This window comes from Hyperolius riggenbachi, chromosome 3 (assembly GCF_040937935.1).
Source record: "Hyperolius riggenbachi isolate aHypRig1 chromosome 3, aHypRig1.pri, whole genome shotgun sequence".
NCBI classification, from domain to species: domain Eukaryota; kingdom Metazoa; phylum Chordata; class Amphibia; order Anura; family Hyperoliidae; genus Hyperolius; species Hyperolius riggenbachi.
The window spans coordinates 260,101,089-260,211,132 of NC_090648.1; the positions used below are offsets into that span (position 1 = coordinate 260,101,089).

The window sequence follows — 110,044 nt, forward strand, 5'->3', positions numbered from 1 at the left end:
CCACTGGGTCAGCACCTGAGCCGACCAGGAAGAACAGGACTCCAAGTGCAAGCGCATTGGGCATGACTGCGGGGCCTGAGGCGACCGCCCCACTTGCCCCCCCCCCCCCCCAGGCCGCCTCTGCAACGACCACTAGTTTGTAAGAAATAGGGGACCCAGCAGGAAACAGTATCCATGTCACCAACCGAACAGGTTTAGTAAATTTGCCAGAATGGAAGCGGCAGCTGAAGCGAGCAGCGTTCCCAAAGCCCAGCGGTGGGGGTCCTGGTGTGCAGTTTTAGTGTTTCCACCTGGGTACCTTATTTCTTACAAAGGAGTGGACACAAACAGATTGCCATTAGTGTTGGGCGAACAGTGTTCGCCACTGTTCGGGTTCTGCAGAACATCACCCTGTTCGGGTGATGTTCGAGTTCGGCCGAACACCTGACGGTGCTCGGCCAAACCGTTCGGCCATATGGCCGAACTAAGAGCGCATGGCCGAACGTTCCCCGAACGTTCGGCTAGCGCTGTGATTGGCCGAACGGGTCACGTGGTTCGGACCCGAACGCGCTCTGATTGGCCGAACTGTCACGTGGTTCGGGTAAATAAATACCCGAACCACGTCATATCTCCGCCATTTGTCTGTGGGTTTAGCTTTGGGTAGGCAGGCAGGGTAGTTCGCGCTCCAGCCACGCTAGCCAGGGTCCCCCCCAGTCATTGTGTGTCACTGCTGGGAACAGTAGTACACCGCTCGTTCAGCCACACTATATAGCATTCTGTGTACTGTTCTGTGTCTGCTGGGAACAGTGGTACACCGCTCGTTCAGCCACACTATATAGCATTCTGTGTACTGTTCTGTGTCTGCTGGGAACAGTAGTACACCGCTCGTTCAGCCACACTATATAGCATTCTGTGTACTGTTCTGTGTCTGCTGGGAACAGTAGTACACCGCTCGTTCAGCCACACTATATAGCATTCTGTGTACTGTTCTGTGTCTGCTGGGAACAGTAGTACACCGCTCGTTCAGCCACACTATATAGCATTCTGTGTACTGTTCTGTGTCTGCTGGGAACAGTAGTACACCGCTCGTTCAGCCACACTATATAGCATTCTGTGTACTGTTCTGTGTCTGCTGGGAACAGTAGTACACCGCTCGTTCAGCCACACTATATAGCATTCTGTGTACTGTTCTGTGTCTGCTGGGAATAGTGGTACACCGCTCGTTCAGCCACACTATATAGCATTCTGTGTACTGTTCTGTGTCTGCTGGGAATAGTGGTACACCGCTCGTTCAGCCACACTATATAGCATTCTGTGTACTGTTCTGTGTCTGCTGGGAACAGTGGTACACCGCTCGTTCAGCCACACTATATAGCATTCTGTGTACTGTTCTGTGTCTGCTGGGAACAGTAGTACACCGCTCGTTCAGCCACACTATATAGCATTCTGTGTACTGTTCTGTGTCTGCTGGGAACAGTAGTACACCACTCGTTCAGCCACACTATATAGCATTCTGTGTACTGTTCTGTGTCTGCTGGGAATAGTGGTACACCGCTCGTTCAGCCACACTATATAGCATTCTGTGTACTGTTCTGTGTCTGCTGGGAATAGTGGTACACCGCTCGTTCGCCACTGTATAGCATTGTGCTCTGTGTCGCTGCTGGGAATAGTGGTACACCGCTCACCCGTCACTGTATAGCATTGTGCTCTGTGTCGCTGCTGGGAATAGTGGTACACCGCTCACCCGTCACTGTATAGCATTGTGCTCTGTGTCGCTGCTGGGAATAGTGGTACACCGCTCACCCGTCACTGTATAGCATTGTGCTCTGTGTCGCTGCTGGGAATAGTGGTACACCGCTCACCCGTCACTGTATAGCATTGTGCTCTGTGTCGCTGCTGGGAATAGTGGTACACCGCTCACCCGTCACTGTATAGCATTGTGCTCTGTGTCGCTGCTGGGAATAGTGGTACTGTATAGCATTTCTGTACTGCCACTGTACTGCTGCCAGTCAGCGTGTACTGTAAGGATAAGTGAAATGAGGAAGAAATCCGGTGAAAGAGGGAGGGGCAAGGGAAGAGGTGTTTCCCCTGACGGTTCACGTACAGGCCACAGGGGAGCACCCAAGAAAACCCACTCAATACCGCCCATGTTGTCCAGGACAACAACCCTCACAAATCCAAAAGAACAGGACCAGATAATTACTTGGATGACCTCTCAAGCGTCCAGCAGTGGGTTAAGCAGCACCAGCACATCACGCACGAGGTCCGAGTCCTCAGCCAGTTACAAGGAGCCAGTGGGCACAAAGCTGACACAACCGGCAGCGACACCACGCACACAACTGCCAGATAACCAGTCCGATGAATTACCTCAGGACACAATGGGGTATTCGCAGGAGCTATTCCCAGCCCAACAAACTTCCACCTTTCAAAGGTCAATGGAGGAACAGCCAGAAATGTTGTGCCTGGATTCACAACCGTTAACTGTGGGAAATGCACCGCGCACTGAAATACAAGGCGAGTCCGAAGAGGACTCGGAAACCCAAATCCCAGAGCAATTTGGGCAGGAGGGGTTGCAATTGCAGGAGGTCGGCCGACAAGATCTGGAAGACGACGTTGGAGTGTGCTGCGCAGAGGTTGTTGTGGGGAGCTCTACTCCACGGCGGTGGCCCACAATGACATATGACGAGTTTGAGGAGATGGAAGAGGAGGGTATGGACAATGTGGACAGAGACCCAGATTTTGTTTGTGAACGAGAACATCGCCGTCGTAGCAGCAGCACAGATGAGTCTGTTGAAGAACACACTGCTGCACGAGTTCGCCTTGTGCCACAAGGTAGGCGGCGCGCAATTTCAGGCACCACAAGCGTGGAAGTTCAAGTGAGAGGCAAAAGAGGAGCAAACAGAAATCGCCAGCAAGGAGGCAGGTGCTCCAAAGTCTGGGCTTTCTTTGAAGACTGCACTGAGGATGTTACCATGGCGATTTGCAAGGTGTGCAAGACCCGCCTGAGCAGGGGGAAAAATATTAACAACCTCTCCACCACCAGCATGAGCCGTCACATGCTATCCAAACATCCCACTCTTTGGGCAAACGCGTCAGGACAGGGTACCAGAAACAACACTGCCTCCCTTGGGTTCACCAGACCCGCCTCAGCAGCAGCAGTAGCCCAGCCATTGCGTGGTTCACAACATTCACAAACATCAGACGACGCTGACACTGTCACTTTCCGGAGTAGTGCTCTTGAGGTCTCCCAGTGTTCATCAAACACAACAACCAACAGCCCTTCCGTGTGCAGCGCTACGGTTCAGTTGTCTGTGTCGGAGATGTTTGAGCGCAAGAGGAAATTGCCAGCAAATGACCCCCGGGCCGTGGCAGTAACAGCCAGCATAGCCAAGCTTCTGGCCTGCGAAATGCTGCCATATCGATTGGTGGAGACAAACAGCTTCAAGGGCATGATGTCAGTGGCCATCCCACGTTACGTGGTTCCCAGCCGCTACCACTTTGCACGCTCTGCAGTGCCTGAGTTGCATGAGCACGTGGTCAGCAAAATAACCCGAAGCTTGAAGAATGCCGTTGCCTGCAAGGTTCACCTCACCACTGACACCTGGACGAGTGCGTTCGGCCAGGGTCGATACATCTCCCTTACCGCGCACTGGGTGAACCTTGTGGAGCCTGGCAGCGATTCCTCACCTGCTACGGCACGGGTGTTGCCCACGCCACAAACAGCTGCACCGCCGTCCCTCCCACTGGATAACAGCAGCACCTACCTCTCTGACTCCTTCTCCTCCAACGCATCTCAAAGCTGTACCTCATCCGGAAACGCTAACCCAGCAGCAGTAGGATCGTGGAAGCAGTGCAGCACAGCTGTTGGCATGCGTCAGCAAGCGTTGCTGAAGCTAATCTGCCTTGGGGATAAGCAGCACACAGGGGAGGAAATTTGGAGGGGAATAAAGGAACAGACGGATTTGTGGCTGGCACCGCTGGACCTGAAACCGGGCATGGTTGTGTGTGATAATGGGAGTAATCTCATTCGCGCTTTAAGGTTGGCTAAGCTGACACACATCCCTTGCCTGGCGCACGTGATGAACCTAGTAGTTCAGCGGTTCCTGAGGACATACCCAGGCGTGCCCGATCTGCTGTTGAAGGTGCGTCGAGTGTCCAAACATTGTAGAAATTCCAGTACTGCTTCGGGGGCACTCGCCAAGATGCAGGAGCGCTTCAATCTCCCCCACCATCGCTTGCTGTGTGATGTCCCTACGCGCTGGAATTCTACGCTGCACATGCTAGCCCGCTTTTGCGAGCAGAAGAGTGCAGTGGTCCAGTACATGACGGCGCAGTACCGAGGCGCATCCGGCCAGCTGCCAAGCTTCTGTGGATCCGATTGGGCCAACATGTTGGACCTCTGCCAAGTCCTCCAAAATTTTGAGCAATCCACGTTGCTTGTGAGCAGTGACAACTCTTCAGTCAGCATTACCATACCACTGCTGTGTTTACTGAAGAGGTCGATGTTAAAAATCAAGGAAACAGCTGTCATGATGCAACTGGGGGAATCTGAAGGAGAAACGATCAGCGTGATGGTACCAACATCAGGCCATCCGCCTCAGGGAACGCTGGCCCCAGCAGCTATGACGAAGAAGAGGAGGAGGAACAGCTGGAGTTGGAGCAGGAATTTCATGCCACCACTGACGAGGGCCAGAGCGGTGCACGTTGGACTTCCACAATTCAACGCGAATGGTCAGCAGAAGCAGACCAGGAGGAAGGTGACGACTATGATGCATCACAACAACTATCACAACGCTCACAAGAGGATGATGAGGATTCTGGTAGGACTCTGGCACACATGGCTCAATTCATGCTAGACTGCATTGAACGTGACCCACGCATTGTGCGCATTCTGGACAACACCAATTACTGGGTTTATACCCTTCTGGATCCACGGTACAAACACAATGTTCCAAAACTGCTTGAAGAAAGAGTCAGACAGGTCAAAATGGAAGAATACCAGCAGGCCCTTGTGGAGACTTTAGAGAGGAGATTGACATCCTCCCCCTCCTCTAGCCAGTTGTACGCAGACAGACTGACTTCCGCAAACCCAGGACGACCAGGAGGGCAGCAAACAACGCAAGCCGCAGCTAGTACCCAAAAGGGAATGGTATCGGCAGTGTCCTTGGAGTGGGAAAATTTTCTGACACCCATGCAGCCGCAGCCCACTGAACAGCAAGCGTGCAGATCCACCTCCAACACCGATCGCCTGGAGAAGATGGTCAAGGACTACATGTCAGATGGCGTAGCTGTGTCGAACCATCCATCTGCACCCTTCAACTATTGGGTATCGAAGCTAGACACCTGGCACGAACTGGCAATGTACGCAATAGAGGTGCTGGCTTGCCCGGCAGCCAGCGTTATGTCGGAACGCTGTTTCAGTGCTGCCGGAGGCATCGTCACAGATCGGCGTATCCGCCTCTCTACAGAAAATGCAGACCGTCTGACTCAAATTAAAATGAATCAATCCTGGATTGGAAATGACTACGCAACACTCCAGGACCCCAACCAAGTAACATGACCAATGAACATCTGGGATGGTGTTGCGTTTCCGGGCTCTGTTTATTGAACCTCTCATCTGTATTACATTTATGACTGCATGGCGGCAAAAAGCATTGCTGCTATATCCGCACGCTTTTTGTCCACATGCAAGGCCTGGGTTGTTGTGTCTCACAAAGCGTGGCCTTCTCCTCCTGCGCCTGCTCCTGTTCCATCACGTCTGCTGCTGCTGGGTTAGCGTTGCCGCGTGGTCCCTGTTTATTGAACCACTTATCTTTATTACATTTATGACTGCATGGCGGTACAAAGCATGCTATCCGCACGCTTCTTGCCCTCATGCAAGGCCGGGGTTGTTGTGTCTCACAAAGCGTGGCCTTCTTCTCCTCCTGCGCCACCCTCCTCCTGTTCCATCACGTGTGCTGCTGCTGGGTTAGCGTTACCGGTCCCTTTTCCTGGAACCTCTTATATGTATTACATTTATGACTGCATGCCGACAAAAAACATGTTACCTGTGCAAAGAAAACAGACATTTCCCGCATTTAAAAGACAGTTTTCCCTTTGAAACTTTAAAATCGATTTTCTCAAAAACTATAAGCTCTTTTTGCTAATTTTTTTTTCCTCTTGTACCCACTCCCAAGGTGCACATACCCTGTAAATTTGGGGTATGTAGCATGTAAGGAGGCTTTACAAACCACAAAAGTTCGGGTCCCCATTGACTTCCATTATGTTCGGAGTTCGGGTCGAACACCCGAACATCGCGGCCATGTTCGGCCTGTTCGGCCCGAACCCGAACATCTAGATGTTCGCCCAACACTAATTGCCATGAGCAGACAGCAGCCATTAGTATATTAGGGTGACCATATTTTGATTTCCAAAAAAGAGGACGATCACAGCAGCATGTGGGTGTGGTCATGGGTGGGTCCAAATATACAAGACCTTAGCAGTGTGCTGTCCAACTTCATTGGCATGGAGGGTCGTTTTTTTTTTTCTCCAGACCACATGATGGAGGGCCGGCCGACCACAAAATGCAATGAGATTGGCAGAAGATTTCCCCACAAAATGCAATGAGATTGGCAGCAGATTTCCCCACAAATGCAATGAGATTGGCAGCAGATTTTCCCACAAATGCTATGAGATTGGCAGCAGATTTTCCAACAAATGCTATGAGATTGGCAGCAGATTTCCCCACAAATGCAATCTTATTGGCAGCAGATTTCCCCACAAATGCAATCTTATTGGAAGCAGATTTCCCCACAAGTGCAAGGAGATTGCCAGCATACACACCTCAGATCGGCAGGAGATAGGAGCCGAGTCAGCCGCACGCCGGTGAATTCAAATGCAGGAAGTGACATCATCGGTCACGTCCAGCATTTAAAGTTCACCCTGCGGCTGCTATGCGCCGGTCTGGCTGGTTCCCATCATGAAGAGCCGTTTTGGGAGCCGAATGAGCCGGCTCTTTGGGAGTCTCAGTCTAGTGATAGGAATTCCGGCTCTTTAGAAAGATTCGGCTCTCCTGGCTTGCTTGGCCGCTCGGCTCCCTTTAAAGAGACGGCTCGTGAACGGCTCTTCACTACCGACTACCCGGACATTTCAAAAACCTGCTAGGACGCCCCGGACAGGTCGGAAAAAGTGGACCTGTCCGGGCAAAAGAGGACGCCTGGTCACCCTATTATATGTCTATGAGGTTTCCCGCTGGTTCCCCTCAACCAGACTAGTAGTGCCACTTTTATGCCATCGGTTTTGCTGTGTGATTACAAACTCAGCCATTTTTAAGTTTTATAATCCATTGAACACCTAATAATTCCACCATATTTGCAACAGGAGCTAGAACATGACTGTAAGTGTAAAACGCTTAACATTTTCACTGTATTTGCAACAGGAACTAGATAGGAGTTTTGCGGCATGGTGGAACAGCAATTTTACATTATCGACAGTATTTTGGAAATTCTTAGCAAAACAAAAAGATAATTTTGAATAATAAAAAGGCATCTGTAGCCACAGCCCTAACCTTTTTTTTTTTTTTTATATATATATAACATTCTTACATGAAACGTATATATTAAATAATTGCCCTAGTAGTTGTGCCTTCGAGTTTCTATTGCAGAATGGCAATAACATGGCGGGTACGCAAAGGTTTGGGAACTGGGAAGTATAGTGAAAAGTGGTGGTCTGGGGGACAACATACAGCGTACAGCAGCGTGTAGATCTCCGTCATCAACACGTGGTAAGCAAGCACTGCAGCAGCAAGTAACGCCATGATTTCACACACGTCACACCTTCTGTTGCTGAGTACCAATGACTTTGCAAGTTTGCCTGCGGAAGTGATGTCACGTACAGCGCTCCAAATCAAAGATGGCGGCGTCCATGCTGAAGTTGGCCTTATCTCTGAGACACAGAGCTCTGGGTAGTTTCACAAGCAGATTTTCATCACAGCAGGTTAGTGATATGGATGATATGGACAGAAATATAGTTACGTGGGGGAGGAGTACATGTATTGTTTTGCAACCAGCGCATGTAATAGTACGTCCTGGTGTGATAATGCTTCCCTCCTTTCTGTCTCTCATCATGGGATGGATGGGTCAAGAGAGTGAAACTTACGTGTGTTGTAGTATGTATTTGCTGTGTTACTCTTCTAGGGACTCATCAGGAAACCTCATACGGACCAGTCCTCAAATCAAAGTGCCCTCCAAAGCAGGAAGCATTATCATATATCCCAACTTCTTGAGATTAGAAAGAGGGACACTTAAGCCACGCCCTCGTCACAACCCTGATCACGCCCTCGTCACAACCCTGATCACGCCCTCGTCACAACCCTGATCACGCCCTCGTCACAACCCTGATCACGCCCTCGTCACAACCCTGATCTTGCCCTCGTCACACATACCATAAAGATTTCATAAGAAAGATATGTTTTATAATTCAAACCACACTGGTCCTTTCTCTCCTGGTTCATTTTCCTTAATATTAAAATTTTAAAATTAGTAATATATCAATTTGAAGGATGGGAATAAAGTTTAGAGTCAAACACATTTTTAGTAGAGAAATATATATATTTACATAGAGGGACAAATGAGGAGAAAAGAGGGACAGATGGATAAGGCTCCCAAAGAGTGACTGTCCCTCCAAAAGGGGGACAGTTGGAAGTTATGAGCATTATGATTGGCCAAATAGTGTAGTTTACTACAACCTATCTGAAACCCAGCAGTGCCAATCGCTTTAGTGAAATTTCAGTATGAGGTTTCCTGTTGGGTCCCCGAAACTAGACTAGCGCCATGTTTGCTAAGTCCTGTGTAGCATGCTGTAAGGGCTTATTTCCACTAAGCCTGAGCCCGATATGAATCTGCAGCGGTTCTCTGAACGTGAGCTCCACAGGGAAATGTTGCCTATCTAATACATGGCTTGCTGTCCAGATCAAACTTCGGTGCAAATCTGGATGGCATGCTGCATATTTCTGCAGCATGCAGCTGAATCACTATAGCCATGGTACAGCTTAGTGATTTGGGCTGCGGCTACGCAGCACAACAGGAGCTGTGGCCGAATTGGAAATGGTCACGGCTCCGAGTGGTAATAAGTCCTAGAGGTCCATATCCAATCTGCAGTTTTTCCCTTTGGTAAGGTGAGCAGGGAACACTGCCTATTCCTCCTATGATGGCGTGCCATCTGATTTGCACTGTGGTGCAATTCTGAACAGCATGCTGCAGTTTCCCGCAGCAAGCACCCAAATCCTTATAGCTGTGCATTGCATGGCTAAGGGCCTGTTTCCACTACACGAAGATTGAATGCAGAAAAACTGACTCCAATTAATGTCTATGGGCCTGTTTCCACTAAACGTGATTTTTCTGATGCAGATTTTCCCGTAGGCATTCTTCGGAGTCAGTTTTTCTGCATCCAATCTGCATGTAGTGGAAATAGGCCCTAAGCGATGCTGATGTGTAATCTCATCAATACAAGTAGATGCACACCGGTTTAGTGGAAACTGTCCCTTACAGAATACAACAGGTGATGGGCTGACTTATGAGGGCCATGGAAGGAAACTGGAGCTATAGTTGAGCATATGATCAACATAACCAATCAGGCTGCAGCTGGTACTAAGATTCTGAATTGTTGTTTTTGGCAGCTGCTCCTCATTTCTCTCCAATGGGCTCCAGGAATCCATTCCTTTTCCCCTAAGTTTGCCTCGCCCATGGCTGGAAACATTAAGTGAAATCTACAAAGGATTTTGCTTTAACACACACACTGACTACTAGTCATTACTCCATCTAGAGTGACTGCATTCACTTGATGTGGTGGTGGTGTGCAGTTCATTCTAAGAATGTATTCAAGGAAGATCTCAAAGGATTGCACATCAATAGTCTTAGGACTGGTAGCAAGTGGAAATCCATAAACCGTAAGAAGGATCTACATATCTCTGTTGAGGAACTGCGTTTATTGTTCACATCACCAAACCTGATCGTTGGCGAAACGGTCATACATTGTGTTTGGTGATGGAACAATAAACGCAGTTCCTCAACAACAGTATGCGGACCCTTTTTACCATTTACATTATTTTAGGAATGTGGCAACCACCTTTTAGAGCTTTCATGTGTTGTTTCTGAACCCCCAGTGTGGCTGGTCCCAGTCCCACTCAGTTGCATGTGCAGTAACTGAGTGGGGGATAACCATGAAATATGTGGGACATTACTGCATATTCATCTTCTCTTTGGTCAGCATGTTGACATGGTAGTAAACATTTAGCAAAATTATGGTTGTATGCACCAAGCTGTGAAGCAGATTTATCAAGGCCTTGCTAAGGAGAGGTGGAGCAGATGCTCTGGACAAATTCTAAGGGCTTGTTCACACTGAGCGTTTTTGCCTTTATTTTTAAGCGCTGGTGATTTTTAAAATTGCTTTAAAAGCGCTTGTGCAATGTTGCTTTATGTGAGTGTTCTCACATGACTGATGAGCTTTCTTTCCGAGCGCAAGCATGGGTCCTGCACCATTTCTAGAGTGTTTGCGCTTTAATGCAAGTTATAGGTAAATTGCAAAGAGTTCACTTTCTGATTGTCATCAGGAAGTAAAAAAAAAAAAACTAACAAAAGCGCTTAAAGCGCAAATCGCCCAGAAAGCGCTGGGGAAAGCACTCAAGTGTTCAGAGCTTGCGATTACGCTGGCGATTTTTTAATGTGAACAAGGCCTAATTACTTGTTTTGGGCAACTGTTCTGCTTTTACAGCGCTTTTCTTAACTCTGGTCATACTAAATAAATGCTCTGTTTCTTCTAAATTAACTGTGTTTTTTTGGCTTTGGTTTTTTTAACTCTTTTTGCACCCAAACATTTGACTTCTTCCTCAACTCTCATTAGTCATCTAGAGCAGAGCCCCCCAACCCTGTCCTCAAGACTAACCAACAGTACATGTTTATCAGAAAACCATGCACAATCACAGGTGAAGTAATTAGGGCCTGATTCACAAAGCGGTGCTAACAGTTAGCACCCTGGTGAAAAGCCCTTTATCACGCCTAAACTCAGTTTAGGCATGATAAGTTTAGGCATGATAAGTTTAGGCATGATAAGTTTAAGCACCAACTGCGTTAGCACCGCAGTGCACAGCTGATCAAAAGTTTTGCGCTAGCAAAGTCTGGTGCACTTCGCATAGAGTTTAATGGCGCTGCTTTGCGTGCGGGACTTTGCACGCTATCTACACTTATCTAAACTTAGCATGCCTAAACTTATCACACCTAAACTTATCACGCCTAAACTGGCTTTTCACCAGTGTGGTGCAAAGGTTATCATGCCTAAAGTCTTTTAGGCGTGATAACTGAGTTATCACCGCTTTGTGAATCAGGCCCTTAGTGTCTCAGCAGAGCTGATTAACTACCTCTGTGGATTTCCACAAAACATGCACTGTTGGTGGGCCTTGAGGACAGGGTTGGGGAACACTGATCTAGACAGCGTAAAGTCCATATGTGTAACTAACTTTATAATGATCTTCGCATTTAGTTGAAAAGATGTTTGTCCATGCAAGTAAAACAACAAGCCGCTTTAAATGTTCCTGAGACCAAAGTAACCACACTAAATAATGGACTGCGGGTGACCTCAGAGGACTCTGGAATTTCAACTTGCACAGTAAGAGCACTTTTTTTTTATTTCTCAACATTTGCTTGTGTTAAATTGTTTTAAAGATAAGTCTATAGTTAAATGGCTTAAAGGGTCCTAAGCACCATATATAATAAGTATATAAAATGAACCTCCCCCTAAGATAAATTATGTGGGCTTTTGGGATGGGCATTTACTTGCCCATGTGGGGCTGCTCCGAAGCTCCCCATCTAAATGAGGGCCTCCATTTTCTCTGTCCCTGTGCCGCATAATCAGAGATTGAAATACACATGGTGATGTGAAATACACATGGCGATACACATGTTCCTGGCTGCTGCAATGCATGCCAGGAGATGTATTCCATTCATGTGATTACATCTCCCTTTATGGATTGTATTTGATGTAGCCTTAATATGGAGATTTATATTATGCTGAGTTTTTATTTAGGTTGGCCTGTGGATTGATGCTGGCAGCAGGTATGAAAATCAGAAGAATAACGGAACTGCACATTTTCTGGAACACATGGCATTTAAAGTAAGACTTTGACATGAATTGTATTTATGCTCTTTAATGAATTAACCGTATAGTCTCTGAAGTCCACCTTCAGCCAAATTTTCCCCTTAGTTCTGAGTAGACTGTAGGAGGGATAATATCTTAAGCTGTTCTGGCCTACTGCACAGGCACGCCATACTCACACAGGTGCAGTAGGGTCGCTTGTGCTTGAAGATGAGTGCGGCCCTGATCAGATTACCAACAAGCCTTTGTCGTTAATTTTTGGAGGGTCCGCAAGCGGCAATGTGGGACTGGAGGATGCAATGGAAAGCCTCATTAGGATCCAGAGCCTTCTCTCTTCTTAAGTAAGTATGTGATTATTGTACCTGAGCTTTGACTCTGGTACAGTTTTAGGACTCTTTCACAGTGCGACGTTAAAGTCGCACGTTAGAAAATTTTATAATGCAGACTAACGCACAGCAATACAAAGCCTGTGCGACATTCACAGTGCACACGTTGCGTTGTGTGTAACGTGTAGCAATATTTAGAAAGTGCTGCATGCTGTGCGTTTAGCAATACATTTGCTGCGTTGTGTGTTGCACATGCTCAGTAATGTTTTTTGTTTTTTTAAAATGTAACGCATACGCCATTTTCGTTCCATCAGTATGCAACGAAACTGGCGCACCAAGAGTCACATAACGTAGTACAAAATAACGTCCAATTGTATAACCTACATGCACTGTGTTATGGGCACGTTGTGCGACTTTAACGTTGCATCAAACGCAACGTCCCACTGTGAAAGAGGCCTAAAGTTACCTGAGCTGACATATGACATGAGGTAAACATGGCTACATCTAGTACCAAGCCACTTAGAGAGCTTGTTTTCATTCTACTTGTTTGTATTGCAAGAGTTAATACAACAGTGCTTTTAGCTATGCAAATGAGGCAGTTGAACAGTAGTCAAAAGCATCCTTTTATCTCCTGAAAAGTAAATAAAAGGCAAATGGCTGTTATCTGTCAAATAATTCTGATAACCTAGTGCTCTCCCCTTCAGGGCCGTTTTCTTCAAGGGGACAGATCTGTATACTTGAACCCAGCTGATATGGGGCTCCAGTGAATCTTAATAAACAGACATTGTGTTTGGACACGCTAACTTTAGAGTACTTGTAGAGGGTACAGACAGGAACAAAGAACATCTATCAGACCCTAGGCAATGTAACTGTGGATACATGTAAGAGTGTTGTGCAGGTACTCTGCAGGGGAATGAGGGGATTCCACATCTATTACACATTCTTCATGCACAATCTGAACCAGGTTTACAGGTGATAGACAACACCCCTGCGCTGAATGTGCACAACATTCTCAGTGGATTCACAACAGCTCTGCAGGGAGTGCATATGTACTACTGTGTAACTTAATTCATAGTTACCAACCCAGATATTAATTGCATGAGCAAAAAGAGTGCATAAACCTGCATCAGCGTGGAATTATATGGATCTCATTGACCATCCCTACTAGTGACACTACATCAGACATTATTCTTACAACAGAGATATTATTTATTATATATAAAATATTCCTCTGTACACGTCAGTGTTCTCCCCAGAACTTTTTTCCAGCCGGGTGGCATGAAATAGTAGCCGGGTGGGGCTAGATGAGAGAATGCAGGCCAGTGCTTCTGTGAGCAACTATGCTAGGAGGTGAGCCGATGACAGCCGGGTGCTCAACAAAACTAGCCGGGTGGAGCACCCGGCTAAAAGAGCCTGGGGAGAACACTGCATCAGATATACAGTCACAATCAGATATATATATCTGACTTTAAAAATACGGTGACTGCTTTATTGCTCATTCGTGGCCCACTTTGTGCAGGAGCAGCTCCTGGTTGTGGGAGCGCGATGGGGGTGTGTGCGTGAACAGCAAGATAACCCAAGGATGGCAAGGGAGTTCACACACCTCATAGGGCTGAAGGAAGTCCCAGTTAAGTGTCAGAATTCTAGCAGTTTTATTTATGCAGGAAAAGTTGTCATATGTGTATGGTTTAAGTTTTAATGTTCTATGAAATTTAACTGTAAAGTTAGAGTACTTTTTTAAAATATTGCTCGCTGACATTTCAGCATATTCCAAGCAGTGAATCTCATAATTGGATTATTCTAGCTACAAAAGTATTTGTTAGTGCGTGGTCTTGACATTTGAAAAGAGGCTTCTGTGTAAAGACTGGGATCAAGTTAAACTCACATTACTGCAGTAATTATATATGCACATTTTCTTAATTATTAAACATAGATATTAGTAATCTAAATATTAATAATCAATACAGTCCTAAAGAAAGAAATAGTTATTGTTAAACCCTATATAATTTAAATACTTTGAATTACAGTTAAAAAGCTGAGTTCTGCAGTGAAAGTTTCAAAATACATTAGCTGTTTTCCACAAAGTTGTTTAGACTATAATTGTTCTTTGGAATGTCAATAATAAGTTCCAAGGTTTTTGTATTGTCCCGTATTTAGGACAAATGATGCCACCTGGCGGTTTTATAGTCTTATAAATAATAATATTAATATTGCTCGTTATTTATGATGAGATAGTGACCTCTGCCGGTTGAAGATATTCTGTTTATTCATGAGAAAGGCAAATATATAGAACATGATTTTATATTAAGATTTAATATGCAATTATTTCTTATATGATTAATTGTTTTAAGAAGAATTATATAAGTTTTATATTTAAATGAGTATATTAGAAGCACTGTATGCTTCAATAAGCCTTAAATTGCTGAAGGCTCTTACAGGTCTGTGTACAGTATTATAGTGTCAACCTGACCTGGGAAAGTACAGACACATTCCAAAAACTAATTAGCAGAAGGGGATATTATCAGAAATGCGTCATGAATGACATTGTTTAGTCTCAATGTCTTGGAGAAAAAGCAGACAAGATGGCTGGTGACATCCATTTTTAATTAACTGCGTCAAATATGACCTTTTTAATCAAATGTCAGATGACGTTAAATCCCCACAAGATAAGGTAATTAAGAATTTATAAACAATATTGTGATTTAGGTATTCAAAACATAGACAGTGTTAGACACACGGAAGCTTTAGCCAATCAGAACCTGGGATTCAGGGAAATTCCAGATTAGGCAGCCATATTGCATCCAATCCCTCTAAAAGTAGGAACTGAAAGCTCATAGTTTGCAGAAGCCCAACAATCTCCTGAGAAGACACACGAGGCAGAAGCTACCTTCCCATAAGTGGTTCTAGATGCTGAAGAGATGACAGAGAAGGGGTAATATGCTTAATATTCTGGTGATTTACTTTATTAATTTTTCAGCATTAAGTTCTGTTAAGATGTTAGCAAGAAGTTTTTTTTTTTTTTTAGAAGCTATTTTTTATGCTATTACTTTGAGAAGATTATTACTACAAGTTTTACTCAGCTATTCTATACACAGCTATTGATACAGATGAGACTACTTTTGATCTTATTCTACATAACACAACTGTTATATTCTTTTTTGAATGTACTTAGAAGATTGATGATCGCTTGGCTATAAAGCCTTGATTAGATGGAATACTATTAGAAGGAAACACTACTTGGAACTGTTCATATTTTGTATATATGCTGTATGATAAGCAAATCATATACTGAGTGCTCTGATTCATTTCAAGGTACAACGTCAATCTATAATTACTGTTATAGAGGGTTCAGACCCCGCTATGCCGGATTTATATGATAGCAACGCTTTAAAGGCTGGTCCTTTACTGAGTTAGCAATCATGAAAAAGGCAAGAACCGCTCAGGTTTTTGATATACCATATATACACCATATATACTCGCATACAAGCCGAATTTTTGACCCCAAAAAATTGGCCTAAAAGTGGGGGTCTCGGCTTGTATTCGAGTCAGCTGGCTGTGCCCCCGGCTGTGTCTTCCCCCCTATGTCCCGCAACAGAGTAAGTGCAGCTGTGAAGAGGCTGATGTGCCCCAGAGCGTGCAGCATTGTAAAGAGCAGGAATCCTTTACATGTATCGCCCGCTGTCTCTACTTCCCTCCCTCCCGACATGCTGCAGCCGGGAAATGTACTCTCACTTACTGTATTCTCAATGCTGCATCCTCCGTGGCAAGGCTGTGCTATTATGTACCGATACTTGTGTTTATGTGACAGGCGGCTACACACTGTGCTTATGCTCAGAGATGTACACGGACATGGCTGCAGCACACTATCATGAAGCTCTTATAGTGTGCTGCAGCCATGGCAGTATACATCTCTGAGCATAATCACAGTGTGTGGCCGTCTGTCACATAAACACAAGTATCGGTACATAACAGCACAGCCTTGCCACGGAGGATGCAGCATTGAAAATACAAAAAGCTACATTTCCCTGCTTCAGTATGTCGGGAGGGAGAGAAGTAAATAGTGAAAGTTACAAGCAGATGTAGGCTAAGTCTTCAAGAGACTACATCTCCCTGCATGCTTTGCTGCCATCTACTGGGCATGTGCGGAAGACATGCAGTCAGGAAGCTCGTGGAGTGCACAACACAGAGATGACACTTGCAGAGGAGATGGAAGCAAATATTCATGCCACGTGTGGGCTGTGGGTCTCAAGGAGCAGTTGCTCTGCTTGCAGCTTTGCAGATCCTGTAGTTAGCACTTAGTGCCCTGGTGAGTCCAGCTTCACACTGATTTGCCCTTTGTCTGATGTGAATTATAATCTGCCATGGGGAAAATCTCCAACTCCTGTTAGCAACATTTAAGACTCCAGGGTGTGGAAGATTTGTCTTGGGCAATGTCCCTGGTTTATAGAAGGATTTGTGTCTAGAATAGGCTGGGAGCTAAGCAGATGTGAGGGGCAATCAGCAGAGACATGGATGCACATCTGGCTATGTGGAGGGGGGGGGGGGGGCTGCATCGTACTGGGGTCTATTTGGCTATAGGGAGGGGGCTGTCTCATACAGGGAGCATATCTGACTTTTTTTTTTTTACTGGATATTGGGATGCCTCTTATTGGGGGACCATCTGGTTATTTATCCGGAGGGGGCTTATATGCGAGTCAATCACTTTTTCCTGGTTTATGGGGGGAAAGTGGGTACCTTGGCTTATATGCGAGTATATACGGTAAGTATAAATACTCCTCTATTAAACATCTCAGGTTTCCTTTAAATTGAAAATAAGAATGTGAGACTGCAAAAAAGTTATCTGTATGATTGCTACTACACACATTATTTTCAGTTCAGGTTTGCAAATGTATCCAGTAACCTTGCCATCCAGCAGAATTGGGGAACTTCTTTGGTATGACTGTCCTGTAAAAAGGACAGCTTTTAATAGGAGATATGGCTCAGCTGTTCTGTGGCATCAGCTCTTCCATAATAAAGATGGGCAGCGCCTAGTTTGGTTTGCAAATCTTTCAGAGTAAAACTGAGGAAAATGGTTAACTAGAATTGGCTGTCGAGGCTTCAGTGTTTTCATTTCTTCAGTGTGTTTTTTCACAAATCCATACTTATAACTTGTGTTGCTAATGTCTTTAAATCAAACCTACAGGCAGTTATTTCTATCAAACATCAGTTACTATAGAGATATGAGCCTTCTGGGTGTGGAAGTATAGCCACACACTGCTACCCACATGATGCCTATCCATCTGAATGATTCAGGCAGTGTCACATGGAAATGGTGCCCCAGGACATGGTCATAGTTTTACATAACAACATTTAGAGGGTAAAGGTGCACAGTAAATAGACCTAATCATACACCTTATGGTACCTGCTGTACTGTAGCTCAGTTTGAGTATACTGTATATATATTTTTTTATTTTAACATGTTAAAAATATACATTTGTTCCTGTTTTTTTTATCATAGGGCACAAGAAAACGCTCACAGTTAGACTTGGAGCTTGAGATAGAAAACATGGGTGCCCACTTGAATGCGTACACCTCGCGGGAACAGACTGTATATTATGCAAAGGCTTTCTCCAAAGATCTTCCTAGAGGTATTTAAGTGCAGCTCAAGCATTCATAATGCAGAATGGCTAAAGAAAAATTCACTTTTCAGAACTTGATTGTCTAGAGTTTTTTTCTCTAATAAGTGTTTACTTCTACTGGATCAAGCTTCTTAAAGGAATACTTAAGTGAAAAAAAAAAATGATTTTTACTCACCTGGGGCATCCCTCAGCCCCCTGAAGCTGTATGGTGCCCTCGCAGCCCCGCTCCGATCGTCCTGTCCCTGCCAGCGGCTACTTCCGGGTTCTGTGACAGTGAGGGTGATTCTCTGCGTTCCCAGCCGATATATCACCCTCTATGCTGCTATAGCGTGTATATATACGCTATAGCAGCATAGACGGTGATATAGCGGCTGGGAACGCGGAGAATCGCTCGCGTTCCCAGCCTGTCATCGGCTGTTGCCGAACCCGGAAGTAGCCACCGGCGGGGACAGGACGATCGGAGCGGGGCTGCGAGGGCACCATACAGCTTCAGGGGGCTGGGGGATGCCCCAGGTGAGTAAAAATCATTTTTTTTTTCACTTAAGTGTTCCTTTAAGGCTGCCATACACTGATCGATTGCCACCAGATCAACCAACAGATCTCTGATCGAATCTGAACAGAGAGGGATCTATTGGCTGCCCAAACTCTGCACACAGATTTTGAATTGATATCAGCATGAAATTGATTCACAACCTGTGGAGCTACCTCGCCGCCCCCCGTCCAGCAGCAATACATCACCTGCCTGCTGACTCGAGTCCCCGGGTTCGTGCTGTCCCTTTCTCTTGCTGGCCTTCTTCTCCATGTTCTCTTTACTTCCTGTCCCGAGCGGAAGTTAAAACAGTAGAGGGCACTCTACTATTTGAACTCTCCCTTCTCATCATAAGTAGACCAGCCGGAGAAAGGGACAGCACGACCCGGGGACTCTCGTCAGACGACAGATGAGTGATGTATTGCTGCGTTGATCATCGCAGAATCGAACGCCGCTAATGACGAGCTCCCGACCCGCCAGTTATTGAGTGAAATTTTTCACCTGGACAGATCGAATGAATTGAACGATTTTTGGATGGCAATCAGTCAGCGTTTGCGTTATCTATTTAACAGCAGATTTGATCACAGTGATTGAATCTTCTGTACATCGGCGGAAAATCGACATAGTCTACAGGCACCTTTTTAAAGGACAACTGACCTAAGTGGGATATGATCATAAATCAAAATATTTGATTTTCATGCTTGTTCAGGGTCCATGATTAAAAGTATTAGAGGCAGAGGATAAGCAGGACAGCAAGGCAATAGGCAATAAATATGGCAGTCTCTATATCCCTCGCAGGTTAGTTGTCCTGAAAGGGAACCTTAACTGAGAGCGATATGGTTGTTTCCATTTAAACAATACCAGTTGCTTGGCAGTCCTGCTGATCTCTTTGGTTGCAGTAGTGGCTAAATCACACACCTGAAACAACCATGCGGCTAATCCAGTCTGACTTCAGTCAGAGCACCTGATCTGCAGGCTTGCTGAGGGGCTGTGGCTAAAAGTATTAGAGACACAGGATCAACTGGAGAGTCAGGCAACTGGAATGATTTTAAAAGGAAAAATCCATATCCTTCTCCGTTTTAAGTTCCTTTTAAATTGTAACCACTGATTTTCTGCTTTGCCATAGTTTTTGTTTCTAAGTGATTTTCTTTAACCACTTGCAGACCGCCCCCTACCTATGGGTGTCGGCAAAGTGGCATGCCCAGGACCACGTAACGCCGATGGGCGTCGGGTCCTGGGACTGTATATGGCTGGGGATCGCGCGCTGTGATGCTTGTGCATCTGCCAGCAGTAGGCTCCGCCCACCTGCGACGTCAACCCGCCGGCCGTTCGGAAGCGCCAGCGGGTTGTTAACCCCTCGATCGCCGTATTAGAAGCATATAATACACTTTGTAATGTATACAAAGCATATTATACAGGCCTCCTGCCCTGGTAGTCCCAGTGATCAAGGGACCACCAGGGCAGGCTGCAGCCCTCCCTGTCTGCACCCAAACACACTGATCTGCCCACCCCCCAGAACCCTGTTTGACCCAATCACCCCCCTAATCACCCATCAATCACTCCCTGTCACTATCTGTCAATGCTATTTTTTAGATTAGGTCCTAAACTGCCCCCTGGGGGCTCCTGATCACCCAACCCCCCCCCCCCCCCCCGTGTACTGTATACTGTACATCTATTCTCCCCTGTAATCACCTGTCAATCACAAATCAATCCCCCCCCTGTCACTGCCACCCATCAGCTCAGACCCTAACCTGCCCCTTGTGGGCACCTGATCATCTGCCCACACCCTCAGATTGCCTGCAGACCCACCTTCAGATAACCTCCGAAAGTGCATTGTTTACATCTGCTCTCCCCTCTAATCACCCATCAATCACCCCGTCACCACCTGTCACTGCTACCCATCAGATCAGGTCCTAATCTGCCCCTAGCGGGCACCCAATCACCTGCCACACCCTCAAATAGCCCCCCAGACCCCCTCTGATCAACTCGCCAGTGCATTGCTTGCATATATTCTCCCCTGTAATCACCTACTGATCACCTATCAATCACCCCTGTCACTGCTACCCATCAGATCAGACCCTAATCTACCCCTTGCAGGCACCCAATCACCCGCCCACACCCTGAGATAGCCCCCCCAGACCCCTCTGATCACCTCCCCAGTGCATTATTTACATCTACTCTCCCCTCTAATCACCCATCAATCACCCCCTGTCACCACCTGTCACTGCTACCCATCATACTCATCAGATCAGACCCTCATCAATCACCTCCTGTCACCCCCTAGCACACCTACCCATCAAATCAGGTCCTAATTTGCCCCGTGTGGGCTCCTGATCACTCGGCCAAACCGTCAGATCCTCCTCAGACCCCCTTCCGATCACCTCCCCAGTGCATTGATTGCATCTATGCTCCCCTCTAATCACCCACTGAGACACCCATCAATCACCTCCTGTCACCACCTGTCACACCCTAGCACTCCTATCCATCAGATCAGGCCCTAATCTGCCCCCCTGCGGGCTTCTGATCACCCGGCCAAACCCTCAGCCGCCCCACCGCAGAGACAGAAATTTTTTTTTTCTGATCACTGCTGGTACGACTTAACCCTCCTGGCGGTTTGCAAAAAAATCGCCAGGGGGCAGCAAATCTTTTTTTTTTTTTAAATTTTTTTTCTTTTTTTTTCATGTAGCGAGACAAAGTCTCGCTACATGATAGCCGCTGCTCAGCGGCATCCCCCCAGCCCCTCCGATCGCCGCCGGCGATCGGAGATCCGGAGATCCCGTTCAAAGAACGGGATCTCCCGGAGGGCTTCCCCCGTCGCCATGGCGACGGGGCGGGATGACGTCATCGACGTCGTGACGTCAAAGGGGATTCCGATCCACCCCATAGAGCTGCCTGGCACTGATTGGCCAGGCAGCGCACGGGGTCTGGGGGGGGGGGGGGGGGGGCGGCTGCGGCGCGACGGATAGCGGCGGGTAGCGGCGGCGATCGGGCACTGCACGCAGCTAGCAAAGTGCTAGCTGCGTGCAGCAAAAAAAAAAATATGCAAATCGGCCCAGCGGGGCCTGAGCGGTGCCTTCCGGCGGCATAGCCCGAACTCAGTTCGGGCTTACCGCCAGGAAGGTTAATTGTGGCGAGACCAACCGTTATGCCACACAATACGCAACCGTCAAACCAAGGATCTATTATGCCCAGCCTTTTCGGTGGAAGCCACTCCAAGATTCCGAACGTAACATTTTTAGGGCCTTCTCCTTAACATGGGTCTAGTCAAAAAGAATGTATTGTGGTCTTATTGGTCTACGCACCCAATACATCACATGCCCATGTTCTCTGCTGCCATGTCCAGGTCACGATTTGAGAACATCCTGCGCTTCCTGCACTTCAGTGCCAATACAACCTGTCATCTAAGAGGCCACCCTGTTTATGACTGGTTCCACAAAATTCGGTCCCTCATAGACCACCTGTCATCAAAATTTGCAGATGCTTATACCCCTGAACAGTCATTTTGAGGCATTTATTTTCTAGACTACTCCTCACGGTTTAGGGCCCCTAAAATGCCAGGGCCGTATAGGAACCCCACAAGTGACCCCATTTTAGAAAGACGCCCCAAGATATGATGAGTTCATAGAAGATTTTATTTTTTGTCAAAAGTTAACGGAAATTGATTTTCATAGTTTTTTTTTTTTTTCCACAAAAGTGTAATTTTCCACTAACTTGGGACAAAAAATATATCTTCTATGAACTCATCATACACCTAACGGAATACCTTGGGGTCTTTGAAAGGAAGAGAAGAACGGGCACTGCTGCATAAAAGTCCCTTTATTGTGGCCGGGTTACACAGTGGTTAGCAGTGGAGGGAAAAGGATAGGCCTGACAGCTGTTTTGCAGGTATACAACCTGCTTCTTCAGAGGCCTCTGAAGAAGCAGGTTGTATACCTGCGAAACAGCTGTCAGGCCTATCTCCCCCCACTGCTAACCACTGTGTAACCCGGCCACAATAAAGGGACTTTTATGCAGCAGTGCCCGTTCTGCTTTATTTTTGTTTGTTTTTTTCACAAAGTGTCATTTTACGCTAAAATCATCTTCTATGAACTCACCATGCCTCTTAGTGAATACTTTGGAATGTCTTCTTTCCAAAATGGGGTAATTTAGTATTAAATTAAGTATTATTTAGTATTAGTATTTAGTATTTATACTATCCTGGAATTCTAGCACCTCATGAAACCTGACAGGTGCTCAGAAAAGTCAGAGATGCTTCAAAATGGGAAAATTCACTTTTTGCACTATAGTTTGTAAACGCTATAACTTTTACCCAAACCAATAAATAGACACTTATTGGATTTTTTTTAATCAAAGTACATGTAGCACAATAAATTTGGACAAAAATGTATACAGAAATTTTACTTTTTATTTGAAAAATGTCAGCACAGAAATAAAAAAAAAAATCATTTTTTTGACAAAATTCTTGTCTTTTTTTATAAATATAATAAAAACGAAAAATCACAGCAGCAATCAAATAGCACCAAAAGAAAGCTGTATTAGGGACAAGAAAAGGAGGTAAAATTCATTTAGGTGGTAGGTTGTATGACCGAACAATAAACCGTTAAAGGGACTCCGAGCTCACCCAAAAAAAAAGAAAGTTGTACTCACCAGGGGCTTTCTCCAGCCCAGTGCTGGTCGGGAGGTCCCACGCCGGCGTCCTGGCTCCTCTCCTTCTCCCCGCTCCGTAATGGATGACAGGCCGCAGCCCGGGCGCTTTAATCGCCGCCGTGATGACGCGAGGCGGCCGGCGTGTGACGTCAGCCGCGTCATACGCGGAAGGAGCAGCCCGACACTCTGCCGAGTGTCGCCCGCACTGGGCTGGAGAAAGCCCCTGGTGAGTACAACTTTCTTTTTTTGGGTGAGCTCGGAGTCCCTTTAAAGCTGCAGTGGTCTGAATGGAAAAAAAGTGTCTGGTCCTTAAAGGGACACTTAAGTCAAACAAAAAAAATGAGGTTTACTCACCTGGGGCTTCCAATAGCCTGCTGCAGCTGTCCGGTGCCCTCACCATCTCCCTCCGATCCTCCTGGCCCCGCCGGCAGCCACTTCCTGTTTCGGTGACAGGAGCTGACAGGCTGGGGACGTGAGTGATTCTTCACGTTCCTGGCCCCAATAGCGCCATCTATGCTGCTATAGCATATATCATATACCATATAGCAGCATAGAGGGTGCTAATGTGTCTGGGAACACGAAGAATTACTCGTGTCCCCAGCCTGTCAGCTCCTGTCACCAAAACAGGAAGTGGCTGCCGGCGGGCCAGGAGGATCGGAGGGAGACGGCGAGGGCACCGGACAGCTGCAGGGGGCTATTGGAAGCCCTAGGTGAGTAAAACTCATTTTTTTTGTTTGACTTAAGTGTCCCTTTAAGTGGTTTTATGACTGCAGTCCTTAAGTGGTTAAAGCGGATACGAGATGAAAAACTAACAAGTAAGTTGTCTATATATCTAAAGTTTAGCTAGTTTACACAGCAAATCTGGCTGCATACAGCTTCAACAGTTTAAAGGTGGCCATACACTGGTCGATTTGCCATCAGATCCGACCAACAGATAGATCCCTCTCTGATCGAATCTGATCAGAGAGGGATCGTATGGCCACCTTTACTGCAAACAGATTGTGAATCGATTTCAGCCTGAAGCCGATCAATCTGTGGAGCTGCTGCCGCCCGCATACATTACCTGCTCCTGCCGGCGTGAGTCTCCTGTCACCGCTGTCTTCTTCTTCTCCGCTCTGGCTACTGAACTTCCTGTCCAGGGGAAGTTTAAACAGGAAGTTCTGTGTAGCTCCGAAGCCCGAAGCGGAGAAGAAGACCAGGGGACTCGCGCCGGCTGGAGCAGGTAATGTATTACCCACTGTATTGCGTCGGTCGTCGGGCATTCGAACAACGCACTCCCGACCCGCCGGCGACCGAGAAAAATCTTCCGCACGGATGGGTCGACGGGAACGATTGATTTCGGACGGAAATCGATTGTTCTGTCAGCGGTGTGTGCGGCGATTTTACAGCTGTTTCGATCACTGTGATCAAAACTGCTGTATATCGGCGGGAAAATCGTTAGGTGTATGGGCCCCTTTAGATGATTCATTCCTGTGATACAATGAGAGCGGCCATGTTCTGTTTGTCATCATTACACAGGTAATCTGCAACTGCATCTCCAGCCCTCAGCTCACTCCCCTCTCCTCCTCCCTCCTCCCCTCTGCCTCTGAAATCTCTGGCTAGTATTCTCCTCCTGCCCAGACTGAGCTCCCATAAGCCCTTGCTACATGGGTCTGAGTGCCTTGGCATTTTGGAGAAGCTGTGGGTGAGGCTTGTTTAGTTTATAGGGAATAAGAGTATTAAGACAAAAACAAAATAAGTACTTGGCTTGAGGAATGCCCTGTAACCTATATGTAAGGAACACAATTATGCAATGTATAAAAGTTCATCTCAGATCCACTTTAAGCACCCTTTTTGTTGTCCCTTCCCTGTGCAATGCAGTGCAACGCTATGTGTCATCAATCTACCAATGCTCCTGCCCCCAATCAACCTAGATTTTCTTTCCAGTCAAATCAAATTTTTTTTTTTAATTGATTTTGACCAAAGATCGATCTGATATTTTGGGGAGTCGATTCCTAGTAGATGAATGGGAAAATCAATGAGTGCATGGGCACCTTTAGGCTGTATTCCCACTTTAGAGTAAAACAGATTTTATTTTTTTGTATGTTTTACTACATCGCAAAACTGACAGTGAACGTCTCCTATTTTATGTATAGGAGCCATTCACACTTGTCAGTCAGTCAGCCGATAAGTGGGCTGCATTTCTGTGCAGTCTGTGATTATCCCAGATAGACAGATGCTTTCCCCATGTAGCCTATGGTGGTAATGCATCTGCCCCAGGCTCCAGCCAGAACACATTGGAGCAGACACTACACTGTCCACTCCAGCTGGCCGCCGGTGACCTTGCTACAGATGGGAACACAGCACAACAGCAAATATAATAACTGTGTGGGTAATAAAAAAAAAAAGTAGGAAAACACATTTTTATTGAATGTTATGTCAGCATTTCAGACCACTTTTACCACTTTACCCCCGCGCGTACGCATTTCTCCGTCCCTTTTTCCATCCTTTAACCCCCAGGGACGGAGAAATACGTACTTTCCGCGCTCCCGCCACTGCTCCCGCCCGTAAACACGCCGCCCGCCGCTAGTAAACACGCCGCCGCCCGCTCGCCCGGAGATCAATGAACGGGAAAATCCATTCCCGTTCGTTGATCTAATCCCCGCAATGATCCGCTGCCGCTCGTGGGCATTGTGGGAAAAAAAAAAAGTTCTCAGCCTCTTTCTACTTCCTGCAAGCGTCCTTGCGGACGCTTGCAGGTCACATAAACAAAATGTTACTGTGGCCATCTTGTGGCCAAATAGTAAAACTACATCCAAAGCATTTTTCACATAGAAATAAATTAGTTTAACACACAAAATTAACCCTTTACCTCCCACACTCCCCAATTTTTTTTTTTCTTGTAATTTAAAAAAAAAAATTACAATTTAAAAAAAAAATACATAAATAGTTACCTTAGGGACTGAACTTTTTAAATATTTATGTCAAGAGGGTATAACACTGTTACTTTATAAACTATGGGCTTGTAATTAGGGATGGACGCAAAACTGAAAAAAATGCACCTTTATTTCCAATTAAAATATTGGCGCCAAACATTGTGATAGGGACATAATTTAAATGGTTTTATAACCGGGACAAAAGGGCAAATACATTTCATGGGTTTTAAATACAGTAGCATGCATTATTTAAAAACTATAAAGGCCAAAAACTGAAAAACAATTTTTTTCCCACGTTTTTTTTCCTATTTTCCCATTAAAACACATTTAGAATAAAATAATTCTTGGCATAATGTCCCACCTAAAGAAAGCCTAAATGGTGGCGAAAAAAACAAGATATAGTTCATTTCATTGCGATAAGTAATGATAAAGTTATAGACGAATGAATGGAAGGAGCGCTGAAAGGTGAAAATTGCTCTGGTGGTCAGGGGGTAAAACCCCTCAGTTGGGAAGTGGTTAAAGTAAATTCGGATGCTTAATGCATTGGGAACTTCAACTTCATTTTTGTCTTATTTTCTGTTTATTTTATTGTGTGTTTTGCACACCGTTTGCAGATCATGCTAGGCATTTTTAAGTTCAGCCTTGCCTGTCTGCTTAGAGACTAAAATACAGGGGTTACTTACCCTGTACATTTTTCTTAAAGTCATTGTAAATCGTTATAAAAACAAACAGATACTTAAGGAGAGGGAAGGTTCTGGGTCCTAATGAGCCTTCCCTCTCTTCTCCCAGTGCCCTCGGTGCTGCTCTGGCTCCCCCATTTGAATCCCCCACCCTGGGGAGACTTTGGAAGTCTTTGGGAGCCGAGTCCTCCTGAAGACCGGCAGCTCCATACTGCGCGTGAGCGAGGGCGCGTGCGCAGTCTGGAGCGGCCCGTCTTCGGGAGTACTCGGACTCCTGAACACTTTCGAAGCCTCCCTTCAGCGGCGGAGACAGCAACATTTCACCAAATTGGTTGAATGCTGCTACGGGGGATCCTGCGCTGGAACGGTCCAAGAGAGGAGAGGGCAGGCTAATTAGGACCCAGAGCCTTCCCTCTCCTTAGGTAAGTATCTGGCTTTTTTAAAATAACGAATCCCAATTACTTTAATATTGGTGGAAGTTGTCTGTTTAAAGTACAGTCTATTTAATCTGTCTGACTACTAAGTTATAAAAAACATCCTGTTTTCAAATGAAGAGCTCCAACTTCTGGCAACACATAGTGAATAGGCAAATAAAAACGTATCTGTAAATATTTAATAACATGTTGCACTTTTCACTTTTGTTAAAAAAATACAACACTGTCCCCTTATCAGCGTAATAGTTTCCTCCTGTATTTACAGCTGTTGAGATTCTTGCAGACATCATTCAGAACAGCACTCTGGGAGAAGCTGAGATTGAAAGAGAAAGAGGCGTTATTCTGCGAGAGATGCAGGAAGTAGAGACTAATTTACAGGAAGTGGTCTTTGATTATCTACATGCCACTGCATATCACAGCACTGCACTAGGGAGAACCATCCTGGGGCCTACAGAAAACATCAAGTAGGTTTCATTTGATTAGAATCGCCACAATTGGTCACATACCTTCCAAGCTATCTGTGAAACTAATAGATTTTACAGAACAATAGTGATGGCCTACATTTATTCCAGTATATTTTGTCAATAACTTTGCTAAACATTTTTGTCTTATACCAGATCTATAAACCGCAGTGATTTGGTTGAGTACATCACAACACATTATAAAGGACCCAGAATTGTTCTGGCTGCTGCAGGTGGTAAGTTTAAATAACCTTATTAAAGCAGAACTTCAGCCAAAATAGTTCTGGGATATAGGGAGTAGGACAAGATCTTGTCAGGTTTGTTTTGTTGTTTAAGGCTCTTTTAGAAATAATACCCTCATTTCCTGTTGCCATCACACTGACCATACAGATATGAATCCCCCACCCCCCCTTCCTATTAGCAGGGTGGGGAGATATTGTAACCTTTTTTTATATGGAATTTTGTTTTCGGTGGAGTTTTTTTGTTTTGTGTTAGACATGGCAACTACAGTATATACTCGCATATAATCCGACCCGCGGATAAGCCGAAGTACCCATTTTTCCTTTGAAAAAAAACCCCCCGAAAAAAGTTATTGACTCGCATATAAGCCCTCCCCCTCCACGGTATAAATAGAAAGGAAGTTCTGAGTTCAGTACCATTTCAACCCTTCATATGATTAAAATGAGGATCTGGCTAGCAGTATAGGGATTAGGACAACACATCTGGGCTGGCATGACAGGGACATGGACAACAAGTTCAGACTGGAATGGCTGGCAACACGTGGACTGGCAGGCTGGACTGGTATGGCAGGGACAACAATAACAAGAGTGGACTGGAGTGTCTGGCTAGCAGGATAAGGAACACATGTCACTGGACTGACTGACAGACTGACTGGCAGGCTAGCATGAAATGTGTAACCACCAGCACAAGGGGACTGACTTGTGTAAGGAATCGTGCAATGATCCCACATGTGCTGGCCTGCTCCCCCCCCCCCCCCTCTCTCTTATGTCCCTGCACCCCAGCAGCAACATAGTGTAACCCAGCACTACAACTGACCTGTGTCCCCTGATCAGTTGTAGCAGAAAGAGAGAGACGTTGTCACTGCCCCACAGAGGCATCTTCAAAACAAAGTTGCCGCTTCCTCCAGGGCTCCCCGCAGTGTCCATTTCCGTGGTAGCTCGTGCGTGTATCAGTCAAGTGCAGCTCTGGGGATTCCCTTGCCTCTGTCCTGTTGGCTGTGTCTCATATGATGCCATCTAGTGGCGCCTTGAAAAACAGCGAGCGGGGCAGAGAGACGAGGGAATTCCCAGAGCTGCACGTGACTCTGATACACGCACTGCTTCTCAGCTACCACAGACATGGACACAGCGGGGAGCCCTGGAGGAAGCGGCAGCTCTATTTTAAACTGTGCGCCCATGGAGCAGTGACAATGTCCCTCTCTCTTAGCTACAACTGACACAGGTCAGTTGTAATGCTGGATTATACACTGTTGCCGCGGGTGTGCAGGGACATACGAGGCAGCCGGGGATGCAGCACGAGTGGGGGATCATTGCACGATCCCTTACACTCCTCAGTGACAAGTCAGGAGGGCCCTCGGAGGACACTGACCCGCATATAAGCCGATGGGGGGGACTTTTTAGCACATTTTTTTGTGCTCAAAAATTCGGCTTAAATGTAAGTATATACGATATATAAAGATGATTGAAAGTTAGAGCGTGGGAGCTTGTGAATTCTCATAATTACTGAAGTTTCCTCTTGTGAGCCCTCCATGTAATCAATTAAACTGTAAAGTCTCCTTTCATTTTCCCATAGTAAGCAACATTGGTTCCTGTCCCCTGGCTTTACATTGCTTGTGGGATAAGAGCAGACTACTCAAATGCAATAATGTTTACAAAAGACTACTGTGTATCATTGGACTTACACGATCTGTTACTGGAGCTGCAGCAGGGCTGGTGTCCTCGGGTCAATGTCTAGTGAAACTGGAACACTTTTTAAGCCCATGACCAGCTGATTTTTGTTTTTCTTGCAATAAACCAAACCGTTGTATTTAATATATCTGGTTTGGAACTGTGTGCAGTTAAAACTACTCCGCAGTTCTGGTTGCCTGAGCTTGATGCAGCATAGTTTTACTGCCACACGATCCCGAGCATGGGATGTTGTTAGTCTTTGCCGGCTCAGAACTCAGCTGTATAGACAGCTGAGCTCCGTAACTCGGTCAGGATGTGTTTTCATTGGCTTCTGACCTCCTGATTACTGTGAGGCAAGCACACTGATCAGGAAGTGTAAAAGAGGGGGGGGAAGAAAAAAAAAAGCCTCTGGTCCGAGAGCAATAAATGTTTATAAACTTTTGTTGGTTACAGGTGTGTCTCATGATCAGCTGCGTGACTTGGCAGAGTATCATTTTGGTAACTTGCCGGCTACCTATGATAGAAAGACACTCCCTCCATGCACTTTCACAGGTAGTGAGGTAAGAAAATATTTGCTTGATAAAGATAATTTAATAATGTCTCCTTTATTATAATTAACGAGATGCATACCTCTATCCCCAAAACACTGGCAAAGTCTATTGCTTTTCACAATTTTTATTATGCAAAAATAACAGCAACAGACTGTGTTATGTGTATTGGCAATGCAGTCTTCCCTTAATGATGGGCTATGATTAAGGGCAGACTGCCTGTCTGATAAGTTTGAGCCAGTCTGTTGCTGTTTGTGGCCAAAAAAAGATTGCGATTTTTATCCCTGTGCACCTGAGTGGATCCATTTCTACTCAACTCATATACCATCAGGTTGGGCACTCCTGGGATCTCGCATAGCCTGTATGGTTACCACATAGGTACAGCAGCAATTTCACTATATGCTGTGTTGTACTGACTGCTGGGACCCCTATAACTGGGGAAACCTCCAGAAAACCAGGATATTAACCCTTTGACAGCGCTTGTGTTTTGTTCATTCCTTTTAGTTCCGTGTCCGTGATGACAAAATGCCATTAGCCCACATTGCAATTTCAGTTGAAGCTGTGGGTTGGTCTCATCCTGATACTATTCCCCTTATGGTGGCCAACACATTGATCGGCAACTGGGATCGGTCCTTTGGAGGTGGCGTGGTAAGGAATTACGTTTTTTTTTTTTTTATTATTTGTTTATAACTTTTATTTATTTTCCAAAAGAGAAAGATACATACAATGTACAGTTTGATTCCAATAAACACATAGACCAACTTGCTCAAAAGAGTAACACAATAAAATCAACCGTATACATCATAACTGTCTATGCACTTTTTTGTTTCATCACAGAAAACATCACATTGTGCTTTTATAAATAGATATGCTTCTCTTCTTTAGATATATATCAGCTCGTATAGCCTATAATTCAGTATAAGATAGTATCTCGTCTATTCCAGGTATAGATATGAATAACTGTAACCTAAACCGAACTCCTCTGTTCCCACTTATACCCCTTCCCTTGTATATTTCACCTGAAGCCACTTTTTCATTAGGCCTCAACCCTCCCTTCTCCCTCATGGTTTATATCCCAATAATCCCATACTTTCTTAAATTGGTCTTCCGTTTCATGGACTAAGGAAGTTAAATTTTCCATTAACCTAACCCATCTGATTCTATTTACCACATCTTCTATTCCAGGACATAAATTTCTCTTCCAAAAGGCTGCTATATTCATTCGGGCTGCAGTGCAAATATGATTAAGTATACACTGAGTATAAGATTTCAAGCCTGGATATGGTTTCCCTAGCAGATAGATCCAAGTGTCCAGTGTTATGTTTCCTGATGACTTTATAGATCAAAGACTGGACTGACTTCCAGAATATCTGTGCCTTTGGACAAAACCAGAAAATATGATCAATCGTACCTATCATGCCACATTGTCTCCAACATAAATCTGAGGTACCCGGATATATTTTACTAAGTCTAAAAGGAGTCCGATACCACTGGAACATTATTTTATAAATATTCTCTTTTGTTTGGGTACAGATTGAAGTTTTGCGCGCATTCATCCAAATATCTTCCCAATCTGACAAGACTTGTGTTTTATCTAGTTTAGATTCCCAAAATAACATATGTTTATGTTTAATAAAAGTATTTGCCCCCGGTATAGATAGAATTGCATATAGTTGTGAAATAAAACCTGGTTCTCTGTCTGTCTCTCTTAGAATCTTCTCACAATATGTAAGAGGAGCAAGCGGCCTTGATCCCCATTCCTTATTGATATAAGGTCTTATTTGCAAAAACTCATAAAATCTATTATGAGGTATATCAAATGTTTCTCGTATTTGGGAAAATGTCAGTATTTTTTATCGGGACTGATCATATATATCCTTCAGGTAAACTAATGTTTTTTCCTTTAGACCAGCCTCCTAATTTTGTCAGGGAATTCTGAGGAAGAGATGGGTTTCCCTTCAAGTAAATTAATTGGGACGGAGATTGAGATAAGCGGTATCTTTTACATGCCCCCTGCCATATTTGCCAAGTAAAAATAATTGTAATAAGGATTGGAGTTATTAAAGTTGGTAATTTAGTTAAAATTCCTGGAAGGGCACCTATCGCATATGGGTATATTGAGGCCTCCTCTAGTTCAGCCCACTTAGTTCTCAGAGGTAGTGCCAACCACTCAGCAACCTGTCGTAAATGTGAGGCCAAATAATATAATTTAACCACTTGCCCACCGCACGCTTATACCGTGCGTCGGCAAAGTGGCAGCTGCAGGACCAGCGACGCAGTACTGCGTCGCCAGCTGCAGGCTGATTAATCAGGAAGCAGCCGCTCGCGCGAGCGGCTGCTTCCTGTCAAATCACGGCGGGGGGCTTCGTGAATAGCCTGCGGGCCGCCGATGGCGGCTCACAGGCTAAATGTAAACACAAGCGGAAATAATCCGCTTTGTTTACATTTGTACGGCGCTGCTGCGCAGCAGCGCCGTAAGGCAGTTCGGCGATCCCCGGCCAATCAGCGGCCGGGGATCGCCGCCATGTGACAGGGGACGTCCTGTCACTGGCTGCACAGGACGGACAGCGTCCTGTGCAGCCCGGATCACCGGGGAGGGGACAGGTAGGAGAGGGAGGGGGGAATTTTGCCGCGGAGGGGGGCTTTGAGGTGCCCCCCCCCCGCCAGCCACACGCAGGCAGAAGAGATCAGACCCCCCCTGCACATCATCCCCATAGGGGGGAAAAAAGGGGGGCAATCTGATCTCTCTGCCTGCACCCTGATCTGTGCTGGGGGCTGTAGAGCCCACCCAGCACAGATCACTAATAACCACGCTGGTCCTTAAGGGGGGGTAAAGGGTGGGTCATCAAGTGGTTAAACTGTGGTACTGATAAACCCCCTCTAGTCCTATCTGATTCTAGAACCTTACTTAAGACCCTAGGCCTCCCCCCTAGCCCAAACAAAACGAAGGATATCTTTCTGAAATTTATGTAGTAACTTACCCGGGATGGTGATTGGTAATGTTTCACATAGGTATAAGAATCTAGGAAGCAGATTCATTTTTACTGAATAGATTCTACCAATCCATGATATTGATTCCATCTATCCAGATCCTTACGGGCTTGTTCAAAAAAAAGGTATGAAGTTGAGATCAAAAAGTTTTTTTTTTTTATATGTGGCTGCTATTTGAACTCCTAAATATGTAATACTAACTGTCTTCCACTTAAAGGGGAACCCAGCTCTCAGATTTGTAAGTAGTGATTGCGGCATATTCAGAGGGAGAGCCTCTGTCTTGTCTGGATTAATTTTAAATCCTGAAAATCTTTCAAATTCTTGTATCACTTTAAGCACATTTGGAAGAGATATTATAGGAGAAGATAACGACAGGAGCACATCATCAGCAAACAATGATAGTTTGTACTCTTACGTTTTTTTTTTTTTTTAATGTTTAAAGTAAAATTTAAGTTATGCTTTACACTGTAAACCTTCATCTAAGTTGTAAATGATACTCCTTACCTGGAACGTACAGCTCTTCGCGTGTGGTCTCCAGGCTCCATGCCAGCCTCTACACATATGTACATGTCTGTTCATTTATAGCCTTAGGCAGGGTTCATGCTCATCATAGTTACATAGTTTTTTTTGGTTGAAAAAAGACATACGTCCATCGAGTTCAACCAGAGAACAAAGTACAACACCAGCCCGCTCCTTCACATATCCCTGTTGATCCAGAGGAAGGCGAAAAAACCCTTTCAAGGCATGGTCCAATTAGCCCCAAAAGGGAAAAAAATTCCTTCCCGACTCCAGATGGCAACCAGATAAAATCCCTGGATCAACATCATTAGGCATTACCTAGTAATTGTAGCCATGGATGTCTTTCAACGCAAGGAAAGCATCTAAGCCCCCTTTAAATGCAGGTATAGAGTTTGCCATAACGACTTCCTGTGGCAATGCATTCCACATCTTAATCACTCTTACTGTAAAGAACCCTTTCCTAAATAAATGGCTAAACTTTTTCCTCCATGCGCAGATCATGTCCTCTAGTCCTTTGAGAAGGCCTAGGGACAAAAAAGCTCATCCGCCAAGCTATTATATTGCCCTCTGATGTATTTATACATGTTAATTAGATCCCCTCTAAGGCGTCTTTTCTCTAGACTAAATAAACCCAGTTTATCTAACCTTTCTTGGAGAGATCTTCCATCCCCCGTCTCTATTTTGTTGCTCGTCTCTGCACCTGCTCTAAAACTGCAATATCTTTTTTGTAATGTGGTGCCCAGAACTGAATTCCATATTCCAGATGTGGCCTTACTAGAGAGTTAAACAGGGGCAATATTATGCTAGCATCTCGAGTTTTTATTTCCCTTTTAATGCATCCCAAAATTTTGTTGGCTTTAGCTGCAGCGGCTTGGCATTGAGTACGATTATTTAACTTGTCGATGAGTACTTCTAAGTCCTTCTTCAAGTTTGATGTCCGCAACTGTATCCCATTTATTTTGTATGGTGCTAGACCATTAGTACGTCCAAAATGCATGACTTTACACTTTTCAACATTGAATTTCATCTGCCATGTATGTGCCCATATAGCCATCATATCCAGATTCTGTTGCAATATGACACTATCTTTCTGAGAGTTGATGATTCTGCCCAATTTTGTATCATCTGCAAAAATAGCAACATTGCTCACTACTGCATCTACTAGGTCATTAATAAATAAAATAAAGAGCACTGGACCCAGTACAGACCCCTGTGGGACCCCACTGCTAACAGTCTCCCATTTTGAGTACGATCCATTGACCACAACTCTTTGTTTTCTGTCCATTAGCCAGTTCCCTATCCATGCACACAGACTCTTCCCCAGTCCCTGCATCCTCAACTTTTGCAGACAGAAAAGACTATGGAGAGCGTCTACTAGCAAATATCACAAAAGTTTATTGAATCAAAATGCAGTCACATAAAACTCCCTTATCCCCCCCTAAAATACACAGCCGTGTATAGCTAGATGTCAGCTGACCATACACACTGAACCACACATAGCAGCAAAGCAGTCATACTAAAACTATCTAGACAAACTTAGTGGATACTCCACAATGCAAATCTGACTTGAGTAATTGAATGCTTCAAATCCACAGCCCAGATGCTGCAATATACATCCTCTGTGATTCTTAATCTGCCACGCTGTAAGGCTGACTCAGTAAACTGACACTGTCCTCTTGAAGACTGTTTTTAGTCTATGATAGATATAAGGTGCGATTACACCGCTCACCAGGCATCCCCCTCAGTTCAATTGCAAAGTGTTGCTTTTCAGATAGGGCTGTCTTAGTAATACACAGTTCAAGGTGTAGGCACAGTTCCAATAGCAGATTATGCACACAGTTCCAATAGCATAATCTGCTATTGGAACTGTGCCTACACCTTGAACTGTGTATTACTAAGACAGCCCTATCTGAAAAGCAATACTTTGCAATTGAACTGAGGGGGATGCCTGGTGAGCGGTGTAATCGCACCTTATATCTATCATAGACTAAAAACAGTCTTCAAGAGGACAGTGTCAGTTTACTGAGTCAGCCTTACAGCGTGGCAGATTAAGAATCACAGAGGATGTATATTGCAGCATCTGGGCTGTGGATTTGAAGCATTCAATTACTCAAGTCAGATTTGCATTGTGGAGTATCCACTAAGTTTGTCTAGATAGTTTTAGTATGACTGCTATGCTGCTATGTGTGGTTCAGTGTGTATGGTCAGCTGACATCTAGCTATACACGGCTGTGTATTTTAGGGGGGGATAAGGGAGTTTTATGTGACTGCATTTTGATTCAATAAACTTTTGTGATATTTGCTAGTAGACGCTCTCCATAGTCTTTTCTGTCTTTGTCTTATCATATGGAAAGCGTCTCCCCTGATAAGGGTATCAGATACCTCTCTTGCGCTCCTCAATTAATGTTTATCCTCAACTTTTGCACCAGACTTTTGTGGGGAACAGTGTCGAAGGCCTTTGCAAAGTCCAAGTATATCACATCTACTGCATTCCCAATATCCACATTAGTGTTCACTACCCCATAAAAGCTGAGCATGTTAGTCAAACAGGACCTGTCTTTAGTAAACCCATGTTGATGCTGAGAAATAAGATTTTCTACTATGAAGACATGTATAGTATCTCTTAGTAACCCCTCAAATAGTTTGCATACAGGTCTATAATTTCCTGGATCAGATTTTTTGCCCTTCTTAACCACTTAAGGACCACAGTCTTTTCGCCCCTTAAGGACCCAGAGCCTTTTTTTCCATTCAGACCACTGCAGCTTTCATGGTTTATTGCTCGGTCATACAACCTACTATCTAAATGAATTTTACCTCCTTTTCTTGTCACTAATACAGCTTTCTATTGGGGCCATTTGATTGCTGCTGCGAGTTTTAGTTTTTGTTATATTCATCAAAAAAGACATGAATTTTGTCAAAAAAATGATTTTTTTTTTACTTTCTGTGCTGACATTTTTCAAATAAAGTAAAATTTCTGTATACATTTTTGTCCAAATTTATTGTGCTACGTCTTTGATAAAAAAAAAAAAAACATTCAGTGTATATTTATTGGTTTGGGTAAAAGTTATAGCGTTTACAAACTATGGTGCCAAAAGTGAATTTTCCCATTTTGAAGCATCTCTGACTTTTCTGAGCACCTGTCAGGTTTCATGAGGTGCTAAAATTCCAGGATAGTATAAATACCCCCCAAATGACCCCATTTTGGAAAGAAGACATCCCAAAGTATTCACTGAGAGGCATGGTGAGTTTATAGAATTTATTTTTTGTCACAAGTTAGCGGAAAATGACACTTTGAGACAATAAAAAAAAAAGTGTTTCCATTTCTGCTAACTTATGACCAAAAAAAAATGAAATCTGCCACGGACTCACCATGCCCCTCTCTGAATACCTTGAAGTGTCTACTTTCCAAAATGGGGTCATTAGTGGGGTGTGTTTACTGTCCTGGCATTTTGAAGGGTGCTAAATTGTAAGCACCCCTGTAAAGCCTAAAGGTGCTCATTGGACTTTGGGCCCCTTAGCGCAGTTGGGCTGAAAAAAAATTGCCACACATGTGGTATTGCCGCACTCAGGAGAAGTAGTATAATGTGTTTTGGGGTGTATTTTTACACATACCCATGCTGGGTGGGAGAAATATCTCTGTAAATAACAATGTTTTGATTTTTTTTTTTACACACAATTGTCCATTTACAGAGAGATTTCTCCCACCCAGCATGGGTATGTGTAAAAAATACACCCCAAAACACATTATACTACTTCTGAGTACAGGGATACCACATGCTTGGCACTTTTTTGCACCCTAACTGCGCTAAGGGGCCCAAAGTCCAATAAGTACCTTTAGGATTTCACAGGTCATTTTGAGACATTTGGTTTCAAGACTACTCCTCACGGTTTAGGGCCCCTAAAATGCCAGGACAGTATAGGAACCCCACAAATGACCCCATTTTAGAAAGAAGACACCGCAAGGTATTCCGTTAGGAGTATGGTGAGTTCATAGAAGATTTTATTTTTTGTCACAAGTTAGCGGAAAATGACACTTTGTGAAAAAAAAAAACAATAAAAATCAATTTACGTTAACTTGTGACAAAAAGTAAAATATTCTGAACGGCCGGCGGGTTACTGCGCAAGGGGGGCGGAGCCTGTTGCCGGGGGCTGATCGCATCACGAATGACGCGATCGCCGCATAACCACACCCACCGCCGCCGGGCGTATTGCGGTCGTTTGTGCCCAGCCCTTGCCGCCGCCCATCGGCTGTGGGCGGTCGGCAAGTGGTTAAATAATGGGAAAACGTGGGCTGTACGCCAATCCACTGGGAAAGAGAGTCGCAAAAGATAAGATAAAGGGGTTTATCTATAACTGAACTTAATTCCCTTAGGACCCGAGGATGCATGCCACATTATCATTGTAAAACATTTTCCCACGTGCATTTTCACTTTAAAATTCCCCAAATACTTTTATTTAGTTTTTTTACCGCAGGTAATGAAAGTCAATGGGAATTTTGCATGTGTAAGTTTTTACCAGAAGTGCTGTCAGGCCTTGTATAAAATAGGTGAACCAATTGTGGAGAATACTAAACTCAATTAAGTGTCATTTCTCCCAGAGTAGGTTAGAAGGGCTCTCTAGCCACTGATATACCATTAGTAATGTGTATTTATATCACAGATCTCTCCAATGAAATAACTAGAGTCTTAGACAAAAATCCTTTTATATAAAAATGTATTCTTGTAGTTATATACTGTACAAAGAATATACAAGTGTTCGTGTTAGAAAAAATATTAAAATAACAAACCACTAACCTCTTTGGTTAGCTGAAGTACATGAAATTAAAATTATACTTTACCAAACTTTCATATCTGGGGGCCTTGAGATAAAAAAATCTCATTCTCTAAGCCCTAGGTTCTCAACGTGTGGTACGCGTACCCCAGGGGGTACTTCGGATGGTTCCAGGGGGTACTCAGGATTGATATACTTAACCAAGCATAACAAATTTAGAGTTTTAGAATATGATAAATCTTATATAGACAACACCAAATTAGTATTTTAGCTAAGTAAAAGTAATAGTACATGCTTGGAAATTGTTTAGAACCAATCATCATGTACTATAATTAAATATATATTTGTCAAGGGGTACTTGTGGTAATGTTTACTATGCTAGGGGGTACTTGGTGAGTACAGGGTTTTAAAAGGGGTACATACTAATAAAATGTTGAGAAACACTGCTCTAAGCCATACCAGATCGGATGTCTCTGCCAACAGAGCTCCTTCTAGCCTATATTTATATCCTTTCATTGTACGTGACTCTCACCATCAGAATTTTTTTTTTACTTCTCAGTGACCTTTGACCTTCTGTCTCATTTGAGTCTAGACCATATAGCCCTTATATGTCACCTTGGTCACCAGGAGATTTTAGTCTAGACAAAATAAGTAGACACCCATCTATAACCTCTAGGTTACCAGATTCATTGCCTAGACCACACAGGGAGGCACTTCCTTTCTGACAGCGCAGTTCTTCATTGACTAATCAGATGTGCGGCAAACATTTTTTCGCTCATTCACAAAAGCAAACAAATTCTTAGTATGAACCCTGCCATACTAGTGCCTTACTGTATGTGCACAAGTTCACTAGTAGGCCCATTAGGTCTGCATACAAACTTGCCTATACACAATGGTTCTCCATTGTGGTTGGTTACAAATAAGCATCACTGTGTGCAGTTGATTGTTAATATATTTATTGTACGCAAACCTCCTTCTTTCCCTGTCTCATAGGGCTTAAGCCTGAAACTTTTCATACATTTTGTTTTTTAAAATAATAGAATTACCCAATACTGCCTGCTAACTTTAATATATAAAGTCAGAATTATAGCTTTAAGAAAATGATGGTGCTTTCTGACGTGGCTGCTTGTGTTAATATATCATGTTTTATGTCTCGATTGTGCAGAATCTGTCCAGTAAACTTGCACAGATCACCTGTCATGGAAACTTGTGCCACAGCTTCCAGTCCTTCAATACGTGTTACACAGATACTGGCCTCTGGGGCTTGTACATGGTTTGTGAACCAAACACAGTGGAAGACATGATGCATTTTGTGCAAAGAGAATGGTAAGTGGTCAGGCTTCACAGAATGAGCATGAGTCAATGTATATTAAGTGAAATGAATGGTGTTTTTTCAGGGATCTGAAAACCCAATGCTGAGATCTCAGATTTTATTGCTCAAGCGCCAAACCATCCAATGGTTTCTCGTATACTGCATATATTTCAGTAGAGAGTTTTCTGTGCTCTCAAGCTTCACCTACAATATTACAAGGGAAACCAATATTGTCGGTTGGATTTATCATTTTATTTCTAGGGAATGTGCCCAGGATGAAAGCCCAGGAACCATTTTGAGCAGGTTTAATCTGTGTAGTTCGAGTGATAAGGAGCCAGTAGTGGTGCCAACCAGGTCAACTGGACTGTTAACACAACATAAGAGGTTGCACATTTCTGCATATATGTATGAAAAATATAGCCTATACCCAAAAAATGAGCAGTAAGAGAATGTTTTGATGAAGTGGAATATAATCATTGATCGCTGTAAGGAAGATTTGCTTAGAAACCTTCCGACTGCCACAAGCTGTGAGTGAATGTACTTAAAGTGGATCCGAGATGAACTTTTACTCATTGCATAATTGTGTCCCTTTCCTATAGTTTATAGGGCATTCCTCAAGCCAAATACTTTTTTGTTTTTGTTTTAATACTTTAATTCCTTATAAACTAAAAAAGCCTTGCCCACAGCCCTCAGAGTGCCAAGGCATTTTCACACAATAGCAAGGGCTTACAGGAGCTCAGTCTGGGCAGGAGGAGGGGGAGGTGTTACTAGCCATTGATTTCAAAGGCAGAGGGGAGGAGGAGAGGGGGCTGAATTTACACACAAGAAAGCTGATAGCATCTCCAGCCCTTAGCCTGTGACAATATGACAAAAATAACATGGCTGCCCTCATTGTATCACAGGAATAAATAATCATACACTTTTTAAACTTTTGCAGCTAGATATGTTGTGTAAACTATCTAAACTTTAGATAAGATATAGACAAGTTATTTGTTATAGTTAGTTTTTCATCGGATCCGCTTTAAGGCTTATACTCATCATGCAATATTCCAAGCAGATCAACCAGAAGTTTCCATTTGATTTCCAGCATGTCTAGGGGATATTTTTTTTTTTTTTGTGTGCAGTACTGATCTCAAAATCGATCCCTTTCTCAAAGAGGCAGGTTGCTTGTGCGAGAAATAATCGAAACATTGCATGGTGTGTGTATAAGCCTTTAGAATACACGTGTCAAATCAACCCCAGATGGATTTTGTGCCCCTGCAGAGATATAAGGAACCCAGGGTCCTTCTATTTGCAAACTCTTCCCTATTGCCAGCAAGTCTGTATACAGGAGTGCAATGGCTGCTAATAGCTTTCCTTGCTTGCACTTCACCTTCTCCATTACTGGGTTTCTGAGCATTAATTTTTCATCGTGTTATCTGCTTCTTAGCATGTCTATGCCCAGATCAGAATGGACATGCAGGTAGGCAATCAAATTGGTTAGTAATGTTTAGAAATCCACTGGTGAGGATTGTATGGCAAGAGAAATGTAGCAGCAGCTACAACACTGCTGTATAAGGCATACACACTGCTGGTAATGAGAGAGTGTGTAATTGAGAGACAGGAGGTCTCAGATCTTTGTACAGTAGCAAAATCTGGAATGTAACAGCATTGTAATGGACTGGGACAATTTGAATTTGATGTACCATGTTGATATTCAATAAAAAATGTCCTTTGTGTGTACATTGATTTCTTTAAATGGTCTCACTCAATGATTAAGATACACTTTATATAAAGTGTAATCTTGATGATAACTCTTTTGCTAATGTGTTTTAAAGGAAACCAGAGACCAAAAATAATCAAAGATTTATACATACCTGGGGCTTTCTCTAGCCCCATGCGCACGGATCGCTCCCACCCTGCAGTCCTCCACTGCCTGCAGCTCCGGTATCTACTCCCGTTACTTCGGCCAGTCTGAGCAAGAGGAAGTGTGCTCTCTACGTATCTCTCCAGTGACGTGGGAGCGATCTGTGCGCATGGTGCTGGAGGAAGCCCCAGGTATATATCAATCTTTGATTATTTTTGGTCTCTGGTACACTTTCAGTGTTCTCCCCAGAATTTTTTTCCAGCCGGGTGGCATGAAAAAGTAGCCGGGTGGCATGAAAAAGTAGCCGGGTGGGTTGAGATGAAAATGCAGGGCAACTCTGCTTACAGCACAGGAGGAGGTGAGCCGATGACAGCCGGGATGGTCACCAAATCTAGCCGGGTGGAGCACCCGGCTAAAAGAGCCTGGGGAGAACACTGACTTTATAAACTTCTTATCATTCCAAATGTTTCCCCCAAGTTAGTACAGTACTTCCTGGTACTAAGAGAGCACTCAGTAGATGAATGTGCCAAATAAGTAAGCAAAGCATTTCCCATGGATTTGGAAGATTCTAGCAGGAACGGGATGAAATAAGGCAGCTGTAGCAGCGCTGCACTTGTATATGTATGGTAAGCTGCCTGCTCTGTGTGAACAGTGGAAAATTTTGCAGTGCAAAATCCATTATAAGAATAAAAAGTTGGGCAATGTAGTCAACAGGATAGTCACTGAGATGCATATAATTGAGTTATGACGCATATTTTATGGTACATTATTGCAACTTTATGAGTTGGGATATGCCATCGCTGTAGTGTATTCAGTAAAGATCTCTTGTGGCATTGTGTCAAACTTTGATGCCAATCCTCTCAAGCACATGTACCAATGCATTCAAGGCTTCTGGTGAGCACACAGCGTCCTGGGGTGAGTCTTATATAGTGTGCTTCACAGAGTTGCTAACTGATGTGTATGCAGTGTTCACACTTGGAAGTCTCAGAGGTAGTTGAGGTGAATGGAAATTCACAGCTTTATGGCACAAAGTAGTTTTTTTTGTTTGTTTTTTAATTTACAATGAACTAATGGCTTATACAGACTGGTTTCTGGTATCACTTTATAATTTAGTCAAATTCCACTTTAGGCAACTTCGATTAGAAATGTTGAAAACACTGATAGGTTCCCTTAAAGTCTAACATATCTGTTAAATATTGCAGCTGTACAAGTGTTGGGTGGTAGAATATTGGAATGTGATATGGTCATTTTGACAGTCAAATCCACCTGGAATATTTTTGGTTGCTGGCACAAAATGTATACACTGCATTTCTAATATATTTATCTTTTGTCAGGATCAGACTCTGCACTAGTGTTACAGAAAGTGAAGTTGCACGTGCCAAGAATCTTTTGAAGACAAACATGTTGCTTCAGTTGGATGGTAAATTAATTTTGTCTTAATTATAATACTTAAAAAAACAGCACCAAACAAGTTAAGGTCTGATTGATGTAAAACCTAACTTGGTCACAGTCATGCATGGCCAACAAAACACAACATGTTAACTGGAGGTTATGTCCGACACAGCTCAGCTCCATAAAGGCTAAAACCCCATTGACACTTAAAAGCGCAAGGGAGTGTTTTTTTCGCGATTACACGCGGAAAAAATCACTGGACACTGCAGGGATTTTTCTGCGATCGTGTTTAGTGCTTCTATAGCACTGAAACGCAATCGCCTGAAAATGGTGCAGGCTACGCGTTTGGTGATTTGCGTTAATCGCCGGCCATTAATGCAAATCGCCTAAGTAAGAACGGGCCCATAGGGTTTTATAGCACTAGCGCTTGAGCGTGTTGCCGAAATCGCCTGCAAAACGCTGTAGTGTGAATGGGGCCAAACTGCTAGCTGTTACTTTTCTGTAGTAGAATACCTGGAAACAATTTGATGTTACACCAGTCTTTTCCCCAGTTCCATTTTGCCAGCTGATTTTCCTGACCATCCAGCTGTGAGGCTACAAAGCTCAGTAATAGTGCACGATTCAGGGCGTGCTTCCACTTGAGCGGAAACCGTCGCGAATCCGCAGTTTCCCCGCAGGCGAATAGTGCGGTGAAACTCTGCCATAGGGTGCAATGGTAACGCCGGGCGAATCGCTACCGCTAGCGATTTGGCCAGCTTTTCCATCCGAATCTGTGCCGGAGGCTGCGGATCCCATAGCCGATGGGATTTGTGTGCTTTCCCCGCAGACCCGGAAGAGCTGGCTCGCGTCTCACAGACGCGCGCCGCTCTAGTGGAATCGCACCCTCAGAGTTTCCTAGGATAAGCCACCAGACAACCATGTAGCGCAGTGAACCCTGTGTGCCATCTTGGTGCCCAGTCTTTTGGTAGTGATTGAGGTGAAAGTGGTAATTTACTGTTACTTTCACAGCAATTGCAGTGTATTCCTTAATCTCTGTCAGCACTTGGGTGGTCCCCCTATTCCTGTGAGCTGTCATACTGCAGTTCCCAATTGCTCAACACTCAGAATTTGTCTATGGTAAGTACTACAAAGATTAGAAAGCTTTGAGACATTCAGGAATGCTGGGACTGGGTTACAATACAAGGGTACTTGAATGTTGGTGAATACAAGCACACCTGAACTGGGGGAAGTTGATTTTTACTTACCTGGGGCTTTTTCCAGCCTAGTTTTCAAGGCCTTTCACTGTCTCGGACCTGTCATGGCTGCTCGCTATGGCAATACAAGTCTTTATGAACAGCGCATGTTCAGAATCTTCCTGGCTATGGAAGCACAATCGAAGAGGCACACGGGCAGTACAGAACATGTGCTGTAGCAGACCCAGATGGGTTGGCGACTTTAACCACTTGCCGACCGCGCACTCATAACGTGCGTCGGCAAAGTGGCAGCTGCAGGACCAGCGACGCAGATCTGCGTCGCCGGCTGCAGGCTAATTAATCAGGAAACAGCCGCTCCCGCGAGCAGGTGCTTCCTGTCAATTCACGGCGGGGGGCTCCGTGAATAGCCTGCAGGCCACCGATCGCGGCTCGCAGGCTAAATGTAAACACAAGCGGAAATAATCCGCTTTGTTTACATTTGTACAACGCTGCTAACAGTAGCAGCGTTGTACTAGATCAGCGATCCCCAGCCAATCAGCGGCCGGGGATCGCTGTCACATGACAGCCAGGAGCTTGTTAGAGGCTGCACAGTACAGATCCATTCCTGTGCAGCCTCCGATCTCTGGGGGGGGGGGAGAGAGAGGGGGAATCCTGCGGTGGAGGGGGCTTTAAGGTGCCCCCCCCCCCTCCAGGCAGGAGCGATCAGACACCACCCCCCCTCCCCCCAGCACATCATCCCCCTAGTGGGGAAAAAGGGGGGCGATCTGGTCGCTCTGCCTGGTGTTTGATCTGTGCTGGGGGCTGTAAAGCCCACCCAGCACAGATCAGCAAAATCAGCGCTGGTCCTTAAGGGGGGGGGGGTAAAGGGTGGGTCATCAAGTGGTTAAGGTGATAGAGGTACAAGGTTTGAGACTCGGAGAATACTGACAGGACCCAAACGCTATGGGGAGCTGGAAGAAGCCCCGGGTAAGTAAAATACAATTTATTCATTTTTTTCACCTCCAGTTCAGGTGTGCTTTTAAGAGCACTAGAAAACTGTAGCGCAATATATCGGAAGCACAAAAATAATTTACTACATAAGTAAGGGCACTAGAACTTAGGAACACTAACCTGATGTATCTGCCTACTATAGGTTATACCTACATTTTTTTCCCCTAGCCAGCTAGTATAATAGTCTTGGAAGAAGACTACCATTTACATAGATTTTATTACTATCTAATGTTTTCTAGCTTGGTTTACTTGTCCTGCTAAATCACTGTTCTAGTTTTCATGTATTCCTGTATCGATTATTGCTGTATGTCACCCCTAAATATTGTTTGTAATCTTAACTCCGGTGATGTGTAATATCTTGGCGCTTTATAAATACAATAAATCTTTTTTTTTTTTTTTTCTAAAGGAACAACTCCGATCTGTGAAGATATAGGCAGGCAGATGTTATGTTATAACCGAAGAATACCATTACCTGAATTAGAAGCTAGAATAGATGTAAGTTGTCTTTATTTACTTTATCAATATTTTTGCTGCTCTGACATGCATTTCATACAATATAAATATAACTATGTACTAACATACAGTAGCTCCTGTTATTACACATATACCTGAACTCTACAAAAAAAAAAAATCTAGAGGGCAAGGAATGCCTTCTCTGCAGTCCTACCTATCAAGCTGTGACTAAATGTTTCAGTCACAGCTTAAAGTGAATGTTTACCCCTTAAAAAATAAGTCAGATGCTCACCTAAGGAGAGGGAAGGCTCGGTCCTAATTAGCCTTCTCTCTCCTCTCCCGGTGCCCGGTCCTGCGCAGAATCCCCCGTAGCAGTATTCGACCAGTTCGGTCAAATACTGCCACTTCCGCAGCCGAAGGGAGCTATCGGAAGCCTTCAGGAGCACTCGGGCTCCTGAAGACGGGCCGCTCCATACTACACATGCGCGAGCGCCCTCTATGACACACTCCCGCGTGCGTAGTATGGAGCGGCCCGTCTTCGGAAGCCCGAGTGCTCCCGAAGACCTCCGAAGTCCCTGCGGCGGTGGATGCGAACGGGGGAGCCAGAGCAGCACCGTGGGCACCGGGAGAGGAGAGGGAAGGCTCATTAGGACCGAGCCTTCCCTCTCCTTAGGTGAGTATCTGCCTTTTTTTTTTTTAATGTGGTAACCATTGGCTTTAAATAATACAGATATTGTTAAATACTGATCAGTTTGCATATCCGTTTTTGTTAAATGCACTAGCATTTGCCCATCCTACAATACCACCTCTATTTCTGGTGCCTTTTCTTTTGGTCTAGCTGCTAAATACCAACATCTGTGTACCAGAGACAGTACTGCAGCTAAAACCACTGTGAACAGAAGTGGTGCTAAATCCTGACTCCATAGCACTAGTGCTGTGATCATGCTTTAGGCCCCATACACACATCAGACCATAGTCTTTTGAAAATGAAAGATCAGACCAATCTTACCACCCTTCAGGTAGTATGAGAGCCATACTCTACACAGTCTTTTCTATGGAGCTGAACTCCCCATCAGACAGAAATCTTTGCAAGATGCTGTACAGACACAAAAGATCAGTATCTGCAAAAGATCTGTTCCTGCCAAAAATCCATTCCTGCAAATTGCAATGAAAGTCTATGAGATCTGCAGATCATCATACACACGATTTAACTGACATTCATCTGCAGATCAAGAAGTCATCTGCAGATCTGAAAATCCATCCCGGTGGATCTGATCTGCAGATGAATGTCAGTTAAATCATGTGTGTACGATGATCTGCAGATCTCATAGACTATCATTGCAATTTGCAGGGTTGGATTTTTGGCAGGAACAGATCTTTTGCAGCTACAGATCTTTTGTGTCTGTACAGCATCTGTGTGTGCAGCATCTTGCAAAGATTTTTTTTCTGATGTGGAGTTCAGCTCCATAGAAAAAACTGTGTAGAGTATGGCTCTCATACTACAGGAAGGGTGGTAAGATTGGTCTGTGATCTTTCATTTTCAAAAGACTATGGTCTGATGTGTGTATGTGGCCTTGCTCTCCTTAAGGAAGAGAACAGATATGACTGCTAAAGAATGTATAACAGCTGAGAATTATACACATCTGGTTTATCATCTAATTCACCATTTTCTTTAATGTTGACATTTTAGCATATTGCTTTACAATTCATTGTCACTTAAAGAAACTCTAACAAAATTTTGAGCCTTATTTCTTCTATCCTATAAGTTCCTATAGCTGTTCTAATGTGCTCTGTCTTACTGCAGCCGCTCCTAGTTGCACAGTGGCTGTGTTATCTCTGTTACATGATCTAATCTTCTCTCCTCTGTCGGGCTCAGGCAGTCAGGCTGGAATGTGCTGTGCTGCTTGTGATGGGATAGAAGCTATACACACCCTCTCCAGGCTCCCTGCACACTCTGTATGACTCACACACTGAGCTACTCTTAGCCTATAACTTGCTATGTCTTTTGTTTGTAAACACTGCATAAAAATGGCAATTATAAGCCAGGATTGCAGCAGGGAGTGGCAGAAACAGCACAGAGGGGCCCAGGAGAACATAATGAATAGAATGGTATGCTTTTTATTGTAAGAATTTTACAGTAAAGATTCTCTTTAAAGAGAATCTGTATTCACAAAATGAAGTATAAACAAACATCCCTGCCTGTTTAGGGTCATCTCCTAGCCCCCTCTGTAATATTTTTGCTGCTCTCTGCTGCAATAAAGAGGGTAAAAAATGTTTTATAAACTGTTTTGTAAACAGAAAAGATGGCCACCAAAACAGGAAGTACATCAGCAGAGCAGTGAACTCAGTTAATACACAGTGAGTACATAGAGAATTCAGTGAGTTACACATTGAATTCAGTCTCCAGAGGTTATGTGCAAGTTTTGAAAGAGCTCTGTGTCAATGAAGCATGACTAGCTGTGTCTTTACAGCCTGTAGTCTCCGGTCTGCACTCGTGTCAGCCTGACAGGCAGCTTCCTCATCAGCCAGCTATTCTTTGTTCAGTTTATCAGTCTGTGTTTATCAAGGTCCGTACACACGCCGGACTTTAGGCAACGACGGGTCCGTCGTTGCCTCCCGCTGGGTGGGCGTGCCAGCGACAGTCCGGCGTGTGTACGCTCTGTCGTCAGACTGATACGGCTGTTTCTGAGCGATCCGCCGGGCGGATCGCTCAGGAACAGCCGTATCAGTCTGACGACAGAGCGTACACACGCCGGACTGTCGCTGGCACGCCCACCCAGCGGGAGGCAACGACTGACCCGTCGTTGCCTAAAGTCCGGCGTGTGTACGGACCTATAGCCTCACAGATAGCAGACAAGTTGACAGTGAGAGCAGGGACATTGTCTGTAAGGAATAATCATCACAGGAGCACTGGAGGGGTGTGGAAGGGGTTAACTTGTTCACATTACTGAAGAGTTGGCAGCCTTCCAGACACAGCCGACAAGTCCGACAGGGGAAAGATAAGTTGATTTATTACAAAGACCGTCCAAGTAGAAAGTGCTGCAGTAAGCCAGAGCACAATGGAACAGCCTTAGGAACTTGTAGAATATGAGAAATACTGCTAAAATTTTTGTTACGGAGTCTCTTTAAAGAGAAACTCTGACCAAGAATTTAACTTTATCCCAATCAGTAGCTGATACCCCTTTTACATGAGAAATCTATTCCTTTTCACAAACAGACCATCAGGGGGCGCTGTATGACTGATTGTGGTGAAAACCCTCCCACAAGAAGCTCTGAGGACTGTGGTACTCCTGGCAGTTTCCTGTCTGTGAACCTTGTTGCATTGTGGGAAATAGCTGTTTACAGCTGTTTCTAACTGCCAAAAAAGCATGCAGCAGCTACATCACCTGCCAACAGTAAAAATGTCACCATGTAATAAATGTCAGAATGTAAATCGGGGATTTAAAAGATTTTAAAATGGGTAAACACCGACTAAATCATTTATACATAATTATTGTAAAAATGAAGCACTTTTATTACATTTTCACTGGAGTTCCTCCTTTAACACTGCTTACCTTTCTTTTCAGCTGATTGATGCCCAGACTATAAGAGACGTATGCACAAAATATATTTATAATAAGAATCCAGCAATTGCTGCTGTAGGTAAGTATATCTGTGTCAGCAAATGTAGGTGCAATTCCCTCTCAAACAATCTGTATGTGACTTTTTCATAACTAAACGTAAATTTGGGTTTATGAAAAAAAACAAGGCAGCTATTCTGACAGCTACGGTACTTTCACTTCTGTTAATAAATACCCACCCAACATTGTTGCCTGCCACAACATTTTCTGGGTTTGTCCAGCAAGACATGGCCCATTGTGTGGTGCCAATGGTGGTGGGTACAGTATATGTAATTCTGCCATTTTTGCCATTCCCTTCAGGATTGCTGTAAAGCAGAACTTAATGTAACACACAAATGCTTGCTACCAGTTCAGGCATTTTCCTACCTCTATCTGGCCAGCAGGTGCCAGTCAGCCAATCAGGTGCACTGTCATACACCCTTTGCCTGCCATACCGATCTAGCAGGATCTGCACAAATTAGCATTCAGGTGGGAGGCTTGGTTGGACGTAATCGATTACATCTTTTACAGGGACTGCCGCGTGTAGACATCTCCCACACAGTCCCCCCCCTAACCACTCACCTGTCAACCGCATCCTGGTAGCTGCAAAAACAGAAATTTAAAGTCACAAACACTAGTTCGCACGACAGCCGGGGGCCCCAGCCTCTCTCACTTGCTAAGGCCCCCAAACCACCATGCAATACCCAGAGGGAAATGTGGGCGAGCCCTGGCTCTCTCACCTCCAGGGACTTCACCCCCAGGGTCAGGGGGTAAAACCCCTCAGTGGTGAAGTATTAATGTTTGTAAAATGATTGTTTTGTAATTATGGTCAAAACTACTGGAAACCTTATTTACAACAGACAATCACTAGTACCTAGTACAGTGGTTGGTAGGGAAAAGGGACCTTGTTAGACTTACTTGTAGACTGCATTTCTACCATTCCTCCAGGATAGCAGTAACATGAGAACCCTCGCACCTCCCACAATGAAACACAGGCTAAGCATACATAACCTTAATTAGCAACTGTAAAAGACCATACCTCTCTGATACCTCATCAGTAGTATTAGAGTACCAGCCTCACAGTTTACATATTGTATGCAGTTTTAAGCTCACGCTGCATTACCACTTGAATTTTATTGGCAACACACCTAATTAAAGGGGTGGGAATACAGAGGTTTTCCTGGTAAGTCTAAAGGGGCCCATACACCTAACTATTTTCCTGCCGATGTACAGCAGATTCGATCACTGATCGAATCTGCTGTGAAATCGTCACACAAACGCTGATAGAACGATCGACTTCCGTCCGAAATCAATCGTTCCCATTGATCCATCCGTGCGGAAGATTTTTCTCGATCGCCGGCAGGTCGGGAGTGCGTCGATAGCGGCGTTCGAATGCCTGACTCAATACAGCAGAGATGCATTACCTGTTCCGGCCAGCGTGACTCCCCCTGTCTCCGCCGTCTTCTTCTCTGCTCCATGGCTGCAGCTTCACTGAACTTCCTGTCCCGGCAGGAAGTTTAAACAGAGCGCCCTCTACTGTTCAAACTTCCCCCGGACAGGAAGGCAGTGGCAGCTTCACAGATTGTGATTGGTTTCATGCTGAAATCGATTCACAATCTGCGTGCAGTAAAGGCAGCCATACGATCCCTCTCTGATCAGAATCTATCAGAGAGGGATCTATCTGTTTTTCGAATCTGATCAAATCTGAGCAAATCGACCAGTGTATGGCTACCTTAACTGGGATTTTCTCCCACATCCTCCAGGTTGGCAGTAACAGAAGAGACCACAGAGTAGTAGTAGTCTTACCTCTATAACCGACTGTAGGACCATCCTTCCGAATGACATCCTGTTTGGATGGCAGATCAATTCTGTAGCTTTCTGATAAACATTGTAGGGTTAGCCCAGGTGGCTGTCCTGCAAATCTGATTCACTGACTCTTCTGCTCTTTCTGCCCATGTGGCTAGAAATCTTGTAGAATGAGTAGTTATCTGTACAGGTGCAGGGACATTTGCAATGTCATATGCTTGCACGATTTTATTCTGTGATACATCGAGATTGTGGATTTAGTTGCTCTTTTTACTAGTAAGCGATACCAAAATATTATTGGTACGTTTCTATTCTTTAGATCTCTACAGGTATATAAGTACTGCCCTTCTAACATCTAATAGACAAAAGAATCTTTCCCACAAAAGGAAGGTAGAATAACTGTCTCCTATGGACGTGGGAATTAACGTTAGGGATATAGTTTGGGTAAGGTAAGATTGTCATTTATAGATTTTTTAAAGGATAACTGTAACGAGAGGTATATGGAGGATGGCATATTTCCTTTTAAGCAATACTAGTTGCTAGGCAGTCCTGCTGATCCTTCTTTCTCTAATACTTGTAGTGATATTCTATGAACAAGCATGCAGCATATCAGGTGTTTGACATTCTCAGATCTGACAAGATTAGGCACGTGCTTGTTTCTGGTGTTAGTCAAACACTACTGCTGCCAAATAGAACAGAGCTGCCAGGTACTGGTATTGTTTAAAAGGAAATATGGCAGCCTCCATATCCTTCTCGCTACAGTTGTACTTTAAAGGGCTACTTAAGCAGAAAAAAAGGCAGTTTAACTTACCTGGGGCTTCTTGCATCCCCTGGAGTCATCCTGTGTCTGTGCTGTCGTTAAAAAGAACCCGAGGCGGGGTTTTTCCGTCGCAATCCATATACAGAGGCTGGGTCTGTCTACGGAGCCCAGCCTCTTAGTTTCCCCCCAAAGCCCCCCCCCCCCCCCCGTCAGACCCCATAAAACACAGCCGCAGCCGGCTGTGTTTATCATACTATTGTCAGTCTCGCCGCTCCCCTGCCTCCTGAATCGCTCCGGTCCCCGGCCACGTCCCTTCCCTCGCTGCTGATTGGAGGGAAGGGACACGGGCAGGGACCGGAGCGATTCAGGAGGCGGGGGAGCGGCCGAGACTGACAGTAGTGAAGTAAACACAGCCACATATCGTGGCTGTGATTTATGGGGTCTGACGGCGTGCGAGGGGGGGGGGGGGGGTTTGGAGGGAATTAACTAGCAACAGAGGTTGGGCTCTATAGACAGACCCAGCCTCTGTGTATGGATTTGATGGAAAAACCCTGCCTCGGGTTATCTTTAAAGGGAACCAGAGATCGTGTAAAGAAAAGTTATACATACCTGGGGCTTCCTCCAGTCCCATACGCGCTGATCGATCCCACGCCGCTGCCCGCAACTACGAGAACGGGCTCTTGTCGCTGACGTCATCGGAGCTGGGCTACGCAGAAGTGGTGTGCCCTCTACGTATCTCTCCATACAGTGCCGCAGAGATACGCAAAGAGCGCACCTCTGCTACGCTAGACTGGCGGCAGAGTGGGGTCCCGGTTCTCATAGCTGCGGGTAGCGCTGGACGGCGGCGTGGGATTGATCAGCGCTTATGGGGCTGGAGGAAGCCCCAGGTATGTATAACTTCTTTACAGGATCTCAGGTTCTCTTTAGAGACCCTCCAGCGAGCAGCGGCAATCCCTTCAAAGCTGGCCAGCCGAAGGCTGCTGCACATGCACTGCCACGAGCTGCGCACACCGATTGCGCTCTTGATGCCAGGAGTGTTCTGATCATGTGCTGTACCAATTTTCCCATATAGCGCAGAACACTGCTGTGCACAGGGATGCGGAAAGAGGTACGTGGCCGGCTAGCTTTGAGGGGGGTTGCTGCTGCAGGGTCTTGGTAAGGATGGCGTGGGCACAGCGTAACTGTAGGGGGCTGTAAGAAGCCCCAGATAAAACTGCTTTCCCCCCCCCCCCCTTCCTCAGATTTCTTTTAACATCTGCAGTGCAAGGCAATTCTGGACCCTTTTGCCCTAGCATATGTGTAACCTGTAATCAGAAAACAGAGTAGACGGAGGAGGTATCAGAGCGGTATGCTCTTATACAGTTGCTAAGTTTATGCCTAGCCTGTGTTTCATTGTGGGAGGGGCCAGGGTTCTCATGTTACATAGGAGAAATAAGGGCTGCCATAAATGGCTGATCATGCTGCCCGGAAGTTCCCTTCAACACTGCCTTTCACGCATGCTCAGTGGAAACTTAAATATAATCCCCCTCCCCCCCCCCAAAAAAAAAATACCACACCTTACACTACCTAAATTTTCAGGGTAGGGCTGTGCCTCCAGATATGAAAGCTGTGTAGTAACTAAAGTGTACACCACCAGCCAATATAGCCCAAACCTTCACCTTCATTGCATCCTCAAAACTGACAGATTGCTAAGTGTATGGCCATACATTTCAGTTGTTTTGAGGTTGCAATGAAGGTAATGATTTGGGCTATATTGGCTGGTTTCCAGATTCCTTAACTGCACACTTTGGTTACTAAAAGAAAAAGTATGTATTGGCTGGTACAACATTATATTAGCATTTTTTTTGTAACTATGTTCCAATTAAATGTTTACTATGTGTTTCATTTCTCTCTAGGTCCTATTGGGCAACTTCCAGATTACAATCAAATTTGCAATGGCATGTATTGGCTCAGACAGTGACAAGAAACCCTCCAGTGACAGATGTTGTTTGAAATGACATGTGACTTATTCAGTACATCCTACTTTTAGGTTTCTAATATGAGCCTTATAGGACTCAGGAGCCTAAATATGCTGTAGTGCAACTGTACACAAGATTGTGTTTAAATAATGCAGGTGGTCTAGAACTTTGGTTTAGTTCTTAGTCAGTTTGTTGTATTTCTTTTCCAGAAGTGCAATTCTAATGCTGTGCATACACGGGTCGACCCGGCAATTCCCCGCTATTGTCTGCCTGCGGGGAATCGATCCGCGCGGTCATCGGACCTGTCTGATTATCAATCGAGCCATCAGCGGCTCGACTGATGAGGGAAAACGACCCGTGTATGCCCAGCATAATACTTTTAATCCTAGCTATGATCCAGACTTCCCAGTGGAGGTTAGAATGGTCACACTTCCTCCCACACATTGGTCTCCATTCACTAAGATCATGCTGGAGATAAGGCAAGAGATAACTTGCCACCACACAGTGAGAGAGTTATCTTAACGCCTCATTCCTTAAAGCAGATCCAAGATGAAAAACTAACTATAACAAGTAACTTGTCTATATATCTTATCTAAAGTTTAGTTTACACAGCTTTAATAAAAAGATTTGTTCCTGTGATACATTGACCGCAGCCATGTTGTTTGTAAATATTACACAGAGGCAGGCTTATCTGCAGCTTGAGCACTCAGCCTGTGAAAAAAAAAAAAACCAATCCACCCTCTGCCTAGTAATACCTCCACCTCCTCCTGCCCAGACTGAGCTCCCATGAGCCTTTGCTACTGCCAAGGCTCTCTGAAAACCTGTGGGCGTGGTTTATAGGGAATTAACAGTATTAAAACAAAGTATTTGGCTTGAGGAATGCTCTATAAACAATAGGAAAGGAACACAATTATGCAATGAGTAAAAGTTCATCTCTGATCCACTTTACCTCCTCTGTAGTTAAGTTACCTGCTCTAATTTTCACATGCAGTTAATTGTTTAACGGTAGACTTCTGGAGTTATTTTAAGGATTGAATAGTTAACTTTGACAGAAGAGTTAACTTTAGGTTTGCCTGAGGTAAAATGTTTCCTGAATACTACATGCCTCATCACCATGGTGATAACTATACAAACGTTATTAAAGACAGGATATAAGCTTAGTGAATTGAGGCCACTGTATAGATATCCCAGGTTATGCTGTGGTGGAAATAGATGCCATTGCCAGCACCACCCTCCTTCTCCTATAGACTGGAGTGTTGGAAGGAGGAAAGGCAGTGTAGCTTAACTCCAAAACTGAGGGGAACAAGCCAAATTACATCTGGAGGCTGATTGTTGAACAGTTTTATGGGAATAGGGACTAGTTTAAGTGTTCAGTATTGTGTTAAATATTGCACAATTGCATACATAATATATTAAAATAAACAAACTTCTGTATTAATCCAACCAAATACATGTGGTATTTGCTTCATTTTATTATAAAACATGACACACAAACATCACCAATCTTATTTCTTGGACTTTGTTGCATTCAATACTTGTTCTTGAGCAGCTTTTTTTGCTTTCACCATTTCTACAAGTTCCTGTGAAGAAATAAGAGCTTTGCATAAATTATGGAGTGTTCACGTTACTCAAAAGCTGCTTCTGTTCAAATAAGTAAAATATTCAGAAATCTACACACAAAGTAGTTACACTATTCAAATCATTCTCTTTAAGAATATACCATATGTAAAACCATGAACAGAAATGTTCCTAATAAGACTTCCCGATCTAGCGCTGACAGCCCCGAGCAATCATTAACAATAATACAGTGGCCTGCAAGCACTCTAGTGGCTTTCTGCTCGGGCTATGGATGGAAATGACAGAGCCCAATTGGGTCCTCTTTTCTACTGCGTATGGCAGCGGATCGCTGTCTTCCCACCCAGGGGGACAGCTGTGTCCCCAGTACATCGCTGCCATAGATCGCATCGCTGTACAGACTATAGATCTAACAGTCTCCTAGCGGCAATGGCCGCTGGGAGACTGATGGCTGAGCAGAGCTCCGTCCTCTAAGCGGAAATGCGTGTACAATTTCCAGAAAATCCTGCCCCAGCGATCAACATTAAGCGGTCCTGGTTCTACTGCCACAGTCACGCCCATCGGCATGACACTGTCGGCAAAAGGTTACAAGGAACCTTAACTGAGAGGGATATGGATGTTTCCCTTTTAAACAATACCAGCTGCTTGTCAGTCCTACTGATCTGTTTGGCTGCAGGAGTGGCTGAATCACACACCTGAAACAAGCATGCAGCTAATCCAATCTAACTTCAGTCAGAGCACCTGATATGCATGCTTGTTGAGGGGCTGTGGCTAAGTATTGTGGCTAAGAGACACAGCACAGCAGGAGAATCAGGCAACTGGTGGTATTTTAAAAGGAAAAATACGTATCCTCAGTTTAGATTCCCTTTAAAGAGACTCCGTAACAAAAATTGCATCCTCTTTTTTATCATTCTACAAGTTCCAAAAGCTATTCTAATGTGTTCTGGCTTACTGCAGCACTTTCTGCTATCACAGTCTCTGTAATAAATCAATGTATCTTTCCCCTGTCAGACTTGTCCGCCTGTGTCTGGAAGGCTGCCAAGTTCTTCAGTGTTGTGGTTCTGCTATGAACTCCCCCTTCCAGGCCCCTCTATGCACACTGCCTGTGTATTATTTAGATTAGGGCAGCTTCTCTCTTATCTTTTACAAGCTGGAAAAATTGTCCTCTGAGCTGGCTGGGCTTTCACATACTGAGGAAATTCAGACAAGGGCAAAGCTGTTTGCAGGAAGAAAAGAGCAGCCTGAAACTTAAGTGCATGAGAGATGCAGGGGGAAAGAAACACACAAATGATCTCGAGATTCAAAAGGAAGGCTGTATACAGCCTGCTTGTGTATGGATGTATTTTCTATGTGTGGCCATACTGTACTTCAACCTACTTCCTGTTTTGGTGGCCATTTTGTTTGTTTATAAACAAACTTTTTAAAACTGTTTTTAACCACTTTTAATGCGGCGGGGAGCGGCGAAATTGTGACAGAGGGTAATAGGAGATGTCCCCTAACGCACTGGTATGTTTACTTTTGTGCGATTTTAACAATACAGATTCTCTTTAAACACAACTGACGTTTAATTTAACCACTTGAGGACCCACCCTTTACCCCCCCTTAAGGACCAGCACTGTTTGTTTGGATCTGTGCTGGGTGGGCTCTGCAGCCCCCAGCACAGATCCGCGGCCACACAGAGCGATCAGATCGCCCCCCTTTTTTTTCCCCCTATGGGGATGATGTGCAGGGGGGGTCTGATCGCTTTTACCTGCAGGCATGTTGCGGGGGGGGGGGGGGGGGGCACCTCAAAGCCCCCCTCCGCGGCGACATTCTCCCCCCTCCCTCTCCTACCTGCTCCCCCGGGAGATCTGGGCTGCACAGGACGCTATCCGTCCTGTGCAGCCAGTGACAGGACGTCACATGGCGGCGATCCCCGGCTGCTGATTGGCCGGGGATCGCCGATCTGCCTTACGGCGCTGCTGCGCAGCAGCGCCGTACAAATGTAAACAAAGCGGATTATTTCCGCTTGTTTACATTTAGCCTGCGAGCCGCCATCGGCGGCCCGCAGGCTATTCGCGGAGCCCCCCGCCGTGAATTGACAGGAAGCAGCCGCTCACACGAGCGGCTGCTCCCTGATTAATCAGCCTGCAGCTGGCGACGCAGTACTGCGTCGCTGGTCCTGCAGCTGCCACTTTGCCGACGCACGGTATAAGCGTGCGGTCGGCAAGTGGTTAAAGTGATACCCTAGTTGTGTGTGGGTCTAGTGACTGAATATGTATGCTATTGAATAAAGCATTTTCTATGAAACAAATCTCTGGAAAATATTTTCATATGTGTGATGTATCAACAATCTTCTGTCAAGTTCACCTATATGACTAGATTACAGGGAGGCGAGGTGAATTCTAAGCCAAATTGATCATAAGTAATTTATGCATGATGTCTGAAGAAAAGGTCATCAGGATTTGAATCTAGAGGTTTCTGGACACCAATTGCAATGATTACATGTTACATATCCACCTGGCCCCAATGAAAGCTGTTCTGAGCCTTACTGTGACTGGTGATGAACATTACCTTGTATCTTTTAATACAGTCCTTCTTGGACCTGCCAGGGACAGCTTCAGCAATCTTTTCCCACCGTTCAGGAGTATTCACAGGATAGGTCTTTAGAGCTTGCTCTAGAAGTTTTTGCTCTTCTGTTGTCCAGGGAACAGAATCTGCACCAGGTACTTTAGAGAAAGCATCATAAAATATATAGCATGATTCAAATGTAATACAGTTCTCTACTCTGCTATAGTAGGGTTATGTTCACTTGTATGCAAACAGACGTACAATAGAGCCAAATTATATTTTAAAATTGAGAAACATTAAGCTTTCATCAATGACATGTATTTTTTTTCTTTTTTGGGAGGAAATATTTTATCTCAAACTGCATTTCCTTTACTCTTAGTTCCTCGCAGGGAACCAAAGCAGTCAAACGACAAACCGCAATGAAGTAAAGGAAACATCTGATATGTAACATGTGCAAACATTAAGCCCCAGCCCCTCCCTCTCGGAATATGGCAGCGATTGCTGCAAAGCAAGGTAGTCAAAACTTTAATATCCGATTATACCTTGTGTGACTTGGAGTCATCTAGTTCAGCGTTTCAACATTTTATTGGCATGTACCCCTTTTAAAACCCTGTACTCACCAAGTACCCCTAGCATAGTAAACATTATCACAAGTACCCCATGACAATTGTATTGCAGTACATGATAATTGGTTCTAAACAATTTCCAAGTATTTACTATTTGTAAGGCTTGGTGATATAATTAGGAGTCAGCGTGTATGCCCAGGCTATAGGTCTTGCTCGACACCTAGCTATCCCTGCCTGGCACACGCCCTTCGCCTATCAGCATGTGTGACCTGTGAGTCACCGGCAGGGCCCACAGCGTGGAACAAGCGCCGAGGCCCAAAAGTGACAGATTCCGCCCGGGTCTCGGCGGTGCTCACAGGTCCTTTGGTGGTGTTTAAATAAGATTTATCATTTTCTAAAACTCTAAATTTGTTATTCGTGGTTAAGTAGATCAAGCCCGAGTACCCCCTGGAACCATCAGAAGTACCCCCTGGGGTACGCGTACCCCACGTTCTACACGTTGAGAACCTAGGATCTAGTTAACCCACACAGATAATGGATGGTACCCACCCTTTTGTGTAGTCAATGATTTGAAAGAGGCACACATTACTGTAAAGTCGATCGGTGCATAGCCAGGATGCAAAGCAACATCAGTTATAGTACAAAATAGTCCATGGTTGGCTAGCACACCAAAAGTCATTTTCAGGAGTATTTACATACTGAACAAAGTGAATCCAGCACAGGAGACTTGGGCGCACAGGGAGTAACTTTGGCGCTGAAGTTACTTTTAAAATAATAATTCGGTTTCCAGCAATTGCTGGAAGCCAAATTATTTCATTCCCCACCATCCATGGTGGCCTGGAGGGGGAATAGTATTTAACACGGCTGGGACTTGTGCAGCAGCATCACCATCAGCCATATACCGGCTGTATCCTGCGCCCAAGTCTCCAGCACCAATTCCTCACTTACGTACGTATGTCTGTACTTTGTGATAAAGGGGACCCTCTGTAGCCCCAAAACAATTGTCAAATTCTGTGTTGACACATGCATTAAGGAATACATACTCCTGCAAATTAGTTTTGGTGTGCTAGCTAGCCAACCCTGGACTATTTTCCCTTTTGGGGACTAAGTTCTATAGGTTGACCATAGAAATCCATTCTTACCCCTTATTGAGTTACCTGAGCCAGATCTATGCCTTAGCCCAGGGGTGCCCACACTTTTTCAGTTCGCGAGCTACTTTGAAATTTGCAGCGATCAAGAGATCTACCAGTACAGGTAGCTAAGTATAGGTGCCCAATAAGTACAGTAATCTCCTTCAGTTCCAGCTTTGGTGTCTGCCACCCCGGTCTCCCCTCCTTCTACACAGAGGGTGGACAAGACAACAGCCGTTCCAACGATGTGGCTGCGTCCCATCAGATTCTGCTGCCGCTCACGGCCAATCAAGGAAGGGATGGGGAGATGTGTGGCCAAACGGAGAGGCCCTCTCCTTTAGCCGTGCATCTCCCCACCCTATCTCCTCCCCGATTAGCCGCAAGCAGCGGCAGCAGAATCTGATGGCACACGATCTACAACAGCCAGCTGCCAAATCTGATAGGACATGGCCATGATCTACCTGTAGATCGCGATCGACCTATAGGGCAGCCCTGCTCTAGCCTATCAAGAGTGCCCCCTATCTATTCCAACCAGTACCATTTGGTCAGCATGAAGGGGCCCATTAGGGCATTAGTTTCCATAGAAGAGAAAGTCCCTAATATGTACTTTTTCCAAGTTTTGAAAATGAGATGTACTTAATCAACAGCCAGTTTTGTAGAAAAGAAAGTTCCGCTACACCAGTGGCTGGGTGCAAAAGGTTTCTCCGTTTATTTTTTCATCAATCAGTGAGTACAAAAGTTAAAAAAGCTCACGCGTATCGGAGCTCATGGCTCCTTAATCATAGCTTGCTTAAGGAGCCATGAGCTCCGATACGCGTGAGCTTTTTTAACTTTTGTACTCACTGATTGATGAAAAAATAAACTGAGAAACCTTTTGCACCCAGCCACTGGTGTAGCGGAACTTTCTTTTCTACTGGACATTTCGAGCTTTCTGGTTCCTCGCTCCCTTTGGTCTAAATGTGTGTGGATGTTGCGGGTCCTTTTCCCCTTTTGATCAACAGCCAGTTTTGTTTAAAAATATTAGGCATTACTAGTATGAATACATTTTGCTATGCTCTGAAATGATTACCTTCAAAACGCTCTGAAGGCATGGCATTATCCACAGTCGGAGGTACAACCTTGTGCTCTTTCTTGAATTTATCAAAAGCTTTTTTGTTAACGTCATCCTTTTGCTGAGGATCTGTATAAAAAAAAAATTGAAATAAATGCCTTAATTAAAACACTTAAATGGAAATAAACATCAACTTAACCACTTGAGGACCACAGTCTTTCTACCCCTTAAAGGGAACCAGAGAGGATGCAATATACATACCTGGGGCTTCCTCCAGCCCCATACGCACGGATCGCTCCCACGCCGCACTCCTCCGCTGCCTGGATCAGCCGCCACCGGGTCCCGTCATTGCCGCGAGTCGGCCGGCGGACGCGGCCAATTCTCCGCATCACAGGGTGCTCTCCCCATACAGATACGCATGTGGCTGTTAACTGCGCAGGCGCATGCGTACATGTATGGAGGGAGCTCCTGTGATGCGGACAATTGGCCGCGTCCGCCGGAAGTGACGGGCCCGGTACCGGCGGATCCAGGAAGCTGAGGACGGCGGCGTGGGAGCGATTCAGGCTTATGGGGCTGGAAGAAGCCCCAGGTATGTATAAAATCTTTTTCTTTTTTCACCCCCCGTTCCTCTCTGGTTCCCTTTAAGGACCAGGCACTTTTTTTCCATTCAGACCACTGCAGCTTTCACGGTTTATTGCTCGCTCATACAACCTACCACCTAAATGAATTTTGGCTCCTTGTCACTAATAAAGCTTTCTTTTGGTGCTATTTGATTGCTCCTGCGATTTTTACTTATTATATTCATCAAAAAAGACATGAATTTTGGCAAAAAATGATTTTTTTTAACTTTCTGTGCTGACATTTTTCAAATAAAGTAAAATTTCTGTATACATGCAGCGCGAAAAATGTGGACAAACATGTTTTTGATTAAAAAAAAACCCATTTAGTGTATATTTATTGGTTTGGGTAAAAGTTATAGCGTTTACAAACTATGGTGCAAAAAGTGAATTTTCCCATTTTCAAGCATCTATGACTTTTCTGACCCCCTGTCATGTTTCATGAGGGGCTAGAATTCCAGGATAGTATAAATACCCCCCAAATGACCCCATTTTGGAAAGAAGACATCCCAAAGTATTCACTGAGAGGCATAGTGAGTTCATAGAAGATATTATTTTTTGTCACAAGTAAGCGGAAAATGACACTTTGTGACAAAAAAAAAAAGTTTCCATTTCTGCTAACTTGCGACAAAAAAAAAATGAAATCTGCCACGGACTCACCATGCCCCTCTCTGAATACCTTGAAGTGTCTACTTTCCAAAATGGGGTCATTTGTGGGATGTGTTCACTGTCCTGGCATTTTGGGGGGTGCTAAATTGTAAGCACCCCTGTAAAGCCTAAAGGTGCTCATTGGACTTTGGACCCCTTAGCGCAGTTAGGGTGCAAAAAAGTGCCACACATGTGGTATTGCCATACTCAGTAGAAGTACTATAATGTGTTTTGGGGTGTATTTTTACACATACCCATGCTGGGTGGGAGAAATAACTCTGTAAATGGACAATTGTGTGTAAAAAAAATCAAAAGATTGTCATTTACAGAAGTATTTCTCCCACCCAGCATGGGTATGTGTAAAAATACACCCCAAAACACATTATACTACTTCTCCTGAGTACGGCAATACCACATGTGTGGCACTTTTTTGCACCCTAACTGCGCTAAAGGGCCCAAAGTCCAATGAGTACCTTTAGGATTTCACAGGTCATTTTTGTTTCAAGACTACTCCTCACGGTTTAGGGCCCCTAAAATGCCAGGGCAGTATAGGAACCCCACTAATGACCCCATTTTACAAAGAAGACACCCCAAGGTATTCCGTTAGGAGTATGGTGAGTTCATAGAAGATTTTATTTTTTGCCACAAGTTAGCGGAAATTGATTTGAATTGTTTTTCTTCACAAAGTGTCATATTCCGCTAACTTGTGACAAAAAATAAAATCTTTATGACCTCGCCATACACCTAATGGAATACCTTTGGGTGTCTCCTTTCTAGAATGGGGTCATTTGTGGGGTTCCTATACTGCCCTGGCATTTTAGGGGCCCTAAACCGTGAGGTGTAGTCTTGAAACCAAATGTCGCAAAATGACCTGTGAAATCCTAAAGGTACTCATTGGACTTTGGGCCCCTTAGCGCACTTAAGGTGTAAAAAAGTGCCACACATGTGGTACCGCCGTACTCAGGAGAAGAAGTATAATGTGTTTTGGGGTGTATTTTTACACATACCCATGCTGGGTGGTAGAAATATCTCTGTACATGACAATTGTTTGATTTTTTTTTACACACAATTGTCCATTTACAGAGAGATTTCTCCCACCCAGCATGGGTATGTGTAAAAATACACCCCAAAACACATTATACTACTTCTCCTGAGTACGGCGATACCACATGTGTGGCACTTTTTTTGCAGCCTAGGTGCGCTAAGGGGCCCAACATCCTATTCACAGGTCATTTTGAGGCATTTGTTTTCTAGACTACTCCTCACGGTTTAGGGCCCCTAAAATGCCAGGGCAGTATAGGAACCCCACAAGTGACCCCATTTTAGAAAGAAGACACCCCAAGGTATTCCATTAGGTGTATGGCGAGGTCATAGAAGATTTTACTTTTAGTCACAAGTTAGTGAAAAATGACACTTTGTGAAAAAAACCCAATAAAAATCAATTCCCGCTAACTTTTGACAAAAAATAAAATCTTCTATGAACTCGTCATACACCTAACAGAATACCTTGGGGTGTCTTTTTTCTAAAATGGGGTCACTTGTGGGGTTCCTATACCGCCCTGGCATTTTACGGGCCCAAAACCGTGAGGAGTCTGGAAACCAAATGTCTCAAAATGACTGTTCAGGGGTATAAGCATCTGCAAATTTTGATGACAGGTGGTCTATGAGGGGCCGAATTTTGTGGAACCGGTCATAAGCAGGGTGGCCTTTTAGATGACAGGTTGTATTGGGCCTGATCTGATGGATAGGAGTGCTAGGGGGGTGACAGGAGGTGATTGATAGGTGTCTCAGGGGGTGATTAGAGGGGAAAATAGATGCACTCAATGCACTGGGGAGGTGATCGGAAGGGGGTCCGAGGGGGATCTGAGGGTTTGGCCGAGTGATCAGGAGCCCACACGGGGCAAATTAGGGCCTGATCTGATGGGTAGGTGTGCTAGGGGGTGACAGGTAGTGACAGGAGGTGATTGATGGGTGTCTCAAGGTGTGATTAGTGGGGGGAATAGATGCAAGTAATGCAATGGCGAGGTGATCAGGGCTGGGGTCTGAGGGTGTGGGAGGGTGATTGGGTGCCCTAGGGGCAGATGGGGGTCTAATCTGATGGGTAGCAGTGACAGGGGGTGATTGATGGGTAATTAGTGGGTGTTTAGAGGAGAGAACAGATGCAATGCACTTGGGAGGTGATCTGACTGCGGGTCTGCAGGCGATCGGATGGTGTGGGTGGGTGATCAGATTGCCCGCAAGGGGCAGGTTAGGGACTGATTGATGGGTGGCAGTGACAGGGGGTGATTGATGGGTGGCAATGACAGGGGCTGATTGATGGGTGGCAGTGACAGGGGGTGATTGATGGGTGATAGGTGATTGGCAGGTGATTGGCAGGTGATCAGTGGGTTATTACAGGGAAGAACAGATGTAATTAATGCACTGGTGAATTGATAAGGGGGGGTCAGAGGGCAATCTGAGCGTGTTGGCGGGTGATTGGGTGCCCGCAAGGGGCAGATTGGGGTCTGATCTGATAGGTAAAAGTGACAGGTGGTGATAGGGGGTGATTGATGGGTAATTAGTGGGTGTTTAGAGGAGAGAATAGATGTAAACAATGGATTTGGGAGGTGATCTGATGTCGGATCTGCGGGCGATCTATTGGTGTGGGTGGGTGATCAGATTGCCCGCAAGGGGCAGGTTAGGGGCTGATTGTTGGGTGGCAGTGACAGGGGGTGATTGATGGGTGATTGACAGGTTATCAGGGGGGATAGATGCATACAGTACACAGGGGGGGGGGGGGGTCTGGGGGGGTCCTGGGGAGAATCTGAGGGGTGGGGGGGGGTTGATCAGGAGGGGGCAGGGGGGGGGGATAAAAAAAAAATTAGCGTTGACAGATAGTGACAGGGAGTGATTGATGGGTTATTAGGGGGGTGATTGGGTGCAAACAGGGGTCTGGGGGGTGGGCAGGGGGGGGTCTGAGGGGTGCTGTGGGCGATCAGTGGGCGGGGGGGGGGCAGATCAGTGTGTTTGGGTGCAGACTAGGGTGGCTGCAGCCTGCCCTGGTGGTCCCTCGGACACTGGGACCACCAGGGCAGGAGGCAGCCTGTATAATACACTTTGTATACATTACAAAGTGTATTATACACTTTGTAGCGGCGATCGCGGGGTTAACATCCCGCCGGCGCTTCCGTATGGCCGGCGGGTGGGCGGAGCCAGTTGCCGGGGGAAGCGCGCGTCATCAATGACGCGATCGCTCCCCCGGCATAGGAAAAGGACGCAACGCCCTAAGGCGTATTGCGGTCCTTAAGGCATCCACTTTGCCGCCGCCCATGGGCTGTGGGCGGTCGGCAAGTGGTTAAAGGGTGTGGGGGGTGTGTGTGTGTGTGTGTGTGTGTGTGTGTGTGTGTGTGTGTGTGTGTGTGTGTGTGTGTGTGTGTGTGTGTGTGTGTGTGTGTGTGTGTGTGTGTGTGTGTGTGTGTGTGTGTGTGTGTGTGTGTGTGTGTGTGTGTGTGTGTGTGTGTGTGTGTGTGTGTGTGTGTGTGTGTGTGTGTGTGTGTGTGTGTGTTAGTCAGGGGAAAATGAGTTGAAGTTACCCACGGCTTCTAATGGTCCCCTGCAGGTATCTTGTGCCCGCGCAGCCACTCACCGATGCTCCAGCCTCGTCTCCAGTTCACTTCTGGAATTTCAGACTTTAAAGTCTGAAAACCACTGTGCCTGCTTTGCCGTGTCCTCGCTTCCCCTGATGTCACCAGGAGCACACGGCGCAGGCACAGACAATACTGGGCCTGCACAGTACGCTCCTGGTGCCATCAGCGGGAGTGAGGACACGGCAATGCAGGTGCAGTGGTTTTCAGACTTTAAAGTCTGAAATTACAGAAGTGAACCAGAGGCGGGGCCAGAGCATTGGGGAGTGGCTGCACGGGCACAGGATGTCTGTGGGGGACCATTTGAAGCCCCGGGTAACTTCAACTCATTTTCCCTTGACCCCCTACAGTGTCCTTTTAAGCATTATTACTGTTAGTAGTCTACAATCCCCAAGGTGCCTGTATTTTACAGTACCATTTCTCTCATGCTGTTTACCCTCCAGCAGTAAGTCCCACTCACACCCTTTGCCATCTCTGGAAGGCTCATTAGGAGCATATTCATGCAGGAAGAGGAGCATGGCCTGGTTCTTCCAGAGGGTCTTGGCGAGGAGGACACAGGAAGCCTACAGGATCCAGAGGCTTCCCTCTTTTAGGCAAGCATGTTTTCGTTTTTTTTAACCCCAGGCTTGCCTTGGTTTCACTTTGAGGGGGAGAATCTAGCATTCTGGATCTCTCAGTAACACTTTGGGGCAGCTGAACACATGAATTTATAAAGGGACAACATATTCCATGGCGCTGTACAAACCAAACAAATATGGGGTACAAAATAAAACAGACCATGGTATACACCAATATGCAAAATACAAAAACAAACTGGCATTTAAACACCATAGCACTATTTGATACTGCAAATTAAAATACACAGTGCTTCCTGGTTTGCTGAGAAACTTTACCTTTGCTTTAAAGGGAAACTGAACTGAAGAGTGATATGAAGGCCAACATTTATGTCCTTTTAAATAATGCAAACTGCTTGCCTGTCCTGCTAATCCTCTGTCTCTTATTTTTTAGCCATGTACCCTGAATCAGCATACAGATCAGGTGTTTCTGACTGAAGTCTGAATGGATTATCCCCATGCTCGTTTTAGTTGTGCAGTGTTCTCTCCAGAATGTTTTTTTCCCCCCAACCGGGTGGGGGTGGCACAGGGTCCATCGCTTCCATAGGGGCAAACTGGGCAATTACCAAGGGCCCCAGGCTGGCTGATGGGCCTCCAAGTCTCCTTGGCATCTCTAGAAGTTGGCAGTAACGAACTAAACAAGTTTTGCTGCAAGTGATAGAATGCCTGCTGGATTAACAGCAAAGAAGAAATGTCACTCATTTCCTGCTGCAGGTTTAGGCATCGAAAGGTCATAAAGTAAGATAGAAAAGGATGGGTTCAAACCTCTGTTATGCAAATTCTCCTCACACCCAAAACAGAAAATGAGCAAGTCTCCTCATCTGGGATACATTTGAACAAGACGCAGACGGTAGTAACCAGTGCCCATTCTATCTAAATCTGACAGTTTTCACGTTAAACTGAACGTAATATTTATAGTTACTAAAGAAAATGGTGCAGTTTCTTATTCCTTGACAATTTGTCTAGACAAAGGCAAATATCTCAAATTGTCAGGCTATTCACAGGGATTCACAGTGGTCAGTTGCATAATGCACATTCTAATGAGTGTGAACTGCAATGGAGACTGAACATAGGCTTTAATACAAAGCATGAATGCAGTGAGTTAGAATAACACGATCAGTTACAACACTGTACTGTGCTGTGACCAGCCCCATAGAATTGTATGGGCAGTGAGCTGACAAGCACAATTATTCTGCAACACAACTGAGCACTGTGAACTAGCCCACAAATTATCTTTTTATCCCCAGAACCAAACAAACCTAAATAACCATAGTACAGAGTTTGTACTACATGGATGAACTTATACAGTGTGCGGTCTGAATTGTGCCTGCAATACACTGGTATAAAAAGCATAATACAAGGAACCCTATAACCACTTTACCTAATTTCTGTAGGGACTTTGCTTTGTTTATTACGTCTTTTGCCGTCCTTTTTATTCCCGAAACTGAATGCAAGTTCATATAATTAGCAATAACTTCCCATCTGTAGATGAAAAAAATGGATACATTAAGGAATTCAAATAAAGTGAATGTTTTCATTAAGCAGGATCAGGGTTGTGTATTTAACCTCCCTGGCGGTAATCCAGAGATACACTCGGGCTAGCCGGATGGGAGCTCTATGCAGAGTATAGCACGCAGCGGGAGCTTTTACTCACCTCCCGGGGATCCAGAGGTTGGTAGCCATTGTTCTTCCTGTCCTCGGAGGCTCTGAAACACCCTGGTGAGATTGCTGTCATTGATCTCTCCAAAGCGTTACAGCGCCACATGCAGGTAAAATTGCAGCGCTGGAGCCCAGGGAGGTGAGCGAGAGCAGGGGCTGCTGCAGAGACTTTGGCAGCATGATTATTTCCAGATTTTAGGGTCAAACATTTTAAAAAGACCCTAAAATCCAAAAATCATACCACCAGGGGGTGCTGGGTAAATTGGCTCTATTGTCTTAAAGCAAAGGTGGGTCATGAGCCATGCACACAGCACACATGCTAGACGGCTCTTGGCCAAGATGGCCGGTTTGGCTGCCCTGATTTTGCCTGAGGGATCAAGTCCCTACAATACGCTAGAACAGAACAGGGCAACATACTGTGTGTATGTACTGAAATCTAGTAAGGATTAGTAGTTTCACTGGCTAACTGGGCAAGTCAATTAACTTTTATAACTAAGAACCAACAGGAATACAGGTATGTCTGTACTGGAAGGGACAAGGTTGTGTTTTACAAGAAAACTAAAATTGACATATTAGTCAACACTAAGGCTTCATTGATTATTTTGACATGAAGTTTGGACTGGAGGTAAGTTGTGGTAAGTTTCTCTTCCACCATCTGCTCATATGTTTGTTACTGATGTACTTTACAGTGAATGTCAAGACAGCAATACATAAGAGGGGAGGTTGTGATTCTCTGTCTGGTTATAGCACATTAATAAATTGCTATAAAATCTTAGAAAACTCCCAATAAGTATGCATAATAACTAAAGGTTCTTTTTCTGCCATTTCCTAAAGCAGCAACACCATTTCTAACTAATCGATCTTTAAGCTGGAATGGAAGTTCTGGCTTGCAGTACATTACTATTAGCTTCAGATTGAAGTTAGCCTTTAAAAGAGAGTAGTGCACAGTTTATAAGTGTCGTAGAAACAGGTCCTATTAATACACAGTCTTATGTATTATCTTTACACAAGTGTTGGTACTCACCTTGCATTAGTCCCAGCAGGAAATAAGTTCACAGCTTTAATAAGTAGCTGCAAGTCATCCTCTGACCAGGACTTTCCGCTGCCCCCGCCTCCCGAACCAGACTGATCTGCACTCTTTGTGGACTGTCTCATCCGAGCCTCCTCCTGCTCCTTTTCTCTCTTAATCTGTGCATTGACCTCTGCAATCTAAGGAGCACAGACAACCACACAGGTCCCAATCACACCAAGAACAGATTAACTCACAACTGATGCAAGGAGCATGCACTGTACAATGAGACCCTGAACCTAAAAAAGGTTACTCAAAGAGTGTCAGAAATGGGCATTGGTAAGAATATGAATCCCTACTCCTAAACTGTTAGCACAGTGATATTTACTCCAGCACAGCTGTTTCATCTGCATATTTACATTCCTTGCCCCTTGAAAAAGAACAGGATTTTAGTGAAGGATTTTCTCAGCTACCAACAGTTATTAAAAGTTGTTTATTGAATTAAGGCTCTAATCAATAATGCAGCATACTTGAATTACTTATTCAGCTCCCTTTAAAAATCCTGGTATTTCCCTGCCATTGTTTACATTTAGCAATAACTCATCAGTAGTTGTACTCATCTATACTCAGTGTTTACTGAGCTGCTCATAATATTGGCACAGTGATGAGGAAAAAAAGGGGGGAGGGGGGTGGGGAACAGACTACAGCTAGTTTATGAGTTCAAGTACAGAATATCAGTTTATAATGTATATACTGCTGGCAACATCTCAAAATAAAAAAAAAAGGTGTAAATCAATTATATATCAAGTATATTGCCTTTTAATCAGGGCTCTATTTTAAGCACTCTGAAAGCACACCTGAACTAAGAGGCCGACATATATATTTCCTTTTAAACAATGAAAGTTGCCTGGCTGTCATCCTGCCCATAAACTCTGAACAAGCACACAGCTCAGATGTTTCTGACTGGATTAGCCGCATACTTGTTTCAGGTTTGTCATTCAGACACTACTGCAGCCTAAGAGATCAACAGGACTGCCAGGCAACTAGTATTGTTTAAACAGAAACAAATATGGCAAGATTTAGGGCCTCTGAAGAAGTAATACTTTCCATGAAACAGCTGTCAGGCTGGAACCTGTACCTCTCCCCACTGTCTTCTCACCGATGTCTGCTGCTTTTAGCGATTGAAGTTTAATAAAGCCTGGACTTTTATGCCCTTTGGTGCCCAATCTTCTTACATGCTACAATGCAAGTCTAAGCTTCCATTGGAAAATAAATCGTGCCATTTCCCATATCTCTGGTGCCTGCTAGATTTTCTCTGGTTGGGAAAGGTGCATTACTGTGGTTACCTTTACAGGGAGCTGATGTGAGCAGAGCTGCAACAAGACAACGTCAGTGTTCTAGCTAATTTGAAGGTCTTCATAAAGTAATGCAGAGAAAATAATTAGTGTGTAATGCAAACAATGTGAAATGCAAATGACGAGCAAACAGTAGATATGGGAAGGTCACATTTTACTAACAGATTACTAACAATACTACTACTATTAATTGGGAATGGAAATTCTGACTTCTAAAATTGCCCACTTGTGACTTGCTCTCTTTGGCCCTGACTTGGTTATCTTTTCTCCTGTGAGAAGACTCAACATAAAAGTTTATGGAATCCGAGCTTGAGGAATAAAAATACTGTTTGTATGTAAAACACTGAAGAACTTTTAGAAATTGTTACTGGACAGAATCATAATTTATTCTAACATGATACATGATAAAGGACACAAAGAATTAAACTACAGGGTGGGCATCTCAAGATACCGGTACTTGGAAAAAAAAAAAAAAAAAAAGAGCCCAGAGATCACAATTTCTCAAGAAAATAATAAAGAAAGCTTAGCCCAACTTCAGCATGGAAACAGATTTAAAAAACAGGTGCGAGGAGTAAAAAAAATAAATAAGATCTACTTACTTGGTGCTTCCTCCAGTCCATCTGTCCCTCGGCACAGCTCCTGTGTCCCAGGACCCCTCCGTTGCAGATGCCAACCTCACTAGGTCCACATCTTCTGTGCCTGTGCCATACACGTAGCCTGGAGCGTTCTGCGCAGGCGCTGTACTTTTGTGTCTAACGCTCCCAGCTACGTGAGCGCGAATGGCGCAGCTGCGCACTCACGCAGAATATGCCAACCTAGAAAGCTCAGCATCTGCAACAGAGGGGGATCCCTGCACAGCAGAGCTGCGACTAGGGACAGATAGGCTGCCGGGGCTGGAGGAAGCCCCAGGTAAGTACATCTTTTTTTTCTTTTTTTTTCCCCTTGCACCTGTCCTTTAGTCTGACATGTGTAGAGGTTATACAATGCTATCATGGTTTTGATGATGTACGGTGACTTTTATGAGAAAAGAACAGATAGATAAAGGTCTCAGTTACCATACCTGTTTTTCTACAGTGGATTTCCCTTCCTCTTTTGAACATCCAGAAAGACTTTCATTCAGAGACTGTAAACTGAAAAACAACATGTAAAGTGGAACAGTCACCAAAATCATGCTCCAAAAGAATCTGTAAAGCAGACAAAGCTTGCAAAATACATTATCATTATAGGGAAAGGAATCCCTTTTACTCCATGACCAGAAAAGTAAGAGGAACATAGAACAGCCAACGGTTGGAGAACGTGGAAAGACATACTGCAATGTTAAGTCTATGCACGTTCACAGTACGATGTTAGCTTTGCTGCTAACGTGTTGCATTATGGTAATGCACTGCTGCAGTGAGTTAGCGTTTAACGCACACGTTAACAGGTACAGGGAAGCACACCTTTAGTTGTCTGTATGCTTCACTGTATGCGACGTAATGTGCGGTAAGACCTTTTTAATCTGCTGCATTGTGCTCCTGTTACACAGGGAACATAATGCAATGTCCCACTGTGAACCTAGCCTTACTGTTTAGGATTTCAGTGACTAATGAATAATGGTACAGTAGGAACTAGAAGCAAAAAGCAAAAAAATATAATACATTCCGTACCTTGTTACTTCAAGACGATCACACAGTTTTTCAATTTCTTCCATCATTTTAACACTCTCTGCTTCATTATCAGAAAAGTAATTCCAATTCTGTAAAGTTAAATAAGTAGAACAATTTGAGAGCAGCCAGGTTTATCTCCATAAAGAAATTTTATAGTGCCCAAACTGTGGATATTTTATAACACGTAAAATTTTTTTCAGTTCTTCTTAAAGGAGCACAGAGACAAAAATTCATAATTTTCAAAACTACACTCACATATATACATATGATGTAGGTGTTAAATAATAATTATGTTTTAAATTGTAACTTAACCCACTTGGGGTTATGATTCTTTCCGGATTTAACTACCTAACGACCGCGTCACGCCAACGGGCGTGAGCGCGGCGGCAGCCAAGGGCCGCCTAACGCCAGCTGGCGTCAAGTCCTGGGGCCAGCTACTGCAGGAGATCGCGCGCACATCTCCTGCTTGAGGGGCGGAGCTCCACCCCGCCTTCAGTTTCCGAGCGGCGCTGCTCAGAAGACAGTTAGCCGGTGAAACCGCTGTCTTTTGATTAAGTACAGCGCTTACCTGCCAAGAAACAATGACATGTACAGCTTGTTTTCCGAAAAAGATTCTCTGGGCAACACTAACAAAATTGTTATATAATATAGCACAATTGTATTTTCTGAGTTGTACTCAATTTAACATACCTTGCATGAAGTGCGCAGCCTTTGTCGCTCCTTTTTTATAGCTTTTTTCTGTACTTCTTTTTCTTTCTTTGCAAGAAGAGCCTGCTGACGTGCTTCCTCATCTTCCTTCTCTTTTGCTAATCGGACAGCTTCAAGCTCAGCTTGTCTTATCTGAAACAGTTACACCAGCTTGTCAGCCACAAATACCGGGCTAAAGTTTTAAATTCGATTAAAGTAGTTGAAATCTAACTTAATTGTTAAGATCTACTAGCATACTTAACGGCTTGAAAACTCACATATAAAACTCACAATATTACTATTCACAAATGCAGGACAATTCTGTAAGAACTGTGCCCCAAATGCATTGCGTGAAACTAATAAAACAGGTAATAGTTTGAAAATTCACAATCCTTTTGAAATGGAATTACAGAACCTTTAAAGTGTACCAAAGCTGTAAAAAATAAAGCTTTGGTACTCATCCGCAGCTTCCTCCTGCATAATAAGCCTATCTGAGTCCCACGCCGTCCTCCCACGGTCTGCAGTTCAGCTGCGATCAGCCCCGTTAATAGGCTCAGTCGGTCCAGTCTGGGTCTTCTGCGCATGCAGGGACCTCCCGCGTATGTGCAGTAGATGCAGACTGACGTGACTGAGCCTATCACTGGGGCTGATCGTGGCTGAATGGCAGACCGTGGGAGGACAATGTAGGACTCAGATGGGCTTATGCTGCAGGAGGAAGCTGCAGGCGAGTATCAAATGTTTATTTTTTTTTACAGATCTGGTTTACGTAAAAAAAAAAAAAATATATGTTCCTCAGATGGTAGTGCAAGTTCTCTCTGTAAGTTGCATTTACCTTTTCCTTCTCTTCCTGTTCTCTTCTCCTGGCATCTGCCTTGGCTTTCTTTTCAGCTTCTTTCCTTGCCTTTTCCTCCTCTTTAAACTTCTTTATTCTAGGATCACTGCTGTATGCATTGTCTACAGAATGTAAAAGATACAGTATGCTCATTAGGCTGTTACATAACAAAAACAAAAGATTACATTTAGCATGTGGGAAGGACAGAATAGCCACAATATAGCAAGACTGTCCTGAGTTTTTTCTGAAAAACGCAGAGAGATTGTAAAGATGGTAGGATATTTACCGACTAATGTTCGTATCCTATTCATTTCTTCCTTTTTACGTTGTGCCCGGGCAGCTCTGTTCTGTTTTTCAATCCATCTCCTCTCATCACGGCTGAAAATAAAATGGAAGATAATATAATGTATATTTAAATAAACTAACCTCACTGGATAGGAAATGTGTCCATCTCCTTGGAGACACTAAGCTAATACTAATGCTCAGGAATGCCTTGTGGGAGGGTACAGAATGAGGGCAAATGTTTTTCTCTGGACCCTTTCACATATACGCCCTCACCACAACCAATCCACATTGATGGCACTGAAGTGGCGAGAGTACCCTATGTCCATCTCCTGGGCATCATTATCTCAAATGAACTGAGATGGAAGGCTAACAACAGCTCCATTCTGGCAAAGGCCCAGAAAAGACTTCTTCCTTTGCTAGCTGAAAAAGTTCGGCATGCCCCCTCAGGTTCTCACAAGATTCTACTCTGCCACCACAGAATCTATCCTCTGCTCTTCCATCCTGGTCTGGTAAACTGGTTCCTCTGCCAGCGACAGACACAAACTCCAGAGGGTCATTAGATCAGCAGAGTGAATCATTGAGAAACCCCTCCCTCCACTTGACCTACTCTACAACTCGAGACTGCACACCAGAGCGCTGAAGATCGCAAATGACCCCTCTCATCTCGGCCATTGCTACTTCAGTCGCCTCTGCTCAGGTCAGAGATTCCGGGTCATCCCTACCAGGACTACTTGGCATAGGAACTCTTTTTTTTCCCCTCTGCAGTCAACCTCCTGAACTCCACCCACGTTCCTGCACCACCACCCCTTTTTTTAGGCCCACAGACTTGGCCCTGTCACAGTCATTCTTTCTGCCTCGGACTGTAATGTTAATGTGCGCAGTCCTCAGACTATCATCATCATCTTGTATTATCTTGTTAAATGCTTTATCATGTATGTCCCCTGTATATTACTCTATTGTCGTGTCTTGCAGATGCTGAGCTCTGTATGTGCCAAACCCAATTTCAGGCATGATCCTGTCATGCTTGGCGAAAATAAAGGATTCTGATATACAGCAGCATCGAGCAATGTATACCCACTTGGCATCATTGCTGGCTGCCATGGTATGCAGTGCCGCATCGATCCATTCCATAGAAGTGAATGGAGCAACAGACTCCTGCCAGCTGTATTTATTTTGTGGCAGAGTACTGTAACACCACGCTACCCCACTAGTGTAAACAGGACATTTGTGTCTATTATTTCACTGCTCAATATGAGCTATAAGGTTTTACCAAATGGTACTAGAAAACACTTCACCTTTTTAGTCAATTTCCAAGAGTAACGAGGCGTAATCTGCACTGCAATTTTTTTTTTTTTAAAAAGGGAGGTGGGAGGTCTGTACATAATAAATGCAAAGCCAAATTATACTTTACCTGGTCCCGGCATGATACACATATCCTTTACTTCCTTTTCAGCTGCATGTGCCGGCCGTGCAGCCAGCCAATCACCATGCGGCTTCAGTGTCCACATGATGATTGGCTGGCTGCACTACACTTGTAATTGAAGAGGAAGTGGAACATACATGTATAATGACAAAACAAGGTAAAGTATAATTACGCTCTGCTGCACTCTGCATTTGTGCTCTCTCTTTCTCTTAAAGGGAATCTGCCGCGAAGTCCATCGCAGTGGGGAAGAGAGCAGTCTCCGACCCATCAGTCGGACACAGCTAACAGGGACACAGCTGTTTAACGTGGGGAATGTAGGAAGAATGGGAGGGCTCTATAGGACACAAAGTCTTCCCTCTCCTTAGGTGAGTATCTGTTTCTCTTGGCTGAGCAAGTGAAATATTTAATTGTGTTTTTCAGACTTTGCTCCATCTAGGCCACCACAATTTGTGGTTATTATGGAGACCATCCTGCTAAGCTTGTCTCCAAGTTGTGCTATGTTGTATTTTGTTTGTGGCTGCCGGCTCCTTTACAGCATTGGGGGTGGGTTGTGTGCATTGGGCTGCATCTCCTGGGTGGCTCTGTATTGTGCTGTGGTCACAGTTGATTTGTGCAGTGGTGGCGTAGCTCTGGTGTGCTCTCCATCATAATCACAGTCTCTCTTGCTCTACAATGCATTATGTACATGACCAGGCCACCCTTGAACATATAAGAACATATCTTACCATTCAGCTTTTTCTTTTTCCTCTTCATCCAAATAAGAAAATTCTCTCCAAGAATCAAAGTTGTACCTACATGAAAAAACAATTACATTCTCATACTTACATTTATTTTTTACATTTCAGAAACTCCTCAAAATACCACAAATCCACAGCATACATAATACTGTAATATATCTGCTGACCATACACTTACCAGAAGGAATAAAATGCATCCACATCTTCAATTGATGTGTTCATGTCACCAAGCTTGGGAACGTTTTTCTTATTTGACCACCTGTAATGTTGAAATAGCTTAAAGTTACCATATACTGCAAAAACAGCATCATGTGTTCAAAAGAGTAAAACAAACAAACAACAGATAGTCATGTAAAGAGCCCGATGAGAGCAAAAGACAGCAGCAGTCGCTAACTAAATGGATGGTGGATGGATGGAGAGCACTTACAGCAGACTTAGGGCCCTTTTCCACTAGAGCGATTGTGATTGCTGAATCGCAAAATCACAAATCGCTAGTGATTTTTAAATCGCTAGGGTTGTTACTTTAGCATAGAAATCACGAGAAGTATTTTCCACTACAGTGATTCGATTTGGAAATCGCTAATCGCAAATCGCAATCTCTTGCTGGAGCGATTTTTACAATGATAATGCAATGCAAATGATTGATGAATTAATGAAAAATCACAATCGCAATCGCTGGCGTTTGTGATTTGTGATTGCGATTGCTAGTGGAAAAGGGCCCTTAAAGTGTAATACAAAATCCCCTGTCGGCACAGGCAGCAGATGTTATAATTGAGTAGCATGAACAAACGTTAAAACCAGTTTAAAGTGTACCAGAGACAAAGAGGCATAAAGGATTTATACATACCTGGGGTTTCCTCCAGCCGTTACACTTATGCCACAGTTTGTCAGTTTTCTCAATTCCAATACAGCAGGACTACAATTCACACACCATTATAACGCCTCCTCCATTGAATTTCTCGATCTCAATCTGTATATCGAATCTAATCACATTAAAACTAAGACCTACTTTAAACCAGTTGATGCCAAAAATTACATACATTTCAATAGCTTCCATCATCATCCCTGGATCACCAACATACCATACAGCCAGTACAGAAGAATCTTTAGAAACTGCACAGATCAATCACAATTCGAGAACCTATCAAAAATTCTTACTAAAAAGTTTTCTGATTGCCAATATCCCAAAGCACTTATCAAGGATGCGAAATATAGAGCCAAACTTCCCAAACCCACCATCGACACCAACACACCATCCAATACAACAGGTCTACCCAGCTTTATTACCCGTTACAACGCCCAACACTCGCATATTCGCAAGCATCCTAAAAAACAGGTGGGAAATCCTTAAGCAGGACCCCTTCTTACGACCTATATTACCACAAGCATCACCCATCACCTTTAGGAGGGCACCCAACCTCCGTTATATTCTTGCGCCAAGCAGATTACGCACGTTAACCACCAACTCGCCCATCTCCACTCAACCCCAGGAGCCTGGCTGCTATCCTTGTAATAAAAACCGATGTACAGCATGTCAGTTTATCCATTCCTGTTGAACATTTACCTCCTTCAGCACCATCCACCAATTTTCAATTAACAAACATTTTACATGTGAGTCAAAATACGTAATCTATCTGATTTCATGCCCATGCCAGTTCCAGTACGTGGGGAGGACCACCCAGTTGGCCCGTAGCAGAATTGGTCAACACAAAAGGAACATCATCAACAAATTTCCCCTCCACAGTGTCTCACGACACTTTGGCACTCACCACGACAATAACCCACAAACTTTCAAAATCATACTCATTGACTCAGTGGATGCGAGATTGCCGAATGCTTTTGAACACCTCAAAAAATATGAGATGTACTGGATTCAAACTTTAAAAACCCTCACTCGAAAGCCTTAATAAAATTGTAGAAAAAAAAAAAAAATCAAACATCACCCCTACCGTTTTTCTTTTAACTTGGTCGCTCTCTTGTAATTTATGTTTAGAACGTTATTTATTATATTATTATGATATCTTTAAACCCTTCTAGAACTCTTATATGTCTATACAAAAAGTGTTTTATTGTTTATGTGTATACTATGATATTTTTAACCACATTTTTTACCCTGATGTTCTGTACCCTGTTTTATTGTTCATGTTTTAGTTTGATAATTCTTACCCCTTTTATACATCATATGGTGTTTTATTTATAAAGATGCTCCACCCCAGGATATAGGATTTATACAAAAGGTAATTGGTGGAGATTTGGTATTTTTTCCACGGACTGGATATGCATTATATTATGTTTGTCATATTTAGCTTATTCAATGTTTATTATATATAATTAATTCCACACACTTTCCCTGAACCATCTACTACTATTATTTTTCATAAGATGAAAAGCAGGCTATAACCATTCATGTGAAATGTTTCATAGCTATTATCACTTCCGCCACTTGATGGCAGCATACCACCACCTAACTTTACTAATCATGCCGTAAGTTAACTGTAATCCCCTTTTTTCCTCCTAAACAAACTTTACTCGTTTTGAACTACTCTTTATCCTAGATTTCCACCATCCACTATAGTTGATTCAATTAGGTTTTTGCATTCAAATTATCTTTTTTTTTTGTTTAGCACTTTCCGTGCCCATTAATAACATGGCCGCTCTAGGTACTAGGTACTAGCCTCCAGCTGCGCCTGCACGGCTTTCAAGAGCTTCCCCGCAACTTTAAAGGCAGCACTGATGTCATTTCACCTTACGTGGTGTGACGGTTTTGGCGCATGCGCACTCACTATCTCTCCGCGGTGCGCCGTTATCGCACCACTTACTGACACGCCCACCGGCTCGTATTGGATCATCTCAGCGCATGCGCCGTTACTACCCCTTGCAACACCCATTGGTTGCCATTACAGTTGCCTGGGCAACTAACCCTGCCCACCCCAGCCCTCCTACTCATTTGATTGGTCTTCCCTACTTCCAGCATTGTACTTCAAGCAGCAAGCACCCTCATTTCATTACAGAGGTGCTACACTTGCTGTATCCGAATCGCTGGTAAGTTTATGATATTTTTGTAGTACTCTCTATGATTTCTTGCCCACCTACTATACATTTTACCATTTTGTAAGTTTCTATAAAAAAAAAAAAAAAAAAAAAAAAAAATTGCCTACCTACTGTACACTTCACCATTGTATAAGTTTTATGGAGGTATATATAATATATATATATATATATATATATATATATATATATATATATATATATATATATATATATATATATATATATATATATATATATATATATATATATATATATATATATATATATATATACATATACACATATAGTGGAGGAAATAATTATTTGACCCCTCACTGATTTTGTAAGTTTGTCCAATGACAAAGAAATGAAAAGTCTCAGAACAGTATCATTTCAATGGTAGGTTTACTTTAACAGTGGCAGATAGCACATCAAAAGGAAAATCGAAAAAATAACCTTAAATAAAAGATAGCAACTGATTTGCATTTCATTGAGTGAAATAAGTTTTTGAACCCCTACCAACCATTTATGCTGGATACACACGGTGCGTTCGCGCACTCGATTTTCCCGTCGATTCCCGTCGATTCGTTTATTTCCAACATGTCCGATTTGGATTTCGATGGATCGTTAGGTCGATTCGGCATACTTTGCATGCGAATCGACCTAACGATCCATCGAAATCCAAATCGGACATGTTGGAAATAAACGAATCGACGGGAAAATCGAGTGCGCGAACGCACCGTGTGTATCCAGCATAAGAGTTCTGGCTCCCACAGAGTGGTTAGACACTTTTACTCAATTAGTCACCCTCATTAAGGACACCTGTCTTAACTAGTCACCTGTATAAAAGACACCTGTCCACAGAATCAATCAATCAAGCAGACTCCAAACTCTCCAACATGGGAAAGACCAAAGAGCTGTCCAAGGATGTCAGAGACAAAATTGTAGACCTGCACAAGGCTGGAATGGGCTACAAAACCATTAGCAAGAAGCTGGGAGAGAAGTTGACAACTGTTGATGCGATTGTTCGAAACTGGAAGGAGCACAAAATGACCAGCAATCGACCTCGCTCTGGGGCTCCACGCAAGATCTCACCTCGTGGGGTGTCAATGGTTCTGAGAAAGGTGAAAAAGCATCCTAGAACTACACGGGAGGAGTAAGTGAATGACCTCAAATTAGCAGGGCCCACAGTCACCAAGAAAACCATTGGAAACGCATTACACCGCAATGGTGTAAATCCTGCAGGGCTCGCAAGGTCCCCCTGCTCAAGAAGGCACATGTGCAGGCCCGTCTGAAGTTTGCCAATGAACACCTGAATGATTCTGTGAGTGACTGGGAGAAGGTGCTGTGGTCTGATGAGACCAAAATAGAGCTCTTTGGCATTAACTCAACTCGCTGTGTTTGAAGGAAGAAAAATGCTGCCTATGACCCCCAAAACACCGTCCCCACCATCAAGCATGGGAGTGGAAACATTTTGCTTTGGGGGTGTTTTTCTGCTAAGGGCACAGGACAACTTAATCGCATTAACGGGAAAATGGACGGAGCCATGTATCGTGAAATCCTGAACGACAACATCCTTCCCTCTGCCAGGAAACTGAAAATGGGTCGTGGATGGGTGTTCCAGCACGACAATGACCCAAAACATACAGCAAAGGCAACAAAGGAGTGGCTCAAGAAGAAGCACATTAAGGTCATGGAGTGGCCTAGTCAGTCTCCGGACCTTAATCCAATAGAAAACCTATGGAGGGAGCTCAAGCTCAGAGTTGCACAGAGACAGCCTCGAAACCTTAGGGATTTAGAGATGATCTGCAAAGAGGAGTAGACCAACATTCCTCCTAAAATGTGTGCAAACTTGGTCATCAATTACAAGAAACGTTTGACCTCTGTGCTTACAAACAAGGGTGTGTGTGTGTGTGTGTGTGTGTGTGTGTGTGTGTGTGTGTGCGTGTGCGTGTGCGTGTGCGTGTGCGTGTGCGTGTGCGTGTGCGTGTGCGTGTGCGTGTGTGTGTGTGTGTGCAGAGAGAGAGATATAATCTCCTTTTTACATACTGCTAATTACCTACCGTATATACTCGCAAGCAAGCCGAATTTTTGACCCCCCCAAAAGTGGGCCAAAAGTTGGGGGGGGTCGGCTTGCTTGCGAGTCATGGGTGGGTGGGTGCTGTCCCTCCCCGCTCCCCCCGCGGCCGCTGCTGCTATTACCTTAGGCGGCGCCGCTTCCTCTATCCCCGTCCTCCTCCGGTAACTACTAATTCACAGCAGCGCGCCCCTCGCTGCTGTGATGACGGAGGAAACCATAGAGAGCGGCCGTTACTATGGGAACCGCTCTCTATGGTTTCCTGCCTCATCACAGCAGCGAGGGGCGCGCTGCTGTGAATTAGTTACCGGAGCAGGACGGGGATAGAGGAAGCGGCGCCGCCTAAGGTAATAGCAGCGGCGGCCGCGGGGGGAGCGGGGAGGGACAGCACCTACCCACCCACCTACCCATACTGGGGCACTATACAAGCTATACTGGGGCACTATACAAGCTATACTGGGGCACTATACTAGCTATAATGGGGCACTATACTAGCTATAATGGGGCACTATACTAGCTATAATGGGGCACTATACTAGCTATACTGGGGCACTATACTAGCTATACTGGGGCACTATACTGACTATACTGGGGCACTATACAAGCTATACTGGGGCACTATACAAGCTATAATGGGGCACTATACAAGCTATAATGGGGCACTATACTAGCTATAATGGGGCACTATACTAGCTATAATGGGGCACTATACTAGCTATAATGGGGCACTATACTAGCTATAATGGGGCACTATACTAGCTATAATGGGGCACTATACTAGCTATAATGGGGCACTATACTAGCTATAATGGGGCACTATACTAGCTATAATGGGGCACTATACTACCGTAGCTATAATGGGGCACTATACTAGCTATAATGGGGCACTATACTAGCTATAATGGGGCACTATACTAGCTATAATGGGGCACTATACTAGCTATAATGGGGCACTATACTGGCTATACTGAGCACTATACTAGCTATACTGAGCACTATACTAGCTAAACTGGGGCACTTCACTAGCTATACTGAGCACTATACTAGCTATACTGAGCACTATACTAGCTATACTGAGCACTATACTAGCTATACTGAGCACTATACTAGCTATACTGAGCACTATACTAGCTATACTGAGCACTATACTAGCTATACTGGGGCACTTTACTAGCTATACTGAGCACTACCTACCTATACTGGGCACTATACTAGCTATACTGAGGCACTACCTACCCATACTGGGCACTATACTAGCTATACTGGGACATACTGGGGGGGATCACGCGGCCAGCGTTTCCTACCCCCGGCTTATATGAGGGTCAATCATTTTTTCCTGTTTTTTGGGGTAAAAGTGGGGGGGTCGGCTTACATGCGGGTCGGCTTGCTTGCGAGTATATACGGTAATTAAAAACAATGTGTTCATATATATTTATATTAATAGTACCAACATTTTCAATTTATTTTTATTTCCAATTTTTTAATGTTTAAATACATGGTTTTATGATTGTCCCTAGGGGATTATATAGTTTTTGATATTCCTATTTTCCACTGCACCAGCACTTTAGTGTTTATGTGCTCCTAATACGACTCTTACAATTTTGAGCGCCATGACTAGGACACTAAGTCCACCCCATTATCAAGTATACTATGTATAAATTCTACTGCAAAAATTATTGTAGCAATCATTTATAGCAATGTGTGTTGTCTCTTGCTTACATTTGTTGTCCCCATCTTATTGCCTGATGAAGCGGGCTTAGCCTGCAAAACGCGTTGCATCCCTGGGGTACTTTACAATAAATATGTATTGATCTTCAGACAGTCTTTCATGTCTGCTTTATGGAGGTAAGTCCACCACTTCCCCCAAGAAAATTTTAAAGATTTTATCTACTCATATCCTGCTGGCGCCTCTTATTGCATGGAAACTTTCATAATCTCTCAGTACAGTTCCACTTTAAAACCTTATTTCCCCTGTCTGTCACACCCTCTATACCCCTCTACCCAATAGAATTATTTTCTCGTACCCATGCTTCCTCCCGACACAAGCCAGTTTTTTCCTGCCCAGAAACACCCCCCCCCCAACAAGCAGCAGGTTGACTGGAATGCTGCCTGTCACTGATGGAGCTCAGGATGTGGCACTGCTTCCATTTCTGCCAGTCCTAACCTTCAATAGACACACTGGGCCATGAGTATCCAGCACATTATGGCATTTACTCAAATGTAATTTTATATAAACCCCTCCCCCCCAAATAGTGAGCTTCTTCTACTACTACTTTAATGCATTTTTTTTACTTTTGCCATCTTGGGAACACAGTAAAAAGACAAGTACAGGTTGTCTAATTCTGCATTCAAGCCTGGCAATCTAGAAAGCTGTAGTAGTAAATAGCTAGCATTCTTGCTTTGCAGAACCATTCTCTAAAATCTCCACTCAAGAAACTATGCAACCACAGTATGTGGGTACTATATTCTGCTGTGTAATGCTATGGGTTATGTAAACACAGGAAAAAAAAATTGATGACAATACACAGGTATAAGACGGCCCTCTCTGTCCTGTGGAAACAGCAAACATGGATTACACATCTTGGCAACTGTAAACTTTTGAATGAAAAAATTGGAAAAAATAACCCTTTTAAAAAACATATACATTACACATTTTCCTAACTAAGGTGCATTCTAGCCTCTTTAACTTCTACTGATCAAGTTTCACAACATCTCTTTCCCCAACTATGTTAATGGAATTCATGGCTACATGATAAAGCATGTATATCGTATAGTGGAGTCTTACCTATTATTTCTCTCAAACACAGGGGAAAATACATCAAAGAAGTTGTCTTTGCCTTCACTTTTTGTGGGTACTGAGTTGTCAAAGGTAGGATCGACACTGTTGAATGCTCTCCTCTTCACAGGATCAGATAGAATTTCATTAGCTGAGAACATGAAAAACACTATTTTAACCATGTGTAACTACATTATAAAATATAGTGTAGTGTTACTACATTATAAACTGTATAGGCTTACTATGCATCGGATCTCTGCAGGGTGACTCACATGCATGCTCACACTGTTATAGAAGTCCTCAGTGGCAACAGTGGATCATTTAACTAAACACTGATATAGCAGGCGCTTACGATGCAGTCATACTACTGCAGAATCATACAGCCAAGTTTAAAACCATAAACCATCATACAAATAGCTACTTTAACTTGGAGATTTTAACTCCCAACAATTATTCAAACCATTTAACCCATTCGCGTTCCGTCGTTTTCACTTGAGAAATGTTCACCTCCCATTCATTAGCCTATAACTTTATAACTACTTATCACAATGAACTGATCTATATCTTGTTTTTTCCGCCACCAATTAGGCTTTCTTTGGGGGGTACATTTTGCTAAGAGCCACTTTACTGTAAATGCATTTTAACAGGAAGAATAAGAAAAAAACAAGAAAAAAAATTATTATTTCTCAGTTTTCAGCCATTAAAGTTTTAAAATAATACATGCCTTCATAATTAAAACTCACGTATTGTATTTGCCCATCTGTCCCGGTTATTACACAGTTTAAATTATGTCCCTATCACAATGAATGGCAACAATATTTTATTTGGAAATAAAAGGTGCATTTTTTCCGTTTTGCATCTATCACTATTTACAAGTTTAAAATAAAAAAAAAAAAATATAGAAATATATCATCTTTACATTGATATTTAAAAAGTTTAGACCCTTAGGTAAATATTTACATGTTTTTTGTTTTTTTTATTGCAATGGTTTTTTTTTTTTATATTTAACATTTTATTTGGGTAGTTTTGGGAGGGTGGGAGGTAAACAATAGGTTTAAAATGTAAATGTGTGTTGATTTTAATTTTTTTTTTACTTTTGGTTGTAGTATTACTTTTTGGCCACAAGATGGCGGCCATGAGTTTGTTAACATGACGTCACTCTAAGCGTAACACACGCTTAGAGTGACGCATCGGGGAGGGAACAGCCAGAAAAAGCGAAGCTTCCGAGAGAAGCTGTCGCTTTTTCAGCGGGGGAGAGGAATCAGTGATCGGGCACCATAGCCCGATTCACTGATTGCCTGGCTAACGAACCGTGGGCCGGGAGCGCGGGTGCACAAACGCGATCGGCCGCGGTAGCGCGCATGGTTCCTGGACGTAGTTTCTACGGCCAGGAACCAAAATAGGTTAAAGTTATGTTTCACTTTTTTAAAATGGGTCTTCAGCTCAAATCCAGTGTTGACGACAAGTGCTCCACTCATATTAGACATTAAACAACTGTTTAAGTGACATTAATAATAATTTTCCATATATTGCCTATGCAACCTGCAGGTCAGCTTTATGAGTATTCATTTTAGTTATGGGATTTATGGATCCAGTTAAAGGGAATCCGAAGTGAAAATAAACTATATAATGATTTGTATGTGAGCTCTGTGACTTTATAGTGCCCTGGACACTACTGTCTTTTAAAGCCCTTATCTCAACTGTCTCATTGTTTCTTCTTTGTTTATGTTTTTCTGCAGAGAAAAGTTCAAAGGGTCAGTAGCCTGCTCTGTGAAATCATTTAAAATACTGAGTGTATTGTGGAAACTGCAATTATTAGAGAATGAAGCAATGTTATAAAAACAGCTATATACCTGAAAAGAAAAATAGGACACTATTTTCCTTGCTACTAATGTTCTATTAATTATTCGAACTACACGACCAATTCATTATAGCATGAGTTTTTTTTCTGCTTTAGTGTCACTTTAAAGACAATTTTATAGTTTCCTTATATGTATCAACCATCTTAAACCAGTTAATATACCATATTTGATTGGTAATGCAAAACTTATACTAGCTCCATGCTACCATCAGAACTTTATCCTTACCTTTAGTGATACAGGTGAAATAGTCATTGTCACCTTCAACTATCTGTTCTCCAGCAGCTTTTCTCTTATCAGGATGGTGTTTCAAAACCATTGCTTTATCTGCAAATGAATTAGAGGAAAAAACAATTTGCAAATTTTATCTGAAGCTCAGTAGATGGACCATTTCTGAATAATGGTGTGGCATACCAGACAACAATCTTGCTTTAAAGGGACTCTGACCTCTAAAAATAAAACGAAAATAGTACTCACCTGGGGCTTTCTGCAGCCCACCGTAGGTCGGGAGGTCTCCCGGCGTGGTCCTGTCTCCTCTCCCGGTCACTCCGCCGCATATCGCACAGCTGACACGGGCCGGGTGTCGGGCTCCCACTTCCTGAACGGGAACACTCTTTGTCATTATGCCGCCCACTGCACGCCATCACGGCGGCCGGCGTGACAGTACTGCGCATGCCTGGTCAAATTGCGCATGCGCAGTACTGTCGCGCCGGCTGCTGTGATGACGTGCAGCGGCTGGCATAATGACAAAGGGCGTCCCCATTCAGGAAGTGGGAGTCCGACACCCGCCGCGGGTGTCCCCAGTGCGGTATGCGGCGGAAGGACCGGGAGAAAAGCCAGGAGCATGCCGAGGGACCTCCCAATCTACGGTGGACTGGAGAAAGCCCTAGGTGAGTACCATTTTCGTTTATATTTAGAGGTCAGAGTCCCTTTAAATGGCTAGGGTGTTCGATTTCAAATCTGTGCCAGCACACTATCTACATGGAGTGTGTATGTTCTCACTGTGTTTTAGGCTAGGTCCACACTAGGCACGGTTGCAGGACGGAGCCTGCGGTCCATGATCCTAGCGGTCTGTGAACCTAGCCAAACCTTTAGCTAAATGAATGTATAATGATACTTACGTGCTGCTTTTATCTGTTTCTGTGTGGCCTTGTACCTCAGGTTTGTCAGTCCAAGCACTGCATAATGATCTTGGTTCTGTTCAACAGTAAACAAAAAGCCATCTTATACCATACCCATACATACAAGACGACATTTCTCTGACGTTCCATTGCTTTATCTTTACCTCACAAGATGGACATACTCAAAGAACTCAACAGGAAAAAGCACAAAATCATACCAAAAGTCTAAGTGGAGTTATTTAATCTCTGTTATGGTGCCCATACATGGTACAATTTTTAAATTTTGTTTTCAATTAGTTAATTTCATTCAATTATTCCATTAGATCGAATATAAAGATTTTTCCAACATGTCTGATCGGATTTTTATTGAAAAAAAAAAAAAAAGTTAATTTTTCTTGCTAAAAAAATATATTTCTGATTCGTTTGTTTTGTTTGAATAAATGGGAAAATCGAATATTTTTATTGTACCGTGTATGGGCACCATAAGAAACTTTTCACAAGCCCCTTCCCCTGAAATACTTGAGATAATCACAGTTCCAGGAAAGGGCTGCCACAGAGTTTCTATGCTTCCGTTAAGGCACAATACGTTCATTTAAAGAAAAATGTCATTGTGATATTAAAATTCATATAGATTGGTATTGCACAAGTCTTTTTGTAATTTAATTTTATTGTTTTTAAGATTACCGTATTTTTCGGACTATAAGACGCTCCGGACTATAAGACGCACCTAGTTTTAGAGGGCAAAAAACAGAAAAAAAAACAAAAAACTAAATCTAGGTGCATCCATGGTCCAGGAGTGTCCAATAGACCTTTAAATTCCCCCCAAGATGTCTCTAAGTTACACTACCCAACTACGCTTACCTCTGCTGCCCCCACCAATTACACTAACCCCTAATGCCCCCACCCCCAGCTACACTACACTTCACTAACACCTGATGTCCCCCCCTCCCCCAGCTTCATTACACAACACAAGGGGTTTGTGTTGCTTCCCTCCCCCAACCTACCTACATTAACTAAACACTGCAATTAAATTAAGGTCTCACCCATCACGACGAGTATCCTGGTGAGGCCATCTTCAAGCTTGCGCCCAGAGCAGCAGCAGCACGATCAGTGTTAACTCCCTGGGTGCATAGCAGCAGCCGCTACAACGATCAGTAATGCCCATCTTCCAGCTTGTCCCCCTGGAGCGGCTGCAGCGTGATCACTGTTAACTCCCCGGGGAGGGCTGCATACCATCGCTAACATCCATCTTCCAGCTTGTTGTCCCCCTCGAGTGGCTGCAGCACGATCACTTAACTCCCCGGGGAGGGCGGCATAGCAGCAGCTGCTGTAATATCAATGCGGGTCCGCTCTTCTCACTGGCTTTTCGTCCCTGCATTAGCCCCGTGACAGCTAATCCGGGCAGAGCGGGACATCTCCAGCCACGATGCTTGCAAAGTCCATCAGAGGCCACCATACTGCCTTGAATATTAGCGCCCTCTCATGACCTGCGGCGCACGTGCGCCGGGGTCATAGGGTTAACCAATAAGCAAGGCAGTATGGTGGCCTCTGATGGACTTTGTAAGCATCGTGGCTGGAGATGTCCCGCTCTGCCCGGATTAGCTGTCACGGGGCTAATGCAGGGACGAAAAGCCAGTGAGAAGAGCGGACCCGCATTGATATTACAGCAGCTGCTGCTATGCCGCCCTCCCCGGGGAGTTAAGTGATCGTGCTGCAGCCACTCGAGGGGGACAACAAGCTGGAAGATGGATGTTAGCGATGGTATGCAGCCCTCCCCGGGGAGTTAACAGTAATCGCACTGCAGCCGCTCCAGGGGGACAAGCTGGAAGTTACCGATCGTATGCCGCCTTCCCCGGGGAGTTAACAGTGATCGCACTGCAGCCGCTGGAGGGGGACAAGCTGGAAGATGGATGTTAGTGTTCCTATGCCGCCCTCCCCGGGGAGTTAACAGTGATCACGCTGCAACGGCTCGGGGGGACAAGCTGGAAGATGGGCATTACTGATCGTTGTAGCAGCTGCTTCTATGCGCCCGGGGAGTTAACACTGATCGTTCGTGCTGCTGCTGCCGCTCGGGGGACACACTGACACAGACATTATAGAACGTTGCAGCGGCTCCAGCTACACCTCACAGGAACACCGCTGGATCACGCTGCACAAGTGCCCGGACAAGTATTTTGTTACATTCGTACTATAAGACGCAGTCCCTTTTTCTCCCCACTTTTGGGGGAGAAAAAGTGCGTCTTATAGTCCGAAAAATACGGTAATTCTATCTGGAATTTATATTTAAACTATCATCGCACAATAGTGGATGAGCAGCGGCTGGATAGTGTAATGGTTAAGCGTTCTTGCTTGACATAGGAGACCTGAATTCACCTCTTGGCTCTACCTACAGTGTTCTCCCCAGGCTCTTTTAGCCGGGTGCTCCACCCGGCTAGATTTGGTGACCACCCGGCTGTCATCGGCTCACCTCCTCACCACCTCCTATACTGTAAGCACAGTTGCCCTGCATTTTCAACTCGCCCCACCCGGCTACTTTTTCATGCCACCCGGCTACTATTTTATGCCACCCGGCTGGAAAAAAATTCTGGGGAGAACACTGACCTATGTCAGTAAGCCAGCACCAATTCAGTAAGGGGTATTGGGCAAGACTCCATAACACTGCTACTGCCTACTGAGTGCGCTCTAGTGGCTGCCTCGCAAGTACTTTGAGTCCAACAGGAGAAAAGCGCTATACAAATCCTGGAATTACGGTATTATATTATCCCATGGTGGTAAGATGATCCCACAAGCCATAATGGTGACTCTCTGTTTCAAGCAGGTTATTTCACTATACCACATCATGAAATTGTTTTTGGGGCTGCTATTAGCTGTATAAACTATGTAGAACCAGCAACCATTCAACAACAAATATCAGTTTTCTCTAGAGTAGACATTAAAGACACTACAATCTTTATAATTATAAGATTCTTGTTAAAAGAGCCAGAAACCTTCCAGTCCTTGGGATCAAGTGTTTTCAGTAGTGCAAATTCCTCCAGCTGAAACTCCTCATCATCAGACTCCTCAGAGGATTCCTTTTCATCCTCCAACTCCTGGAAAGAAGCAGACACGTTTCTATTCCTACGCTTGATGAAGGCTTCAAACCATCGGCCCACAGGTTCAACTTGACAGAGCAGTGAAGCTGCCATAACAGAAAAAATATAATAAAATAAAATTCATGGATATGGTTATGTTGTAAAAGAAGTCAATCACATTATTTCTGGAGCCCAACAATGACTCATATTGCATAACTACACAACAGCTTATCTTTAAAGCTTTAGTTTTATGACTTATACCAAAAGGTAACAATTTAATATAATGGTAAAACCTTGTTTTATGTACAAAATGTACAGAAAGTTGTAGTATCCTGTATGTCTGACCCAGTTCCTCCAAGCCAGCTCCAGACACCAGCTGCCAGACCTGTGGATAAGACACAGCAGCTGCCCATGTTGCTATTATGAACTGGACCAGGTGACAATCTGATATCTTTGGGCAGCTGCTGTCTTCATCAACTAAAGTCTGGTTGGAGACCATATCCAGATATGTTTTATAAACCCTTACCAATCACTACTGTTCTCCTTGTGCTGGTCACACACATTCAGTAAAAAATAAAGTAATACCCAAATAATGCAATCATACAGCAAAACAATAGGTAGTTTGATTAATCGACATTTATTCAATACTAAAATATAAGCTTAAAGGGGCACTATGGCTAAATTATGTTTATATTATCATTTAATATAAAATATGTGCAATTATAGCACTGTGTAAGACTTGTATAATGGCTGAATAAAACTCTGTTTCAATATTGCTTTACCCTAAATCAGTGCTGGAGTCCCGTCGCCAGAGAAAGCTAAGCGACGCTGAACCAGCACATTCCATTCTGCAGGAGGAGGCTGCCTTGTCAGTCGTTTCATCTGAAGTTGTAATCTCCCCCTTTGATGTATCAGGAGAGGTTTCACCCAACGTCTAACTGCACATTAGTGCTGTTACAGCTCCTCTGATCTGCCCTACGTCTCAGGACAATGACGTATGGCTCTAATGAAAAACATGCTCCCCGCTGAGGCCCCCCTTCAGAGAAGCTGGCACAGGCAGGGTCACCACTTGTTGTCAGTTGCCATGGAGACCAGCTTCTCTTATGCACAGGATTCCAGCGTCTTGATTCAGCACACACAAGTGCTGTGTAGCCAGTGTCCTGCGTGTGTCTCTGAAGGGGGGCCTCAGCGGGGAGCATTTTTTTCTTTAGAGCCATACGTCATTGTCCTGAGACGTACGGCAGATCAGAGGAGCTGCAATGGCCCGTACTCACGGGCTGCAGAAGTGGCCTGTCGCCAGCACACGTGAGCGTGTGGGCGACAGGCCGGCGACAGCTCCTCGCCAGGTCCCTCCGCGTACACACGCGGAAGAGGGACCAGCGGCGAGACGGAAGCTGTCGCCGACGTTCCTCCTCCCCCCGCCGGAAGCTCCATTTACCACAATGGAGGTTGCTGTCGCTAGTCCGCGTACTCACGCGGACTAGCGACAGTTGCGGGGGAGGTGCGGCGGCGACTGTCGCCATGCGATTGAAACTTTCAATCGCATGGCGACATGAGCGACAGTTCGGGGTGCGCGCGCGACGGCCCATACTCACGGGCGACCTGTCGCCGCAACACGCGCGCGCCGCGTGTTGAGGCGACAAAAGTCCCTCGTGAGTATGGGCCATAACAGCACTAATGTGCAGTTAGACGTTGGGTGAAACCTCTCCCATACATCAAAGGGGGGAGATTACAACTTCAGATGAAACGACTGATAAGGCAGCCTCCTCCTGCAGAATGGAATGTGCTGGTTCAGCGTCGCTTAGCTTTCTCTGGCGACGGGACTCCAGCACTGATTTAGGGTAAAGCAATATTGAAACAGAGTTTTATTCAGCCACAATACAAGTCTTACACGTTGCTATAATTGCACATATTTTATATTAAATAATATAAACATAATTTAGCCATAGTGCCCCTTTAATTATTTTACTGCCATGAACCATTTTAACATGGCAAATGGACCTATGAAAGCTAATGAATCACAAGAGAAATAACAGTGTTGAAACTGGCGTTACATTGATGGTGGGTTGCAAAGCTGTCAGGACAGCAGTCTCAATTTCAGTTAAAGGACAACTGTAGTGAGAGGTATGTGGAGGCTGCCATATTTATTTCCTTTTAAGTAATACCAGTTGCCTGGCTATCCTGCTGATTCTCTGCCTCTAATACTTTTAGCCATAGACCCTGAACAAGCATTCAGCAGATCAGGTGTTTCTGACATTATTGCCAGATCTGACAAGATTAACTGCATGCTGGTTTCTGGTGTTATTCAGTCACTGCTGCAGCCATATAGATCAGCAGGTCTGTCAGGCAACTGGTATAGTTTAAAAGGAAATAAATATGGCAGCCTCCACATACCTCTTGCTACAGTTGTCCTTTAAGTTTTAGTCATATCTAAAGGAAAAAATGCATTTTTATCAGAATCTTTGCATCTCTGTGTATAGAAATAAATATCTGGTACCCAAAGGAAGCCTTATCTGTCCTTAAAAAAATATTATACAAATTTGTCTCTCAGGTATCAGGGCTCTGAGACAAGAAAGTGAGCGACACCACTTGGCCTTCCCCCTTTAAATAGGTTTACATTACGAATATAGACATGGGGTCTTGAAGAACTGAAAATCTGAGATGATTCTCAGAAGTCCTCATTTGTGCATGGCCAGCTTTGGGTAAAACATCCTTCCCCCTCCTAGCACTGAAGCAAAAGGGTAAAAAAAAAAATGCTCAAACTGAGATAAATTTGTATTTCCAGTAAGCATTACCAAGCACAGCATTTTCCTAAAAAAAAAATCATTAGGCCCCGTTCACATCTGAGCGTTTTGCCGTCAAGCGCTAGCGCTTTTTAAAGCACTAGTGCCATAATACCCTATGGGCCCGTTCTCACTTGGGCGACTTGCGTTAATCACCGGCGATTAACACAAATCACCAAACGCAACTTTGTATCCTGCACCATTCTTAGGCGATTTCCCGGCGATCGCCTTTAGTGCTATAGAAGCGCTAATCGCGAAAAACCGGCAAGTGTGAATGGCAATTTTTTTCGTGTTAGTCGCTAAAAATCGCCACAGCAAAATGCTAGCAAAAGCGGTAGCGTTTTGCAAGTGTGAATGGGGCCTAACTCTACAAGAGAGGCTGAAGCTAGGATAAGCAAATGAAAGCTTCCCATAAAGTGATCGATTTAATCAACAGCTATGCTAATTATTCAGCGATTTGCAAGCTTCAGCTTCCACTCTGCTGAACATGCTAATCAGCTTGTTAGGAGAAATGTTCTCTCAAGACAAGTATCGAGTTGCAGGAAGTCAGATACACAACACACTGGCCATTGTAGAAGAAACTACCACTGTATGTTGATGTTCCCATCCTTTCAAGACAGTGGCCCTCTAAAGGTTTGCACATATGCTAGATAAATGTGGGCCGAGGCAGCCGGTAACCGCTTCTGCATAGAATCCAGCAGGTGTACAACAGCCCACAATGGCTGCCCGGCCAGCGATCCACCGGGCGGATTGCTTCAGCAAAACAGCACCCAAGAGCTTATTTGCCCCCCCCTTGTAACAGAACACTGCAGGCTAGCGACGTGTCTCTAGTGTGTTGGCCCCACAATGTCACCAAGGATCGGCTTCCCATAGTTACTGATAGAAATTAATCTAGCAAGTGTATGGGCTTTAGCCTTTTCCTTCTCCTCCTCCACACAGTGTTTTCTTTTAGAAAGAATCACTAGCAAACATGGTTGTAGAGCTATGAAGTACAATTGTGTCCTGTGATGGGATCATGTAGCTCATTTCCCAACATCTTTGCAAGCAGGAACACTATAATCGTATCAACATTATTTTCTGCAGAAAATAGATGGTCTGATAGATACTAAAAATCTTGAGTTTTATATTAATTTTGTTAAGTTTTATGCAAATGTATGCAACTTAGAATTAGTATGTCAAACAATGCCGATGCTGCGGGCCACACATGCCGGGACTTGGGGGAAGTTTGCAGTCGCTTTTTCAAACTTCTCCCGTGCGGAAATGATGTCATTGCAGAAACCGCCGCTTTGACTATTCCGAAATAGTTACCTTGGTGATCACGATTTTGTTTTAAAATTGCCTTATTTATTTCCTTTTAAACAATATTACTTGCCTGGCAGCTTTGCTGATCTATTTGGCTGCAGTAGTGTCTGAATTACACCAGAAACATGCAACTAATCTTGTCAGATCTGACAATGTGAAAAACATCTGATCTGCATATGCTTGTTCAGGGTCTATGGCTAAATGTTCGGATTATTATTATTATGTATTTGAGACAGAGGACCAACAAGGCAGCCAGGTAACTGGTATTTCTTAAAGAGAATCCGAGGTGGGTTTGAAGAATATTATCTGCATACAGAGGCTGGATCTGCCTATACAGCCCAGCCTCTGTTGCTATCCCAAACCCCCCTAAGGTCCCCCTGCACTCTGCAATCCCTCATAAATCACAGCCACGCTGCTGACAAACAGCTTGTCAGAGCTGGCTGTGTTTATCTCTATAGTGTCAGTCTGCTGCTCTCCCCACCTCCTGCAGAACTCCAGTCCCCGCCTGCATCCCTTCCCTCCCTGCTGATTGGAGGGAAGGGACGGGGGCAGGGACCGGAGCTATGCAGGAGGCGGGGGAGCAGCTGAGACTGACACTACAGATGTAAACATAGCCTCACAGCACGGCTGTGATTTATGAGGGATTGCAGAGTGCAGGGGGACCTTATTGGGGTTTGGGATAGCAACAGAGGCTGGGCTGTATAGGCAGATCCTGCCTCTGTATGCAGATAACATTCTTCAAACCTACCTCGGGTTCTCTTTAACCCCCCTGGCGGTATGAAAAATTCCGCCAGGGGGCAGCGCAGCAGTTTTTTTTATTTTATTTTTTTTAAATCATGTAGCGAGCCCGGGGCTCGCTACATGATAGCCGCTGCTCAGCGGCACAACCCCCCCCCCCCCCCCCCGCTTCGATCGCCTTCGGCGATCTCCGATCAGGAAATCCCGTTCAAAGAACGGGATTTCCTGGAGGGCTTCACCCGTCGCCATGGCGACGGGGCGGGATGACGTCAGCGACGTCGGGACGTCATTGGGACTCCCGATCCACCCCTCGGCGCTGCCTGGCACTAATTGGCCAGGCAGCGCACGGGGTCTGGGGGGGGGGGGGCGCCGCAACAGATAGCGGCGATCGGGCGGGGGCCGGCGGCGATCAGAGTGCTGGCGCAGCTAGCAAAGTGCTAGCTGCGTCCAGCAAAAAAAAAAAAAAAAAATTATGAAAATCGGCCCAGCAGGGCCTGAGCGGCACCCTCCGGCGGCTTACCCCGTGTCCAGCACGGGGTTACCGCTAAGGAGGTTAAGGCTGGTTTCACAGTGGGATGTTAAGGTCCCACGTTACAGCAGCCAGTAACGCAGCCTAACTCACAGCACTGTAAAATCAATTGTGCTGTTCACAGTGCCCACGTTGCATTGCATAGTAACGCAGAACGTTTAAACAAAGTTCTGCATGCTGTACGTTATACTGGGCTAAGCAGCGTTAGACTGCTTGCACATGCTCAGTAATGTTGGAGGAGGAGGTCTCCCCTCCTCCTCTGCGGCCAGCCACATGGCTAATTAATATTCACTGCACTTCAGAGACTCGTGGTAGGACTGTAGTGTTGTCCGGATCATGAACGAATCATTCATTTGATCCGGATCTTTTTTGTGAGTCGACTCATCCGGATCACCACAATGAAAGATTTGGTTCACAGTGGAGGTCTGTCTGGAAGAAACAGGAACATACATAATGTACAGTGCAGGGAAAGTCCTGTCCTGCTAGTCATTTCACCCAGTCTGCTTCCCTAGTAAAATGATTCAAATGATTTGGTTCAAAGATCCGAATCTTTTCAATGATCCGATTCAAATGATCCGAATCCTTAAAAAGATCCGGACTTCCTATCACTAACTTGGAGCGGCTGCTTTGAGAGCTGCATAACGTAGCTCAATCTGACGTCCACCATGCGTTGCGTTAGGGGCACGTTATGCGACCATAACGTCCCCTAAAACGCAACGTCGTGGCGTGAAAGTAGCCTAAAAAGGAAATAAATAGGACAGCCTCTATACCCCCCTCACCTTGGGTTCACTTTAAATGGTCCTATTCTCAATTATTCTGTTCCAGTGCAAAACACACTGCCGCATGCATTTTTAGCAGACATTGGATGTGTTATCATTCACTTCATGAATGACACCTGTGCTCTAACAAGGATGATGCGCATGATGTTACACTGTACAGGCATAATGTGAATAAAGTCTAAATTAATCCTAATTGAAAGCAGGACATATAAACAGTCATAGCAGCAACTTAACTGCTATGGGACCCTTTTCAGTTTTTTTAAGCCCTGAAACTTTAGTGTCATATCCAGTATGAACTGTACATTGCATATGAATGTACACTTTCATGTAGGGAAGGAGCCATTACTCAAAAATGCTTATATCTGTGGGCCCCATATAAATGACATCACTGACTGCAACTTTGTGGCCTGGTTCACACTGGGGTGCTTTTCTGCAGCACAGCAAAGACCTATGTACAATGTATCTCTATGAGTCCATTGAAGATGGTGGAAGAGAGCCAGTGTGAAATCCCATAGGGAACAGTTCTCCCATCACAGCAAAGTCTACAACTTAACATTATAACTGTCTGAATAGTGTGGGCGTATTATTACTATAACCTATCTGAAACCTCGCAGTTCAAGAGGCTACTGTCCACTAAATCACGTTAACGGAATTTCCCTATGGACTTTAACACTGGCTCACTTCAACCATACTAGTGCCAATCCATTTCCATTGCAGTGCTTTCTATTTGTATAATTCGCACACATGCTGCATGCAGCATTTCAGTTGCAACCAGGGCTGTGGAGTCGGTCCGAAAATCCACCGACTCCGACTCCTCAGTTTAGGATTCCACCGACTCCAACTCCTAATTTGCATATTACAATTTTGTTGATTAAAAGTATGTAACATGAAATTCGTCTCATAACTGCCAACGCTTAGGAATTTTACAAGACAACTGAAGTGAGAAGGATATGTAGACTACTATATTTATTCCCTTTAGACTAAAACTAGTCCTTGGTAAGAGTACTTGTAAAAAGGTACAAACCGGAACAAAGAACATCTATCAGGCCCTAGGCAATGTAAGTGTGGGTACATGTAAGAATGATGTGCAGGTACTCTGCAGGGGAATGAGGAGATTCTTCCTCTATTACACATTCTTCCTGCACAATCTGAACAAGGTTTATGGGTGACAGACAACACCTCTATGTTCAATGTGCACAGCATTCTCAGTGGATTCCCTGCAGCTCTGTGGGGAGTGCATATGTAGAGTATAGTACTACTGTGTAACAAAGTAAACCTGAGACAGATGAAATTAAAGTTTTATACATACCTGGGGCTTCCTCCAGCCGCCTTCAGGATAATCAGTCCCTCGTTGTCCTCCTCCACCACCTGGATCTTCTGCTATGAGTCCAGGTACTTGAGCCAGTCGGGCGTAGTGCGCATGCACACACTCCGCCGCCAGGAGCATACTACACCTGTGCAGCACTATTGCGCAGGTGCAGAATGTTCCTGGCTGTGGGAGCGGCATGCGGCCGGACAACGCTGACTGGCTGATTTAACAGGACTCATAGCAGAAGATCCAGGTGGTGTAGGTGGACAGCGAGGGACTGATTAGCCTGAAGGGGGCTGGAGGAAGCCCCAGGTATGTATAAAACTTTACTTTTCATCCGTCTCAGGTACCCTTTAATTTGTAGTCACCAAACCAAATTTTAACAACATATCAAATTATTTGATTTCATCAGCAAAGGGAGTGCATACATTTGCATAAATCAGCATCAGTGCAGAATTATTTTCATCTCATTGACCATTTCTATTAGTGACACAGCTACACATCTGGCTTTATTCTTACAGCATAGATGTTATTTAGTATATATAAGAGATTCCTGTGTACACATCATATACAGTCACAATCAGATATGTATATCTGACCTTAAAAATACGGGGACTGCTTTCTTGAAGCAGCACAAGTAACTAATTTTGATTGGTTTATTTTATTTTTGTGGACTAAGCACAGCTATTACTGTATATATACTGTATATATACATTATTTTTAATGACTATTATCTGAGAAATAGAACATTTTATCATATTTTCTATTTTAATTACAGTTACAAATTCATTAGGAGTCGGTGCATTTTTTCCCGACTCCAGGCACCCAAAATTGCTCGACTCCACGACTCCGACTCCACAGCCCTGGTTGCAACTGCATTGCAATTCTCATTCCCCTGAATGGGAATTGCAAAAAGCAATGGCCCCCCCAAAAAAATTCTGAAAATTTACAGCACAAAATCACAATCGCTATGCAATTGCCATTTGCTATCTGAGTGTGAACCAGCTCTAAGATCTTGTTCACAGCAATAGTAACACCATGTAACATTCAGAGTGAACCCAGTGTGAATGAAATGCAACAGACTACAGTACCCTAAAGGGGCATACAGACATGCGACTAAAGTCGTTGGTAACGAACGACTAACGATCGTTTATAACGACGATCGTTACAAAATAACCGCTAACGATCGTTAAGGGTAGCGATCAGCGACTGAAGTCGTTGCAAACTGGAAATCCGTCCTGGCGGATTTTTTGTAACGACGATCGTTAGCAAAAGTACGTGTGTATGCTGATCGTTACAAAAACGATCGTTCGTTAAGTACCGTACATGCGCAGACAGAGAGAGAGAGACAGAGAGATGTATATAGATATATATATATGTATATATAGATGTAGATAGATGTATATAGATATATAGATATATGTTGACATAGATAGAGATATATCTATCTATATCTCTCTCTCTCTGTGTGTGTGTGTATATATATATATATATATATAGATCTGTACGCAACTTCCTCTTTCCTACTGGCCATTAACAATGACGTTCGTTCCGGGTTCATTGATCTGAATAACGTTTAGCATAATAGATGCGCTGCATCATACGTTCGTCACTTCCGCATCGTTCGTTCGGAAACGATCTGATCGTTTGCCACTTTCAACACCTCTTTACTAACGACCTTTTCATTTCTCTCCTTAATTGATCGTTCGTCGTTGCTTACGAACGATCGTTATCGCATGTCTGTACGTAGCATAAGGCTGGGTTCACAGTGCTCAGTTGCATTGCAGAATAATTCTGCATGCTAACTCACTGCCCATACAATTCAATGGGGCTGTTCACAGTAAAGCATTGTAACTGATCGTGCTTTTCTAACTTGCTGCATGCAGACTTTGCATTAAAGTCTATTCCCAGTCTCCATTGTAGCTCACACACATTTAAACGCATTATAACGTGTGCGTTATGCACTTGACCACTGTGAATCCAGCCTAAATAAGAGCATCGTGGCATAATGGTTAATGGCAGTGAACTTTTCACTGAATGTATACTTCACTGTATGCAACTCAATGGTGGCAAAGCATGTGAGACACTGTTTTGGGAAAGAACACAAGTCTGCTCCCACTGTGAACTCAGCTTATACGTGCCTCACCTCCACAGCAAGGTACAAAGGAACATACAAATTACACCAACAATTCCAAATGCTAAAAAAAAAAAAAAAAAAAGTTGTAGCTCTGTATTCTCTCCAGAATCAAATACACCATTTACAAATGTTCTCATTCATACCCAGCTGATTCTGAAAACACTGAACAGATTCGCAATTTTTTAGTACCATCTACATCTACTGACTAACCATAACCCCTTCTTTCCTGTACCAACCTTAATTAACCTAGATGATTTTAAGATGAGCTCTCTAGTTAGGTATCTAATATTACTTTACAGGTAGTAGAACAATTAGACGTGACACTGGACACATCTCTGCGCTCATCTTGTACACAGCTAGCTTCACTGCGAGCAGAGCACTGCCGCATCCATCAGCCGAGAGCCTCAATCAGTGCAGCACTGCTTCGGTTCTGAGAATGCTGGGTAGCCGCCGGGTGTGACACACGCTGAATGCACTATCATCTCACCTGCAGACAGAGGCCTGGTGACAGCGCTGCTGAACTCAGGCCGCGCTTCTAGCAGCATGGTGCCGGTGTTCGGGCCTGGGGACGCCAGAGAGGGCTTTCCGTGCTTCTCCTCCCGGCACTTCACCCACAAAGCCGCATGGAGGAGGAGTAAACACTTCCAGGTCACCAGTTAGTGTCACCTTCAATCCTGCCCGACCGACAACATGTACCCAATCTAATGATACCCTATCTAATGATACCCTTTGTATGTAGACGTTTGTGGTTTATTTCCTAACTAAACAAAGAAATAAAAACACATTAATAAAACCAAAATCACAGACTGCCTTTATTTGGTTTGCTTCGAAGTAAGTTAAATTGTAATAAAGGGTAACTGGAGTAAAAAGAAGTGTAATGCTAGGCATACACGGTCAGTTTATGCGCCGGTATCGAGCCAGCGGCTCAATGCCAGCGCGTCACCGCTCGTCCGTGTGCGCGGATCGATTCCCGCTCGTCCCCGCGGGCATGCCTTATCAGCCGCTCGATTCCCCGCTATTGTGGTCTGCTTCCCCAACTACTTTTATTTCTTAGGCCTCTTGCACACTGTCTGCAAGCGATTCAGATTCCGATTCCGCTTTTTAATCTGTTTTTACATCCGATTCCGATTTGCAGTTTGCTCCCTGCACACTGCAAATCGGAATCTGAATCGGATGTAAAAACAGATTAAAAAGCGGAATCTGAATCGGAATCGCTTGCAGTGTGCAAGAGGCCTTATACTCTTTTTAGCTAATGGGTAATCTCTCCCCCACGGTGGCTCTTTTTTCCTTTTATACTTTGTCTACTATGTTATCATATAAAAAAATATTTAATAATTTTAATGTGTATATGTTTGTTTGATTTGTAGAAATTCTTTATGCTTTGTAAAGGCCTGACGAAGGGTTAACAATCCGAAACGGAATAGTGTCGTTGCCTGAATTAAATTATCTGAAATATATTGTTTCATCAAACAAAGCACACAGTGTCTCTACGCTCTGCTTAATATGTTGATCTTCTATGTCTGTACCATGAAGAATTCTTATTGTTGTTTACAAAAAGCTTTTTTACCTTTTTGAAGAAATAAGATTTTTTGAATATAATAAAGTGTGAAACTAAAATTCTGGAATCAGACTACTGGTTTGTGGCTTCACCTTATCAACACTGATCCTCCTATACAGAAACCTGGTATTATTCGGAGCATAGTGGTGTGCTCAAGTCTGGATTGCTATATACCTATATTTTTGAGAGTCCCCTTTCTTTGTGTGAGGCTCATTCCCAATAATATTGAAATACAGGAAAAGTAAAGCATACTTTTCATTGACTATGCTTCACTGTACCTGACGCAATGTGAGCATAACATGCAGCACCACTGTCCCAATCCATTGCGTTCCTGCTGTCACAGGGTACGCAACGTAATGGCTACTGTGAATGTGGACTAATACCTGTACTACAACAGGGGCTTAATGCAACACACTGGCTGCATGTTATAACTTGCACTTTATTTTTCATAGCATGAAGAATTGTTATGTAACCAGCTTGTTGTCACACACTTTATCCAGAAATGCACTGAAAAGTGTGTTTGGATAATGTGTTCCATTACAACACACTGATGTGGACATACATGGGTATGGGTAGTGCTTTTACACACAGGAATGTAGCGTGAAGCGACGTACATAGTGGGAACGCACTCAAAGGTCCCCTTATCATGTCCACATTCTAAAAGCATAGGTAATTTTTTAAGCATGGTTTATCTGTGATTTTGCTGAAGTGAAATGTGCAAAACAAAAGGTTTGTGCACATTTGATTGCACATAATGCATAATGCATTATGTGCACTAGATTGCACATAATGTTGTGTTTGCATTGGAGAACACATGGGTTCCTATGGAAGCCATCATCAGAATGCAGGGCATATACCGGAAAATTGTATACTTACCTGACGGTAATTTTCCTTTCCAGATGTGTCCATGGCAGCACAGTCGGATAAAGTCCCCGCCCACTTGATCCCCTAGGACCCTGCCTATAAATTTCTCCCTAGACTCCCCCCCTATAGTCTTAAACTTGGACTCGGCATCACCGAATCTCAGGGAGGGAGCCCTGTGCTGCCATGGACACATCTGGAAAGGAAAATTACCGTCAGGTAAGTATACAATTTTCAGGTTTCCATATGTGTCAATGGCAGCACAGTCGGGAGATAACTAGTAATGAAAACACAGGGAGGGATGAGGTGCAATGCTGAACATAAATTTAATGTTACTTCACATTTAATACAGACATTCCAAAACTTAAAGATGAATTTGCTGCCGGGTCAACTTTATAATGTCTCATAAAACTATGAGTAGACGACCAATTGGCCGCTTGACAAATTTTGTCAGCTGGTACTTTATTAAAGGCAGCCCATGAAGTAGCTAGTCCCCTTGTGGAGTGTGCTTTGATTTGTTGAGGAGGAGTAAGTCCTTTCTCCTTGTATGCACACTGAATAGTTCTCACCAACCATTGAGCAATAGTCCTTGCCGTAGCTGGTTGGCCTACTCTATATCCAGTAGGGACTACAAATAGTCTGTCTGTCTTACGTATTTCCTTTGTTTTGTCAAGGTAGATTTTAAGAGTCATTCCCACATCCAACGGGTGTGGATTTTTGTTATTTTCCTCATAAAATGTAGGCAAAGTCCACTGTTGATTGAAATGGAATGTAGAAGAGACTTTTGGGATGAAGTGCTGTATTGGTCGTATTACTACCCTGTCCGGGTAGAAGTTTAGGTATGGCTCTTCACAGCCTAGAGCTTGGAGCTCTGACACTCTTCTCGCCGATGACATGGCGATGAGGAACACTGTTTTATACGTTAGCTGTAGAAGTGAACAATTGTTTGTTGGAAAAAAAGGAGATTCAGATAACATATTCAGGACTAGTGGTAAATCCCACTGCGGAAAGATCGCCTTAATTGGTGGATTTTTTTTAATTACTCCTTTTAAGAATTGTATTATGAGCGGATGTAGGGCCCATCTTTGATCTGAAATTGCTGATAAGGCAGAGAATTGCGATTTTAATGTATGATAACTTTAGTCTTTTTCTAGACCTGATTGTAAAAATGTAAGGATGTGGACTACTGATGGATTTGTTGAGTCAAATTTCGTGATTGTTGCAAAATCCTGAAACTTTGACCATACCCTCTAGTACGCCGCCTTAGTAGAAGGCTTCTTTGCTGACGATATTGTGTCTATGACTTCAGTTGAACATCCTAATTTCTCCAATTTCCTCCTCTCAATTTCCAGACTGCTAGGTTTAATCTGTCTGGATTGGGGAGACAGATCGGCCCTTGTGTACAATTCCCACAGCGCAAGTATATTTCTCTTGATGAATATGTTGCTCCACATTGCGTCAGCCAGATTGAGAGGGTCACGTATAGCACGGAATTGGAACGCGGAAGCGTACATCGGTGGGACGCATGACGCACCGGAAGTGCTGTGATGTCACAGGAAGTGAATCAGCGCTCGCAGCGGGGACCGTTAGCGCTGAGCTGGGGGCAATTACAGAGGAGGTAATTATGTATTATGCTGTATGCTTTAATGTATATATATGACATGCTAGCCCGCCCGCCCGCCCCTGTATTATCCCCTGAAGACGGCATTTGCCGAAACTAGTCGGGACAGGAGCGGGCAGCAGTACAGAGGATCGAGTGGAAGGGCCTAAGTACCACATTGCGTGGGAAGCGAGTTCAGCCAGAGAGGGTCCTAAGTGGATTAGGACCCTCTTTAAGTAAGTGCCCACCCTCGTTTTATGGACACTTGCTTTTATCCAGTAATTAAAGTTTTAAATACTCCACTAAAAGCCTCCCTGTTTACTCTCTTCTGCACACTGAGTGCATACAGGTGGAGGTGTGGAGCAACATATTAATCAAGAGAAATATACTTGCGCTGTGGGAATTGTACACAACTGACTGTTTGGATGCGAGGATTTGTCCATACATGGCAGCAATATATTTTCCATTGATTGGGGCGCCACGGTTATCATTGTTTTATCAAAGATCGGCCCTTGTGTCAACAGATCCGGTAAGTTCGGGAGACGTAACGGTTCTTGAATCTTTAGATCCCATAGTAGGGGAAACCAGGGCTTCCTGGGCCAGAATGGTATGACCGCTAGTAGTACTACTTCCTCCTGACAAAGTCTTAGTAGTAGCCGATGAATTATTGGTATCGGGGGAAACACGTACCCTATCTGGAACTCCCATGGTGTTGTCAGTGCGTCCGTTGCGATCGCTGTTGATGATTGGTATCTCGATATGTACTTGTGACACTTGCGGTTGATTTTGGTTGCCATCAGATCCACTTGTGGGGTACCCAACTGGTTGCATATTGCTTGAAATATCTGTTCGTTCAGGAACCACTCGTTGTTGTTGTAAACTGATCTGCTTAGGAAATCTGCTGTTGTATTTTCTCTGCCTGGTATATAGATTGCTGATAGGCTGTTGAAGCTTTCCTCCATCATTTGAAAAATTGGGGTTACTTCTTTCAGTAGTTTTCTCGAACGAGTACCCCCTTGTTTCCTTATGTAGTCTACAGCCGTACGGTTGTCCATTTGCAATATGACATTCTTGTCCACTAGTTGATCGTGGAAGGCGCTTAATGCTTGATACGCTGCTCTTATTTCCAATATGTTGGCTGGAACCGTTCCGATTTGCTTCTTCCACAGACCTTGTATATATTGGTCCTGAAGCCATGCCCCCCAACCCTTCTGGCTGGCGTCTGTAGTAAGAATGATCCCTAAGGGCTGCTGGATGTGCAGAGGGATAGATAAGTTCTTTATGTTTGTCCACCAGATCAACCTGTGTCTCATGGGTTGAGTTATTAGAATCGCTTGCTTCATGTCTCTCCCATTTCATTGGGATAAAAATCCCACCTGCTATAGTCTGGAGTGCCATTGAGCCCACTTGACCATGGGGATGGCAGAGGTTAGTGTTCCCAGTAAGCTCAGACATTGTCTGGCCGTGATCACTGTAGAGGAACTCATTTTGTTTGTTAGTTGAATTATTCTTTGTTGTTTTTCCTGCGGCAAGCTGACAGTGTTGATTTCGGTCTGGAGACGTGCCCCTAGATATATAATGTCTTGTGAAGGTTCCAACCGACTTTTCTTGAGATTTATTTTCCAACCAAATGTCTGTAGTTGGTACATCAATAGGTCTCTTTGTTCGATAATCTGATTCTTGTCCTGGTGTAGTAATAATAAATCGTCCAGGTAATGGTAGAGTCTGAGGCCCTGGCCTAGAGCCTCAGAAACTCTACTAACGCTAGTACCACTTTTGTAAAAGTCCTCGGTGCTGTACAGATTCCAAATGGTAGTGACCGGAATTGAAGGTGTAGATCTGCTATCGAGAATCTGAGATATTTCTGGTACTGTGGGTGTATAGGTATATGGAGGTATGCATCCTCCAGGTCTATCGAGATTGCCCAATCTCCTGGTCTTATTACTTGTAGAATGATTTGTAAGGTCTCCATCTTGAATCTTTGTATATGTATAAACAAATTTAGTTTTCTGAGGTACATTACTGGTCTCAAGTCGCCCGTTTTCTTTTTTACTAGAAATAGGGGTGAGTAAACTCCTAGACCTCTCTCTGTAGTTGGCACCACACATACGGCTTCTTTCGTAATTAATTCCTGTACATACTCTTCCAGTATCAATTTTTTCTCCATATTGTTCGGAATATTTGTCGGTTTGACAATATTTGGTGGATGTTTTGTAAATTTCCATCGGTGACCCTGGGTAATTGTATCTATTACCCAGTGGTTTTGAATGTGTTCCATCCAGGTGTTTCCAAACTTCTGTAGCCTTCCACCCACTGCACACATCTGGACGGATTGCGCATCAAAAGGACTTCGTTTGAGTTGCTGGCTGAGATGTTTTCTTCTGTCTATTTAGCTTTAGCAATGAAGATTGAGAGCCAGTTTTGTTTATAGTTCCTGAAAGGACGGTTTGTAGCTCTATTTTTGTATCTACTCTGGAATGTATTCCTTTGGTAGGTTGGTCTTTTAGGATTGCGATCTTGCGGGATAATTCCAGATTTTCCACCTGTGACGCGACGTATCGCGGAGTCCATCTCCTCTCCAAACAGACTCTTCCCGTCATACGGTATCTTACACCAGTCTTGCTTGGAAGTGGCGTCTGCTCACCAGTTTTTGAGCCACAGGGCTCTTTTTGCTACTACTGAATGTAACATTGCCCTGGCTGAGCATCTGAGTATATCTACTGCAGCTTCTCCCATGAAATCAGCAGTCAGTTTTATATCATCAAGTGCAGCGATTATTGCTTCTTTATCGGCATCTGTACGTAGAGCTTCCTCTATGTTATCTATCCATACTTTAAGAGCTTCTGCGATGGATGTCAGAGCGATTGCCAGTTTACAGGCTCCACCTGATGAAACGTATGACTTTTTAAATTCTGCGTCCATTCTGCGATCCAGGGGATCTTTAAATGACACCGCATCTTCCCTTGGCAAGGTTATGTGTTTCGCTAATCCTACAACCGAGGCGTCCACTTTAGGGGGTTCGTCTAAGGAGTTGAGTTTGCCTTCTTCCATTGGATAAAGTTTGCCCAGTTTATTCGTCAAGACAGTCTTCTTGTCAGTTTTCTTCCATTCGTCGATTATAACCTTGTGGATTGCCGTAATGAGTGGAAAAGGTTTGGAAGACTTTTTCAAGTGAGCGTAATACTCCTTTTGATCCGTTGATGAGGATGCCTGGGGCTCTTTCTCTTGCCATTCTATACCTCTCTCACAGATGCGATGAAAGGCTGTACTAAATTAAAGTTAAAACCCACTTCAGGTTGGTCCATCTCTGTCTCCTGGGATTGTATTGCTGTATCTAGAGGTGCATCTTCCGGTTGTGATGTTTGCGGAAGGGATAGCGATGCGATATACTGGGTCATTGACTCCTGTACAGCAGTGTTCTTTGATCATTAAAGCAATGTCCTTAGGTTGCTCATTATCCTTGGCCATGGAATTGAAACAGGAATGGCAGACTCTCTTGCCGGGTAGAACTTTATCCCCGCAGGCCCAGCATCTTTTTTCCGGAGGTCTGTGGTAATATCTATCCCTACTTGATGATCTGCTGTGACGTCTTCTCTTATATGTCGATCTTCTGCGGGATCGTGATCTGCTTCTGGATCGATTCCTGCTGGATCGTTCTCTAGATCGAGATCTTGAGCGTGAACTTCTCTTTGAGGGGCCCGGTCTCTCTATCGGCACTGCCCAAGATGGACCGGGTTGTTGCACCAGTAGTTCTTCAGGTAGGCTGAAATGATGCAACAACAGTAAGTCAGCCCAGCACTCTTTTCCTAAAAAAAAGACACTTACCTATAGGTGTAGCTTTCTACCTAATCACCTGTAACTGGTCAATATGATGTTGCAGCTCTTGTTCCATCATTACAGCTCTTGCTGCAATAAAAATAAAAGAAAAAGTATGAGCAAAAATAGAGAGAGAGAGAGAGAGAGAGTACCTATATCGGAAGTCCGACTTACTGGCTGAATTAAGCTTAAAGAATATAACAGCGCTGAGTGTATGCTTCTCAGCCTCCCAGTCTCCAGCGTCTCCGGGCGAAATCCGCACAGAAGCTGCGTCTATAGAACTTAAATAGCCCTCCTCCGCTCGTCTAGCCAATGGGGAGCGAGGGCCAGCTAAACTCTAAACCAATAGTACTCGCTCAGAGTACAGGAAGAGGCTGCGCACACTACCGGAAGTGATGCGGCGCGCAACCCGGAAGTCACACGCCGGCCGGAGTTATTTAATGCTGGAGCGCATGCTGACATGCACGCCATGCCGCCCAGCCGATAGGAACAGGCCGCCTCACTGTTTTACCACCCAGGTATTTCTTAAGAATATGGTCAATTCGGAAGGTTTACTTCACCCTGCCAAAGTTCTCCATGGGCAGAAATGGAGTCGCCCACTCAGTAGCCATTTAGGCCTTACGCTGGGGCCTTCATACAGGAGAGGCTGAACCTGTATGGAAGGTAGGAAGTTGTATTACCATTTAACTTGTTTGTTCAGCATGCCCAGGTCCTGAGGGTCGTGATGCAGAGGACAAAAAAAAAGACTATAGGGGGGGAGTCTAGGGAGAAATTTATAGGCAGGGTCCTAGGGGGTCAAGGGGGCGGGGACTTTACCCGACTGTGCTGCCATTGACACATATGGAAAAGTAGTTCATCTGTACATGGCCTAGGGTTAGCCAACTTTCACACTTACATGTTGCGTGCCTCTGAGAATATAATGGCATGGCAAATGCAATGCAGTTATATTGTGTAAGCATGGAGAGAGCTAACCCATAGAATCGCCAAGAGTCGGTCACGACTGAATGGATAACATCATCATCATCATATTAATATCAGTGCAGTGTCAATGCAATCCATTGGAATAAGGATAATGTGCACGTTTTGCGACTTTTTCCCTCTGTTGCGATCCTATATTTAAAGGGTATGCAACGCCCTAGTGTAAAACTAGTCTAATTTTGAACTTAATCCCTGCAGACCACCTTGCCTTCAGCTAGAGGTGAGAGGGATATGGAGGCTGATATATTTATTTCCTTATAAACAATGCCAGTTGCCTGGCAGCCCTACTGATATCTGGCATAAGTAGTATCTGAGTCAAAACCCTGGAATAAGCATATAGCTAATCCAGTAAAACCTGAGTCAGAGTACCTGATCTGCATATGCTTGTTCAGGGGCTATGGCTAAAAGTATTAGAGGCAGAGAATCAGCTGGGCTGCTAGGCAACTGGTATTGCTTAACCTCCTGAGCGGTATGGACGAGCTCAGCTCGTCCATCACCGCCGGAGGCTGCCGCTCAGGCCCTGCTGGGCCGATTTTCTTCAAATAAAGTGCAGCACACGCAGCCGGCACTTTGCCAGCCGCGTGTGCTGCCTGATCGCCGCCGCTCTGCGGCGATTCGCCGCGAGCAGCGGCGATTCGCCGCGAGCAGCGGCGAAAGAGGGTCCCCCCAGCCGCCTGAGCCCAGCGTAGCCGGAACAAAAAGTTCCGGCCAGTGCTAAGGGCTGGATCGGAGGCGGCTGACGTCAGGACGTCGGCTGACGTCCATGACGTCACTCCGCTCGTCGCTATGGTGACGATCTAAGCAAAACAAGGAAGGCCGCTCATTGCGGCCTTCCTTGTTTATTCTGGGCGCCGGAGGCGATCGGAAGAACGCCTCCGGAGCGCCCTCTAGTGGGCTTTCATGCAGCCAACTTTCAGTTGGCTGCATGAAATAGTTTTTTTTTAATTAAAAAAAACCCTCCCGCAGCCTCCCTGGCGATCTTAATAGAACGCCGGGGAGGTTAAGGGCTCGTTTCCACTATAGCGAATCCGCATGTGGGCACTGCATGCTGATTCGCATAGGCAATACAAGTGGATGGGATTGTTTCCACTTGTGCGTCGTGCGGGTGCGTTTTGGTGTGCGGGGGAAATCTGCACGGCAGAGCCGTCAGATTTCGCGTGCGGCTGGAATGCGGGCGAATCGCCCGCAATGCTTTTAATAGGGAAATCGCATGCGGCTTTGTCATGCGGTTTTCCCCGCGATTTCACGTGCGATTTCGCATGTAATGCTATGGCAATTTACACAGGCAGTGACATGGTTAAATTCGCCTGATACTTAGCCATGCGAAATCGCATGCGGAATCGCGGGAAAAACAGCATGCGGAAACGCATCCGCATGCGATTTCGTCCACGGTGGAATCCAGGCGATTCCGCACTGCAACAGTGGAAACGAGCCCTAAAAGGAAATAAATATGGCAGCCTCCATATCCCTCTCACCTCGGGTTCCCTTTAACAGTCTTCAGGATAGCATACTTCCCAGCTTTTTGAGATGAGAAAGAGGGACACTTAAAGAAAACCTGAACTGAAAATTGCAAGTCAAAATAAGCATACACATGTCATACTAACTTCCCGTGTAGTCTACTCCTCAATTTCTTTCTCCTCTCCTGCGCCCTGTTTGTCCACTGTGATTAATGGAATTCTCTGTCCTCCATTTTGAAAATGGCCACTACCCCATAACAGCTTCCTGGTCAGCACACTGTTAAACTGTAATATCACCCACTTTAGCCATAGGGAAACATGGACATTACCTGGCACATCAGTTGTCCTCTCAGTTATAACTAACAGCAACTAAAATATAACTGGCAGCAACTGATATATTTCAGTTCTGACAAAATGTTTTCAGAACTGGAAGGGATCATTGTCAGAAGAAAATGTTAAAGAAAACCTAAACTGAAAATTAAAAGTAAAAATAAGCA

General features: G+C 44.3%; 2 protein-coding genes across 2 annotated transcripts; one reads left to right on the forward strand and one right to left on the reverse strand.

Moving 5' to 3' along the window:
- The first annotated feature begins 7,845 nt into the window (after positions 1-7,845).
- PMPCB (peptidase, mitochondrial processing subunit beta) lies at positions 7,846-55,207 on the forward strand. The gene is made up of 13 exons (XM_068276226.1): positions 7,846-7,953; positions 11,494-11,619; positions 12,037-12,123; positions 17,929-18,058; positions 27,520-27,718; positions 27,872-27,951; positions 30,076-30,182; positions 30,675-30,818; positions 39,616-39,776; positions 42,943-43,028; positions 45,590-45,678; positions 49,203-49,278; positions 53,697-55,207. The coding sequence occupies exons 1-13, from the start codon at positions 7,870-7,872 to the stop codon at positions 53,759-53,761; spliced, it is 1,434 nt and encodes a 477-aa protein (XP_068132327.1). The 5' UTR covers positions 7,846-7,869; the 3' UTR covers positions 53,762-55,207.
- A 4-nt stretch (positions 55,208-55,211) lies between these two features.
- Positions 55,212-99,927, reverse strand: DNAJC2 (DnaJ heat shock protein family (Hsp40) member C2). The gene is made up of 17 exons (XM_068276225.1): positions 99,765-99,927; positions 89,617-89,807; positions 86,630-86,705; positions 85,737-85,835; positions 83,659-83,800; positions 75,945-76,025; positions 75,755-75,820; positions 73,608-73,699; positions 73,322-73,443; positions 72,493-72,642; positions 71,803-71,891; positions 71,217-71,286; positions 68,817-69,001; positions 67,515-67,615; positions 60,650-60,760; positions 57,888-58,042; positions 55,212-55,339 (listed from the first exon to the last, which is right to left on the reverse strand). Exons 1-17 carry the CDS (start codon positions 99,820-99,822, stop codon positions 55,265-55,267), a joined length of 1,863 nt encoding a protein of 620 aa, XP_068132326.1. The 5' UTR covers positions 99,823-99,927; the 3' UTR covers positions 55,212-55,264.
- Positions 99,928-110,044: the final 10,117 nt, after the last annotated feature.

What these genes read in the sequence shown, in the direction of transcription:
- PMPCB (XM_068276226.1), top strand. Translation starts at nt 7,870, where the DNA reads ATGGCGGCGTCCATGCTGAAGTTGGCCTTATCTCTGAGACACAGAGCT. An exon ending in CTGGAATTTCAACTTGCACA is followed by an intron (nt 11,620 to 12,036) that starts GTAAGAGCACTT and finishes GTTTTTATTTAG; the next exon opens with GTTGGCCTGTGGATTGATGC. An exon ending in CATTTTGTGCAAAGAGAATG is followed by an intron (nt 39,777 to 42,942) that starts GTAAGTGGTCAG and finishes ATCTTTTGTCAG; the next exon opens with GATCAGACTCTGCACTAGTG.
- DNAJC2 (XM_068276225.1), bottom strand. Translation starts at nt 99,822, where the DNA reads ATGCTGCTAGAAGCGCGGCCTGAGTTCAGCAGCGCTGTCACCAGGCCT. An exon ending in GAAACAGATAAAAGCAGCAC is followed by an intron (nt 85,836 to 86,629) that starts GTAAGTATCATT and finishes ATTCATTTGCAG; the next exon opens with ATAAAGCAATGGTTTTGAAA. An exon ending in ACTGTATTAAAAGATACAAG is followed by an intron (nt 55,340 to 57,887) that starts GTAATGTTCATC and finishes ATTTCTTCACAG; the next exon opens with GAACTTGTAGAAATGGTGAA.